Raw genomic sequence first — 121,896 nt, forward strand, 5'->3', positions numbered from 1 at the left:
AAAAAATATATGTATATATTAGAAAAAAAAGGAGGGGGGGGCGGAGAAGAGAAAAGCTGAGCCTTTGTTCCCCACAGCTGTTGTCATGCTGTAGCAAATCTCCACACAGGTATTAAATGCTTACCATTGATCAAACAGTCGGTGGTCCAGTGTTACTGGCATGGACCTGCTGAAGCCAGGTTATTTACACTAGCAATAATTTGGTTCCTGAGGTCTTGCTTGAGTTAAACAGAAAAAAAAATAAAAGCCCAGAGTGGCAGGGAGCAGAGGTGGCAGAGCTGCTGTCCCCCCAGTGCGGAGGGGCCGGGCGCTTTGGGGACGCCGGGGACACGCGGGCGGCAGCAGGCGGGAGCAGGGCTGCAGCACCGGGCGCTGCCACCACCTCGAGATGTGGCCCCGCTTCCTGCCACGGTGCCCCAGACACCGAGTGGCACCGGGCAGAGCCCCGCGTGCTGCTCCTGCCCCTGTGCCGGCGGGACCGTCCCTGTGGGACCGTCCCTGTGGGACTGTCCCTCGCCACGGGCACCGGCCAGGGCTGCCCCTCGCGGCGGCGGTGACACGGAGCACGGCGGGTACGGGAGCGAAACCGGGGGAGAGGCTGGGGCATCGTCTGGCTCCCACATGTGCCGAGGTAGTTAGGAAGATTTATAGGGGAGAATGTGAGGCTTTTTCTTTTTGGCTTTATAATAATACATTAGGCTTTTAACCTCTGACCGGGAGCTCTGGCAAGGGGATGATCCAGGCAGCATCGGGTGGCTCCCAGCCCTGCGGGGAAGGGGAGCGGGTGGGGAATGGTCCTCGGTTGGGACCCCGGCACAGGCGCCGCGGGGGCCGGGCCGTGGTGCCGGAGGGGTTAATGCGGCACGGAGGAATGTGAGAGTGCGGCGGCTGTCTTGAGGTCACCTGTGAGGGATTAGCCGGGCAGGCAGACAGTTGTTGTTTGAGGACTGTCTGAGGCCGGGGAAGGGGCTCGGTGGGCTGGGGATGAGGAGGGTGGCTGGAGGCTGCGGGTGGGATCTTCCTGTCCTACTGCGCCACTATCAGCTGCATTTGTGAAAGCCCAACTGTAAACTGGCTGTCTTTTTCGCTGAGGAAATAAATCCATCAGCAGTGGGAAGCGGCGGGACGGGAATGGGGAGATGAAGGGGATCCCGGCAGCCGAACCCTGCCAGCCCCGGGTGGGCAGCCGAGGTGCTGAGCAGGAGCTGAAATGTTGCAGGCATGGCCAAGACCATCAGTGCTGTCCACACATGAGCTCCTTCCACAACAGGGACTCCAGAGATCTCCCTCCAGTGAGGACTGTGAGATCAACTGGTCCTGGGTTCCCAAGTAGAGCCTGGACTGTGCGGAACTCCGGCCGGGCAGAGACGAGTGTGCGAGGGCAGCGTGGAGGAATCGCTGCATTGAGCTCTGAGCAGGGTCAGCCTGAGGTTTTATACACCTTCACATGGCCAAAACTGATCCACAGGCTCGGTCAGGACTGTGGTACCCGCCTCATTGCTGCCTTGATGCTGAGTCCCTTAAAATCTTCTCCCTCCACCGCTTTGCCCTCTGCGGCTCTGCCCACTGGAGCAGAACCAGGACATCCGACCTCCTTCCCGACGGCTTGGCATTCAGATCAGCACAGGAACTTTTCCTGTACCTATTGCCGTAATAGCTGGTGTGCCTCTGCACATGAAAGGCATTATATGAGGATAAATTCTTAATCATCACAATAATCAATCATTCTCTACCTATAATTTAGTTGAAATTAATCCAGCAGACGAGCAGAGGGCCAAATGGTAATCTGTGTCCTGAGTATCTTTATTAACTTGGAAGGAGAGCATCTTCCGTTCAAATAAAGAGGAAAGCTTGACAAAGTGCACCCAGAAGTTTTCCATTTTAAAAGGGAGAAAATAAAAAAAGAAAAGCCCCACCGAATAAACACTTCATACTTTAAAAAAACCTCATGATTTTTAAAGTCAGTCTCTGGGTTTGGGCTCGATCTGACTCACAGCTTTAAATGCTGAAGGGAGGGGACGGAGCTGTAATAAGCAAGGAACACCCAGTGCTTACCTGCAGGAGGTTTATCCTTGTGGTTTATTTAAATAAAGGAGCCCAAGTTGCATTTCAGGGCTTGTAGTTGCCTTTACGCATCGGGTTTACATCAAGGAGACCTCTCTTTTGTGGAGCATGAAGCAGGTTTGGTGATAAACCTGAGGCCACGTGGCCGTCCTGCCCAAACTCTGCCTGAGAAACCTTCTAATGCAGAGAGAGCTTCCCTGGGGCTAATGGATGCTTTTATTGCACCAGCACTGTAATAAAACACAAAATAAAACAACTTTATTGAAATTAAAATGTAAATGGAAGATTTGCCTCATGCCTCCATCCCCGCAGCAGGTAGAAACCCCAGTTCTGTCTGTGCTTCGATGGGCTCCAGACCTGGCTCTGGGAATCGCGCTGGATCTGCCTCGTCTTCCCCCGCCCGTCGCAGGACGTCCCAGCGCCCACCCCGCGGGTCCCAGCGCCCACCCCGCGGGTCCCAGCACAGAGGGACCGACCCCGAGAGCTGGTGACCTGGGGCAGGACAGGGTGCGGGGGGAAACGGCTCCTGCTGCCCCGGAGCTCAGCCAGACGGGAGGAGTAAACTGCTGGGGCTTTCCCACTGCAGGATGTTTGTATCACTCAACTTTAATCTGCTTATGCTCCTCGTGTAGTCAATGAATAGAGAGAGGTTTTTTTCAAAGGCGATGCAGAGCACCCAAGGGACCGGGAGAGGGGTGACATGGCGGGTCTGGGGATGGTGACATCCCGGACGTGCCAGCGGCTGGATGGAGGGACAACTCCTGACTCATCCTTCCCGGCTCTGCCCCGGGCAGCGCTCCTCTCCCAGCCTGGTGGGGCAGTGCAAAGCAGCTGACAGGATAAACAGCTGAGGGTGTGAGGGCCCTCTCGAGGTGGCACCGTCCTGCTTGTGGTTTGTGGCAGCCAGCACAGGTCCCAGGGCGGAGGGCGTCTCACCGGAGACGTTCTCATCCCAGGCAGATGCACAGGCTTCAAGGGAAGTCCCTGCTCACACTGGTGCTGTGAGGTCAGAGCCAACCCTGAGCGCCTCTGGGAAGGGATCTGCTTTGCCAGGTCTGTCCGAGGGCTGGTGGCAGCAGGAGCCGCCCGTCCCCGCACCCCAAAGAGCATCACCCCGGCAGCGGGGGCCGGGCTCTCCCTGGCCAAATGCATCCCAGCTGCTGAAGGAAACGTTCCCTGAGCTGGTGGAGGGTTTCTGGTAGCAGCTGAGGGACAGGATAATAAAACAGGAAAAAATTAACATGTAAGAAAACATAGCTGCACCTGAAGCAACAGAGGCAAAGGGAGTCAGTGCAATTCCCCTCAATGCCAGAAAGGAACCGTACGTCAGGGGAACGGGCCGCTGCCCCCTCCCTCCCCCCGCTCTTGCTCGCTCCTATTTCAAAGGCAGACAAACAACACACTGTACTGTGTGGCATCTCCACTCTTAAATCTTCCTGTCTTCAGGTTCGTGTAACGTGAGCTGGCAGGGCAGGATCTGACCCTCTCCCCAAGGCGTCCGGGGCACAGCCTCGGCCCTGCCGAGAAATCCCCCGTCGGAGCTCCCAAAGCCCCAGACAAGCCCAGACGTGTCCCCCCGGGAGAAGCAGCTGGTCCAAAGCGCCACTGCAGCCTCTGATCCCCGGGGTTTGGGTTCAAACCCATGGGCAGGTCCCGGCACCTCCGAGAGAAAGGGCGATGCTGCCGGAGCAGCGCCGCGTGCCGGCTGGGGCTCATGGACCAGCTCTCGGGAGTCACCTCCTGCCATGGGCCAAGTGCTGCACAAGCCTCTTTGTGCTGATTGCTTTGGTTTGCTTTTGTTTCCTTCTCTCTTGTTTTCTTCTGTCTTGCTTTCTCTCTCTCTTGCATTCGCGAAAAGACATCATCTCTGTCTCCCATTCTCGCTTGCTCTCGCTCTGTGAGAGCTGATGCAGTTAATTGGAGCTTCTTGTAAGTGAACATTAACACAGGCAGAGCCAAGAAGACGTCTTGGCAGCAAAATATCATTATCAGTTCTTGAGCTCCAGCCAAAATCCCCTTGCGGTCAAAACACAATTCTTTAAACTAAACAATTAAAGATTTGTGCAAGTGTTGCTGCCATGACTTATCAAGGCCGGGGAGGGGCTGCTGGGTGCCCGTGCCAGCAAAGTGAGCAGTGCTGTCCTGCGAGGAGCAGGTGACAGGGCCGGGGAGGGGGCCCTGGGACACCCCCACTGTGGGCACAGCGCCCGGGGACTCGTGGCCCCGCAGCAGCCACGGGGCTCATCCAACCTGTGCCACCGGCAGCAAACTCTCCTCCTCCCCATGGCGTGGGTTTGCTCTTCCTCTTCTCTCTTCCAGCCTCGCTGGAAAGTGACTTTTAGGTTTAGAGGGAGTTTCTGTCAGAACAAAAAGCGAATTCTCCAGGTTTTCAGCAGTTTGTCAAAAACTATAGATAAAGCCTGTCTCTTTTCCTGCGTGCCAAAATATCTTTTGCTGCAAGGACTGTTTCTCATGTTCGTGCACTCAAAACCACATAAAAATGAGAGGAAATTTTAAATTAATATTTATTTATTATTTAGGTTCTTCCACCATCCCTCTTTGCTGCTAACTTACTGAAACAAGGGTAGGGCTGGTGTTACAATGTCATTCCTATGTATAGTAGTTAATAGAGGAAATGATAGATAAAATATTGACTGGTTTAGAGCCAGAAGGCGTGGAAACCCAGCTCCCTGTATCTCTTATCACAAAAGCAATAATGACAGTACTTTTTTACACCAGTGCGTGCTCAGGAGTTTTTGAGGATGAATATTCAGTGAGACGGAAAAAGAAACTGAATGAACACATGGATACCCAAACCTGCCAGCCTCTGTAAATAACAGCAACGCCACCAGGCATCCTAAATCTCATTTGTCAGGGTTTAGGTACATCTGTAACTGTTGTAGATGAAGATGAGGCTTCTGTGATGAAAGATTAGCCAGCACGTTGCTGCTGAATGGTTTTTAGGTCTGGCTGGTGCTGAGCTGGGGACGGGGATCCAGGGAGGGAAGCAGCGATCTGCTGGGCTGGCAGCAGCGGGGCCGATTGGGCTGCAGAGCTGGATCTGCTCTCCCCAGGCTCTGCGCTGTCAGGGGTCCCGTGCCGGTACCTGCTGCTACCACCTGGGCCTGTGGTGGGTGCCCTGCCCAGGGCTTGGGGCGCGGAGGGTGGCAGAGGAAAGCGGTGGTGAGCGGCCCGGCCGGGTTCCCGGGGCCGTGGCTGGGGCAGAGCAAGAGCCGTCGCTGCCCCTGTGAGGAAACCAAAGCCCCGGCGGTAACCCCAGGACCACTCCATTCCTCTTCCTTCACCCTGAAGTAAATCTGAATTTGTGCTTGGGGACCGATCCCTGCACCCAGACGAAAGCGCCTTAGAAGGGAGCTCATGGCACTGGTGCGAGATGAGAGGGGAAAACGGCACAAAAGCGTTCTCCCTTTTGCATCCCTCTCGATGCGCGAGGCTGGATCTGAGCAGGGCTTCTCCTTTCTGGGCACAATTCCTCTGACCCTTCATTTGTCCCCAGCAACATTCAGCCCATGTACCTGAGTTGGCCGGACCCCCTGAGCTTTAACTCCGTGCCTGGCTGCCCCCAGAGCCTGTACAAAATGTATTTTCTCCTTTGCAGTAAGCAGCAAGCTGTGGCAGGCTGCGGAGGCCCCTCGCAGAGCTTCCTGGGGACAGTCCCGGTGCCACCTGTTCCTATGGAGAAGGCTTTTTATCGCAAACACTTGGTAAACAGCTGCCACCAGAGCCTCTTTCTGCCTGCCCCACGTTTATTCGGAGAAAGTCAATACGGAAAAACAAACATTCCTCGTCCTTGTGCACACACATCCCAGGGCTGCCGCAGTGCTGGCTGCAGAGCGGGGGCTCCCAGATGGTGCCCCAAGCCTGGCTGTGGGGCAGCTGGGGAGCCCAGGAGCGCACCCCGCCTTTGCAAAGGGATTCTCCCTTTTTCCCTTCCGCATCGCAGGGACACATCCCTGGTGTTGAGTCCAGCAAGGTCAGACATGAAACTCAAACCTCATGGGCTTCCCCCTCCCAAAGGGACTTATTTCCAGCAAGCTCTGGAGTTGCCAAGTTGAGCTTTGACTCCCCCGTCACCCTCGCTCCCTCCCCGTGTCCCCGGGCAGACAGGATCCCCCAGCGCGACAAGCGGAGCCGGAGCCGGGAATTAACATGCTCAGGCTGTAATTAGGGCTTCAGCACCGTGACACCTTTACAAGTGTCTTTATTTAAAGGCAGGTAAATTGGAGGCTTCCAGGTTAGGTATGTTAGCAGGGGGAGGTGGTGGTGATGATGGTGGGGAAGGGATGAGACAGGAGTGACTTTTCGTGGCATCCCCGTGCTGTGACAGGTTGACCGTGCCAGGGTGATGGGCGGGAGATGCAGAAACTCGAAGGAAACTGGCTGGACTCAATGGGCAGAGAGGATGTTTGTGTAGGTCCTACATCTATCGGTCTGTCAAAACGGCTGTGTGGGAGAGCAGGGGACGGGGGTGAAGCCGCGTGGGTCTGAACCCGTGTTGAGCACCAGGGCTGTGCTCATCCCATCATCCCGTCCCATCCCGTGGCTGCCTGTGGGCCGTGGCGTCCCTCGTGCCAGTCCTGCAGCCCTGCCCGCAGACACAGCTCTCGAGTTCGGATCCACATGATGACACTGGCAGCCTCAAAGTTCAGAGATATTCAGATCTAGACCAATCTCTAAGCTTTTTTTTTTTTTTGACAGCTGCTGCCTCTACTTTAGGCAAGGACATTAGCGCCGAGAGGAAAAAAAATTTGATTTTAATGCAAGCCCCAGTAATCAGCTATTTGTGATGGAATTTTATCTGTCCTGGTCTCTAAGGGATGAGAAGCAAGCAGAGAGGAAAGAAGGGTCAGAAATTAGTATGCAGAAATATCTGATCAGCCAAAGTAATTTTCTTTAATAATCGTATTCATACTGGCTGCTCTCCGCTCACTAGAAGAATTAAGTATTTAATAGTAATATATTTCATCTGGCAGCAGTTCCGTTTCGTTAGGAGCTGTGATGCCTGGCCGGGTGGGGGTGGGCAGGGAGGCAGCGCCAGGAGGGTCCCCGCGCTCCGACCTGCCTGAGGAACAAAGCTGCAAAGCTGCCGTGTTCACCGGCTGCGTGGGCTCTGCCAAAGCTGCCGTGTTCACCGGCTGCGTGGGCTCTGCCAAAGCTGCCGTGTTCACCGGCTCCGTGGGCTCTGCCAAAGCTGCCGTGTTCACCGGCTCCGTGGGCTCTGCCAAAGCTGCCGTGTTCACTGGCTGCGTGGGCTCTGCCAAAGCTGCCGTGTTCACCGGCTCCGTGGGCTCTGCCAAAGCTGCCGTGTTCACCGGCTGCGTGGGCTCTGCCAAAGCTGCCGTGTTCACCGGCTCCGTGGGCTCTGCCAAAGCTGCCGTGTTCACCGGCTCCGTGGGCTCTGCCAAAGCTGCCGTGTTCACTGGCTGCGTGGGCTCTGCCAAAGCTGCCGTGTTCACCGGCTCCGTGGGCTCTGCCAAAGCTGCCGTGTTCACTGGCTGCGTGGGCTCTGCCAAAGCTGCCGTGTTCACCGGCTCCGTGGGCTCTGCCAAAGCTGCCGTGTTCACCGGCTCCGTGGGCTCTGCCAAAGCTGCCGTGTTCACCGGCTCCGTGGGCTCTGCCAAAGCTGCCGTGTTCACCGGCTGCGTGGGCTCTGCCAAAGCTGCCGTGTTCACCGGCTCCGTGGGCTCTGCCAAAGCTGCCGTGTTCACCGGCTCTGTGGGCTCTGCCAGCGTCCCCTGCCCAGCCCACGCTGGGGACAGCCAGCCGGGCAGCGGGGACGGCGTGGGCTCGGCACGGAGCTGGAATTAAAGAGGAGAGGTGTCGGGACCCGCCGGCCGGGCGCGGGAGGAAGGACCCGCCGCCGCCCTGGGCCTGTCCACGTGTGTTTTGGGTGGGCCCCGTGTCGGAAATCCTGTGCTGTGTCCTCTGGGCCGGGCAGCACAGGAGGTCACGGCAGGGGACAGCAGGTTTGGCCTTTAAACCTGTGGTTCTGTAATTGCCAGTAGATACACTAATTATTAGTATTGGCATCCATTCAGGAAAGTGTTTAAATGCGTGCTTAACTTAAGCACGGCCATAAGTCCCATTGACTCTAATGGGACTTCACTACGTGCTTAAATGCTGCCCTGAATATCGATGTTTTCCCAAATCGGCGATTATTCACAACAATCCCCAGGAAAGGCAGAGCCTCCCGGAAGCCGTGCAGGTGGCTGCCCGGGCGCCCACCCGTCCCCACGGCCACCCAGCGGGACACGCGGCCACCTCTCGCTGCTCAAGGAGGGACGGAGAGACACAAATTGAGCGCGGAGTTCAAATCCTCTCTGTTCTTTTAAAAGCACATGACACAAACAGATGGGAAGTGATGCTGGCAGTTCAGATCACTCAATAGCCTGGACTGAAACACCCCAGTGTTGAAGGACAGTTCTGCAGGCCTGGGGAAGAGGCAGCCGGGGGTTTCAGGGTGTCCCGGCCCCTCCGCCAAAAAAATAAACCCGCACGGGCCAAACTCCTCCAGAAATAACACCAGCTAAATGTGTCACAGGCTCATGCGAAGGTCCCTCTCCGGAGCCGGTGACCCCGTCCATCCATCCGTCCCGTGTCCCTCCTGCCTCCCCTCCTTCCTCCTCCTCCCAGCCCGGCCGCAGAGCGTGTTTGTGAGCTCACAGGGAACGGCGGGACACGGGCCTTTCTCTCGGCTCTAATGAAACCCTTTAATCATATTCAAATAGGTTACTGTTCAGGGGGAAAATAGAAATATGGATTTGATAGCAATAAATTTCCCTGGCTGGCTAAGCCCAGTTCTTAATTGTCCTGTCCCAGGGCTCGCACATTTCATTGTTCGTTAGGTGCTTAAGTCCCTGCTCTCATTTTGTGGCGGTGACATTACCGCTGATGGCTCTAATACTCTCATAATTTGAAAGGGGATTTGCATGATAGAACGCAGAGTATTAAAAGAAAAAGAAAAAAGGAGAGTTAAAAAAAAAAGGAGGGAGGGGGCGAAGAAGGAGTGTGCGGGGGGGCAGGGGAGCGGATTCAGCTTTCACTTAAAAAAAAAAGTCACTTTCTTCAAAGTCAAATCATTGTTTTCATTAAAGTGAAAAAAAAAGTGTCTCTTCTGCACAGTCAGTCCGGCCTGGCGCTGGTATTATCCTTATTGTTGCTAATGGTTATTAATTATTATTATCCTGCTACACAGAGCACTGCGGACGTGATGTCCCCAATGTCCTTGGGACAAAGAGAAAAAAAAAAGCCGGGTGTCCAGAGCGGGGCAGCTCCCAGCAGCCGATGGGGTGAAGCCAGAGGGTTTTGCCGTCGCCCCATGTGCCGGTGCTTTGGCAGGACTGCGGCTGCTCCGCAGGGTCTGTCCCAGCAGGTTTCCCTCATGCCGTGTGTCCCGGTGTGCGCCGCAGCTCTGCCCACCCTTTGGGTCAGGGGCTTATTTGGGTAGAAAACACAAAATAGAACCTGGGTCGCCCTGCTGCTTGCCTTCATCCCCAAACTTTGATGATGTGTAGAGGTGAGCCCCAATGTATCATTGTTCCGCAGTGCGTGGGGACTCAGACCCGCACACGGGTCCCTCCGCTGCCGGCTGGGGGGGCCGGACCCGGCCCAGAGCTGCACCGGCCCACCAGCTGCCTCTTGGAGCTGGGAAGGACCATCACGATTGTCTGGGCTGCAAGTACCAGACCCCTCAGCACCAGGGCTGTCAGAAATCCTGATCTGGATTTTATAGTGGCAAATGTACCTCTGCAGAAAAAGAGGGACACGAGTCTCCAGGGCTTTGTTTTGCAACGTGAAGACGGGGGGAGCGGCCGTTTCTGCCTGTGTCACTGGCACAGAGAGCCCGGGCCAGGGCAGCACCTCTGCGTGGTTGGTGCTGCCGTTACTGAGGTGTGTGATACCCTGCTCTTCTTAGATCTTCCTTTGCTTCGGCTGCTAGTTTTGCCCAGCCATGGAGAAATTTCTCCCAACTCTTGACAGCGACTCAGTTGTTCATTTCCTGAAAAAAAAAAAGCAAAAACCAAACCCCAACAAAACGCAGTCTCAAATCTCTTTTGAGGGATTTTGCTTTTCCCCTTGCTGGCTGGTTAAGGGGGAAAAGAAACGCACTTACGTCAGAGACCAAAAAGACTTCCCTGAACAAGCCAGAAACCGCCCGGCCTTTCCCGAGCCCGGAGCTGCCTCCACCTGGGTTTAGGGAGCGGGCGCTCGCCAGGCTCAGGCGCAGCCACGTCACCCCGCCCGGGTCCAGCTTTGGACCAGCACCAGCCCACGGGCCACCACCCAACTGGCCGTGGCCGCGGCCGTGGCGTGTCTGGCTTGTGCTTGCTGACACATCTCCAGCTGCTCTTTCCCTTCCTGTCTCACTCTTGTCGGAAAAATGCATGGAGAGAATCTGCAACCCGGAATTAGCCTTGGGGTTAAAATATCTTTTTTCACATCTTTGTTTGAAGACCACAGTTGTATCCTGTAGTTGGTCTGAAATCGAAGGCCAGTGCATGGACACACACCACAATGTTCCCCTGCCCCGGTGCACTGGAATCTGCAAAAGGCTTTTATCCATTGACTGGTTATTTTCTGACAAGAAGGTGGAAGCTGGAAGGGTATTAATTATTTTTGTAGTGTCTGAGGCTTGCACAGAGATCATTTTTTGGCTGCTGTTCTTTTACCAGGCGATTTAGCATCATTCAAGGTGAGAAGGGCTCAGTGAGTGAAATCAGCCTGGGTCTGTTGATCTCAGCAGCACTGGGGTCATTTGCCTGGCTCAAGATGCTGCTCTGAACTCGCCGTCCCCTGTCCCTGTGGCTCTGTCGTCCGTCCCAGGCTGTGCAGGGACGTCAGCAAAGGCCCACCCGTCCATCTGCACGCCTTCCCCGTTTCTCCGTGGTTGCACATGGGCTCTTTCCAGGCGTGTTCCAGTGGAAAGGATCCTCTGGCAGGTCATGGAGCTGATTTTAGCCCCGGAGCCACACAATAAACCCCCTTCCACAACATCAGGTATTTACCAGCTGAATTCACCATGTGGGAGGCACCGAGGTCCCCTTGCTTGGTCACATTCCCAAATTCAGATGGATTTTGCCCTTGCTACCAGCAAATCCTGGCAAAAGCGCATCCAGGTTTTCTTGCCTTGCTCATCCTGGGCCTGAAGCGAGAGACAGGGATTAGCCGCAGGCAAAGCCAGAGTGCAGAAAGAGCTCAAAGCGCACAGGAGAGGTGCAGCCCAGTCCTTGGCAGGAGAGGGACTGGGATCCAGCACGTGTGCTGGTCGATGTCTGAATCCAGAGAGATTCAGGAGCCGGTTAGCAATGCGTTGAAGGAAGGATCCTGGTCAAAATAGGATCATCTCATCTCTCTTCTATTTTCATCACCGCAGTGTTGGACCACTTCCCACTAACATATTTACCCAGCGAGGTGACTACCATCTGTCTCCTCTTTATTAAAATACTCCAGGATTTTCCCCCATGAGTCTTTGTCCTTGGGAATAGGAAGAAAGGATGTCAGCAAGCTGGAGGAAGGGCTGGGAAGTGGGTCATGCCCTTCAGGAGAGCGCTCAGACCCTCCAAAGTGGGGCAGGCGGCGAGGCCGGGGACACGCTGCCGGTTGCGTTCGGCTGCACGACTGATCCCGGGGCGGTTTTTTGCCTGAAGCTGCCATTTCAAACGGTGCCGCGTGCGTTACCGGCCCCCACCGTGCAGCAACTTGTTCCCCGATTACGTCACCCTGCATAAAAGGGAATTATTCAGACCTTCGTTTCAGCTGAAACAATACTGCAAATTAGCTGAACGTGTGCTGCGCTCCCCAGCCAGCCCTCCTGCCCATCTCCGAGGAACAAGGCGCAGGTTGAAATCAGACCTGCTCCCAAGTTCGGGGATTAAGTCACTGAAGCCGATTTTGTGGAGTTTAGGAAAACGCCCATTTCCTTTGGAAAGAAAAGAAAAAGGGGCCTTGAAGCAGGCCGCAGCGATGGCTGCGGGGCGGCTCTGCTGGGCGCCGGGCGCTTCTCCCAGCGCTTTGCCCACCCCGGCGGGTTCTGCACCCGCTGCGCACCCCCCGCTGCCCGCGGCCCCCGGCGCCGCGCTGCCCAGAGCCCCCCCGGCAGCTGCCACCAGCAAACCTCAGCAGCCTGCGCCACCAAGGAGGTGGCCGTGCCCTCGCGTGCAGCTCTCCAGGGCGTCCCCGCCACCCCACGTTGTCCCCTGAGCAGCGGAGCAGCGTCCCCACCCTCAGCCCGCGCTCGGGTCGGTGCTGGGACGTGGGACGTGTCCCACGAGGACTCCACTGCCGCCGTCCTCAGCCCTGCTCAACTCGAGCAACACCAGAGCCAAAGGGGAGCTTAAATATTTTTGTTCTCTCGTTCACTTAGGGATGGGGGGAGGGACGAAGTGGGGAGAAGGGAGAAGAACGGGAGGGGGACAAAGGGGGTTTAATAGGCTCCAGTGACAGCACAATGTCCACATTGGGAAAAGATTAATGACGAAAATTAATCGCATGACCTTTCTTTCGAGGAGCTGGAGGTGAGGCGAGCCATTAAAGCCTCTTATGTTGTAATTAACGTTTGAGGGGAGAAAAGACTGGCTTTAGAATGGATGTGATCATTTAATTAGGGTTATGCGTCAGTGCCACAACAGGTTCAGAGAAGTCATAATTTAACTATAGCTTTAAATTACACAGTCAGAACGCGGATGGCAGGGTTTAATGGCAGGGAAGCACTGCCACCGAGGAGTAGGGAAAACAATTAAATAAACACCTCGAATGGGAGAAGGAGAGAGGAGACGGCTGCGGGCCGAGGGCGCCCGGGAGGGCAGGCACAGCCTGGGCTGGTCGGAAAGGGAACCCTGGAAAATCAGAGCAGGACGGACCTCGAGCCGCCTCCCGCCAGCTCTGCGGCATCAGCCTCGTGTCTCCTCCCCGAGCGGGGTTTCCAGGGCAGAGGGGTGTTAACCCGCCAGCCCTGATTTCCCCTTCTCTCACCCCAACGGACACGGCTCCTAATCGGATTCATGGCACTGTGGCCTAAGATGCTGCCCTGGCAGTACCTGGTACTTGATGCTCCTGTGCAAGGCATGAGGCACCTTGTGACCAACACCGATCAGCAAAAGCAGCGCATCTTTGCAAATATATGATTTTAGAAAAAAGGCCAGGGACACCGCGGCCACAGGTACCACACGAGGTAGCACACGGCTGGCGCACCGCGGCCGCTGGGCTTGGGGGAAGGTGGATTCGAAAGGGAGAAGTTGGATTGTATTTGACTTTGGCGCAGGGAAGAGGTTTAACAGCTACTCGGAGCAGCTCAGGCGGGTTTGTATGTTAGAGAAGAGGTGAAGGTGGATGTGTGGAGTCTTGGAAAATTATATGTGAGAAATGAGTGTCATGATCAAGTGCTGCATATTGGATGGATTATTAAGGTTCAAAATTAAAACATATACAATATTGCCGATGCCAAGAGCTCTCTAATCATAAATCAGTTCCCCTGACCCCTTCATAATCATGAGATTGCCCTAAAGAGCATGAGATTTTACATAATAATAAATGTGAAAGGGTTTTTTTTTTAATTGGCCTTCTGGTTTTTTGAGCCTGCGGTGGTCACGTTTTCAAACTCTTCTTGGCAATCAGGAAGATGTTTTATTTGTTTTTTAGTGAAGGCAGAGGTTTTTCTCTAACACCACATCTTTGTGAAATTGTGCTCCAGGAAAAAACTCACACGTTTCTCCTGAGCCCCGTGTTTGGCAGCCCGCAGGGAGCCGGAGCTGTGTGCCCGCGGTGCCGGCGCTGAGCTCCCTGCACGGCACGGGAACCGGCAGGTTCAACAACACAACTTCGGGAGAGATCACAACAACGAGGCAGAAATCCGGAGTGAATAGTTCTCTGCGGCCAACCAGCTGCTTAAAACCAGGATCACACTCAGGATAAAGGGAAGAAACTTTTACCTTCTCCTTTCCTTTCATCATTCGCTTTGGTTTCTCTCTTGCTTTCGCTCACTGAGAGACCGTTACTACTGATGTGCGCCTTTCACTTTGCTTTTGATCTGCTTTGCCTTTCAGTGAAGGTCCCTCTGTCTTCCCACCGCGCCGTCAGGTTTGGGCTGCAAACCTTTGCTTCTCTTTGGGGAGAAGCCCTCAGATTCTTACAGCACATAAAAATTGTGAAGGAAACCCTCAAACGCCAGCACTTTATTAACTGTAAGCTCTGCAAACCCCTTTCTGTCCTGGCACGCGTGGTCTGAGCGCCTCTCGCTGAACTGGTGCTGCCCCAGTTAACACGAGCCAGCTTTGTGTCACCACCGCTGTCACCAACAGCTTCTGCACTGCTCTGCACAAGAGCAGGACCAGATCTTTGCATTTCAATCCTGGTGATGTTTTACTCTGAGCAGAAATGAAAGGGGAAGGAGAGTGCGCAACCCGCCCCCCTGGATTTTGCCCACTTGCTCTCAGCAGAAGGGCCCCCGGGCTGTGCTGGGTGCACTCACTGCACCCCTTTCGATGCAAAATGCTGACTTTTCCACCCTTTCGTGGCTTTTTGCGAGGCCTGCCCCGGCGTGGAACGTTCCGTTCCAGCACACTGCAGAGCTGCATTTCGCTGCCCTCCGGCAGTGGCTCACCACAGCAACCCGGCCCCCCTGCTCCCCGGCGGGACCAGACACAGCTCCTGTCCCCGAGCCGGGGGACACAGCGGGGGCCATGGCTGCTCTGTGCCCACAGCCGTTCCTGTGCCTCCAATTCAGCAGAGTGCAGAAGCACCTGCTTAACTTGGAGAGTGGGGCGAAGTCCATCGCTGCTTAGCGAAGCACTTGAGACAAAGTGCTCTGCTAAATCGAAGCCAAATGCAATTCTGGGCTGCATAAACAGAGGTATCCACTTGTCAGCACGGCTGTGCACATGCCAAAGGACCTGCTCGCAAACAGCTCCGTGGAATGGGCCTCTGTCCTGCTTAGCGCTGCGCCTCGTTGCTGAGCACTAAGTGGCGGGAGCCAGAGCGCCCCAAATCGCGGCCAGCAGCAGTGACCGGAGCGTATCCAGAATCCTTAGAGCTTTGGATTTTGGGGAATGAGTGCTCAGATCACTTCTGGACTGAGTCTCACTCACTTCTGGACTGAGTTAGCGCTGCCTGTCTCGCAGTCTGTCTGTGTGCACAGGAGGCTCTCGAGCCTGTTTCATCCCACATCCTCACAGTCGCTCCAAGCCCACATTATTGAAGCCCCGTCCCTGGGGACGTGCCGGGGCCCTGTCACCCCTGCCCTGCCCTGCCCTGCCCTGCCCTGCCCGGGGAGCGCGGTGGCCCTGGTGCTGCTGAGCAGAAGCCTCGTCAGTCCCGATCACTGACTGCCCCATAAACCCCAGTGCCCTCGAAAGACAGAAAAAAATGGAAATGACTTCTCTCCTTCATGGAGGTCTCGTGGCCTTAAAACTTAATAGTCTCTCAAATGCCGTAATGCAAGAGGGGACTTTTATGGACTCGACAAGGCATAATATTATTAAGGTGTGTTATTATATTAATTCCAATATTTCATGAGATGGGGCGGGGGGAGAGGGTGAAGAATAAAACCTCTCCCTGGGGAGTTCTGGGTTGTCTTATCCCTCCCCAGGGACGCGCAGAAGGGTCAGTGATGGCTGCCAGGGCTCCTCGGGTGGCAATGCCACTGTCACCGAAAGCGCCTTCCCCTCCTCTTCTCCCGTCCCCTCGTCCCCAGGCAGACACCGAGGGTCCTGGCGGGAGGCTCAGCCCCAGGACACCTCTTGGATTGGAGGGGACAGCTGGGTGACACTGGGTGATGACCAGCAATTGGAAGCCTGTGGCAGCATCCATGGGGAGCAGGTGGCGAGGGCTGGGCAAGGAGCAGCTCGTGGTGTGGTCTGGGAGCAGATGTTGGCTCTGAATGACCGCGGCCATGCCCGCGGTGCCTCGGGACAGCCCATCTCTTTCTCCTTCTTTCTCTATTTCCCTTTTCTCTCTTTTTCCCTCTTTCTACTTCTCCTTACCTCCCCAAGCCAAAGTGCCTGCTGGGATTTTGGAGTCCAGCCACTGCCCAGTTTTCACCGTGTGTGGGCAACACCAAACAAACAGACTGTAAATAAAATACCCTCTCTCTCACACACACATATTTTCTCCATTACCTCCACTAATACTGTCTTTCTTCCATCTTGAGTTCAATGTTGTTTTTTGTCTCTCCCAAACCCCTCCTCCTCCTCCTCCCTGCAATTTATTCCAGCTGTGAAAACCTTTCTGCCATCTCCTCTGCCACACGGGCGGGTAGGTGAGTGGCAGCGAGAGAAGCCCCTCTAAGCCACCGTGCCTAATGTATCCCACATGTGCGGCTTGGCCAGCGGCCCACGGCGCAGCCCGGCCGGACCCTGCGCGGGCTCGGCAGAGATGGAACCAGGATGGAACCGGCCGTTCGAGGCTGTTTTCTTCTGCGTCTTCTGCTGCTCGGTTGGCTGGTGTGGTCTGAGGGGAGGTGGGAGCCCGTGGGGAGGAGGGGGCACCACGAGGAGGACAAGAGAGGACGAGCCATGAGCACATCTAAATAACTTCAGTCCCTGTGCTGAGCTGAATGATGCCATGAAACCGATCTTTGCTCATCTCAGTACCTTTAGGTAATGCTTTTCACTTTAACATCAGCCTGTTGGGAAACTGGCCCCATCGTCCCCATGGGCTGCTGGGGACACCGCCCTGCAGAGCTGGGGTGACTTGTCCCAGGTCCCGCCCTGAGCCCCACGAGGGGCTGAGGGGAGAGTTTGGCGTCCTCTGGAGCTGCATGTGAATTCCCTCCTGGGAAAAGGGCCCAGGAACCTTCGCATCCCAGCTGGATGCACTGAACTGTTCAGCTCTAACGTGGCCAGATCCCTCTGTGGCTGATGGAGACAAAACCAAAATAAACCCTGTGCATTATTCCAGTCCCACGGTGCTGTATTAGTCAATAACACATCCTCGATCGTAAGCACGAGCATGCATAAAAAGATCAGATCGTCAAATCCTTCCATCTCTCTGTTGTGTTCTTTTTTTTTAAAATAAATACATATTGAGGCTTTTGCAAAACAGAAATGAGAAGCATGTTTGGTGGTTGGCAGGACTTTGTGTGGGAGCCAAAGCACTGTCCTGCCTGCCAGGTCTATTTGTCACTGGGAGCTGCCAGTCGCGGCACCCAGGGGAGGCTGAGAGCAGAGCCCCGGGGACCTGGGGGGAAGAGCCGCCCTAAACCTTTAAAGACCACTTCATTTAACAAAGAGCTTTAGTTAAGCAGTGATTCCTGCTGGGCTATTTTCCTGGCTTCCCTGTGGTCTCAACACCAAGCAGATAGACAGGAATTTCCCGCTGCAGCCCGGGGTGCGGTGAGAGGAGCTGTAATCCGTGCTTTCCAGCAGGTTGGAGGCAGAAGCGGGACATGCCCCTTGTCCCGTGGTCCTGATTGCTGTGCTTGGCGTGGCCTCGAGCCTCTCTGCAAGTTGTGACTGTCTGACTGTGTGGCTTGGCCTGAGTTTAGGAGATCGATCAATCAATCAATCAATCAATCGACCCATCAATTACGCTTTTCTCCCCTGCTTCTCACCTCACTATCAGGGCTGCAAATGCCAACAGGAACCAGAGTCTGTTGGAGCACTGACGCGCAGGTGAGCTCCATCGCACCATGATGGGGTGGTTACCTGCAACGTGTTTGAAAATAAAGATTTTAGAAAGGCAGGAACTTGTTAAAAAAAAAAAAAATAAGAGCTCTTCTTAGCGAATCTGTGTCTGAGGCAGAGCAGAGGATTGCTGTGCTAAAAGAAAGGCGCGTTTCCTAAATGAACTGCGTACTCAGACACACCAGCGGGGTCCTGACTCCTCCAAAGTGAACATCTGCTCAATAAATGTTGTCTCCCACCTGATGGAAGCAGTTGAGCAAAGGTGTGGATTTGTTCCAGATGGGGAGCGTAGGTGCCATCGTTTGAATTCAAACCAAAACCCTACGTGTCGAGCCCTGCTGAAGGGATCACCATCCTCCCGCTCCGGCCGCCTCCGAGCAGGAGGCAATGCTGAAACCGAGGTGCAGGGGGAAGGTGTGAGGATGAGGGGCAGCCCCTGCTCTCCTCCCATCTTCTCTCCTTCTTCCCCGGGCCCCGTCACGGCAGCGGGTGCTGAGGTCCTTCCTCTGCGCTTGGCCCTTTGGGGGGATGTTTCAAAGAGCGAAAAAACGGACTGCAAGATGGAAATCCCACTGCCCAGAGGAGAACGGCTCGTGCGATGGGTAAAGCCCCTTTAGCACCCGTGCAGGTTCGGGTCTCAGGTGATGGGGCAGGGAAGGACCAGGGATGGAGGAGCTGACAGGGAGCAGAGCCGTCCTGCGAAACTCTGCGGATATTGACTGCTGGGACGTGAAGGTGGGAGAAGAGTGGAGAGGAATGGCCCTGGATTTCCCCCAGATGTGTGGCGGGCCCACGTGATTGATGGCATCTGTCTTTTGCTTTATTAAACTTGTGCAGCCATGTTCAGCCAGGGATTTGCAAGCGGCTTAATGAGTATTAGGGAGGAATCTCCTGGCAGGACGGGGAGATTTCAGGGGTTGGCGGAGCCACTGCCAGGAAATGTCCTGCACAAGGCAGCGTGTCCTGCAGGGCAGGGGCTGCGGCGCCGGGAGCAAAGGGAAGGGCGGAGGAGTGATGCTCAGAAAAACACCCCACGCTGATTCTCCATCCCTGTTACATGCAGCTCTGTGTGAGGTAGCGCCTGCCCAGGCGCTCATGCAAAAAGCCATGGAAGAAGCTGCGCTTCGCTGTGCCCGGCACGCTCGGGGTTGCAGCACCTTGGTCTTCTGCCAGCCCCGCCCCCTCCAAACCCTTCTTTCAGCTATGCTGAGCCTTTTCTGCATCACTTTAAAGCCATTTTCTGATGGAAGACACCTCAGGACTAGACACCGTAGTGAGAAGTGGTTTTCTTCTCCTCTGCCAGTCTCCTGGTTTTAATCGCTTCCCCACGTCACTGCGCTCCATCCACACCCTCCCCTGGGCACGTCGCGGTCACAACTCTGCACAAACTCAGGTCTCTGACACAAACAGCGTTTTGAAATGGAATCAGTTTGATTTCTCTCCATTCAAATCCTGATTTTCACTTTCTGGTTGGTTCTTTTTGTTTGTTTAAACTGTTTACCTTGGCCACAGCGGCTTGACGCTTCATTTTGTGTTTTAAAAGCAAGCTGCGAGTCTTGGGTACCACTCCATGGTGTTCATCTCAAAGGGTTTCCAGAGAACTTTACCAAATTATCAAGAAAGGGGATTTCAGGAGAAAGTGACCCCAAGCGGCGGTTCCTATGGTGGCCGTGGGCACCGGGCCGTGGTGGCTGTTGGCACCGGCTGTGGCTCCAAGGGCAGAGCCAGGGTGCAAACCCCGGAGCTCCAGCCCAGCCCTGCTGGGGAACGTGCCCTCTGGCCTCCCATCCCTCCAGCCTCCCCCTCCTGACTCTCCAGTCCTGGTGTTTTTCTTATTTTAATTTTTTCTTTTTTTTTTTTTTCTTTTTTTTTCTTTTTTTTTTGGCAGGGATTTTTTTTTTTTTGGTGCCTCTCTTTGTCAGAATTAGTCAGGGCTGAACTGCCTCTACTCCCCAAGGAGACCCTATTTCACCCTGCCTAAAGTTCACCGCCTTGTCAAACCGAGCTAATCTCCTGCCGGGGAAGGAAAAAGGCTCATTTCAAAGTGCTGCCCATTCGGGAGGCCGGGGAGGAGGAGGTGTTCCTGGCTCCAGCCTGAAAAGACCCCGGACAATAATACCCCTTTTGTTCTAGGACAGTGGGAGGGGGCTCGGCGGTAGGAATGAAAGATGGGGGATATTAAAGGAGCAGGTGAAAGACATGCGTCTTCAGTAGTCACAGATAAGAGCCGACCCCCTTCTAATCTGACTGAAGCTTATTATCTTACTGCCACAGTCATTACTATTAATATTAAATAAAAAAAAAAAACCAACTCTGCATGAGACAACAACCTTAAAGAGGCTGCTGTAAAGCGTCAGCAGACGCGGAGCTAGCGCTGGTGGCTCGGGCCAGGTCTGCAGCAGCACGTCAGCGGGGCTGCGCCGGGGACTCCTCCGGCTGCGAGTTCTCCCTTCGGGCCAGAGCCCTTGATGCAACAGAACAATCCGGGCCAGACATTGACTTTTCTGAGCAGAAAGCAGCCAGACCGGGGTTTCTGGGCATGTGTGAGGGTGTGTGGGGTCGCAGAGGAGCAGGAGCCGGGGTTTGCTCGGGCGCTGGGGGGTTTGCCGGCCGAGGCTGCGGGGCTGGTGCTGCGCTCAGCAGCGTCTCCCCCAGCTGAGATGTTCTGTCGGGCAGGATGGGGAGCGTGCGTCTGCCCAGCACGGCACAGGGAAGGGGCAGCCGGAAGAAAAACAGGCACAGGGAGAAACTCGCTCCCCACTTTTCCCCCAGACGTGCCCTCTCTGCTCACCCGGTGTCTCGCCAGCCCTCGCTCAGCCCGGGGCTGCCCATCGCTGCTGTATCGTCCGGCCGCCTCCGAGCCCACCGTGACCAGGGCTCAGTGTCCCCCCAGCTCCACCCCTGCCACAGGTGGCCTTGGGAGAAGCGCTCGGTGGCTCTTTGTCCCCTTTCCCCCTCGGTGAGGTTTCCTTTGTTCCAGTTGGGCGGGGGATCCTCCCGGAGCCTGTTTGCACAGCGTTCGCCCAGCAGCCCCGCGCTGCCTCCGCAAACACCAGCCGTGCAGCACAGACGGCAGCTCTGAGTCCCTCTCCCACCAGCGTCTTGGCTGAGCAGCAGGGGAAGCGATTCCCCTCCAGCACAGAGATGGGCTCCCCATCTGAGCACAGCACTCATTGTGTGCGCATTTGACAGAACGTCTTTCTGGGGCACTGGTGCTTTTTAAAAGTGCATGGAGGGAAACGGGTGCATTTAGGAGCAGGGCTATTTATTCTCTGTGTCAGGGGGTTACCAAATGTCAACTGACATCCCTTTTGCACCAGCCTGAGGAGCAACGCTCCGTGCTGGAGGACTGAGACCCGCTCCGGGGCAGGGCAGCGGTGCCCGGCGTGCTGGGAGAGGCACCGTGAGGAATGTTTGCAGCCTCCTTCTCCTACAGTAAACATGAACGGGTGACCCTGCAGCGACATGCGAGGGTTGAAATAGTCTGTGCCCTGCAGAGCCGTGGGAATGCAGCGGCGGGTCCGTTCTGCGGGGACATGGTGCAGCCTGGGGACAGCGGGTGCAGCCTTGGGGACACGGGCACAGCCAGGGCTGGGGGTCTCTGCTCTGGCCATGCCCTGGGCAGTGAACGCGTGCGAGGCACCAGCCCTTGTCTTTGCGAGGAGGAACAGATAATGTGATTATTTATTATCAGCAGCTGGCTAGGATGTGTTGAACTGACAATCACTGTGCTTGCGGCAGGATGCAAAGATGCGTCAGTTGAGTTACATCAAAATGTAACTCATCCCTCAACGTCTGCAGCTGGCAGAACTAGGTAGGACGTGTAAGGGAACAACTTTTGCACGGCAGTGTTTCCATCTAAGATAAGCTTCTGGAAAGAAATGGGAAAAATCCCTGCAGGGCAATAGCTCAAAGCCTTGCAAAAGTTTGCTGGGATGGAGCAAAATGGGAAACGTCTGTTCTTCCAGCTAATGAGCGGGTCCAGAAGCAACAAATAGGGCTCATTCTGTTACTCACTGATCTGGTGTGGTTTCTAAGCGGACGGTTCCAGGAGCCTGCAGGCCCTGAGCGGTGTTTTTACCCTTCACACCCAGAGCAGGCGGGTGTAGCGGGCTCGGGGGCAGCACGCAGGGTGACACGGTGGTGGCAGCGCCGCTCGGGCACCGAGGGGAGCCAGGACACACCGACCGGCACAGCCTCGTTCACCTCCCGTTTAAACCAGAGCGAGAACTGAGGAACAAGCTCCACATTTTCCACTCCTGTTTTTCAAAACTAGGTGCACTTTTTTTTTTTTTTCTCTAGCCAGCCTGAGTGTGCTGTTCCTTATCTAATCTCGTCCCGATGTGTCTGTTAGACAAGGTATGCAGCCTGTGTCACTTCTGAATACCGGCATTCAGGACCAGCAAGCTGCTCTGGATAAGCTATTAATATTTTTGTGTTTTGCACCGCACAAGGCTTTTTATTTGCAGATCTTAAAGCACTCAGTTAGTTAGTTCATTATTCTTCCACTTTATAAACCAGCAATAAGTCGTGTCTACAGAGACAAGCCAGCCTTTGACACACACATGAAACCACATCAAGTCAAGAGAAACGATGGCAATACCATGCGATAACAATAGCAGAGAACCAGACAGCCCCAAAAATAAACCTAATTCCCCACGCTGCATTAAGCGTTGCCTGCTAATGTTCAGCTCGGAGCAGGCAGGACACCCTGCCGCTCTGAGATGGAGCCTGCTTTGGTCTTTACAAATATTAATTAAGCCTCTGAGGATGGGTATTTGTTGTGTCTTTTGCTCTTGACACAACAAAAATAATCTGAAGAAACTACAAGAGCAAACCAATAACTGTGTTTACTAAATCTGTGCGAAATCCCTGCCCAGCTGGACCCCCGGGGTGCGGGACCCCGGCCCGCGCTGCTCCCGCCGCTCCGTCCGGGCCCGAACGGCCCGCGTGCCACAGAACGGGGCTCTGATCCTCAGCTTCTGTTAAACCTTGGCATGAGACCAACCTCCTCTCTGCCCTTTGGGCAATACAGCTTGAGCCGCCAACATTTTTCCAACTCAAAAGCTTAAATTTGGGCTCAAAACCCGCATTCAAGCAGCTGAACAAGATTCCTCGGGAGTGCGTAAGCCCCGGGGGGTGGAGATGTGCTGCGGTTGATGCTGCGGTTGTTGTTATCACCACCAAGCCCAAACAGGGGGTTCGTACTTTCTGGCTGGTGGGAAGGCAGAGTCTGTTGTGCGAGGACAGTGGGATCCGCCGCGGTGATGGGTGGTGGAGCCGCGGGTGAGCGGGGAGCAGCAGACACATGTACCAACTCCGATCTGCACCGCAGTGGGTCAGGAAACGGAACTTTTCTCTACTGAAAACCTGAGCTTTCTTCAGGGGAGAAGACAAATCAGGTCAGAGCCACCGCGGAACAGGAGGCGGGATGGCGGGGATGCGCCCAGACCCGGCTGCTCAATCTCCCCGGGCCGCCACTGACTTTTTGGAAGGGAAGGGAGGGCCCTGGTCCCGGTGTGGTTCAGTTTTCAATGAAAAGTTGAAAGATTCGTGGGGAGAAAGGCACGTTTCACACACAGGAGCCCTCACCACCCATACTGGCATGGGAAAAAGCCAATTTTCCGTTGAAACCCCTCGGAGGCGGTTTCCAGCCCCGAGCGGTTCATACACACACACTTTGGGCCGTACAAGCTGCCGGGCTCGGATTTGTCCAACTCTGGGCACCCTCGGGCGGGTTTGGCAGCTCAGCCCGTCGCGGCGACGCCGACCGCGGGGGCAACGGGGGCAGGATTCGGGGGGTTCTGCCCCCCGGGCTGCGCCACCAGATCTTCCAGCTGATCCCAGCCACAAAAAGAGCAGGAGGGGGCAGGGAAGGTGGAACGAATAAAAGAACAGGATTAAAAAAGGAAGGGAGAAGAAAATTTTATGAAAAAAAAAAAAAGAAGAGAAAAAGAAGAAGTAGTTTCATAAAGTGACGCTTAATTCAAAGCTTTTACTTTGGCTTTTCCACCTCGGAAGCATGAAAGCAGCTAAATTAGCAAAACAGAAGTAAACTGTTGACTGCTTCATTGCAGGATTAAGTGTGATAAATGGGGGTTTTGTTCAGCCTCTGTCCAGATGTTGTGTCTACACTGGGTGGGTTTTTTTCTTTTTTTCCTCCTTCTTCTTCTCTTTTTTTTTTTTTTTACATTCTTGGCCTAAGGCCCATATATATTTTGGATACTGCAGGGAGTATATAATATCATTGGAAAATGATGTGGTCTGGTAACCTTTTAAATAACATTTCCTCCCTCCTCTCTTTTCTAATAGTTTGTTTTTCTTTCCATGTTTTCCTTTTATTGGGGGGAAATTTTTTTTGGAAATTAATGAGGCCAAAGTTTTAAAACAAACAAAACAAACAACCCCCTCAAACAAACCAAGGCAAAAAAAATTCTATTTCCCTCCCCATTTAGGGGGGAAAAAGAGTTGAGGGACTTGTAAGGGCACAGGCTAAGGATGTGTTTGGGACTTTTTTTTTTCCTGTCTAGAAAACCTTCCTGATTATTTAACATTCCCAGCGCAGTTGGCCCAGAAGCCAGGCTGGGCTTGGGACAGCGACTGCAGTTCCTCGCTCTGTTTTCATTGTCAGAGCCCCCCGACCCCACAAGCTTTTTTGTGCCTTGTATTTCATGAATGGGAAGTACCTGTCGCTCCGCGAAGCACTGGCTGGAGGAGCCGATGAGGCTTTTCCTCAATCCCGTCCCTGTCCTGCAGGAGCTCAGCCCAGTTAGAGGCAGAAAAGCCGGGGAGGGTGTTGAGGACCGAGCCGCACGGCCGTCCCGCTGGCACCGCCGGCGGGCACGAGGCTGCCAGCCCTTCCCCATGGCCGGGCAGCCTTCCCTGGGACTTTAGCTTCCCCCCGCAAAACAGCAGAGCCATATTTTTGCATCTCCGCCGGCAGCCGCGTTATCCCACCGCCGCTGGGGATGCTGCTCCAGGCCCGCGCTCCCGCTCTCCTCCCAGGAGACCCATGGGGCTCCTGATATTTTTTTTCCAGAGTCCACCTTAAAATCCCACCTCAGCAGCAGCTGTGCCTCCCTTGGCCCAGCCTGGCTTGGGAGAGGAGCCCGGCCAGGCTCAGATAGCGGCACAACCGCTGCACAGCGCCCGGGCAGCCCACCGAGCGTTTGGGTGTCACCACCCTGGGGAAGGAGCGCGCGGTTGAACCCCGTGCTGCGGGAGAAGGGGGGTAGGTGGGCAGCAGCACGGGTGGTAAGGAGGGCTACCAAAACGGGTTAGTTTAACCCGTTTCTACCAGCCAGCGTGGGTTTACTGGTGGGGGAGTTTGGGCAGGACAAAACGAGGGGGTTCATCACCCAAACACGGGTTTTCCCCCTTGGAGCAGGATCTGATGTCAGCACCTACATGGCTTAGGAGTAGATTTGCAGTGACTTTAGCAGCCCTTATCGCATCCCGCTCAGTGCACGGTGCTGGGCAGATCCGTGCAGGGCAGACCCATGCAGGACAGACCCGTGCAGGACAGACCCGTGCCGGGCAGACCCGTGCAGGACAGACCCGTGCAGGACAGACCCGTGCCGGGCAGACCCGTGCAGGGCAGACCCGTGCAGGACAGACCCGTGCAGGACAGACCCGTGCCGGGCAGACCCGTGCAGGGCAGACCCGTGCAGGACAGACCCGTGCAGGACAGACCCGTGCCGGGCAGACCCGTGCAGGACAGACCCGTGCCGGGCAGACCCGTGCAGGGCAGACCCGTGCAGGGCAGACCCGTGCAGGACAGACCCGTGCCGGGCAGACCCGTGCAGGACAGACCCGTGCCGGGCAGACCCGTGCAGGGCAGACCCGTGCAGGGCAGACCCGTGCAGGACAGACCCGTGCCGGGCAGACCCGTGCAGGGCAGACCCGTGCAGGACAGACCCGTGCCGGGCAGACCCGTGCAGGGCAGACCCGTGCAGGACAGACCCGCTGGCTCCGTGCAGCTCCGTGCGGGGCTGTTGTGGCTGCAGACACCTGGGGGGCCGGGGCAGCGTCCCCGGGCAGCACTGAGGGTGGCAGCACCGAAAAGTTGGGACACCCCAGGCTGCAAGGGACGAGTCCCCATTTCCCAGCACGGCCCCAGGTCCTGTGTGTTTTGTTTTTTCCAGAGTGACGTTAAACAAACCGAACCCAAAAAAAAAAAAAAAGGTGAGAATTTCAGCAGATAAAAATGCAAAGCGGCAGCCGTTCGCAGCAGTAAACACCTTGGAAAGTCGCTCTCAATTTTTCTCCCCACCACCACCTCCCCTCCTCTCCCTCTCCTCCCTCTCTCTCTTAAGGTAGCAGTGTGGGAGCTTTGCCAAAACATCGCGGTCCCGTGGGGAAGCTTTCCTCTCACTGAAAGAGCCCTTGCGCCTGCCAGCCCAATTAAAACAACGTGAAAGGAAAGCAGCATCTGGAATTGCGCTGCCTCTCACAGCCAAGTCACAATTGTTTAGTCTGAAAGTCGTTTCAGGGAGAGCAGGGCTGGCTGGCTGCAGTGGCCCTACATCTGGATTTGCGGCTAGACAGCCTCTTTGGCTGCAGTCCTGTGTGCATGTGCATTTTTAACTTTAGGATATGCTGACAAGTTAAGAAGTCAGAAAGTCAGTCACAGTAACAGCCTCCGCGGCCCCTTCCTCCCTCCGCCCCTTTCCAACACACACACGCAGTTGACTAAATACAATTTTCTGACATCCTTTCATCTGGAGAGAGTTTCTTCCCTTTCCAGCCTGCAGCTCGCGTCCCCGATGAGTTATTTGAGCTGAGCCAACACATGTGAACAAAAAGTCTTCTCTTCGGTCCATGCTCAAGGGCCCGTCTGTGCTCCCCACGTTTTGCCGTGGCCGCCGGTGCGGGGACCATCACCAGCACCTGGCGCTGCTGCGGGGACGGGCTGCCCGGGGGGTTCGCTCGTCACCCGCCGTGAGCCCCTGACGAGGTGACAGGGCTGGGATGCGTTCGGGTTGAGCTGCCCATCGGGGTGTGCACAGAAAACGAGCTACCGATCCCCAGAGGCTCCGCGGGACGGCCGCCAGCTCAGCCTCGCCATGCTTTGGCCAAAGCTCTTGCCTGCGTTTATTCTTTTCCTCCGAAGCTGTGGCTGTGGCTGAGATGTCAGGGGATTGGTCATTCACTCAGCAGGCAGGACCCCCAAAAAATGGTATGTGGAGGGCAAATCTGACCCGTTACAGACATAGCTCAGAAAAGGCCACTGACCACACTGCCATTACCAACTTGCATTTGGCCACAGGGTGCCCAGACCCCCCCGAGCTCCCACCAGCGGGGTTTTGCCATCACCAGAGCCAGGGCCAGCAGCAAAGAGCAGGGCTGGCCCCACGGGGAACCCAAAACGCTGACGGTGAACCCACCGGATGGGTGCACGTCCCATCTTCCTGCAGGACCAATACGGCACTGAGAGGCTTCAGAGAAAGCCCTTTTTATAATGAACGATTTCCCTCCGAGCTGCCAGGAACGCAACCGAGCCAGCAGCATCTTGCCCGGGTCCCGTGTACATCCCTGCCTGTGCCCAGCTGCACTTTGCCGTGTTCATCTGTGCCTGTCAGAGCCATAAAACGGCGATAAAATCAGGGAAAGTCCATGCGAAGGGAGGTGGTTGTTCCGGGCTGGCCCCGCTGCCCCCGGGCTCTGCTCCCAGCCCCGCGCCGGCTGCACAAACACTGCTCCACGGGATGGCCGGGAGTTCTCAGAAGTGGCTACTGATTTGGGGGCTGAGGATGGTCGGGGTTTGGTGCAGAGATCCCGAGCACCCCAGGATTCCCATGCAATGGGAACACCTACTACCCAAGTGCCGTAAATCCAGGCGCTGAAAAGCCCAGAGGTTTTCCTCCAAAGGTTTTCCCAAGCACAGGAAAGGTCAGGACAGGGCAGCTCTTTGCTTTTTTCCCTTGGTTTCCATCCAGAGCTGGGCTCATCCTGCCCCTCACCCCAGATATGGGGCCACCCCTGCGCTACAGGGGAGATGGGGTCCCAGGGAACAACGGGCTGCCCTGAGCCCCCGGATTTGGGGTGAGTTCTTGTATTCCGGCTGTTTCCCAGCTGCCCGTGGGCAGCTCTGCCGGTGCTGCCCGTGTCTGTGCACGAGTCGCTACCAAACTGGTTTAGCAGCTCTGGAGGGCGAGTTATGTTGTTTCGAAATGCTCCCAAATACATGTTGTTCACAAAGCTCTCCTGTATAAATAAACACCAGCATTTCTCTCCTGACCTTTGCTTTTTTGCCGGGTTTCTCCTAAACGCAGAGCATACGAAACTGCCTTTTATCCCCAGAGAAGCCCGAATCGGCCTGTCTCTGTGTCTGTGATTCTGTGTGCGTGGTGGTGCACAGAGACATCGGGAGCTCTCGTCTTCATCCCCCTCCCTCCTGGCAGCCTCGGGCCTTGTGCTCATGGGGGACCCAGAAGCATCTGAGTCTCTTTTGCCCGGAGCTGAGGGGCCGGAGGACGGATGGAAAGGCCGTGCCCTCAGTGCCAGCATTCGCAAATCCCCTGGGAGGCCTCCAGCGTATTCTGAGAGGGACTGAAAACTAATGGCACAGGCCTGTAATGGCCATCCCTGAGAAATTCGTTGGGGTTTTCTTTATTCGCCTTCTGCTTTCCAGGCCTGTCAGGGCTTTGAGGTCATATCTCCAAGTGTGGCTGGGCAGCCAGAGCTTTTGCAGTTTTATCAGGAGTCTCATGGTGGCCGATGTTTACTCTGAAACCTGCCGTGTGGCTTTGTTCGCTCCAGCTTGTAAAACACCGGGAGATCTGGGGAGCTAGAGAGCCAAAGGGGAGAAAACATATTCATATAGCAAGAAAACGAAAAGACCCTTTAGAAGCCCAGAGCTGATGGCAACCTGCGGGAGCAGCAGCTCGTCCTCTGGACCCCGGGATACGGGATGAGAGGACACGGTCCGAGCTCACGCCCGCCCAGCGCCTGCCATCGACAGCTCCCTGATTGATGCCTGGGTAAACTCACCCTGTTTACCAGCGTGGGTGTCGCACTGACAACAAACAGGTCTCTACCTGAGTGTGCCATACGCGAGGGAGGATGGTAAATAAGAAATGACACGTAAGGCTGCAAAGCCCTGGGCTGCTGGAAGCAGGGGAACAGATTCTCCTCTGTGTGGCACGTTGCAGCAGAAGCAAATCGAACACTCAGTCATTGCTTTCAATCTGTCTTCTCCCATTTCTTTGTCATATGTTGGAGTCAGAAGTAGCAGATCAGCCTTACTCGAAGCAGGACCATCTAGTATTTAAACTCAGGTCCAGTTCCTCCCATTTACTTCCCAAGTGTCCTTGAGCACATCATTTCCCTCTGCCTTAGGTTCCCCACCTGTGAAATGGGGCTGAAAATGCACCAAGACAATATAAAGTGCTTCGGGCTGTCCAGACGTCCTCGCTACTCTGGCAGTAACTCTGATTCTCATTTTTTGCCAGTGGTTTGATGAAACCTGCTCTGCAAACCGCCCCGCGTGTCGGCAGCGTGCCCTGCGGAGGTGCTGAGCTGCCTGTTGCAGGTGCTGCTGAGAGCTGCTAGAAATAGATCGTCTCAGGGAGCCCCGCACCGATTGCTGGGGTGGAAAATTTCCTGGGAATCATGTACACTGAGGCACGGCGACCTGGGACACCGGAGCCACAGAGCTGCTGAGTGTGGCACTAACGGGGACGGAACTTCTCACTCCTCCTGCCCGGTCCCCTCTGCTGTGCCACACACACGCACACGCACACACAGGCTTTCTGGGTTTATTTTATATTTTCCCTCATAAAGATTTGTGTCCGTGCTGCCCTCGTATCAAAGCCAGCAGTGGCCCCTAGGATAAACATGCGGTCAGAAGACAGAAAACTCCAGGCTAAAACACTATTCGTTTCACCCATAGCAGCATAAACTGAGAGGCTTTTAAGAAGGGCGAATGGTTTTCAGTAAATCTCTCATATCAGCAGAAACCTTTGAAAGAGTTTGTTTAAAGGCTGTGGAGATAAACAGCCCAGCCAAGTGTTTGTTTAAGATGTATGTACTCTGTGTCGACTGGTAGGCTGGTATTTATATCTGGGGGGGGAAGGAGGGCTCGGATCTCTTTGACCCTTTCCCAGCTCTGGCTCTGTGGACTGGGCCGTTTTCAGAGCTGGGTCAGGGCTGTGGTCACACAGAGCCCTGGGCTGCGGCTGGGGACAGAGCAGCGGGTGCGCGAGGGTGCGCGAGGGTGCGCGAGGGTGCGCGAGGGCTCTGGGCCAGCGCCAGCATTTCTGTGCCGCGCGGAGGCCCTGGCCGAGCCCGCCGTGCCAGGCACCGCCTGGATCAATGTCTGGTGAGGGATTCCCCGCCTTGGACAGCCTGCGAGCTCCATAAACCTCAGGAGGGAAGGGGAGAAAGGAGGGATGCACGGCCCCGGGAGGCAGACGGGCAAAGCTCAGCCCAGACTGACCTTGGCTTTGTGGCAGCCTGGGACTGACGTGAGAGCTCAAAGCCACCGCCGGAGCCCCACTGCACAGCTGGAAACGGCCTTTCGGTACTTTAGCAGACAGCGAGTCAAATAAAGGTGTATTCCAAGTGACATTGGTGGCAGGCAATAGAGCTAGAGGTGGTTCACAGCTGGCACGTCCCCAGCACGGTGGTCCCGGGGCACCTGGAGAAAAGGGGCTCAGCCCAGTGCTGTGTCTCCCCAAAAGACAGGGTTTCTCTCCCTGCACTGGCATTTCCACCCTCCAGGGCCGTGTGTTGGCACTGTGGTTCAGAACTTGTGTGATGGACCAGGTTCATGTGCGTATCACAAAGTGATCCCAGGAGCATCCAGTCTGAAAGATGAGTCTTGACTTTGGTAGCAAGTCCCTGAAGCTGTAGGTAGGGCTGAAAATGGGTGTGATAACTCTATGTGATGTTCTACAGCCAGAAAATTCTACAGACTCTTCTCCTAACCTGCTGTGTTCTGAGTATTCAAGCTGCTGGGGCCCCCAGCTCTTGCAGCCATCATATAGATTCATAATCAGTGCAAATCCTACAGTTTAAAAAGAAAATTTTATCCACAAATAGAATAGAAGCTTTTTTTCAATTAGCATGAACTGGAGTTGGGAAGAAAAACTAAAAACCAAAGCTTCAGCTGACTGAGGGTTTTGTTTACAGAAAATCAGATGATCCTGCTTTGAGCCTTTAAAACTGTTGTCATATTTTTCAGTGTTAGAGGCACTAAATGTTCTCCAAACAAATCTGTTCAAACTGCCTCCCATTGCTGAACTGCACTCTCAGCCTGCTCCTGTTTCCTTATTTCTACCCTGAGAAGATTGCTAAAGCTGACCTGCTTTTGAAAGGTTTCCATTTGGCCAAAACTAGCCAGTTTTGTTGTATTTAGCCTCATTATTCACTGAGTAGCTGGTTCAGATCACCTGGCTATTGAAGTACCTCAGCGTTTCTTATGGAAATCTTCATTTTAGTCCTCCTGCAGCCACTGAGATCCAAGACGAGTTTGGGGTGAGCACCCAAGGCTGCTCTAGATCCTGAGCTTCCCCTGGGGTCAGGGGTGCTCCGAGGGTCCGGTCTCCCATGGGTGGCATCCACACCTCCCTCTGATCTCTTCTTGAAGTCTTTTTATGAAAAACATTGTGGCCTCCACTGCAGAACGTTTGTACAATGTTTTCCGTATTCTAAAACTGTAAGTGAAGCCTCTTTCTGCTCCTCCTGTGCTGGGAAGAGCAGTTGGTCCCCAGAGTCTTTGCAGCAACCTTTTATACGGTGAGGCTGTTATCATCCGCCCTCCTCAGCCTTCTCCAGGCCAGACTAAACAGACACAGCTCTTCCAGTCTCTCCTCATGGGTCATGTTTTCCAAACCTCTTATCGTTGCTTCTCTGCTGACTCTGAACTCCCTCCAGTTCCCAATCTCCCTCCTGACGGGCACAGGCACCCGCTCCGGCCCGCCGTGGAGCGTCTCGCTGCGGCATCTCCTGCAGCATCCCCAGCATCTCCTGCAGCATCCCCGGCATCTCCCACAACATCCCCACATCTCCTACAACATCCCTGCATCTCCCACAACATCCCCGCGTCTCCCGCCGCATCCCTGGCATCTCCCACAGCATCCCCAGCATCTCCCGCAGCATCCCCAGCACCTCCCGCAGCATCCCCGGCATCTCCTGCAGCATCCCCGGCATCTCCTGCAGCTCTTCTCGCCCCCGCTGCACTAGGTAATCTGTCGGTTCACACCAAGCTTGCCATCAAGTATAAATCTCACTCCTCGCTGCAACACTAGCTCACCAGCCTTTTGCAAAAAAGTTATAGTTCAGCTTTTTGCTTCTCATTCCCCATCCCTTTAACCTGACTGCAGCTCATTATGTCATTCATCCTTTTTATTGGCTTTGAATGCCTGTCCTGTCCCCCCACGTGGCAGCCCCTCTCCAGGGTGCTCCCGCAGACATTGCATATGTTTTCTGCTTGCAGCCTAACTTACCGCTAAAAATATTAGCCAGCCCCTCCTGCCCCAGCCCTGAGAAAGTCCTTCAGTTCGATAGCAAGCTGCTGATAACTCCTGGTGTGGTCCCCACCCAGCTGTGCCTCTGCTGGCTGGTGATTTCACCTCCAGAACACGGCACCTTGATTGGAGGATGTTGGGGAGGCTGCACCGAAGCCTTCCTGGACTCAGCCTGTGTGGCGTCTGCTGCTGCCCCCGATTCAGCCGGGCCAGCTGCCTTGGCGCAATATTCTAGACAAACCCATCTCCTCGCCGTTATCTTTTAGCTCCTTACAAATTGATTGCTTAATAATCTATTTGTGTATTTTTCTGAGTATCAATTTATTCTGACTAGTCCTCCCCCCTTTAATCATAGATGTTATGATTGTCTTCTCCGGTCCCCTGGGAATTCACCCTCCGAGTTCCTGTAGATGCAAAGCAATGGATCAGAGAGGGCTTTAGTCCCTCCTGAGGTACGAGGGGGAACCACAGAGGTTTCTCCAAGCCTGACCCCGCTTGGACGTGCCCCGCCTGGCGTGGTGCCGGCGTCTGAGGGGGACTCTGACCCCCAGTTGGATCCTGGGCAGGGGGCGCGGGGGCGCGGGGGCGCGGGGCTGGTCGTGGCTTGGTGCAGATGGCGAGGGGCCGGCCCCGCTCCCGGCAGCGCTCCGAGCAGGGCCGGCCCACGCTGCTCTCCGCCGTGCCCGTCGCCTCGCTGCCTGTCACGAAAGCAGGTCCTGAGAAACCACTTTCCTCGCTCGGTGGGAATTTGGAGATTCTTGGTTCTTTTTCCAGCCCACAGAACACCCATTTCCCTCCCTGGCCTGGTCCTCCTCTAATCCCTGTGCAAAGGAAAGCTCTGTGTGAGATACTGATTTAAAACCCACAAGCCAACACTTTTCGTTTCAAACCTTGGCATTTCATCTTTCTTCTAAGAAGGAAGGAAGCCCCTTTTGTTGAGCACACAGCCTGTAATTTCCCTGTCAGATCCTAGCAGCAGGTCAGTGTTGTGACTGACTGAGTGAGGATCGCTCCCTTAAGGGTAATTACACTAAATTTTCTTTTGAAGGACAGCTTTCTCTGGATATGATACAAGGAAGCCGCTTTTTTCCATTCACTTAAATTCATGAATTCAGCGGCTGTCACCGCGCGCGGCAGCCGGGGCCTCGCGGCCCTTCCAGCTCCGAGGAGGCGGCGACGGGGACGGCGGCAGAGCCCCCGGCGCGTCCCGCGGCCGAGCGGGACCGGCCGCGCTGGGCAGGGCTCCCGTGGGCCCGGGGGTGGCAGAGGGCTCAGACCCGGCCGGCGGCTCCGCACGGCGGCGCCTCCCTCCCTTCCGCCTGGGTGGCACCGCGAGGCTTCATCCGTTACTTTCTGGCATCTCGGTCGCTCCTGTGCGCTCACCCACCATGTGTCCAGGAGCGGCTCATCAACAACAAACAGTTAAAAGGAAGAAAATAGGCTGGAAATATCAATGCACTTTGGTAACAATAAACCCTGCTTTTAATTTATGCTAATATGTAGGGTTGTGGTGACAGTAAGAACAAAATTACAGAGTGGCTTTCTAGCTGGTAATTATCCCTCCATTTTCGTTGCTCGGGAAGATGGACACACAATTATGCTCTCTTGCTGTATATTAATACGGATTCTTGACATCTTCAGCAGACCTGGAGCTGTCATCGGGCTTTTTGTCTACTTTAATTGAAAATTAATGGTTACTGTGTTACCACGGAAACCGTGGCAATGGACGCCAATAGCGCTCACATATCAAACAGGCACTGGTGGCATTGTCTGTCCGTGTTGACCTTGAAAGTTAAAAGAAAAACTTAAAAAAAAAAAGGAAGAGAGGGGTAGGAAAGAAGGGGGGAAAAAGGTTGGAAACGGAGGGTTGGATACTGCGAATCAAGGGGAGGGGAAAACGGGAAAGAGGGATGTGAAGGGAAACTTGGTGCCTTTTGTATCTCGATGGGGGACAAGAGGGAGCTTCGAAATGAGAGAGTCGGCGTGGCGAAGCGGAGAAGGATGCTGGAGCAAATAAACCATCGGGCGTCTCGTGAGCTGCTCCAGGGCCGCATGTGAAGGAGTGAAGGAGCCCCACGGAGAGCGGGCAGCACTGGGGAGAAAGTTAATGGTCTATGTGGAGACAAGGAGGGGAAGGAAAGGCAAGAAAGAGGGAGAGAAAAAGGCTGAAGGGAAGAGAGTCCAGATTTGCTTTAACCGAAATATGGCCTGGCCAGTGGACGGTTGCAGAGCCCGTGGGTCGAAGCGGCCCCGCTGTGCTCCGGGAGGTGTGCGGGGCGGGGATGCTCAATGCATCTTGTGCCGGGACAGCGTTCGGTCCTCCAGCCTCTCCGTGCTGCCACGGTCCAGCTGCGCCAGGGCCGGCACAACGTGCCCAGCGCATCCTCGCTGCCCTCCAAACGTCTCGGGATGCAGGACTGAGGGGAACCCCGGCCTCGGGAGAAGGGCAATCCAGGGCCTTTTAAAGCCGGGAGCCCGTCCTCCTCCCGAGCAAACGAGACGAACGCAGCGGAGGTGTGCCTGAAAGCCAGAGTCTTTTTTTCATTTTCCCCGCATCCCTGATCCCAACCTTAATCCCCACTCTGAATCCTGTCAGCCCGGCTGTTCTAGCACTGACATTGCTGCAGGCGTCTTCTCCGCTGCCTTCCCTCAGATCTGCCTCCTCCTGGGACGGCTAAAGAGGACTCGGAGATTTCTGCGTTGCTGGATGATTCGCTCCGTGCCCTCCAGCAAAGCGCCGGAGCTCCCGGGGGGTGCAGGCGGGGGGGCCGGGGTGCGACGCCGGCGGATGCTCCAGGACGGGGGCTCTGGCCAAAAGCAGGAGCGAGGGGTGCGCAGGGAAAGCTGCTGCTGCCTCTTGTTAGGCTGCCACCAGCGCCCGGTGCGGGAGGTGGAACCGTCGCCCCAGGACAGCACATCCCAGGTTGGCTGTGAGGTCGTTACAATAATGATGCGCTGGAGTACTTTTGCCCGACCTGCCATCGATCGGAGGCTGGAATTGGCACCGAATCCCGGATCCAAACACCTCTGCCTCCAGGCGGGTGGAAAACCAAGATTGTTCCGTGACTGCGAGTCCCAGGCCCCTGTTCGGGCAGGTTTCCTCACTAAACGCGGCCCAGCCGAGCCGTGAGCTCCCCAGCAGCCGTTCCCCTCGCCTGGGGAGCAACGACGGATTCTCACACCCACCCCGGGCTCTGCGGCCCCTTCCCCGCTCCCCATGTTTTGCGTGGGCACTTGCAATATGGGCAGTGGGGGTTGGTTTTGGTTTTTTGTTCTGTGTGTGGGGACTTTACTAGTACTTTTGGATTGTATTAGCCTGCGTACATGGGGTTTGTGATGGGAAGGGTGGGCACTTTAATGAACTGCTCAAGACACAGGAACAAGAAGGAAAAGATTTTCGGTGGGTCTTTAATAAATAATGAAGAACCCATCCATTTAAGTGTCGTAAGCAATAAAAAACATGTATGTATTGTTGAATGTACGTAGTTCCTGTGAAGTTAAAATCCATCATTACCCTAAAAAGCTAACCATGGCCACTACCCAGACGGTATTTGTGCTTGCAGGGCTGCTGCGCGGTGCGGGAGGCTCTGAGGTCTCTGCACACCTGGGCAGGAGGGACCGGGGCGGCCGCATCGCTGAGCGAGCCCCGTGCCGGACCCCAGCGATGCCTTTTGGTGTAAGTTCTCCTGCGTTTGGAACACCCACAGATGAATGTAAAAAGTGGGCTACAAACCCGGCCGAGTCCTGCAGTAACCCGACGCGGGGCAGGGGGAGGGCTGGATTCCTGCAAGAGCCTGAAAATATCTTTCTTTTTTGAAATGTTTGTATAGCATGACTTGGCCGATTTACCTCATAATATCTCACGTTGGCCTAAAGCCGAGGGCATTAGCAAAACTGTGAGCCAGATAAATGATTCTAGCGCGTTTTCTTCTCCGTATCTGCTGTTACAATTTTAAAAAAGGGGCCTTTTCCATCCAGCGGCCTCCCGTTAACCCAGGCGGTGCCGGGCGGCAGGAGCGCGGGCAGAGGGGCGTGTGGGGACATGAGGGCTGTGCGGGGACACGGCGGGGGCTCCCTCCAGGTGCCATCGAGGTGTCTCCAGGGTGGCATCCGCACCCATGCCCAATGCAGGGCAAGAGGACTCGGGCTTTGTCACCTCCTGGCTGCTGTGCTCCTCAGCAGGCGACACAGGTAAAAGGTGTCATGTCCCACATTTGCCAGGAGCATCACCCGGGGCCACAGGAGCTGATGGGAAAATGTCCACGTCCTTTGCAGGGCACAAACCCCTCTGTGCTGCGCCCGGAGGTGCGATAAGGCACGTCGGACCCACCCCTGCTGCGCAGCAAAGGTTCGGTTTGCAGAGGCAGAGGGGCTTTAATATGAAATAACCCCAATTAACCTGCCACAAATTCCCAGCCCTTATTTTTTGATGCTGGCGGGGAGAGGAGCAGGACCGGGGGCTGCAGGAGCGGGCTCGGGCTGCTTGGGGAAGGCTGCAAAAGCTGTTGGGGCGGGAGAGGGTCGGGGAAGCCGTGGGGTCCATCGTCCCCCCAGCTTGAGCTCTGCAACCAGAGTTCGCCATGACCTGCAGCAAGCAGATACTGATTTTGTTCTGGTAAATTGCTTTGAAAAAAGGACAACTCCATTGACGCTAAAAGCGTTCAGACACTCAGCGTATGGTTCAAAGTCGAGCCTGGGTGTTTTTGCTGGGACGCGGTGGCTCCGGTCTGGGTAACAGCTGAGTTTTCACCATCTGGGTGAATTTGAGCACATTTTTGACAATGATCTTGGTGGTGGAACCTCAGCTCTGAGGACTGGAGGGTGCTGTTGCAGCTGATGAAATGCCAGTCTTGCCCAAACCACTAAGCAGACGTAGGAACCAGCAAAGCAAAGTGCTGTGCAAATGCCCGTGTAACGCGTGTGCACACGTGTGTGCGTGTGCAAGGCTGGGGAGCAGAGGACGATCTTCTCCCTGTCAGGCAGGCTGGGATTATTACACACAAAACCTCCAGAGAAATGGTTTTCATACTTTTTAAAAAGTGATCAGCCACATGAGGAGATGTGTTTGCTACATTTAATTGAGGTAATCCAAAGGCAGCAAAGGTCCTGGTTGTGGGGATCAGGTATCGCAGTGACGTCGTGTACACACCGTGATCACGCCCTGGGTGACGGGACCCGGACCCCGGCGGAGCGATGGGTCAGCGGGTCCTGTTTCGGGAGGTCTGTGCCAGGGAGACGTGATTCTCGGAGCTATTGCAGGACGAAGGGGCCCACGCAGCCCTGCCGCAGCTCTCCCGAAGCCCGTGACCATGGGTCGGGCAGGGATGTTGGTGCCGCTCGGTCTCTTACACCCCCCAACCCTGCTGCGTCTACACCCGGGTGCCTGATTTGGCCTCTGGGAATTATGCCACAATTAATTGCGAACTTCCTTGGTGATGGGATGGGGCTCTGGAGCGAGCCCAATGCCGGATCGCGCTGAGCCGAGCTCCCGGCACACCCGTTTGGAGCGGGGCGGGTGCGCGCCTCCCCGAACGTTGGTGACCTCATGCCGCAGACATGGATGAGGTCACTCGGATAATTGCTCTCCCAAAACGATGTATCTTGCGGGAAGAGGATGTTACGGAGCCGGAGAACTTGCTAGGGCAAAAAAAGACATTGCATGCCCCTGGCCAAGAGCGCTCGGAGGGGAAACTCATCATGGGAGCGAGCCAAGACCTCCGAAGGATCGCCCGCGGGCTCGGGCATGGCAGCAGAGGAGACGCGGGCAGCGGGATGCGGCGCTGGGGGCCGGGGATGATTGCAGCAGGAAGATGTGCCGGACCCGACGGGCAGGGAGAGGGGCCGTGCAGGGACCTGCCTTCCCCCAGGGACACGCCGAGCTGCCCCACGCCGATCCGGGCAACGCAAGCGCCTTTGCCAGCCACGCTGCGCTGGGACCTGCTCCTTCCCCAGCAGCCCCTTCTCGCCTGGATAAACCTCCGGGACGGATCAGTGCAGATGCCTGGGGGTGCACGGGGTGCTGGGCTCCACCGCTGCAGCTCCTCTGCCTTGGTGAAGCCTCTGCAGTGCCGTGCCTCAGTTTCCCTACCTGCAAAACGGCAGAAGCAATGCTCAGGTACCCTGGGAAAGCACTCGGGGAACCTCACTTGCAAAAATATCCCAGTTATTGCTCATCTAACCCTCCCTTCCCTTGCCGTGCAAAACTCCTATATGTTTTATTCTCTGGTATTAAATTGTTGCAGGCTGAGGGAGATGCGGGTTCCACTGCTCTCACAGAGCCTGCTCGGCGCGTTGTTCCTTCACCAGGGTGATTGCAGCTGCTGTTCCCCCCACAGCCCCGTGATGGGTACTTGAAAAGAAGCCGAGAACAGTCCTATCAAACCTTTGCGGTTATTGGGGCAAGCCAGACTTTAAGGAGATTGAATATTAGTTTTACAGGAAAACAAACTGAAATACTTTTGTCACTGCACTGAAAAAAAAAAAAAGTGGGGAAAAAAATAGCCGCTCTATGGAAAAAATCAACTCTTTCCTGAATAAAGCAGAAAAAAATGCTGCCATATTGAGCTGTGACATATGGTTACACAAATAGAAACCACAGAGGGGAAAATCATGTTTTCTCTTTCATTATTTATCACTCTCTAACTGTCTCCAGCTGGGTGAGTAAACAGCCTCATTGGGCTGTAATGAGAACAGCCTGCTGCCACCGTGCTGGGGCTGCCGCGCGCTCGGGCTGCCGCGGCCCGGCCGGGCGAGCGTGTGAGCGGGCGAGCGTGCGACACGCCAGCGCCGGCATCGCCGTGGGGCCAGCAACGGCATCGCCGTGGGGCCAGCACCCGCCTCGCCATGGTGCCAACGCCGGCATTGCCATGGGGCCAGCACCCGCCTCGCTGTGGGGCCAGCACCGGCATTGCCATGGGACCAGCACCCACCTCGCCGTGGGGCCAGCACCGGCATTGCCATGGGGCCAGCACCCACCTCGCCGTGGGGCCAGCACCGGCATTGCTGTGGGGCCAGCACCGGCATTGCCATGGGGCCAGCACCCACCTCGCCGTGGGGCCAGCACCGGCATTGCCATGGGGCCAGCACCCGCCTCGCTGTGGGGCCGGCACCGGCTCGTCCCGCTGCCCGTGCTCTCCCGGCCTCGCCACCGGCACCGGCGCGGTCGGGATGGGCCGCGTGGCCCCGGCACCCGCAGCGTCCTCCCCTCGGCCGGCGCTAACCAGGCGCGGGCTGGGAGTTAAATCAAGCGGGCAGCTCCCGGTTATTGTTCAGGGGAATTATGTGCCCAATTTCCCCCCTGAGCCGCGTTGCAAATTGACTCCTAAGTGTCCCGTGAAATGGCTGCATAATTTGCACATTTGAGAAGCGGTGGCAGGAACACGTCTGAGAGCCGGGTGCTTTGCTTTGCTTCCTTCTCCACCTCGCTCGGTTTTCAGCTGGTTTTATTGCCAGCTTTCACCAGCCCCACGGCTCTCGCAGGGTTTAATTGCAGGGTCCGCGGGCTCTGCCGCTCTCTGAATGCATCTTCCCTCCCGTCCCGTCTTGAACGGCTCCAAAAAGTGAAGTTTTGCAGCTCTCAGCTCTGCAGGGGCCAGAGCCGAGGCCACGGCCCCTTCGGGCAGCCCGAGCCCCGGCCGTTCCCAGTGGCCGTGCTGAGGAGCTCCGCGGGGGCTCGGCAGCTGCTCCCCAAATCCCGCTGCGTTTTCCCAGTTGCTTTACTGGATGGGGGGATCAGACTGAAAGATTCCGATCCCCTTGATTAGGGCAGGCTTTGGATTAGGTTCTGAATTAGGTCAGGGTGTGGGATGTTTCGTCCTCCCGCTTTCCTGCATCTTTCCTGGGGCTCGGCTGAACTCGAGCCTCCCCGGGGGGCACGGGAACTGAAAGGGAGTGACACAGGTGACACAGGGACAGACACCACGGCCCAGCTCGGAGCAGCCCTGTCCCTCCCCAGCCCTCACCCCAGCGCCCCGTCCAGCTGAGCCTTTGGGGGAAAAAGGTCTTTGCTAGGAGGCAGAAAGTCCTTGAGCATCGGCAGCGGTGACGAGTGATTTCCCATGAAGATTAACCCATTTCTCAAGTCAAGAACAGCAGCCGTCCCCTCTGCGCTGAGGGGCGTTTGAGCGGCTCCGAGTCCTTCCAACAAATGAAAAACTATTAGTAAACGGAAACATTTTTAATGAAAACTGACCCAATTTTGAATGCCACTTCTCCTCCCACCTCAGGAATAGCGTGTGCCAGAGTTTGAGTGAAATTAGGTCATTGTTGAACAAAGGTCATGAAAGAACATGGAAAGTTTTTCAATGGGAAACCTCAGCTTTTAGGGCTTTTAGTGGAAATCCCCTCCCAAATAAAGTTATAAATAGAGTGACAAAACAGTGCCCAGAGCAAATCATCCCTGTGTTAACCCAGTATGCCCAGCTGGGTACTGCTGAAAAATCCAGCTTGAACCAACTGCAGATTTCTTCCCTTCTGACCTTCCAGAGAGGTTGGGGAAGAGACAGAAAATACCCTGGGGAGAACCCGACTTTTTTTCCTTGCTAAATCTTGGCATCGCTCACACGCGGCCGTGGCCGCCCCCCGCAGGGTGGGCTCCGGGGCTGTCCCTGCGCCTCTGCCCCGGCCCGTGCCCCCGGCCCATCGCGAGCGCTGGGACACCCGCCCTGCTGAACCAGAGCGCTCTTACGGTAAATACTGATCTTTCACAATCCCTGCTGGTGGGCCGATCCCGTTTCTCTGGAAGGGATTGCAGAGGCAGCTCCTTTCTGCAGAAAACCCGTGCGGATGAGGGCCAGATTTGGAATCCTTGGAAAACATTTACAAATAAGTAAATAAAAGTGAGAGCTTGGGGTTAAGCTTGCTCAGGAAAGTTTCCCAAAGTGCAGAGGGTAGTTGAGGGGGGCTCAAGCATCAGATCAGATTGTATCTGGTTTGGACAGCTGCTCAAGGCGCTGGTGGCAACTTCCCCGTCTGGTCTTGCAGGACCAGCTCCCTCCTGCCGCTGCCCATCCTGCTGCCACATGTGCCGAATTCAGAGCCCTGCTGCCACCCCATCCCATCCCATCCCACCCTATCCCATCCACCCCATCCCATCCCATCCCACCCCACCCCATCCCATCCATCCCATTCCACCCCATCCCATCCCATCCCACCCCATCCCATCCCATCCCACCCTATCCCATCCATCCCATCCCATCCCACCCCACCCCATCCCATCCATCCCATCCCACCCCATCCCATCCCATCCCACCCCATCCCATCCATGCCATCCCATCCCACCCCACCCCATCCCATCCGTCCCATCCATCCCATCCCACCCCATCCCACCCCATCCCACCCCATCCCATCCCATCCCATCCCACTCCATCCCAGTGGGACGGGTTCCTGCTGCCCCGCGTTTGGGGGTGGCTGCCCTCTTCTTCCATGTCCCGTCCTGCTGCTGGAGCATTGGACAGGCCAGATCCCAACCTCCAGAGCTTCCTCCAAACCCACATTTCCATCCAAGTGCATCTCAACCGCAGCGCTGGCAGTTTCACCACCATTCCCTCTCCTCCTCCTCCTCCCGGCCACGCCATTAGCATCCTCCCCGTGTAAATTTTAATGAATTGTCATCAGACCAATCACCAGTCAGCAAAACTTAATTTTACAAAAAGACAAAAAGAGGCTTTGCTCTAATTGATGGAAAATTGGTCGTTTCTTGTCAGGTTATTGTTCATTTCCCACCCGCTAATGACTCTGCTCCCGCCAGCCGTGCCCACCCGGCAGCCCCGGAGCATCGCGGCCCCGGCAGCTCTTGTCCTAAGCGGAGCCATTATGAAACCTGAGATGAAGAGGGATATTTTCATTAACAAACTTTCAAAAGGCGAACTAAAAAGGAGTGAGAAGAGAGATGATGTCCTGCCTGGCAGCCCCGAGGGGAGTGGCAGGAGCGATGGGAAGCGCTCGGCTGTTTTCATCACAGCACACGAGCAAACAGCATCAATAGCAGAGCCGATTACTATTTTGGATGCCTTTCTGTTTTAATTGCCCAAGATGAGAGACAGGTAAACGAGGCTGGAGCCCTGGTGCAAATCCAGCAGAGCTTTGCTGAATTTGTGGCCTTAGACACCAGAACTGGCTTTTAACAGGGCTTGAACCAGATAGTGTCCCTTTATTGCAATGTTCTCAGAATGGGGAACAAAAAGCATGTCTAATTTTCTTTCCCTTCAAATATTGGCAGCCCAAAGGAAAACAGACCTGCCTCACGCCATTCCAACCGTGGTTATTTACGGGTCAAACTGCAGTAGTGCCAGGGACCCTGCTCTGCTCCCATCGTGTTCGCTGTGGTCTGAACACACCGTGTCGTACGTGGAGCCGTGGCCCTGGCGCAAGGCAGCCCGGCTGGGTCTACACAGGCTATTACGGTAATTTGATAAGCCGGTTCTTCGTGATATGAATCTTTGCCTTCGTTAAAGGGAGAAAAAAAAAACCAACATTGCGTTTTGATGGCTCACAGGGACAGTTCATTAAGCAATCAACTCTTTTAATGAAATATTTCTTTGTTAAAATATTCATTGATCTGCCACGGTTTTGCATGGAGAAAGGGAAGGTCCATGTCCCAAATGCTTTTCTGTTGAGTCTTCCCAAGCACACACTGAAACCAGCGGGTTGTGCCCCGGCCCTGCAAACACGGAAATTCAGGAATTCACCATCAGCCCTTGGCCGGCGCCTTTCGGGGAGCCCGGCCGAGACCTGGGCTGGAACAAGGACCTGGGGCGTTCTGGGTGCTGCTTCTTCCCCCCTTTATCACATTTTTGTGCCTAATGATCGCTGACGTTTTACATGTTGGGTTTGGGTCGTGTTTGGAGGAAGCTGGGTGCCACGCGGGGACGTCGTGGCAAAGACAGGGAAAGTTGGGCCAAGAGTGAGCAGAGATGGGTAACTGGGGCAGAGCCAGCGGTGTGGGGGCAGAGGGGTCCCCAGGGAGGGGCTGGTTCTCCCTGCGAGGGGACAGGGCACAGCGCAGCAAAGGTTGTTTTACATCCCACCAGGATCCGGCCAGATGCTGTGGCCCTGGTGGAAGAGCAGGGAAGAGGGAGCTCAGAGAGCCGGGATGGAAAGCACTGGCAGAAGAAGAAAGAGAGGAGGGGAAAAAGAATATATCAAAGAGTGAGAAATGAACAACTGCAGACAAAGCGCCGAATCTGGCCTCCCTCCTCCCTTCTCCAACCTTACACCATGAGTAATCCCCGCTGCTCAGCACCGTGACGACTCAGACAAGTAGTCACTGTGTGCGGGTAAGCATCTCCCGAAGGAAACAATGCAGACGTCCTGCTCTGGATGAGTAACATTATTTGAAAAGCAGATAAATGGAAAGAAAAAAAAAAAAAGAGGAGAAAGGAAAAAAAAGCCCAACGGCACATGCCGATGGGGAGAGAGAAGCCAGGCGCCCTGTGTCTCCGTGTGCCGGTGGCACGGCACGGCACGGTACACGGGCTTCCGAGTGGGGTCCGGCTCCGCGGCCCCTCAGCTCTCAGGCTCCTTCCCCTTCCCGCTGAGGCTTTGCAGGCGCGAAGGAAAATTGGTCACTGTCGGGGCCCCCCACGGCTCATCCTTTTCTCCGTGGGTGGGAGCAGCACACCCAGGCGCCGGGGTTTTTGCCTCTCTGCTGTTTCTCCTTTAACTGCAGCCTCAGCTCACTAAAGCCCAGCTGAGCCGGTCTGTCTGACCCTTCTCTGGCTGTGCAACGAGGGGAAACTGAGGCACGGTACAGCTGCAAGCCAGAGGGGCTGCAGAGCCCCCCCCGGGCTCTGAGGCTCTGCCTGGGATGCTGCACCCCCGGAACATTTCCCCCCACGTCTCCCCTCTGTGTGCAGCTCCAGGGGTGTCGGGATCCCCCTCCCCAGGGGGCTGTTCGCCTGCGCGGGTGCCGCTGTCGGGTGGAGGGTGACGGGGACATGCTGGCCAGGGCGGGGGATGCCAGACCCCGGGCAGACGGCAGCCTGTCGCTTTAACATGCAGCCGGGAGCCTCTCATCACTTACAGTAACTCGGTGCATCATTTCTGTGCCTTACGCAAGAGGCGAGCGGGGTCCAAGATCCCGGCGTCACGTCCGGGCAGAGCCCGGTCCTGAGCATGGGCCGAGCGGCCGCGCCAGCATCTCCGCGGGGTTCCAGGGATCCGGGGACCCCCCTTGGCAGCCCTGTGCCGGCGGGGGGTGCACTGGGGGATCCCACACCCTTTGTGCTGCGGCCGTGCCCGGGGCTGCTGGGGGCAAACGCTGCCGAGATGAACCCCGGGGGAGGCGAGGGAGGGGGCGCAGGGCTGGGATCGGGGTGCTCCACCAACTGCGTGAAAACAGCTGGTGTATTTTGGGTGGAAAAAACAGCTTTTCTGCTCATCTGTTGAAATTTCCACCTTGGGAGGGACGGGAATTTGGGGCTCAGCTGTGTCAACACACAGGTCCCGCCCCAAAACACTGCTCTGGAAGGGAAAAAGTAACTTTCTTCCCTTGTTCTCCCTATTTTGCCATTCCCTGTTTTCTTCTTTCTCTTCTTTCCATGTGGTTTTTCCTTCATTTTGCCTTGAAAAGAGGGAGAAAAATCTGAGACAAAGCAGGCAGCAGAGGAGTTCAGGGAACCTGTTCACATCATCAAACACAGATTTTTCAATTGAGCATCTTTAAAAAAGTCAGGTTTTCTTTTTGAAGCTACTCTTCACCTAGAAGAAAAAACAGGAAACAAAATGAGATGTTCTCCACTCCCGTTTGCCAGAAATGGCCAATCCATAACCTGTGGCGAAGCGGCTTTGGATCTGGCTCGGAAGGGACTTTCCCGGACGGATGAGGATGCTGCAGGTTCAGAGCTGCTTTGCCTTGAGTGGGATTTAGGACAAACCCGAACTGGCCTTTTCCGTGGCAGATTTCAACTGTCAGCCTCACGGCAAACTGAGAATGAGCCTTTCCAGGCAAACATGGCATTGAAAGCCTTTGGTTGAAAAGTTTCGCTTTTTAAAGATTTTCAATATTCTGGTTAGAAAAGCAGATACTTTTTGGAGGAGAGAAAAATCTTTGCCAGGAAAAGCCATTTCCCACAGGCAAGAGTTTGGGGATGGATCGCAGAGGCGTGAGAGCGAAGATGGGCAGGGAGGAGCTGGGGTGTCATTGTCCCAGAGACGACAGTCACCGCGGTGCTGCCCATCAATCACCCCAGCAGCTCCTGTCTCAGTGCTTGAGAACCAAATGATTGATCCCAGAGCTGGAAATCCTGCTGCCTCTGCTGCACCCTTTTGGAGGGGACGCATGCCCCGAGCTTTGCCTGTTGCAGAATAAAGGAAGATTTTCCCTTCCTTTTTTCCCTCTCTCTCTTTTGGGAGTTTAGCGCTGTAGCACAAGCATCCATGGTCTCCCTTGTTGTTGCCCTCCTGGGAATCTGCTGACCGTCCCTCCGCATCCCTAATGTCCCCAGAATCTCCTGGCTGTCTCGCCACATCCCTGATGTCCCCAGAATCTCCTGGCTGTCTCGCCACATCCCTGATGTCCCCAGAATCTCCTGGCCATCCCTCCGCACCCCTGATGTCCCCAGCCATGGGCTTTCCAGCTGTTGCAGGTCCCTTGGAGACCAAACCCCACCAAGCGAGTTGCTGTATGAAGCCGCGACCCAAGCCCGGTCAAGCCATGTCTCCTCACCCCAATTCCTGCTCGCTCCTGTTTTTCTGGCGGCTGACACAGATGGACAAAGGGGGATCTTCGGGCCACGCTCAGTGCACAAACTCCCCTTGGTGGAACGCTGCCCGTGTCTTTTTGTGCAAATCCTTCCCACTCGAATGCCATTTGATGTCTTCAAAGGGGCTATTCTTATATCGAGAAAAGAGGGCAAGCGCAGGTTTGACAAGGCTCGTCCCTCAGAGCTATTTTTCGCTCAGAAAAGTGCCACTTTGGGATTAAAAAATGTACGTTCTGTTTTTCATAGGCTGATATTTGGGAATAACTCATAAAGTCAGAATAGTCGGTATTAGGGTATAAATTTGGGGAGGCGAATGGGAAACCAGCAAAGCCGTCCCTGCCCGAAGGAAGCGGAGCCCTCCCCGCCCGCAGCCCCGGCCGGTGCCCCCGCGCCCCAGAACCCCCAACCGGCGCCTCTGCCCCCCCGGGCCTGGTTCTGCAGGAGCCCCAGCACTGCCTGGAACAGGACGAACCCTCCGGAAAACCCCGGGCCTCCCGAAGGGCTGGGCTTACACCCGGGTTCAAGGCCAGGCGTAGCCTAGGAGCCAGTCCGGCGCTCATGGTGCTCCCAGCCGGCCCTGCCCTCGCCCCCGTTGTGTTTGTCCCCTCGAGGGAAGATCTTTTGGGGAACAAAACGGATGGGTTTCCTGGGATCTTTGCTGGAGCCACCAGAGCTTGTGGCTGGCGGGGATCCGGCTTTTCCATCACACAGAAATTCCCAGATACAGACCCTTCATTCAAGAATAGATTATTTAAAAGAAACCCACAAGTTTTTTTAAATACTTTTCATTCCACTTTCACATTTTAAAACTAGTTTATTGTCCATAAAATGGAAATTTCAAAAAAGCTGCTTTTGAAGTAAAAGAAAAAGACGTCGAGCGGTCACACTTTGGTGCTGCTGAAGCATGCTGGCTGCGACACTGCGCAGAACACTTTATTTCACTCCCGCGTGAGATTTGGACCATCCGTCCCCAGCCCACGCAGGTCCCTGCGGCAGGTGGGACCGTCGCCTCGCGAGGTGCCGCTCTGAGCTCAGAGCCAGGCTTAGGGCAAGGCCGGGGCGCCGAGCCCGCTCCACGGCCCCCCCCGCGCCTGCGCGATGCTTCGGGTCCAGCATCCTCACGGAGGTTTAGAGCCCCCATCCAGATGTTTGGGTCCATAATCCGGGTGCTGGTTTGGGTCCAGCACCCTGACATGAGTTCTCCTCCCCAAAGGGCTCTGGGGACCCTCTCTCGGGGCCAGGACGGGATGTTGGGGTGTCACGGAGCCAGGCCGGGGGCTGTGGGGGTCACCAGCTCAGCACCTCGCTGTTCCCATCTGTAAAATGGGGTCAGCAGCTCTGTCCTGGGTCTGTCCCGTGCACATTGCGGGTGGGGGTGTGTGTCCCCCCAACACCCACGGCCATCCGCGCCCCAGTGCCTCAGTTTCCCTCCCGTGAACCCCCACCCAGCCCCAGGGCATCATTTTACCCCGGGGACCAAACGCAGCAGAAACCAATTAGCACAGGCTTTTAATGAGCAAAACGCGGAGGGGAAGAGACTGGGGCGGAGAGAGTGTGCAGGGAGTTGGGGCGGCCCCCCCCCCCAAAAAAAAAAAAAAAAAAAAAAAGGGCGGGCAGGGGATGTGCGCCCCCCGCCCGCCGGGAGAGGAGGAGAAGGAAGGGGGGGCGGGCGGGGAAAGCGGCTGCACCTGCTTTAGAGGAACTATGGTAGGGCGGCCGGCGCCCGCCCCGCGCCGCCGCGCCCGCGCCGCCGCCGCGCCGAGCCGGACCTGAGCGGCAGCACGGCCCGGCCGGCCCGGGCTCACTCGGCCCGGCGCCGCCCAGCAGCCGCCGCAGGGCGCCAGGGCCGGCGGCGCCGCTGCCCGGGAGCCCCCGCCATGCCGCGCCGCTCCTGAGCTCGCAGCCCCGCCGCGGCCGCCCCGTCGGAAGTTTGGGGAAGGCGGGGGGGCGGGTGAGAGGCGGCGCGGCCGCATGCCCGCCGCGGACCCCGGCGCTCGGCGCGACCAGGTGGGTGAGAGCGGAGCGGGAGCGGGCGGGAGGGTCCGGCGTGTCCCCGCTCCCCTCGGCTGGAGTGCGCGCTGCCCCCGCCGCAGCGGCTGCCGGCGGAGGGGTTCGGGACGCCCCCCCGGCGCCGTCGCCACCGGCAGGTGTGGGGCGGGCGGGGGGGCCGGCCGCGTGTCCCTGTCCCCCCCGGGAGCGCGGCGGCTCCGTTCCCCGCGCTCGGCCGCGGCGCGCTCGGAAGTTTGTTGCGGCGCCCGGACAAAGGGAGCGGGGCCGGGGCTCGGGGCGGCGGGCGGTCCCGGGGGGGCCGGAGCTCGGTGCGCACCGGGGAGCGGGGGGGGGTCCCGGTGCGTGCGGCGTCCTGCCCGCCCCGGCTCCGTAACGCCCGGGGCAGCCCCGGCGGCGGGCGGGCGCGGGGGTCTCCGCCGCCCCCCGGGGCGTTTCATCGGCCGGCGGAGGGGGGGGGGGGGGGGCAGCCCCCTCGGGGAGAGGGGGGGTCGGACACCGGGAAACTTGCGCCGCCGCCGGGAGCGCCGCGCTGCCGGGGCCGGGGCCGCGCTGGGGTCCCGCACCCGGGAGAGGGGCTTCGCGCCGGGGGGAGCACGGCTGCCCCCGCCAGCCGCCCCTGCGCTCCCTTTGTTGATCCTTCCCATTTTTTCCCCGATATTTCTTTACTCCCCAACAGCGTTGTTTTAATGCTGGCTGCTTGGGGAGTTGGGGTGGTTGTTTTGTTGGGTTTTTTTCTCTTCCCCCCCCGCCATTGCTTTCAACTCGGCCCCAGCCCCTCCGCTCCACGCCGAGGAGCGGCCCAGCGGGCAGGATTGCCTCCTTTGAGATAAATCAGTAAGTCAGGCCCAAGTTTTGAAATTGCTGGGAGAAGCAGCAGCCGCCGTTCCCGTCAACCTGCAGCCAGACCGGCCGTCGCTCCGGCAGCGTCCTGGGAAATCCTCCGCGTGTCTAAAATAATAACCCAGACTGCGAGGTGAGGGGAGAGCAGGACAAACGCGGCTTCGGGTGCAGCTGGAGGATATTCGCGAGCGATTCCGGCAGGTTTGGTGCTGGAGGGGGGTTACGGCTGCGGTGAAGCCCCGTCCCGCGTCTCGCCCGTGCCCGCGGTTCACCTGGCTGCAAAGTTTGAGAGGCTTCGGCGTGTCTTTGTTTGAAAGGGGAGCGAGGTTGGGGATGTTTTTCCCGAGAGTTTGGGGGGATCTTTATATCCGCGACACGACACCCGCTGCCTGCGGGGGGTCTCCGCGGGCTGGCTCGGACGCTGCCAGCAGCGGCTACTAATAATATCGGCAATAATAATGTGTTTGGAAAGAGTTTTTATTATGGAGCTGTCGTCTTCTGGGAGCTGAGAAATTCCTGGGTAAAAATGGTTTAGCGAGGCTGGCGGCGGGTGGCTGGGAGCTCCGCTCAGCCGCTCCCATCGCGTTCCCAGCCCCGTGTCCGCCCTCGCTGTGAGATGCTCTCCCAGCCCCGGCAAAGTTCAGATATTTCTCAGATATTTCTTTTCTTCCCTGATCCGTCTCCCTTGTCTGGGTGATAAACAAACGCGCCTCTGTCTCTTCTCCCCTCTCCCCCTCTCTCCCGCTAAAAGAGAAAAGGCACTTCAGAAAGTGCTGCGTTAGCAGCAGATTGCTCTGAATATTTCTTTTGGTGGTCGGAAATCTGGTTTGAGTTGGCAGGCGCGTTTCGAAGGTGTGTATAGGAGAGAACAAGTGGAGTGTAATTGGTTTTTCTTTTTCCATTTGGGAGTGATTTTTTTTTTTTTTTCCCCCCTTCAAAAAAAAATAAGCGAAGGGCCGTCTGCCTCTCTCCCCTCCTGTGTACTTTTAAATACAAATAAAAATGTGCGTAGGGGAAAGCAGGAATAATTCACAGGCATCTGCAAACTCCACTTTGCTCCGCGTAGTGGTTGGGAAGTGCCTGCTTTGAAAACTTGCACTGGGATTTTTTTTTTTTTTTTTGCTATTCTTAATATAGTCCTAGAGGAATTTGTGTCCGAATTCCTCCCCAGGATCACTCGTCGGGTTCAGGCGGCTCTTCCATCCCCACCGGTCTTGCTGGGGGATCATGATACCCAGAGATTTGCCTTGTGCCACACTCAGAACCAACTCAGCATCGCGTTCAGACCTCACTTTTCCGCGAGCATTGTAAAGCTGTGGGGCATACAATAAAAATGTTATTAGTTTCTGTATTAAAAGGCTGGGTTGTTTTTAACCCAAACCAGAAGTAGGATTTACTTTTACAAATTTCTTCTTGTGTGTTAAAAATTTACGCGAGAAATGTGTTATGCTAGAGAACAGGCATTTGATGTTAAATCAACCCAACATGTGTCTGGCGCAGTCGGTGTGACCAGGTCCTGGGTGTTTGCGTGGACGTGTTCCCTCCGTGCCTCCCCGTATTCCCAATTAAATATAGCGAAGTCTCAGGCTCTTCTGAAATGTAACTCTTAATTTATTTTGTTTTATTTATTTTTTTTTTAATTCCCACCCCACCTTAAAGTCCATCAAAAAATGCAACGAGCCCCCAGGGATGGGTGGATGGTGAAAATAATCAGATTTGGAGAATGTGTCCCATTCCCCCCTTTTTATTTATTTTTGTCCCCGCTCTGCGTTGCCGAGCTCGCACTGGGAAGGGAGACGCGTGGGGGAGAAGGGACGAATTTCTGGTGCGGAGCCGGGCAGCTCTGCCAGGGCTGCGGAGCCCTTTGTGGTGCCGGGGCAGGCGGGGAAGAGCCTCCCCAGCCCTCCCGCTCCGCAGATAACGCTCCGAGCTCCCTTTTCAGATGCTGCCTCGGTTTTTTTTTAGTTTTAATTTACTAGGTGTTGCCTGTTTTTTGTTGTGGGTTCCCCCACATGCCCAGCTGCTTTCGGTGGGCGTTTGGGACAGGGACGATCCGGGTCGATCCCTCACCAAAGCCCAAACCGCTCGGAGGAACCGGCCCCGTCGGCAGCGCCAAGTTGGACCTGGTGGAGGAGAGAGAAGTGCGGGAGGACGGGACCGGCCGGAGAAATCCCCCCGAACCTCTGCCCCCCGGGGATGCGGCACCCAATGGGGTCCCAGAGCCCGGGGGGGGCGGTGGGTGCCCCCGCTCGCCGGTTGGGGTGAGGGAAGGGGGATGCGGTGGATGGAGAGCGGTGAGGGGAGGGCTGGGACTCGGCGTGCAAACATAGCGAAATGAAATAAAACGGATTAGAGTTGCTGCTGGGGGGAGGAGGGAGGTGGGGAAGGGGCTGATACTGAAAAAAAAAATTTAAAAAATTAAAAATATCTGTAAACGCCATGTCCAGCCCCAGTCACCTCCCTGCCCTGCGGGAAAGACGGCGGCTGTGGGTTTTACATCCTCGTTGGGAAGGGAAGAGCAGGACGTGTTTAAAAAAAATCTGTGCAATGTATAAAATCAAGTGACACTAAAATATCTACTGCGGGCCCTCGCCCTTTCTCTCCTAATAACCCGGCAGGAATGCGAGTGCACTCAGTTGTGAAGTTGCTGCCCGGAGACCTGGGAGCTTTTCTTTGCTGCCGCTGGGGAGGGGGATGCTTTGAGCTGCTGCTGTTTGTGTCTCGCTGTGGGGCTGGGGAGGGGGGCGACGCTCAGGCTTTCAGGTTTTTCTCTCCTTTTATTTTTTTTTTTCTTTTCCCCTTTTCCTCTTTTCCTCGTTGGTCCTGCGGGGGGGCGGCCGGGGGAGCAGAGGTGCGGTGCTGGGTTTGCTTTGTGGCAGCAAGGTGGGGGGCAAGCGGAGCCCCCCCCGCACGGGCTCTTTCTTCCCACCGGAGAAAGGCGGGAGAGCACAGAGCTCCCGGCTTTTCTTTCGCTTCTTTAGAAGAAATACACGTTTATGGCTCTTTGCGTCGCTTTTCCCACCGCAAAGTGGGGTTTGGGAGGCTGAAATACTTAGGGAAATTCTCTTGTTTACGGAAGGGAGAGCTGGGGTGGGTTTTCCTCTTCATCCCCATTCCCCACTGGCGGTTTGGAAGCACGGGAGAGCCCCGGGTCCTGGCTGGCAGGGGGTTTGTGGGGTTTGGGGACGCTCCTGCTGCTCACACCCCAACATCTCCCCAGGTGTGGGGGGTCCCACCTCCTCGGGGGCCACCCCGGGTTTATCCCGTCTCTGCACCGGAGCTCCCGACGTGACCCCGCTGCCACCTCGGCGTCACCTGCCGCTTCTGGAACTGGAAACTTGAAATTTCCTGTCCCGTCTCCTTGGATTTCCAGCTGCTCTGGCGCGGCCGCGGGGGTCACACGGGGCAGGGGGCACCTCGCAGACCCTCTGCGCGGCTGGTCCTGTCCTGGGGGGGAAGGGGAGAAATAAAACTGCAAATGCACTTGGAAACCCATCGTTCTCCTCAGAAGATGTAAAAATCCTCTGTGCGCTGGTTCTGGGGACCCAGATGCACCTGAGAGGAACGCTGGTGTAGCTGCTCGCTTGAACATAAACCCCGGGGCTGTGGCCCCGGGTTTGCAGCGAGTCGCCGGCTGGCGCGACCCTGCGAGCAGCCGCGCTGGGAGAGCCGGACCCCGCGGGCGACGGCCAGCGCTCGCGCCTTTTATCGTGCAGCAAAACCTGCCCCCTCCCCTCGCTCCCTGTGCTGCACCTTTCGAAGCCAAATACAACTTGCAGATCAGAATGGGGCTGGGCACAGCTTGAAAAGCTTCCTATTTTTTTTTTCCCCCCCTGCTGCAAGTGTTCATTCTGTAAAATACAGCAAAGAGGGTTGTTTTTTTTTTAAGCTTTTCCTAATTTAACCCCCTTTTGGCAATCACATAGGCAAGTCTCTGTGATAAAACGTGTTGCTGGTAACCAGACTGCCTGTGACAGAAGGGTGTTTGCAAGTGGAACAGGACCGGGGAAAGGGGAGAACTGAGAGGCAGAAGCAGCGGAGGAGGAGGAGGAGAGCTGCTCCTTCGGAGGTCGGCGTCACGTAACCCGTCTGTCCGCCGCCTTTTATTTTATAAAGATCCTGCTGGAGGAGAGATTAGATCAGGGGACGGAGCTGGAGGGAAGTCGTGAAGGGATTGCGATGTTGCGTGCGGCAGTGGGCACGGCCGTGACGGTACATGGTACCCGGACAAATGAGCCCCTTGTGTGCAAAGCACTTGGCGCGGGGAGTTGGGATCCTGTCTTTATTATTTTAAGGGAAAAAAGAAAAAAAACCCAACAACTATGTTTGCGATCAGCTCCGCCAAGCAGCGAGCTCAGGTGAAGCGAGCCGGTGTCAGCGTTCACCGGCCCCAGGCGACACTTGCCGCCCGGCTCTCGTGTCCCGGCGAGTTGGCAAAAAGTCCTTGCTGTGTGTTCCAGCGGAAACCATCCCCTTGTGCCGCCGGGTCCAGATCAGCAGCAAAAACATGATTATTTTTTAGCAAAATAAGGGAGTGGCTGCAAAGTGGGAGGAAATTTCTTCTGGTCCCAACGGCTCGGCTCTGTCAGGGGCTCCTGGGTGTGTTTATCAGAAGCGACAAGTGCGATTATAAAACTTTTTTTTTTTTTTGGAAGATTAATTTCAAAACCATGGAAAGATGCAAAAAAAAAAAAAAAAAAAGATACTAGAGGATGAAAAAATTCCCATGGGGGGCCCCAGTTTGGCGGTGATTGGGAAGCTGTTAATTCTGCCTCACTGGTAAAACCTCCTCCCCGTGAGCGGCTCTGGCGGGAGGGGGCACCGGGAAACCGGCCGGGCTGGGGAGGAGGAGGAGAGGGAGGAAGGCCCCGCGCGATGGGTGCGTGCTCTGTGCTGTGTGGGCTGTTTGGCAGCTCCACGGCTCGGGGAGGTGCCGTCCCGGGGGATGTTTTTGTTCGGGCACAGATGCTCCCGTTTAACCAAACCCGGGGCTGTGGGGGGGCCGTGGCCGGGATGAGCCGCTCGCCTGGAGCGGGCGGTGTTGAAACACCGTATTTCAACACACCTTTGCCAGGTTGCTGGCAGAGCTGGGTTTATGTAGTGGGATTTAACTGCACCGAGGCCAATAAAAGCATAAAATACCAACGGTGCCGTGCGGGGAGCGAGCGCGTCCAGGGCAGGGCAGCCGAGCATCGCGCTGCGGAGCCGCCTCGGGGGCCGGGAGCTGTCGGAGCCCTGACCCAAACCCTCCGGCCCTTCCCTTGCGTCCTCCGAGTCTTGGATTATTCTGCAAACCGTAGATTTTAGGTGAGTGACTTTCTTTTTGCCTGCTTATTGTGAATCTGTGAGCCGGGGACTGTCCTTTATTTGTTTGCCCCAGTGAGTTCTGGCTGGGGACCACCTTGGAGGAGCTGCCGTGGGCTTGGGAAAGCCGTCTTCAGCCTTAGGAAAGAGGGACAGTGGAGGAAGGCTCTAGGTAGGTTGCTTTATGCAAAATATGACTTATGAGCAAAGGATGCGCTGGGATCCCGTCTGCCCAGGATGTCCCTTCCTCCTGGTGGCCCCTCGCCTTTGGTTTTGTGCCCGCGGATTGTGCGCAGCTGCCGGTCAGCGGGGATGTGTGCGCAGTGACTTTGCGGGTGTGTTTGCACAGTGACTTTGTGCCGGTGCTCCTTGCTGCGGGGTTGCTGGCTCGTCTGGAGCTTGCGCTGGGCTGCTGGCGTGTTGGGTACCATGTGTCGTGATGGATCACGGTGCGGCGGCGGCGACAGCCACCACGGGATGGGGTTTCTGGCACAGCCCACCCTACTCGGGCCACAGCGTGCTGGCTGCTTTTGGGGGATGTTCCTGGCTGCAGGACTGTCCCCAAATGCCTTTGGGACATGAGGCTTCAGGGGCACGTTGGCGATCCCATGGCCCCGCATCCCTGTCCCGCTCCCGGCTGGGAGGGGTGGGGGGGACGGCGAGATGCTCCGGGCCACCCCGGGGGTCACCCAGCGGGCTGGTCCTTCCTGCGGGGTCTCCCGGCCGATCCCTCCTGATGCAGCCAGACCTGATGCTGGGGGAGAAAGGCCCTGGAGCGCGGGGTAACTCGGATCTCAAATACAAATACAGCATCACTGGACCTGTTAAGAAACAGGAGGAGAGAAAATAAAGAGAGGAGAGTGTCCCATAACTTCTGTGGCACGAAGTGTGGATTTTGCAAATGTGCTGTGCCAGGCATAGCTGCAGAACCCCTTCCTTTGCCCAGAGGGACTTGGGTGGGGGCGAAGCTGTGCTTTTATCTGCTGCTGTCCCCAACTTCGTCCTTAGCCGAGGTTGTTTCCAAAGTATTTAGGTTTTCTGCTTTTATCCCCCAACTGCTTTCCCCACAGTGAAGTCGCTTCCTGACCAGAGCGATGCTGGTTTTATTTGGCATTTCTGCAGCGGGGTTCTGGAAGGCTGTGGTTTGGTTTACGGGCAGGGAGGGTCTCCCCTCCCCATCCCGTGCTGCTGTGCCCTGCGCTCGGCTCCGGCTCTGCTGGGAGCGTGGTTTGGTGCACCGGGCTGCGCCTGCTCCGCCTGGCACAGATGTTCGCCATTAATAAATTAAAACCTCAAAATCGACATGATTTCTCATTTGGAAAACAAAAGAGGCGTTTGTCCCCTGCTGTGCGGGTAAATGTGGGGCTGGGGGAGGAGGAGGGTGCTGCTGTGCGTCCCATCGCTCCCAATTTGTCTCAGCCTCTCAGCGCCCCAGTGCGGGGTCCTCCTGCCCCCCAGTGGGTCCCATCCCTCTGAAGGATGCTCGGGGCTCTCTGGATGCAGCGGGCAGGTCGGGGTCGTTCTCTACTCGGCATGGTTCTATTCAGGTTATTCACACTTTTCCTTTTAAACCAGGTTTTTATTTATACCTAGCGAGGCAGAGTCTGCTTTTAGGGCCTGTTTCAAAATCCCTTGAAGCCTTTCCCTTGATGCTGATGGGCTTGAGCCCTGAACAAATGTCCTTTTCCCTGGGAAGTGGAACCACAGCTCCAAATCTGGGTCAAACTTCAGGGCTGTTGAGCAGCTGTGTCCATGGATCAAACGCCGCCTTGTTCCCGCACCACGCAGGTACGGCACCGGTGCGGACACCGGCATCACCGGCCGTGTGGCTTGGCAAAAACAGCGCTGGAGCGATTTCCTCCTGGGTCACTGGGTTATAGAGCCGGTGGTTTTAAAATACTCCCTGATGAAAAGGCTGGTCCGTTTAGAAATGCAATGAGATGGAGTGTGACAGGCGAGGGGACTCGTTTGGGGATTGATGCTGGCTTTGGGGAAGGTCGATGCCATCTGGTCACTTGTGTCGGCCGTGCCAGAGCGCTGGATGCTGCAGTGGGGAGTGTTGGCGCTGCTCAATTTCCAGCTGTAGATTTAGGCTATTGGGAGAGGGACAGAGAGCCCTGTCCTCTGCCCCCAGAGAGGACGTGATGTGATGATTTTGGTCTGGGGAGGAAGGGGGATGTCCCCTGGGTTGATGCGTGGGGCGGCCGGTGACAGACCCCATGTCACTGCTTCCTACAGCCAGTGATGATGGAGCGTTCACTCCCCGCCCGGGGGACGCGCTTTGGGGACAGCGGGACAGGGTTGTGTGTGACCCTGTCTCAGCAGGAGATGCAGGAAAATGATGTGACCTGATTGCGGAGGAGCGGCGCCGGCGGGGGCCCAGCCGCGGTGCAGCTGCCGCGTGTGCGGCGGCCGGGGGCACCGTCCCTGCCACCCCAAGAGCCCGCGGCCACACGGGGCCTGCGCTGGGGCTTTCGGGGATCCCCACTACAGAAAGCAGCTGCTGAGGTGTCTTGCTGGGGTTCCCATCAGCCGGCGGTGGGTTCTCCCCGGGCAGAGGGACACGTCAGAGCCAGCTGGGTACCAGGTACCTCGAGCCCCTTTCTGCCCCAGCACCCATGTGTGGGCTCCTGGGGCTGCACAGCTGGGACCTGCGGGCCTGGGTGAGGTGCGGGGTGTTACAGCTTGCAATGGGGAGTCATAAACTAGGATTTTAAAGAATGAAGATTATTTTTAAGAGGGGTGGAGGAAGAAAAAACCCACAATTTTTCCAAGCGTGCTTTGCAACGAGGATGTATTGTAACACCGCGTTAGCGGCAGTTATCCCCTGGGTTTGCACGGACCCGTCTGTCCCGCGCCAGCGGGAAGGTGCCGGTGGCTTCTGGGCTGGAGCATCAGCAGCCGCCCGTGTGCTGCTCTGGGTGTCCGCGCACCCCGACGCTGAGCGCATTCTGGATCTCGCCGTCCTCGGGAGGAGGCATCGCCCGCTGCCTGGCACGGGCAGGGATTGGGGGTGCAATTCGCCTCTGCCACAGGTTTACTGCACAACCTCCGTCGATTCACTTTAACCTTCCGTAGCTCTGTCCCGGTCCAGAAAGCAGGGATGCGCTGCCTGTATTTGGGAAGGTGCTGCGTCCCGATGTGCGTTCTGGGGATGTGCAGGGCTCAGGAGCCTGGATGGATCAGAGTGACCTGGGAATGCTGTGGTGACACCAAAATGCTGCTGTGGGACCGGATCATCCTCCTGTGCTGCCAAAACCATGAAGGTGCTGCCGTCCCGCGGGGAGCAGAGAAGCTCTGGCAGCTCTGGGTGCGCTGGGCAAAGTGCCACCCTCCCGGACTCCCCGGCGAAGGGTGCTGGAGGGGACACTGGACAGTGACGAGGACGTGGCAGATGAACGCGGCTCATCCCGAGCACCCGGGGAAGGAGCACAGGGGACTCTGCCATTCTCTTGGTTTTGGCAGAGGGTCTGCATGGGGAAAAATGCTTCCCTGGCCAGAGGAATGCTCCATCCTTCTCCTCTGAGCCTTGGCCCCTTCCTAATGCCCAAAATGTTTAATGCACCTTCCTGATCCCGCGTGGACAATGTGGCCCTGTAGCCATCGCCATTCCCAGTGCAGGCCCCGGGTCAGCCTTCTCTTTGCTAAGACCTGCTTCCCAGCGTTTAAGAAAGTGCTGAAGGAGTTGCTGGTGTTGCCCCAGTCGCTGCTCCAGGCAGAGATGTCGGGGCTGTCGGTTTGTCGTCGGGGCTGTCGGTTTGTCGTCGGGGCTGTCGGTTTGCTCCCCGGGGGTGCTGGGGCTGCCGGGCGCTCGGGCAGAGCGGGAGGCATTGAGTCCGTGTGAGATGGAGCCGAGCTGTGCAGAAATAAAACCAGGAAGGTTATTTGAAAGCGCTGAGCCGGCTCCAGCGGTGGCTGCGAGATGGAGCCACCCTCGGGTCATGCTTGCTTCTGATTTGGATGCAAAAGAATGGACTTTAGACCTGGAGTTTGCAAGTGCCCAAGGATAGTTCTCCCCCCTACCGCCTTTTTTCTTCTCCCTCCTTGTGAGCAGCATAATTTCTGGATGGAAACCAAGCCCTTTCCTGCATAGAAATGGGATTTGCAGTGGAAAGCATCAATGTGCGGCAGGGAGCATGTTAACTAGAGCATTTTCTGGATGAATTTTTGTACAAACATGATGGAGTCTGGGAAAACTTGTGGCATCCGAGTTCCTCCCTCCTGTTCGATAGGCACCGTGGCTTTTTTTTCCTTCTCTCCAGATTATTTAAAGGCCAGAAGAGACTTTGAGCAATGTCCAGCTTGGCTTCACACAAACTCAGCTGGAAAATTTCGCTCGGGGTTTGACCTGGGGGCTGTGTCCCAGCGCCGGGTTGCTCACACCGATGGCTCCGCCATCGCTCCTGGTCCTGGTCCGTCTGTCCCGCACCTGCCCCCGGTCATTTCCTTCCGTCCGGCTCTGCCCGAAGGGACCGGGCAGGGGGAGCTCCTGGCATGTTCAGGGCATGTTGCGTGTGCAAGGCACGTGCTGGGGGAGCTTTTGCAAAATGCTGGAGTGATGTTGTGGGGATGGCCCCAGGTGCTGGCGCTGGGCTCTGGAGTGATGTCCAGGAGCGTGTGTGTGCACAAGTGTGTATGTGTACAAACATGCACTATGTGTAGAAGCGTGTGTGCAAACGTGCATGATGTGTGTGTGCGCGAGCATGCAGTGTGCATGCACACGTGTGTGCACACGTGCACCTGCGTGCACATGCACACAGCATGTGTGCGCGCAAACATGCAGTGTGTGTACAAGAGTGTGTGCAAACGTGCACAGTGTGTCTGTGCAAGCACGCACAGTTCGTGTGTCTGCACGTGTGTGTGTGCGCACAAGCGTGTACCGCCGTGCCCACTCTCTTTGCACTGAAGATCCCTCGGATCTCAAGCCCCTGGTCCCGTGTGGCAGCTCTTGGCAGCTCTTGAGTTGTGCGTGTCAGGAAATCACACGTTCTTCCTCCTGTTTGGGTTTTTTGCTGGGAGTTTGGAGTATCTTTTTGTTCCCTATGAATTTTTTCCCCACCCTATTCATTAGCATTTTTGTTAATTAGATTGTGATGGGGAATGGTCTCTATTCAAAAGAAAAACCTCAGAGATACATTTTTACAAGTGCGTGTGCGTTTCGGGGTGGGGGGCGAAGAGCACAGATGCTTGAAAGAAATAATTTTTAAAATAATTTCTTCATAAAGCTCTTTAAAAAGAAAAGCCCAGGTCCCCTTCCCCCACCACGGCCACCTCCCCTCGGCCCCCCCAAATTAAACGATTTGAATTTTCACGTTAACCGCTTGGTGCTTCCTCGGCGCCTCAGATGATTAGAAAGGGATATTCATTTATGCCTTTTAAACGCCGCCCCGATTAAAATCAGAGAGATTTTTTCCTTCATCAAAATCTAACATCCTTGAAAAATTAATTTGATGCCTCTTGTTATCAATTAATTGAATCTCGTTGGGAGAGAGGCCTGTGCGGCGGGAGGCTGGAGCCGGCCCTTCTGTTCTGAGTTGCTTCCCCCCGCTCTTCTCCCTTCTGCTGCTGCTTCCAAACACAGGGACATTATAAAACTGCCTTTTTCTTATATATTATTTTTACTCATCTCATAAAATAAATGAATTAAACTTGGTCTTTCTCCCTACCCTCCTCCCCCATTCCCTTGAGTTCCTCTGTATGAAAGACCTTTTTTCCTTCCTTTCTCTCATCCCTCTTTCCTATAACTTCTGAGACGGGGAGAGACAGAAAGTTGGGGCTTGAGCAATTTCTCGGTGCAGCAGAGCGGCCAGGGCCGTCCTTCTTCCTTTCTTTAACGGGGATATTGGATGTTTCATTTGAATCTCCCTCTTTTCAATTAGAAGTGCACGGCTCCTTCTCTTACAGCGCCTCTGTTCTCCTCCTCTGTCTCGGCAGCCGGAGAAGCGATTTTCCTTTCTTTAATATTTCAACTCTTCCCCCGAGACGGGCTGCCTGCTTTTTTTTCTAATAGACTTTTTCTCCCTCTATTAAACTTTTCCAATCTCCATCCCTTTATTTTTTTTCCTTTCCAACTCTTTAAACAAAAAAAAAGAGAGAGAGGAAAAGTTATAAAATTTAAAGAACTGGGTCATTCATGAAGTTATTGAAATAACTTAAAAAATAGGCATTTGCTTAGTTCTTACTCTCCTTGGCGTGACTCTACCTGGTTGCTTTTAGGTCCAGACTCTTCCCTGGCGCCCCCGTTATTTCTGTCCCGTTGTGGATTTGGGGCAGTTTGGTGGTAACTCGGGTGCTGGGGGGTCCCTGCTCGGGGCCGGGAGGTGGGTTTGTTTGCTCCAAAGCTCAGACCTGTGCCGGACGCTGCTCGATGCCCGCGGGGTGTTGGGACAGGGGGAGTCAGTGGGGGCATTTTCTGGGGGTGATTTGATGCCCCCCGTGCCATGTGCTGTCCTGTCCAACCCATCGCGGCGAGGGGTTCAGTGCCGAGCTGGATTTGGGGTCCTACACGTGAGAGATGCCGTTGCCCGTTCCCAGCCCTGCCCGTCCTCCCTTGGGTGCCTCTTCTGCTCCCGCCTGCGGTACCCAGGATTTTGGGGGTGCTCCGCAGGGGCTGGCGAGAGGGGATGACCCTGTTCCCATGGGCTGCAGGGCTGTGCCCGCACTTCAGGGTGTTTTCCCTTTGAGTTCCCATTTGGAACGCATTGGGCAGAAGGAAAGCAAGTTTTTGGGGATGAGAAATTGGGATGGGCTTTGACCCCCGTCCCCACTGCCAGGGCCTGATCCTGGCACCGTGGGGGCTGGTGTAGCTCCATGGGGGTTCCTGGGGTTCGGGCTTTGACCCCAGCCTTGCTCGCTCCACCTGCCGGGGTGCAGACGCTCCCCCTGCACCCCGACCCACCGGGATGCTCCCCCTGCACCCTGACCCATTGGGATGCTCCCCCTGCACCCCGACCTGCCGGGATGCTCCCCCTGCACCCCGACCTGCCGGGATGCTCCCCCTGCACCCTGACCCATTGGGATGCTCCCCCTGCACCCCGACCCGCCGGGATGCTCCGGCACGGCCGCGGCGCCCTGGCCAGGTGCAGCACCGGCACCCGCCGGGGGTCCCCCCGGGCCCACACATGCGGCTCCCGAGCAGCGAGGCGGGAGCCCCCGTGCACCACGTCACTATTTAATTAGACGTCCCTGATTAACAAAACTTGGCGTTCGGCTTACTCCTGCCCTCATCTTTCCTGGCTCCGAATCAATGGCTTTGATATGCTAATTAGGGAGTAATTTAATTTCAAAAGGCCGCAATTAACAAGGGTGTTGTGGACATGCTGTAGTTAAGCGGCGTAATCTAATTTGCATTAGTAACAAGCAGGGACTAATTAGAAGCTTAATTAGACACTTAGACGGCTCTTGTGTTTACTTTCTTAATGAGATGGAGTGGGGCTCTTTTTTTTTTAATCTTTTCGAGAGCTCAGCAAGGGAAGTGCGGGATGGAGCAGCGGCCCCAGCGCCCGGCACGTGGCCGGCACCGGCCAGCGGCGTGACTGTCCGTGGAGCTTGGCGTGGACCGGGACGGGTGCCGGCCGCTGGCAGCGCCGGGGGTGCCCGTGTCCCCACGCGGGACGCCGCGCTGGGGCGGGCACTGGGCAGAGATCTCCTGTGGAGTTGGATGCGGTCGGGATGTCCTCGCTGCTGCGAGGGTGTGAGCTCCGGAGAGCCAAGGATGCTCCGAGGGAGACGCGTCGGCGAGGCGGGTGTTCTCGGCAGGACCCGGGCAGGAGCAGGGCCGTGTCCCCACGTCCTGCTGACCAGCACCGCGCGGTCCCCGAGACTTCCCTCGCTGATCTCCAGGCTCTTCGAATGGAGTGACCCACCTTTTGGGGAGGAAAAAAACCTCACTGCGGTGTTTCTTGCTTCACTTCTGTGTAGCGGCAGGTGCTCTCCGCTGCCTGATGGTCGCTGTGCCCGTGAGCGTGGCCGGGGCGGTGCCGGCACCGCGGTGCGCGGGGGAGCAGAGCGGAGGGTACAGGTCTGCCCGCCGGCGAGGGCGAGCGCCCGGAGGTTGGTTCTTCCTAAAGAAGTTGCTGAGAGCGAGATGAAAGTGGGAGATGAAAGTGCCCAGAGGTGAGATCCCATTAAAGCGGTGCCTGGGCTTAGCCAGTCCTTGGTTCCTTAAATCTCTTCTTAATTTACAGTAATGCTCTAGATTCGTTTCGGCTCCCCCGGACTTTTATTTTAATCCCCTTTCCACATTTCCATGTGTTTATGTGTTAATTAAAGGGTAAAAAGCCACTCTCTGAGCAATCCTGGCTGCTGCTTCTCTTCAAGCCAAAGCCTTTTAAGATTAGCGAGCCGCTTCCTAAAGCCTCGGCGGTGCCGGATCCGGACGAACAGGTTGCTCAACTTTCCATAGCTGGGAGCAGATCCGGTGCCTGGGATCAAGTCCTCATCTCCTCCCAGCCGTGCAGAGGAGCATCCGCGGCACTTCCAACGCCCTTGGATGGATTTGCTCGCTCTGTGCTCCTGCATCCTCCGCCGGTATCCGCGGCAGAGGCTGCCGGCACGTCTGGCTCCTGCACCGGAGCGAGAGCCCTCGCTGTGCCGTGGGAAAACCCCGTTCCTCTGCGGGTCTTGGCGAGGCTGGAACTGGGAGGAAGGGTCTGGAAAACCGCTTTGTGGCTGGAATGTGGTGGGAAGGGTGGAAAAAGCCTCCGGAGCATTGCGGTAGCAGGGTGCTCGCAAACGTGTGGTGTTACCTGCGTCTTCTGTGCTGTCCCTTGCAAATCGCGGTTCAGCGCTGGGGACTCGCTCGGCTCGTGGGGACGTGGAGGGAGCGTTTTCCCACCTGTGGTCCCCACTGCTCATCCTCCTCCCTCCCAGGTGGTGGTTTCGAGATGGGGCTGCTCTCAGTTTTGCATCTGGGGAAACCAAAGGCCAAGGGGCACCCGTTGCTGTCAACTGGGGATGGGGCCGGGGGCTTGGGGACAGGGACGCGCTGGCAGCGGGGAGGGGGCACCTGTGACACTGTCCATGCACAGCCCCGGTCCTGCTGGCAGCCCAGGAAGGGCAGCCCAAACTTACGGAGCCCCTGAGGACCACGGTATTGAGGGTATTTAAAAATAGGAGAAGCGGCTAAAATAGGTGTTCAGGCAGTTGCTTCGTGGGAGCTCGTGGTCTTGGCTGTACCTGGTTTTGCGTGTCCCGGGCGCTGAGGAGTGCTGTTTTCTTTTAACGTCTGTGGAGCTGAACGAGTGGGGAAGCGGCATCGCTTCGGGGGGGTGTGGATGCCCCAAAATTCATCGGAAGTTCTGAGGGAGAAATCACTCCGTAAATGCTTAATCTCCTAAAGACTCCACATCCTTCGGTGCAAATTTTTGCTTCAAGCCCCCAGGCTCCCTCACCTCTGCGTTCGTCCTGCCCTTTTCTGCCCAGGCTGGCAAGGGCTCCGGGCCGTGGCGTGGCACACACGTGTTGCTCCCGTGGGACCTTGTGGCACACGCGTGTCGGGCACACGCGTGTCGGGCACACGCGTGTCGGGCTGAGCCGCACCCTCCCTCCCAGGGAAGCTCTGGGCATCCATCAGTCTGTTAATTGCGTTAATTAGAGAGTGTGGAGGTGTTAATTGGAAACCCCTGGTATCGTGGCTGTTTGGGGGGGTGGTGTCAATAAAAATGAATTGATGACTTGGCATGGCGTGTGCACTTTACAGGTTAGCGGTGAGTCGGGATGTCAAGGAAATGTTACTGCTCAGATGAAGCAATTGTTAATTAGAAAGCAACGGTAATTAATACACTCTCATTGCCATATGGTACTGCTAAAGGCAGGGGGATTCTTTACGGCATTGGTAATTCTCTGTTTCCTTTTCTTTGTCCTGCCAAAGGTGTGCGTTTAAGTAATGGTGGAAAAAAAAAGGCAGAGTGCTTATTCAGTGAAGTGATTTTAAGTCTGAAATGGCAATTAGCAATCCATTTGTGCAGCTTCTGTTGCTCGTTGCCATTAGAGGGGTCTCCTCCCCTCCCCTTATAAGTAAAACCATCCTTTTGTACTTTATCTGGTGTATCTTCTGCTGATGACTGTCTGGACAGGGTCCCTGCGTTTGTGCCTGGGGGAAGGTCTGATCCTGGTTAAACCCTCTGGGTACCGGGGTATGGAGAGTCCCTAAACTACTGGATGCGTTTGAACTGAACCAGATGAAAAGCCGGAGCTGGGATGCTGCAGGGATCACACGTGTGCTGCGGCGCTCGGCAGCCGCCTCTTGCTCTTCCCAGCGCGGCTTCAGCCGTCCCGGATCAGCCCTGGCTGCAAAAGTGCTCATTCCTAATTTAAATTGACTTTAGAATATTGCAGACACTGGCTTCATTTTTTTTTCTTTAAGGTTTTGTAAAACTTTTATATGAATGGAAATATTTTTATTATTATTATTACTTTCTTTTATGACTTCCTTTGCCGCGTTGGGAACCCAGACGCACCAGCATCCCATTGGGTTTGTGAACGGGAAGTGGAGTTTTACTGGACTTGGAGCGGGAGCCCAACTGGCCGGGTGTCCCGGTGCGGAATCCCCGGCTGGACCCCGCGCCGGCCCCGGCGTCGCCCCGGCAGGGCCGGCACAGCCCAGCGAGCCCGCGGTCACGGCTCCTCCGCAGCAGAGATTTCCTCCCAATTCCCAATAGTTAAGCTTCAATTTATGCCCTGAAGCCAGGAAAGTTTTATATCCTTTCCAGAAACTTTTTTTTTTTCCTTTTTTTAATACTTCCTGTTGTAACTCTGGATATTCTTGTTCTCCGTATAAAAGTCAGATCCCTTTTTGAGCGCTGCCGAGTTTCTGGCCGTGGCGATGCCTTGTGACTGTTGGACACGGCAGAGCCCGGCGTTCCCCGCGGGGCCGCTCGCCTGCTCAAACACGGAGCAGGCGGCGGAGTTTTGGAAGGAAAACGAGAAAAGCAACAGCAATAATTTAATATTTCTACAGGCTCTTGTTTGACATCTGCGGGGGGAAGGAGAAAATGTAGTTTTTGAGGCTGAAAGGTGTTTTATTTCTTCCAGCTTTTTTGCTCCTAACGCAGCATCCGTAGGCGACATCCCGTCCTGTCCCGATCGCTCCTCGGGAAGCTGCTCCGGCTGCCGTGCGCCCGTCCCGGCTCCTGCGCTTCCAACAGCCCCACGCCAGTAAACCCGCTAACCTTGAGCCGTCCCGCAGCCACCGCTGTGTCACCCTCGTGTCACCCTCGTGTCACCTTGCGCGGGTGCGGTGGCGCCAGGACCGCGGGAGGGAGCCGGCAGCTCCGCATGGGAATTAATGTCAGTCATATACCCTGCGGAAATGATTTTTGAAATGCATATAATCTCAAACATGCAAATGAGAAGCTTGCTTCACCCTGTTTAATATGAATGATCAGCTTCTGAATAGCTATTATTACACGCCACATTTCAGCAATTATGTTGTTCGCGGTTTGTCTTTCTGTCTTTTGGGGCTGGGGGGGAAGATGGAGGAAAAAAAAGAGAAGAAAAAGGGAGAAACAGTATTTCTTCTTCCTGTCCCTCTTTCTTTATTCCCTTCTGTTTCAAACTCTGCGGGCGCAGCGGGGAGCACCGAGCCCGCTCCGGTACCTGCTGATGGGGAAGGAGCCGGCATGGATGGGATAAAAACCCGTGTCCTGCTTTTCCGCAGAGCAAAGTGTGTTTTGGGGAGGAGGGAGAGGCCCCAGGTTCCGGGGGGGCTCCCCGTGCCCCCACCGCCCGGCGCGTGTGTCGGATGCGGCCCCGGCAGTTTCGGGTGCTGGATGTGGTGGGTGTTTCTTCTGGTGTCATCCCGAAATCTGGGAGTTTCTCCTGGAAAGGAGACCCTTGGATTTACAGCTGACAAATCAAACCCAGCTGAGCAAAGACTCTTCGTCTTATCGGTTTAAACCTGAGCCCTGTAGCTGCTGGGGAGTCCGTCCCCTAGCCCGGCTGCCTTAATTTAAACAGCGTTTAGGAGCGGGGTGAGGGATGCTCGTAGCCCCCAGCTGGGCTGGGTGTGCACAGCTCGTCCAGCCTGCGGCTCTTCCCAGCTCAGCACGGGGTCGGGAGCTGGTGTTGGCCACACGGAGCTCGGCCGCTGTGCCGGGGGCTGGTGGGGGCTCAAAACACGGTGGGTGTTGTAGCCCCTGCACCGCGGATCAAAGGGCGAAGGACCCGGCTCGGTCCCCGCAGGGCATCGAGGGGTCTGCGGGAGCAGGGGGTGCCCGGGGTGTCTGGGAGAAAGGGGGAATTTCCCGACTGGTGTTTGCTGAAGCGCTGCCCTGTTCTCGTTCTGCTCTGTCCCAGCTCCGCGGTGCCTTTGGTTTTCCTCAACCAGGCAGCAAACTTTCTGCCAGCTGATTTTTTTTCCTGCTGGGCAGTGCTGGTTTGCTGGGAGCTGAAGCGCTTTGTGGAAGCGTGTCAACTTTGTTGAGATTTTCATGGTGAAATATGTGGCGCAGGCTCCATGTGTTTGGTGTGCAGCCTCGCTGGAGCTTCAACTTTGCCATCCCCAGCTTCTCAAAGTGAAATATTTTGGAATTCTGTGAAAAATGCTTGAATTCCTGGGGTTTTATGTCTTGCGTCAGGCTGGGAGAAAGCTGAAAACGTGGTGTTTTCCTAAGGGACGGGTTGCACTTGCCTTGCCCCGTCGCTACGCAGGGTTGGCAGCGTGTCCATGGCGGCTCACACCGCTGCACGTTTATTTTTTGGAGCAAATTGAACGCAGCTAAAACTGGCCAGGGTTTGACATCCCATCCCTGCATCTACCTGCCAGAGCTCACGGGGCCGGGGCAGCGGAGGTGAGGACGCCAACCAGGGATTTCCAGCTCTGCTCTCTCCTCCTCAGGTCCTGCTAGCAAGTCATGATGGTTGAATCTGCCTCGGAGACGATACGCTCCACTCCTTCCAGCCAGAACGGGGTCAGCAGCCTCAGCAACCAGCCCGATGGCGGTGGGGGCGGCGGAGGGGCCGGGGGGCGCGAAGGAGCCGCCGGCGGGGAGACCAACGGCGAGATGAGCCCCGTGGAGCTCCTGCACTTCCAGCAGCAGCAGGTAGGAGGGACGTCCCGCGTCCTGCTCTCACCCGCCTCACGCAAGGCAATGTGGGAGTGGGTCCTTTGAGGGTTTGGGTTTGGGGGCAGACACCTGATTTTAGGCTCCCCTCGTCCCCAGGGCTGCCCCAGGAGATGGGTTGCACCAGCTCATCCCCGTTGAAGCTGGGGTGCAAGTGCTGCCCCAAAGAGCCGGTGCCCGTCCTTCGGGGTGTGTGTCCCTCGGGAGGTGGAGCCCGTCCCCCCGTGCGGCTTGTGGGCTGGTACCTGCTGCATTTTGGGGGCAGGTCCTGCCTGCGCTGGTGGGTCTGCCTGCTCGGTCCCCCATCGGTAGGGAAAACGGTGCAGGAAAAGCACCAAAGACCTGTTGGCTGTAAAACAAGGAGCAGGTTTTCTCTGAGCCTGTATTTGGTTAGCCAGGTGGGTGACCAGAGCTGGTCCCTCATTCTCTGGGGCTCCTGGTGCCTTCAGCTGAAGAATTGAGCTGACACGCGTGGCATAAAACACGTGTGACATGTGCATGTGACAGCTCTGTCCTGGAGCACACGTGTGTGCACCGCGGGGAGCACACGTCACCCCCTGCGCCGTGCACGCCGGGGGCCGTGGGGGGGCCCTGCAAGCGCGCCTGCAGGTTACCTTTCAAAACAAACTTTGGCAAAAACATAAATTTTCCTCCTCAGATACTAAATAAGGCAATGATCCCTGCTTCGTATGGAGATCGCCTCCCTAAGCCATAAATTCCAGCGTGAAAGCTGTAAAAAATTGCTGTGTCTGATACTTTAGTAGTGAGTGCTGTAAATCCATTACCTGAATAACAGCCGTTTCTCACGCAGTTAAGCCCCTGTTCCCCTGATCTGAAGGGTAATCATGCGTGTAATGCTGCTGCGAGTCACCCCTGCCGAAGCAGCCGCCGCGCCGGGGACGGCCCCGAACTTCCCTGAGCAGCAGCCGGAGATGGGGGCAAATAGAAAACGCTTGTTCCTGCACGGCCAAAACGGTGCAGATGGGAGGGTGGGCAGTGTGGTTGTGAAATGGGGATATCTCCTCTGGAAAATAAGGAAAAAAGGGGCTTTTGCAACGCAGAGCGTTGCTGCTATTGGCTCATCCCTGCGGATGCTGCTCCCTGAGCTCACCCAGTAAATCCTGCCCAAGGCACGGCCAGTGTTTAATGTCACCCTTTTGCATTTCTTTTGGAATCCTGGTGTAATTAACCTGGGAAGCTCACTGGCATGTGGAACTATTAAGGTGGAGGGTTTGGTAAACTTCCAAAAAACAAATGACATCTGCAATGACAGCACCTTGGGGGCGAAAAAAGAAACATCCTGAAGACTATTAATCTTCATGCTTCAGGGAACAGGCTGAGCACCAGCTGGGGTCAGGAATAAATGTCCCCATATAGAGAGTTTTGCACAATTAGGTGCTTTATGAAGGCTTTGCACCATCCTCGGGAGCATCCAGCGTTCGCGCCTCATCGCAGGCTCCCGGACCACTGACTGTTCCCGTCTGACAGTTTCTCCACCCCAGCTCCACCGCAGCTCCTGAAATGTTGGTGCTCAATCCTTATTTAACCATATGAAAACCCCAAGAAACATGAGGGAGCCTGGAGGGGTGGGGACCCACCACTTGACCACCCCGCCAGCGGCATAACACTCCATGTCCGTAGGGGTTTGCTGGGGTGATGCCGCTCCCCGGGGCACGTGCTCTGCCCTCGCTTTCGGCTGGTTTTGCACCTTTTGCCGAAATGAGCTGGTTTGGACCTTCTCGGGTGCCTGCAGCCTCTCTGCCTTCACCTTTTTGAAAGGGTGAACCCAGGCAGCCCTGGGGCTCGTTTGCAGGGAGGGGTAGGTATTGTAGGGTGCTCAGGGACCCCCCCAGGCTGTTTTTTGGCCCCCTGAGAAGTCCCCAGAGCAGGACACAGGTGTCGGGCTGCACCAGCCTGGGACAGGGGTTTCCAGCTGTGGCACCGACCCTGCTCCCCCGCAGACCGCAGCTTTCTGTCGCCGTCCTCGGCCGTGCCCGGTCACTCTGTCCGTCCTGATCCGAGCGAGTTCAGAGCATCCCGTGGTCCGGAGAGGCTGGAGGGAGAGCGGGAGCCGGGTGGGATTGGTGGGGAAAGGACATCCCCCTCTCTGGCTCTCCCCCAGCCCAAGGGATGGCGTTTGGGTTAAATCCCTGGATTTCAATGGGGGGATCGGGTTGAAAAGCCTGAATAGCGCGCGCCCGCATTGTGGCGGGGTTGGCGGAGGGGAGAGGTCGGCCGGGGGCATGGGAGGGCTGCCCGCGTTGCTGTGGGAACGCGGTGAGACCTCCGGCGTGCCGACATCCTGCGCCCGCGCTCCAAAGGCCCCAGCGCATTCAGGAGTTTCTAAGGCGGGGGCCGGCCCCTCGCCCCCCGGGAATCCTCGACTGGGCAGGAAACGGGGCGGCGGGTGACGGGGGCGTCACGTCCCTGCGCTGGGAGGACGGGGGGCGCTCCGGTTTGGGGAGCAGGGCGGCCCCGGGGGTTCCCGCGCTGGGCGTCGCGCGGGGCTGCCCTGCCGAACCGGGGCTGCCCTCCCGAGGTTCGGGTCTCTCTAACGTTTCCCTCAATTCCTGCAAAAATCCCTGAGCTGGAGTTGGAACCGAGGGGCAGGGGATGCCGTGGCTCCGGGCCGCTCGGAGCAGGGCTGTCCTGGGGAAAGCCCCCGAGAGCGGCTCCTCCCAACTTGCAATCCCGAGGAAAATCCAGCTGCTCTAGCCTGGTTCTGCATTGGTTTTTACTATGAAAAAAAGGTATTGCAGTTTATTGCAGATACATGTCGAAGAAATGTTAAGTTATCAAGCAAAACCAAGATTTTGGTTCTTTTTTGAAAAAAGCAGCAAGTTGGACTTTTTTGGTAGTTAAAGGAGGGTGTGGAAGAGGGGAGGAGAGACACTTCTCTGCCATAGGAAAGATACCGTTCCATAAAACATGTGATCACATCTCAAGTATATTGTGTAATCTGCTATTATTAGGGTATTTAAGATAAAAATGAGACTGGAGCACTTAAGTGAAACTCATCTCTCTATTAGGTTCCTTGATTTATATTTCATATTTTACTGAGGACAAATGCAGGAGAGTTTTTTTCCTTTTTTTTCCCAGTTTTTTTTCATGGGGTGGGATTGTCAGGAGCTTGTTCCTTGTGTTCTTCATTAGTGGAAATGGGTTTAACCCCTCGCCTGCGAGGACTGAAGAGTAGGAGAGGAGGAATAAAGTCCAGGAGCGTGAGCGAGTGCAGCGAAAGGGAGAACAGCTGGGACTGCCTGTAAAAAGGACTTGTTTTTTCTTCCCCTCCTGTGAGGAATTGTGTCATTTTTGTTAATTTTGATCTCTTTGCCCATTTGGTTCTGGTTAAGCAGGACCAGGGCTGGGCTGGGTGGAAGTGCTTCTCAATATGGCATCATTTACCGCTAATATCCATCTAAAAATATCCCGTGTGTGTGTTGTTTTAATAGCTCTAATTCTGGAATGTGACGATGTCATTTTTATGAGGTTAGTGTAAAAAATCTCTTTTTTTAACATTTTTTCATCCCTTCTCAACCTCTCTCTACCCTCCCAAAGTCACGGAGGGAAAAGGGAAGATACAGACTCTCTTCATAGATCTTTCTGGCCACTTCCTTGCAAAATTCTTGGTTTAATATAATTTTTAGGGTGGCTTTTCTCTCATTGGAGGTTAAAACCCCATGCAAAGCTTTGATCCCATCCAGGTGGAAAATCCCTGGGCTGTTTTTGGGCCGCGGTTCCGTCGCGGGCCGGGCGCAGCATCCGGGCGTAATTAAAAACTACACCCTCATCAAATGAAATAGCTGCTCAAACGAGGTCGTTTAAAAATACCCCAGGCAAGGTTTCCCGTTGCACTGTTTGGTTTTGGGGAGGCCGGGGCTCGCGGTGCTTCCAGACAGCGCCGCGGTGTCCCCGGGGCCGCCCCGGCACCGTCGGGGTCACCGTCCTCGTCCCCAGCCCCGAACGAGCCGCTGCTCGGGGAGGGCAGAGCCCAGCAGCACCAGCTCTTGCTCGAAGTGTCTGAGACATCACGAACTTTTTTATGGGATAATTTGCTGATCAAAGGGGGCCATCCAGGAGCATGATGAATTTGACACAACCCATTCGTTCCTAATTACGGGTAACATGCTAATGACTCTTGAATAACACCATGCAGCAGGATACAATTTTTTTTTTTTTTTTTTTTAAATCGTTTTTTCTCCGGTTTGCAGAGCCAGGAGGTGAAAGCCCATCCGCTCCTACGGGGGAAACTTTCTTCCTTCTGCTCTCACGTCTGCTGAGCCCTGAGCAGGGGTTGTGCCGACCACCCCTGCGGAGGCTGCGCCCCCACCCCGGCTGGTCCTGTCCCTTGGGCCGAGGGTGACAAATGCAGATAGCGGGGGGCTCTGCATCCCCAAACCAGTTCTCGGGGATCCTCCTGCTTTGCGCAGCTCTGCAACAGGTTTGGAGGCCTGGGCGCTGCCAGGCAGAGCGCCCCTGGTGCGCAGGCCGAGGTGGGAATGGCTGCGGGGAGGGAGGGGGCAGCTCTGGGGCACTGCCGGAGAGGCCCCCGTGTGCAATTGTAAGGCCATGTCATTTTTTTTCCTGTAAATCTTGTAATTTCGTGCTTCAGAGCACAACAAAGTGAGAGAGCCAGCGGGGAGTGAATTAAATTCCCCCCTGAGAGGCGGCGCGGGGTGGGCGGTGGGGCCGGGCCGGGCACGGGGGACTTGGTGGCACCCACCGGCCAGGCAGCGTTTGGGTTCAGAAAGAGCGATTCTGGGAGAAGTCCTGCCTGGCACTTTGCCTGGCTGCTGCCATCGTGTCTCTCCTGGTTTTCCCCTTTGCTGTATTTTCCGTACCTGCCGCACGGGTTTTTGCTGGGCGGGGGCAGTGCCCTGCCTCACCGGATCACCGCTGCGAGTTGGTCCGTACAAACACCGGAGGAATTTCACGTGTTGCGCATGCAGAAACCAAATCCACACAAACCTCTGTCAGACACGTGGAAAAATAGCTAAAGCTCAGGCAGCCGAGTGCGCGCGCGGGACGCGGCCGTGGCCCAGCACCCATCCAGGCACCGGCCGGCTCTGCCGCACGCAGCCGCCGGTTGCATTCCTCCACCCTTGGCTTTTAACTGCAATTACTGTTTTCATTTCAAAAAGTAATTAAAATATCAGACCTTGAGCTGTCATAACTGTCACATGGTTTTTGTGTTCGCATTACCCATGCACATCTATTACTGTTAATAACAGGGAAATAACATGCCGGTGGAGGAGCGTGCCGTGCGCTGGGGCTGCGTCGGCTCCGCAACTCGCTCTGCGGGTTCACACCAGCAGCAAATCGCCACGTTTGTCCTCAAGGGTTTTGTTTTTTAATCATTTGGATGAAGTGAGTTTGTTGCAAGTCAGCGGTCGAGCAGTTTTGAGCATCCGCAGCAGCTGGGCGGGGATGCTCTGCAAAAGGCAATGGGCCCTGGGCGCACCCTTGGGTGCAGCCCCGGCGATTCGTCGTAGGAGACTAACGTTAGGATCCTGTCTGCTTTTGAAACTTCTGGGCTGCAGCTGTTGGGTTTGGGTCACTAGCTATGAAATTATGAGGTTGTTTTAATGAAACAAGTAAGGCTGCGTCTGCTCAGCCCTCAGCTCATAGCCCACAGATTCAGCAGCAACGTTAAAATTACCTCTCATTTTGCAAGAGCACTTCTAGTGCCTGTTCATGTGCAAGGAGCAGGTTGGGTGGATTTTTCTACAAAAAAACCTATGTGAAACATCTGGGGTGTCCTTTGCTTTCGATCTGTTGCATGCACTTCCCTAGCAGCTCCGGGCAGAGAGGGGCACAAAATGGGACCTTTTGGTTAAATCACAGGTAATGAGCCTTCGCGGATGCTCCGTTTGAGGGGGTGCTCTTTGCTTTGCAGGAATTAAATAAACAGGCGAGCGGAGCGGAGCTGTGTGCTGAGGTGCATCCACACCGTGGGTAACGCCGCTCCGGGTAACGCTGCTCCGGTTCGTGAGCGGATTTGGCAGGGAGAGACGGAGAAGGCGGCACACGGGCCGGGGGCTTTCTTCTTTACAGCTGGAAACACAGAGAATTAACGAGTTGGCCCTTTCTCCGGGCGAACGGCCGCTCCTGGAAGGCGGGACGGTGATTTACGGCCGAGGTGATGACAGCCGGGGAACCGTGTGCCGCTGGCAGCACCGCCGAGCCGGGCGCTGACCCCGCGCCGGGTCTAACGCGGACCTGGCTACGATGGTGTGGTTGTTAGAAATGCACCCAAAAAAAAAAAAATCCCTTAAAAGTGAAACGAAGGAGCACTTGAGGAAGTGGGTCTGGGAGCAGCAGCCAGGGCTGGGGACGACCCGCGTGAAAACCAAAACCTGCCAGAGGCACCGAGATGCTGGACCTGGTGACTTGCTGAAGACGGGGTGGGGGTTTTTGGAAGAGGACAGGGTTGTCCCCACATCCCCATGGCCCTGTGCGCTGGCCTGTAGTGGGCTGTACTGGTCACACTGGTGTGGCAGGAGGGTGCGCACGGGGAGCATCGGGGAGCGCTGCCCTGCTCGTGCATCACTCGCGCCCGGGGAGCTGGAGGGGAGCGTGCCCGGGGGAGGAGGAGGGGGCAGCCTTCCTCCCGCCCACCCGCTGTGTCTCTTTTGCAGGCTCTGCAGGTGGCTCGGCAGTTCCTGCTGCAGCAGGCCACGGGGCTCAGCTCCCCCAGCAGCAACGAGGGCAAGCAGCCGGCCGTGCAGGTGAGCCCCCGGTCCCCCCGTCCCCTCCTGCTCGGGAAGGGCTCGGCTGCAAACCGGTGCCGTGGGAAAGTGCCCGTGCAGACACGCATCACCTCCATCTTCAGGATGGCTAAAGCCCCCCAGGAGCCCACAAAAGCTTAAACTTCCCATCAACCTCCAGAAATTTGATGTATTTTATTTTGGTGGGGGGGTTGTGGTCCCTATTGCGTGCTGATGTGGTGGGAAAGGGTGATGCGAGGGAAGGGCTGGCTCACAATGGGGTGGGGACCCCGGGGAGGAGGTCACCGTGTGCCATCACACCTTGGGACAGCATTTGGGATTGGGAGGCACAGAGTTCGCCAGGGCCGAGCACCCCAGGGTTGGTGCTGGGTGCTGTGAGCGGGGCTGGATAAGGGACAGGCCCTCAGGGCTGGAGCGGGTCCCCCAGCATGGGGACAGCCGCTGGGACGGGACGAAGGCCCATCTGGGCTGGAAAATGGGGCTTTGGGTGGGTGCAGCACCCTTGGGTGGCATCCTGGTGCCTTAGGGGCGGGGGAGCCTCCCCTTTGCTTCCCCGCTGCCCTTGGCCAAAAGAAAGGGCAGAAAGTGGGCAGAAAAGAGGCAAACAGGGGTTTGAACCTGGAGAGAGGGGGAGGCAGAAAGAAGCAAAGCCCACGCGATGGGAAGTGACAATTTAAATAGCTGTGCAGAGGGGCTCTCCCTTCAGGCTAATTAAATTTATCGGAGAACAGCAGGTTACCTTATTAGAGCCACGTGGGTTTAATTAACAAAGGAAAGTAATTAGCACAAGCGCTCTCAGAGCTGGAGGTCCTGCCTGTGCCAGGCTAGGACGGGCAGTCGCCGGGGCTGGGATGGGCAATCGCCAGGGTACAGCTGAACCTCCGCCGGCAGCAAGTGCCGTCCCGGTGCTGCTGGTGCCGGGGGCTCACGGGTTGGGGAGCAGCAGCTCGGTCCGAGCAGTGGGAACTGGCCAGGGCTCCTGCGGCACGGACAGGCGGCTTTTTCCAGCGGTGCTGGCAGGAAGGAAACGCAGTCGCTGCATGGAAAATGTCTGCAAAGGACAAAGGCAGCGAGGGTGAAGTCAGATTCCGGTAACCGGCGCCTCACTCCCTTCGTGGGTGCGTGTCCCTGCCTGCGCTTCTCCCCCTGCCTGCGCTTCTCCCCCTGCCTGCGCTTCTCCCCCTGCCTGCGCGTCTGCCCATCCCGTGCTGCTCCCCGGCTGTGCTGCACACACGCTTTGCTCGCTCACCGACCATCCCCTTCTGCCTTTGCTGCTGTTTTCTTTCGCCTCCCGTCCCTGCCCATCTGGCCAGCGGCTTTGCTGGAGTGAACTGGATCTGCCTTCCTCCCCCCTCCTCCCTTTTTGTGTTGCAAAAGGACTTGTGAAAGTTGTAGACGTGAGTCAGAAATAGCTCATAACTCACAGCGACCGGCCTCTTCCTCCCCCCGGCCCAGCGGCCCGGCCGGCAGCTGGAGCGGGATCTGACCGCGGGGAGATAGAGGATTAAGCAGACTCCTTTGAAAGGAAGTTTATCTAACAGCAGAGGGGTGTGGGTGAGACTGGCCAGGACGGCGGGAGGAGGAGGAGGAGGAGAAAGGCCGTGTCCTGGCGCAGCAGCCCCGGGCTGGGGGGAGCAGAGCAGGACCAGGGTCTCCGTCGCAGCCCCCAACACCTGGAGTGCCGCGAATCGCCTGCGCTTGCCGACACCATGTGTTTGCAGCTCCCTGCCACCTTGCTGATGGGGACGGGACGTTTATGGGGCACCGAGCCAGCAGGAATATTAACGACAGTTGGTAACGGCGTGCTCCTAAAAACAAACAAGGAGCTGCTGGGCTCGGGGGGGATCTCGGGGTTTTTTTGAGTCCGAACTCTCTCTGCCCCCAGATGCCTGGAGGTGTGTGTGGAGAGCCTCACAGCTGACACTCGAATTGCAGCTGCGCCTAAAAAACTGCTGAAAAAACCCACCCCGAAACATCTTTAAGCAGTTTTATTTCTTTGCAACTTTAAAACTATTAGAAACTTGGCAGATGCCAGCAAAGTTTTGCATTTGAGGACTTCTGCTGCAGCGGATCCCGCTGGCACGGGGAGATGCTGCCAGTGTCCGGGAGAGCCCGTGGCGCGAGGTGCTGGACCATGTTTGCAAAGGCAGCAAGGACTCTGCGCCCCGTGTTTTCGGCGCTGGGCCATTTCTGGCTCGGAGGCACCGCTGAATCACAGGTGCCCTTTTGGGCTCCTTCCCCAGCCCAGCCCCCGGAGCCGGGGCTCTCCCAGCCTCTGGCAAGAGCCACTTGCTGAGGTTAAAAAGCCTCAGAACTGGGAGAGGAGTTTGGAGCAAACTGCGGGAAATTGCTTTTCTTTTGTCTGCTGCGCTGGGGAGGGCAGCAGAGCGGAAAAGTGTATTTTGTTGATTTGAAACTTGAGTGAAATGGGTAATGAAGACAGATCAATACCAGCCCTTCTGCGTTCCCTCTCCAGGAAAAAATCCAGCAGCCCGTCCGTCTCGGCTCGCGCGGCGCTAGATTTTTCCATTTGAACTCTCGGCACCGCCATGCGTCCCCGCTCCCCCTCCTCCTTCCCGAGCCCCAGCCCAGCCGGCCCGTAGCCCCGTCGCTGCTGCCATCCTGCTCCACCGTCCCTGCAACGCTGTTTGGGGCTAACGGCGGAGCAGAAGAGCCACTTCAATCCCCGCAGGTTTCATGGGGGGCAGCGAGTGCTCCAGCCCCCTCCCGCTGCCCAAGCATCCCCCGCCAGCCCTGTTCAGCTTCCAGCGACTCACAGCCCAATTATGCACGATTAGCGCTTCCCCAGCGGGGCACGCTGTGCTAACGAGGATGCACGTTGGGCTGAACGTCCAGGGATTGATTCTTCCTTTGCTTTGCATGCGGCTGAACATCAGAGGCTGGTTGTCCTCCATGCAGCTACACTGGCACCTGCTCGCCTCAGCAATTACTCCTTTGGTGGTAAAGCTGTTCAAAGGTTTCATAAAATAACCCCCCAGCCTCAGAGCCCGACCTGGCACGTGGAGCTGGAGCTCCTTTCCAGGTCTGGGCTTGGTGTCTCCTCTGACCCTGGGCAGGTTTTGGCCCGTGGTCCCTGTCCCACCTCGGTATGGTCCAGGTGTGCTGTGGAGTTGGAGGCCGGGCAGCGTTTGGGTGCCCTGTGCCACCCAGCAAGGTGAGCGTCCCTGGCGGGGGTGACACGGGTGTGCGTGGGCTCCTTGCCCGGCCCTGGCGTTTCAAGGTCTTGCAGATGTTCTGAGCCGGCTGAATCTCGGGGATCGCCCGGGGATGCTGAGCGCAGGACAGGACACGTGGATGTACCCGCGAGCTCTGCTTGGACTCGCCGGGAAAGGTTTGCTCTGCTCCGGCTACTGTGGGTGCTCAGGGAGGGGTTTGCTCATCCCCTGCCCCTGGAAACAGCAGAACCAAAGCTGCTCTTGGTGGTGGTTGTTTCTCCTCTTCTGTTCCTGGTTCCCGGCCTCCCTCGGCAAGTGCCTCGGTTTGTTTCTGTTGGTTTTGGATTTGAAAAGGGTGTTTTAAAAAAAAAAAAAAAAGAAAACCAGCACAAACATGTTTGCTGTTGTTTCTCATCGGGAGTTAAAACCCAAGATTAGATCGGAGACAAGAATGTGCAGCACCTTGGGCGCTGTGAGACACATCGAACACCCCAGGAGCTGCTGTGTACCTGCCTGGGGGGAGTTTGCTCATCCCTGAGCCCCCGGTCAGTGGGGACGGGGAAGGACGAGGGCTGGGCCGGCTGGACGTGCGGTTTTAGGTGTGGAGCTGGAGATGCTCCATCCCGTAGCAGCGGCAGCACGCTGGCCCGGGGACACAGCGGCTCTCGCGGCCTGGGTGTCGGCTCGGCTGCGTGGTGCAGGTCGGCGCGGGGATGCTTGAGGCTGAGCAAACCGCGGGCTCGCCGCCCGCCCCGGGCTGACGGGGACGTCCCGGCCCCCGCGCTGTGCCAAGGCAGCTGTCCTGGGGTCAGCAGGGCGGCCGTCCCTCCAGTGACAGCCCCGCGGCACCCAGAGCCAAGGCCGGCGTCGGGCCGTGGTTTTCCCCGCTCTGCCTCGTGCCTGGGAGTTGCAATCCGCTTCCCGTAAAAAAAAAAACAAAACTAAGAAAAATTCAAATAAAAGCATCGCTCCCCCGTCCTGCTGCGTTACACCCGGCCAAATCCTGTTTCGCTCAGCCGGCTTTGGCAGGGTTGCTCTGCGCTTACGCCGAGCGCAAAGTTTCCCCTGTAATACCCATCTGGTTTTCCACCCGCTGCCTGATGATCTGTGTCCGCCCCAGCCTCTGGCACGGGGGGATTACAGCCGGGGCCGCCCGGAAAATCACCCCCTGGAGATGCCGCGCGGAGCTGCAGCGCCGGGGCTCTCTGCGCGGCAGCCGGAGCTGTTAGTAAGCTGTTAGTAAGCAGTTTTGCGGAGTGGCAGCCGGCCAGGGAGTGAGTCAAACCCTTCCTGACTCGGTGTCTGGCAGATGCCAGCTCGTGACGTGCCGGCTGGGGACCGGCCGCCCCGGGACCCGCGTCCCCAGGGATGCGCTGGGTGCGAGGAGCGTCCCCGGGGCCTGGGGAGGGACTTTGCTGCGGAGCAGCGGGGGTGCAGAGGCTGAGCCCCCCGTGCCGCGCTGCTCCCTGCCCTGGCTCTCGCGTTGGTGTTGGACTCCATGCCCGCCTGGATCGAACTTTGGGGGTGGCCGTTGCCCAAAGCCCCCCTGTTATCTGGGCATGAATGGCTGCAGCAGGCGCAAAACTTGCCATAAACGGAAATTTCCCCTTTTACTAAAGAAAGTTCCTGCCCTCCCTGGAAACCTTAGCCGGGAGGGAGATGTTTTCCACACCGGAGGGAAATTCTTTGTGTGGTTTCGGCATCCATTGGAGCTCAGGGAGGTGATCACCCCTTGCAAGAGCCGGCACCGGTTCGCCCCGTTCACACCTCACCCCCTCGCGAAGCCGCCGCCATTTCCCCACGTCAGCTCCGCATCCAAGCGCGGAAGAAAAAGCCATTTAATGCAGACAAAGGTTGTATGAAAATATAATTCTGCTTTTGTTAGCAGCCATCAAACTCTAAAAAGCGTCGCTTTTGTTTTCTTGTAACATTGTGAAAACCTCGTGTCGGATCGAGAGCTGGGGCCCTCTCGACTGATCGCCTCTCCTTTGTGTTTTTAGATTATAGGGGCAATTAGTGTTGTCAAAACCTCTGGCAATTCTCTTTGCTCTTGACAGGGTGTCAGTCCGCTGGGCGAGAAATGGAAGGTGTTATAACTCTCCGGTAATTAGGATGCCTCCGATTTGAAAATGCCAGCAAACGTGTACGAGAGGCCGCACGGCGGCGGTGGGGGCGGGGAGGCCGCCCGGATGGGGGATGCGGATGAGCAATTAATTAGAGGCTCTCATTCCGAGCATGTTGCCAGCTGATGAATTGGCAAAGGGAAATTAGCAAGATGCTTAGCTCCCAGCGAGCGGGCACGCACCCGCTCGCTCTCATCTTGCCATCCTCGCCAGCTCCCTCCTTCCCAGATGTTCGCCCAGGGCTTTGCACAGCTGGCTGCGAGCACCTGCGCGCCCAAACAGCAGTTCTGTGTGGGGCCGGGGGTGCGGGGGTTCTCCGGGCAGCGCCGCAGCCCTGGCAGGGATGCGCCTCTTTGCCAGGGATGCTCCTGCAGCCCCTGAGCCCCCCGCGCCAGCCCAGCCGGGACAGCCAAAGTGCCCAGCACAGCCCTTGGGTGTGAACATGCAGCAATTAATCAATAACTCTGACACAGAGGCGGCTTGGGGGGGATCACCAGTGACAAATGAAACTGAGCCCTCCAGCAAAATGCCTGAGCAAACAGATAAGCATTTGCAATCTCCCTTGAAGGTCAGCGCGCTCCAGCCCGGCCAGACGCCTGGCACAGGCTGCATGGGGCCACCACGGGTCCTGTCCCCGCTCCGTGTCCCACCGGGGTGGCTGGAGGGGGGACGCAGGTCCAGGCTGGGGAGTCCGGGCATTGCTGAGGGTCCTGGACAGGAGGGGCTGGCAGGTCCTGGGCTCTCAGATGGACTTTGCCGGGTGCTCGGAAGCCGGTTTCCTTGTTTCTCTGTCCCTTGGTCTCTGAGGTCTGAGACCCATGAGTGAGGGGATGAGAAGTCATCCACTTCAGATCAAAACTGGGTCCTTGGCTTGCACCAGGAGCCTGGCCCGGGCTCTGCCGTGTCCCCCACACCGAGGAGTTGCCGTCTCCTGGGGTCCCCTGGAGGAGCCCGAGGCTGCTGGTGGCCGGTGGCTCACCGGCTCCCCTGCTCCGACCAGCTGCCGTCATCTCTGTCCTCGGAAAAGGGAGCACCCAGCAAGGGTTCTTAAATCACAGCAGGGCCATAACGCTGCCCAGAGCCTCGGGAAGGGCTCTGGGTGGTGGGATGGACGGAGGGCTGGGCCGGGGCAGCTCTGGGTGGCCGTGGTTGGGAAGGCAGTGTCGCTCTGGTGGGGCTGGGATCCATCACCGACACCTTCCCTGGCGCTTTCCCGCAGGGTGTGGACCCGCGTTGTGATAACCAAAGGCAGGGCTTGGGGTTGGCAGGTTTTCTTTGCCCTCCCTGCACTTGGCACAGTAATTACGAGTTACCAGTGTCAACCGGAGGTAAAGCTTTGATGGAAAACCTGGTAACCTCTTCCTCCATGCTCTGCTTTGCAAAGTTATTTGGATGATCAGTATCTGCCCTGCTTCCCCTGACGTTTTTCTCCTCCCTGCATCCCCTGGGACCCCGAGGGAAGGAGTGGTGCCCGACACCTTTCCTGTGCTTGCAGGAGGGGAGGGAGCTGTGGTTTGGAGCTGCCCGGCTCCTCTTGATTCATAATTCCTCCAGCTAAATTGCGTTTAAAGAAGAGCCTGCAGGCAGAGAGCGTCCTGCCCTCAGGGTAGAGGGGAGCTCATGGTTTAGGAAGCTTGTCCCGGTGCCAGCTGTACCACAGGGATTTCTGTGCCATCACCGCGTCCCCAGTGATGGCCTCAGCATGCCAGGACAGGCTGATTGCCATGGGCTGGCCCAAAGGTGACGAGGGGACGGGGGCGCAGGGGAGGCCCCGGGAGAACCTGCGGGCTGGGAGGCATTTGGGGAGGGTGTTCCAGGGTTGGGATTGGGAGCGGTGACGTGTCCTTCCCCTCCGCAGGTCCCCGTGTCCGTGGCCATGATGTCTCCGCAGATGATCACGCCGCAGCAGATGCAGCAGATCCTCTCGCCGCCCCAGCTCCAGGCGCTCCTGCAGCAGCAGCAGGCGATAATGCTGCAACAGGTACCGCTGTGCCTCGGCCCGGCCACGCGGCTTCTCCCCGGTGCCTGTGGCCGCTGCAGGTCCCTGGGGACAGGCAGATGGGTCCTTTCCTCTCGGGCTCCTGTGTTCTCCCCACGTGTCCTTGGGGATCCCCAGCACGTCCAGCACCAAGGGGTGAGAAGAGCTGCCCGGTGCCCGGGGTGGGCTGGGGCAGGTGGGCGCTCTCGGCTGCGCTCTGGGGCAGGTGCCTGGCGTAGGGGTAGGTCCAGACCTGAGCGCCTGGCTTTGTTTCTCACAGCCCCGCTTGGCTTTTCCAGAGTGCTCCATCAAACATAAAATGAATGAGGATGGAAGAAAGATGAGGAGAATTAAAAAAAACAAAGCTCAGCTCCGAAACAAAACGGGTCTATTTGGGTAAACACCTCCGGCCGGCGGGAGGGAGAGCAGGAGAAATCCCACAAGCATCCTCCACACCCTTCCTCCTGCCTCCAGTACCTGTTTACTCCAAACAGGCTGATAAGGATTCAAGGTTGGCCCCAGGGAAAGAACAAAGGGTAAACACTACCCTGGGTGGGTCCTTCTCCGAGCCTCTTTGGAGCCGGATAAAGAAACACGTTTGACTGCAAATTAAACAACCCAGGCCGGAATAGCTCACATTCTCCACCAGAAGAAAACCAAACATCACACCTCTCACCCCTGACCCAATGTTCCCACAGCCGTGCTCGACCATGTTGCAGAGACCCGGCTGTGATTGGCTTTCGGGTAAACACCCAGGCTCTCCAAACCTGTTCGCCGACAGAAAAAGCAAAGTTGCTGCTGTCAGCGCTGTCAGCCCCGAGCTGATAAAGGCTTCCCGGCATCCCCAGGGGCATTCCTGAGCCCGCGGGTGCGGGTGGGTGGGAGGGGGCAGCCGGGTCTCGCTGACCTCCCGGTGCCTCTGCCCCCCTGCGCGCAGCAAATCCATCACCAACAGTTTATTTAGGGGCTGGGGTGAGAGCTGGCGTCAATGCTGGCAGGTCCCGGCACTGCTCCTGCAGACTGGAACCCTCTTCGGCACCTCGTTGCGGGGCTAGGGTGTTTTTCTCTGTTTTACCAGCCCAGCAAAACCCCCTGTTCTGAGCGGGGAGCTGCGAGGATCCAATTGCCCGCGCTTTCCCGTGGTGCCCGTGAAGAGGGACGGGGGTCTGAGCCCCCAACACTTGCGGGCTTGCACTGAACTGACCAGGGACCGTGGCTGCTCCCAGCGCCTTCCCAGCCAGGAGCCCTCCAGCTCTTGCAGCCTTTGCCAGGGGTCCCACCATGCTGAAAATGGGGTTTCTCCACTGCTGAAACACTGCATTATGTGCCAGAGCACCTGGGCCCCCTCCTCTCAAGGGGTCACTCACCTCCTGGTGTTTCACATCCCCCCTTTGAACAAACCCCCCAGGACGGCTGCAGGATCCCCAGCATGCACAGGAGTTCCTGAGCTGGGGGCCATGACCCTTCTCCCTGGCGCCGGCAGCAGAAAGCCAGGGCAACCGGTCGGCATTAAAACCCAGCAGGTTTGGTACTGGTGGTGTTGGGACTTTCACTTGCTTTGGGTTCCAGAGCCCGTAGGAGTGTGTTTCCAAGGGTTTTTCTACAGCCCTGGCTCTTTGGGCAGGTGCTTTTCATCCAGCCGTGCAGCCCAGAGCCTGCCCTGACGGCTCGGTGCCAGGAGCTGTGGCAAAGCCTGGTGCCGGGTGCGGGGCAGTGCCAGGCAGGGAGACATGAGCGGGGTGTTTCTGCTGCTAATCCGAGTTTCTCTGTCCCCTCCCGTCCCTGCCTCCTGCCCTCCCAGCTGCAGGAATACTACAAGAAGCAACAGGAGCAGCTTCACCTGCAGCTGTTGACACAGCAGCAAGCCGGAAAGCAGCAACCCAAAGAGGTGAGCTCACGTCGACGGGTTCTGGGCCATCAGATCTGGCTCCGAATCAAAGGGGACCAGCACAAAACAAGGGGTGTGTGAATCAGCACCCAGGGCAGCTGGCTGGGAGCCAGCAGGGACGGAACATGGGGACATCGTGTTCCCGGGGGTGCCAGGGCGGCCGGTCCAGGCGCTGGGGGTTCTCCTCTACCTCCACCTCCTCCTCCTCCTCCTCCTCCTCCCTATCTGTGGTCTGGCACGTGCACCGAGCTGTGCTGTTCTCAGTGTGGCATCCTTGTTGGCACATCTAGAAACGGTGGGCAGCAGCGAAGTCTGTGTGGGCTGGCAGAGCCACCGGACCCTCCCCGGCAGGAGGGGCAGGTCGCTGCCCCCGGGACAGAGCGAGGGCTCCCCAAATGCTCCTCGCAGTGGGGGCAGAGGAGGCTGGCTCAGGTCAGGCAGGAGCCCAAACCAGGGCTTTTCCTGCCAGGAAGGGCGGTTCTGCAAAACCCCAGTGCTGCGTGAAATGGCAGTGATGCCGGCAAAGGGCTTTTCCGACGGGAGTCGCTCGGACAGGGGATGCTGCCGGCTCCCCGAGACCCAGGGGGCAGCGGTGGGCCCTTTGCCGGGGAGGTGGTTGCATGGTGAAGTGTTTATCCCGGTGTGATTGCATCAGTCTTGTGTAACGCCCTTTACACAATGGGATTTGCTCTCCTTTTCCACAGCAATGCCCTGCGAGGTGTTGCGTCTCAGCAGTGCTCAGTTTTGGGGATGTCGCACGGGCAGACAGCAGCGCTCCCGTCCTTTTCTTGGTATATTTTTGCCCCTCTCTCTTCCCAGATGGGTGCAGGTGGTACCACCTGGGCATTATTTTCATTGCACGTGCTGCTGTCTGTCTGGTGTCACTGTCCTCTCTACCGGGCATCCTTCCCTGGGACGTGTCCCCGGCCGAGCATCAGCACAAGCAGGGGAGTGGGGTGCTGGGGCTGCTCGTTGCAATCACCCCTCCTGAAATCCTGAAATCCAACCGACACTCATTGATTCTCAGCACTTAAAAATTCAGCTTTCTTTTGAGAAAGAAACCATTTAAGCCCAGACTGCGCATTGGGGTGGCTGCAGTGGGGGCTCGACAGCAAAACGCGCACCGGCGCTGGCGGAACAGGGCAGCGCAGGCGGCTCGGGGTCGGGCCGGCACCCACTCGATCTTTGAGAGACTTTGACCCGGGCTTTCATTGCGGGATGTTGGCGTATTTACGTAGCGTGTGCGGGGTCAGGCTTATCAGAGCCATCTCCAGGAGCTGGAGTAGCTGCTCGTGCTCCAGGAACGGGGGAGGCATAAATCTGAGCTTCCTCAAGGACTTTCCTCTTGGCCGTGGCGATGTTATATTGCAGCAACGTACAGGGATATAATTAAACTCTAACAAAGGGCTTGCTTAACGGGCTCCTGGTTTAAAAAGCTCATGTTAACTTTTAATTAAATGGTACAGAGGAGATGAGAAATTTATCCGCTAAGGAAGTCTGAGTGGCCGGTGATGGGAAAAGGCGCGTTAGATGGTGCTAAAGGGGTGCATGTCCAGCTCCTGGCAGCATCACCACCCCATAGCCCCAAAAAACAGTGAGAGGGTCCCCACAAGTGGCTGCCACAGAGTTTCTCCTCCCCAAAACCCCCGGCCAGGCTTTGTGGGGTCAGCTTCACCCTGCGAATTCAGGCAGCTGCTGCCGACAAAGCGTGTGTCAGGCAGCAGCGCGTCTGCTGGGAGCAGAGATGCCGGCACCGGGAATCGCTGGCATGTCGGGGTTGCCACCGCGGAGCCTCGCTTGGCCTGAGTTGGCTCCTTCATGGAAACCCAGGGCAGTATTTAATTACGGCCCCACTGCAAGGTTTGTAAACCGAGCACCTTCTGCTCTCTCTGCTTGATTTCAAGGACTCAGCTCGGTGTAATTGTAAGTCAGCAGCTTGTCTGGGAGTGCAGAGGAGGATCAGCAGGTGGGATCGGTGTTGTGCCACCACCGTGCCGGGGAAGGTGCTGGAGCAGCAGCTCATGGAGCAGCAGCCCTGATCTCGGCAGGAGCGGCGCGGCTGGAGGTCCCTGGCGGGCGCAGAGAAGGGGAGAGCAGGAAAAGAGAGAGCGCGGAGGATGGAAACGTGTCGGAAGCGTCTGTCGGCAGCATCCTGTCCCAGAGGATGCGGGGGGGCTGCGAGGAGCTGCGCCGCAGCGGGGGTGCAAGGAAGGGGCTGAGCTGCAGCACGTCCCAGCCTGTCCCAGAACATTTTCCTGCATTAGGGGGTAAGGGCCAACCCCCAGCAGCGTCCTCGGCTTGGGGAGAGCGGGGAGCTGCAGCTCAGGCTGGGACGGCTCCAGGCAGCCCCTCGCCCTCCCAAAGCCGTCCTGCTCCTTCCCAGCTCTTTGCCTCTCCAAGCCCAGCGTCCGGGTGCAGAGACCCCAACATCCCCTGGGGGTGAGGCCGGTGGGTCTCCACGTGCCCCCGAAGTCGATGGTGGGCGCCGTCCCCGTCCTGAGCGGGGTGGCGTGGGGGGGCTGCCTGCTGCCTAACCTCCATGTCAGCTTAATGAACTGCTCCTGTCAGTCCCGCGTGTCACGCCAAAACTCCTCCTGATGTGCTCATAAATCAAAGTGACGGCGGCTCTTACCCCGGTAGCTGCACCCAGTCATCTGCGTCTAATGTACGGCGAGCGCAGGCGACGCTCCGGACCCCGAGCCCCCGTGTGGGGACGGGAGGTGGGACTGGGCTGGGGGTGGGGGCCAAACGCAGGATCTGGCCCTAACACAGAGGGGCTGGGGGTCCCCTCTGGGAAGGACTCAGCTGGTATTTGCCAGGCTGGGTCTTTCTGAGGGGAGAGGAGCCGAGCAAAGCTTGTGGGGCAATGGCTGAGGAGAGAGGTTGGTGCTAAGGCTGAAATTCAGGGATCATGGAGAGCACGAGCCGGGGCTGCGCCAGGTCCCGGGGATCCCTGCTGCACCGGGGGCCTGAATGCCCACAATGCTCAGACCCAGCCAGAAGATTTAAAAAGAAAGGACATTTCCTATCACAAAGCTCTTGCGCTCATCAGTAAGAACATGGACATGAAAATACTTCTTTTTGGGCCAAGCAGTGGGGCTGCCAAGTGCCCCCAGTGGGGAGCACAGCGAGATCAGGGGGAAGCGCCTTGGCACGGGCTCGGCTGATGTGTTTTACCGAGGGGGGCTCGCTCTGCCCGGGGGGCCCTGGCACCTCTCACTGCCGCAGGGGGGCCGGCGGCTGCCAGCCCGGTTCCTCGCCCTGCACACACCGTCTGCGCACAGAGGAGTTCACAGGGTTACGGAGACGCCGGCCCCGCTAATGAGGCTGGGGGCAGCTCCCCTCTCCTGCCCGGCTCGCATTAGCAGCTGCCTGTCCCCAGCCCTAATTGAATTCTCTCCCCTTCAGTTAATTCTCATGGATTTCTTGGTGCCTCCCCGGGGACCTGTCCTGCCTAACTAGTTTAGGGCTGGTCGGAGCGCAGGCGGCTCCTGGGGACGGGTGGGGGAGTCGCCCACTGGCGAGGGTTGCTTGTGGCTGGGCTGGGGGCACCGGCCCTGCTGCCCGGGGCCGGGAGTGCTGGCTGTCTGCCCCCCTGCAGATCGTTGTTTTCTGTCCCCCACCAAGAAGGGGCTCGTAATGGCTATTTTTTGGCAAACAGGAACCGTTTCCCAGCTCCCATCTCGCAGGCAGAGCTGGATCTCCGCTCTGAGCAAGCCCACAGCTCTGCTCACTCCCTCTCGTTTCAGTGCTTTATTTTTCCCTTCCCCTTTCCTTCTCTTCCCCTCCTCTTCCGACAGATCAAAGCCTCCGTCCGGCTCCGCCGCGAGCTGCGCGGGCACAGGCCTTGGCAGCAGCACAGAGGCACACACGGCCGCAGTGCCACCGCCACGGGCGTCCCCGGCCGCCGCCGCCGGGCCCTGCCTCCCTGCGCCGTTTCTGCTGCAAGGCTGGAAATAACACGCTTTGATTTCTCCCTTTTGTCTCCCGGCAGCCGTTAGGGAACAAGCAGCTGGCCTTCCAGCAGCAGCTCCTGCAGATGCAGCAGCTCCAGCAGCAGCACCTGTTAAACCTGCAGCGCCAGGGGCTGGTGAGCCTCCCCCCGGGCCAGGGCACCGTGCCCCTGCAGACCCTGCCCCAAGGTAAGGACCCTGCGGGGGGGATGCGCCGGGGAGGCCTGCGGCTGCAGCTCCTGCGGGCGAGGGAGGGGGCTGGGCCGATGCTTTTCCGATTGTGCCTGTTTAAAGTTTGGGGCCTGATGGCGTTAATGGCTGGAGCGGCCTGGGCGAGTTTGAGCTGGGGTGGGTGCAGGGTTGGGCCCTGGCTGCCCCTGCAGGGCGTGCAGGGGGCTGGGGTCCCCTCCCCGCTGGGACAGCTCTGCGGGGCTCCCTGGATGCTGTGGGTGGCTTGTTTTGGGGTTCCCGCTGGGGCTGTGCAGCCTTCCCCCCCTAGGTGCCAGCACAAAGGGCTGTGCCCAGCTTCGGGGGGTGATTTCCCAGTGCGCAGTCTGAGCTTTGGGGGCTGAGCTGTGCCGGCCAGGCAGGGAGGGGCCCGTGGGGTCCCGCGCCAGCCCAGTGCGTGGGTGCCAGCGGGTGCTGCCCCTTCTCCCGCTCACGGCCGGTGCTTTCTCCCCGTGTGTAGCTGTGTGCCCCTCGGACCTCCAGCAGCTCTGGAAGGAGGTCACGGCCGCCCAGCCCGTCGAGGACAGCATCAAGCAAGAAGGTCTCGACCTCACCACCAACACCTCCAACTCTACCTCGTTTTCGGCCGCCAAGGTCTCGCCTCCCATTTCCCATCACCCTCTGCCCAATGGACAGAGCACCATGCACACGCCGAGAAGGGACAGGTAGAGCCGGGCTGGGCTCTGGCACTTTGTGTTTTTACCCCGGAGAGGTGGAAGGGGCCAGGATCTGCCACCTGTGGGGCTGGCAACAGGTTTGGGAGGGCTGGGAGGTTTCTGTCCACCCCATAAACAAGTCCTGTTGCTGTTTTGCTGCACCCATGTGTCCAAGGAGGACATGGAGCCATCGCCGTGGGGTCTCCCATGGGTCCCCAAGGGCTGGCCCTGTGCATGGGAATGCTGAAGCATCACAGCTGCCCCTCTGATGGTCCCTTTCCCTCTTCTGCAGCTCTTCCCACGAAGAGACCCCCAGCTCCCACCCGCTCTACGGCCACGGAGAGTGCAAGTGGCCTGGCTGCGAAACCCTCTGTGAGGACTTGGGACAGTTTGTCAAGTAAGTTTTGCCCTTTTGGGGGAGGTTTTTCTGGACTCAGGGAGAGCCCACGCTCTCAGACCAGGACAGCGTGGGGCTGGCAGGGGGGAGACCTTGAAATAGGTCCAGACACCCCAAAGTCTGTCCGCCTAGAGCTGGGGGGCCCTGTGCAAAAGGAGGAAACACCAGGGATTGCTGCTGGAGGAGAAGAGACCCAGCGGAGCGGGCAGGAGCAGGCAGCAGGCAGGGGGGGTTTGCAGCTCCCTCCTGGGGGGCAAGGCAGGGGGAAGCAGATGGCAGCGCGGCCGCCCGCTGATGCTGCTTGTGGGCTCCGGCACTGACTGATTAACTCCGCTGTCGAAGAGCCCTCTGCTAGCGTCAGGGTCAAACAAATTGTTTTCACGCTTCGTCAGAGGTTTACTTAATTAGTTCATTTGCAATTAGATCTCTTTGTAGCCAGGATTTTTAGCAAAGACATCAGAAGGAACTGACGGGCTTGCTTGCTGCTTCCCCCCCGCCTGACTGTCTGCTTGGCGCCACAGCTGAGATGCTCCGGCGTGCGCTTCGCTCTTATTCGGCGAGATTTTGGTTTTTTACAAACGATCCCATCTGCTGCCACGCGCTTGGGGTGGCTTCAGCAGGAGCATCCTTCAGACCACGCCAGCCTCCCGTTCCAGGGAAGGAGCTGGGCAGAGGCCTTGCTGGGAGGAGGAGGAGGAGGAGGAGGTGCGAAGGCAGCCTGGGGAGGCCGGAGGAGCGTTGCCTGGTGGTGACTGAGCGAGGGAATGAGTCAGGCTCCTGCGTCCGCCTTCTCTGACTCACATGGTGAACCCAGATAAGGCATCTCCTCTCCGGGCATGTTTACATGGCAGGGCAGATCAGCAAGTTTGGCTTTGGGAGCTGGATCTGGGGACGGCCAGGGCTGGAGGGTCCCTGTGTCCCACCCCCAGGCACCCCGAGTGCTTGCAGGAACAAGGGGCAGCCTCTCCAGCGGCACTAGTGAAGTGTCCTGTCCCCTCTCTGCCAACGTGAGCAGGTCTTGGGGTGTAGGACAGACAGGCAGAAAACTTCCAGCTCCCCAAGGCTGAGCCTAGCTGCAGCCTGGGCCTTGCTTTGAGTCTGAGCCTTGAGCCTCAGCTCAGGAGGCCTCGGCGCCGGGGTGCAAAGGGGCAGCACGTCCTCTGAGCAGCGGTTTCCTCTGAGCACCTGCGAGGACTGGTGGGAGCCGTCTCTGGTCCTGCTTAGCGCAGCCTGGGCTCTCGATGGCCTTTCCCGGTAGAAACGGCCGTGCCTGGGTCTGCCGTGCGGGGAGGGGAGCGGCGGTCGGCCCGGCCGCAGCCCTGCGGGGTTTGCTCGCACACGGGCTTGGCAGCTGGTCCATGTACCAAACTTGTTTGTGCAAGTTGGGGCTGGGAGCCTCTCACAAACAGCCGGGCGAGACTCTCGCTGTCTTCCACATCCAGACCAAGGGCAGATACTCCTGGGGAACCTTCTTCTGGGACATCTCAGCAAAAATATCTCAGTCTTGGTCCTGGAGAGCATTGGCCCGTGACCCTGGGATGTCTGCATGTTTCCCCATGTAGGTGCCATCTTTTGGGCTGTCCTTGGGGTGGCCCTGCTGCTGTTTGCACCCCAACTCTGAGCTGTCCCCCTCCGGTGAGGACCCCCTTGTTTGCACCCACCCCAGCGAGGACGCGGCCCGGCCACGCGACACGGTCAGGGCTGAGTGCGTCTCCAGGCTGCTGCTTTGCTGGGTCTGGGGGCGAGGACCCCGCAAGGCGATGTGGGGTGTCCCTGCAGCCAGCAGTGTCCCCGTCACCGGCTGATGGCCTCTGCCTGTCCCCTCCCCGAGGGGGAGAGAGGGCTGCGAGGACCAAAGGTCCTGGTGCTTTTTAAACATAAAATGCCTTGTAAACATGGGACACGCAAGCAGTAGGATGAGGAGTGTTCTGGAAATGTCCCCCTCTGCCTTCAGGAGTTTCCGCGGGAGGGTGTAAGTAAATCTCCATAAAGCCGCCTTTGTCCTGGAAACCTGCTCCTCAGGTCGGGCAGCTCCTGCCCTTCTCAAGGACTTTCCATCAACCAGCGGCTCCTCCTGAACACCCCGGTGCTGCTGGGGGTTGTACGGCCGCCCTCCAGCCCAGGTGTGGGGAGGAGGCGCAGCCCAGTTTGCTTGGCTGCCTTTGTGCCTCAGTTTCCCTTCTGCTCATCGTACTTTGGGCATCCCTGGCATGGGCAGCATTTTGGGCATGTCCAGGCGTAACACCCCGTGTTCTTCTCCCCAGACACCTCAATACAGAACATGCACTTGACGACCGCAGCACAGCCCAGTGTCGAGTCCAGATGCAAGTGGTACAGCAGCTGGAAATACAGGTGGGTACAGCCCCAGCCCCAAAGGACACACGTTTAAAAAGCTTCCTTCTTTCCAACTGCACGTGTTGTGTCTCGGCTGCTTTCTGCAGGAGGGGGATAGTGATCAGGGACCCCCAGAGAGATCCTCGGCTGCCCGGTGCTGTGGAGGCTCATTTTAACCCTCCTTCCCAAACAGGGGATCAAGACCTGGAGGAACCTCAAACTATTTCCCCCTTTGATACCAGCATCCCTGCACGATTGTCACGGGGCTGAAGGGAGGGACAAGCCACCCCTCCTGCCCAAAGCGTCCCTGTGGGTACCGGGAGGTGGCACAGACCTGGAAGCCACATCACCTTAGGGTTTGCCCACAGGCGAGACATGAGTTCCTGTGCCCCAACCCTCCTGCCCGGCTGTGCCACCGTAGCGGGAGCCACAGGGCTGCTGGGCTTTGTGGAAATCAGGCCACTTATTTCAGTGTCTTTGGAGCCCAACCTCAGGGTGCTATTTTTGGAAAACCAGTTCTTTAAATAGTGCTTTTCCCAGCATCTTGGCCTCCCCAGCGTGCCATGTGTAATTCGGTTAATAGAGAAGGGAGGGGGGAAAATGGGAGGAAACGGAGGGTTTTCATCTTGGGAATTAAAAGCCATGGAGGGGGAAGGTGGGACGGGGCAGGGGTCCCTGTCAGAGTGTCACACACCGAGACCCCCATGGCGTGAGGGTTCCCCGGGGGGTGGGCCAGGGCTGGCAGGAGCTGGGAGCGGTTTGTGCCCATCACTGTGCGTGGTGGTGGTGTCATCACGGGGGATGCCAGCCCTGGGGAACAGCGGGACGTGGCGTGGGGCAGCCTTGGCAGCCTCCCCGCAGTGACAATAACAGGGCTGTGGAGTCGGGGAGACACAGCAAAACCTTCCCGGGTGGGAAGCATCCTGCTCCCCAGCCCTCGCTAAAGCGAGAGGTTGAAACTAATTACTGGGGCTTAAAGAGAGGAGGGGAAGAAGGAAAAAAAAAAAAAAAGAGGGAGAGGAAAAAAAGAAAGCTGAAGGGCGAGCAGAAAGCTGTGTGTGCAGAGGAGAACCTGCCACCAGAGCTACCAATTATAAAGTTTTCAGCGCAGAGCTCCCGCTGTGCCGGTGGAGAGCGTCTGCATCACGAGGGGAGACCTGTCAGCTCTAATGAGCACCACGACAGCACGAAAGCATCCGAGCTGCTCCAAACTTGCAGCAAACTCTGCTCCGGCTCCTGCCTTTAACTCCTTCCTTGCCCGGCTCCAGCGCATGCCCGGGGAGGGGGCTTGGCTGGGGGGAAGCTGGGGACATGGCCAAGCCCCGAGCTTGAGGGGTCCTGGTGGAAAGGGAAGGTGACGGGAAGAGAGCGGGTGTCACATCCCATCGCCTCCGCCGGGCTCAAAATCTCTCCTGGTGCCACAGTGAATATTTCACCCTTCTCCGCACTCCGGGGAGTAAACAGGCGGGAGCGTGCAATTAAAGCGATGTTGCATGTCCAGGTGGATGGATGGACGGATGGGTGGATGGACAGGGAGCCGCTGGTGAGCAGGAGGTGGCACAGGCTGGGGGAGGGTGAAGGGGACGGGGATGGCTGGCACAGGGCGTGGGGACCAGAGCTCCCGGGAAGGAGAGCGAGGGCTGCGGTGGGTGGCTGGGACATGTGAGGTGGCCCCATTTCATCACAGATTTTTCATCCGGCTGCGCACGCGGAGCTGGAGCAGGAGCAGCACCTGTGTCCCCCGTGATGCGTGCCAAGCCCCTGCGGAGCCGCGGTCCCGCTGGGGTGGCAGGAGGTGGCTCCTGGGGACACGGGAGATGCTGCCTGCCCGCAGGCAGGGCGGGGTTCTCGGCGGGCAGCTCCCCCGGGCCCTGGGCACCTCCATGGCCATCTGACCTCCTGGCCACCTCTCTTCTGCCTCTTACCTCCCACAGCTGGCGAAGGAGAGCGAGCGTCTCCAAGCAATGATGGCCCATCTTCACATGAGACCTTCAGAGCCAAAGCCTTTCAGCCAGCCTGTAAGCGTGCGTACCCCTCCTGCCCTCCTACACCCCCACAGCCGCCCCCTTTTCCCCCCTCGCCCTCGTCACTGGCTGCCGTCCCCTCCCTGCCCTGTGCATGGTCACTACAGCCCTGCATGGCCCAACTGGACGGGCTCCCAAAGGTGAGCGTGCCCTGAGCATGCTCTGGCGCATGTAGCCTGGTCCCTTGTGCTGGGGCAAGGCATCAGGAGTGAAAGGCAGCCTGTGTTGGCATGTTGTGCTGCTCCACCAGCTCAGACTGCAGTAGATGCATCCCCTCCTGCAGTTGCATCGCATCCCTGCTGAGCCCAGCAAGTCCCTCACTCCGGCCCTTCTCTCCTGCTTTGTGGCACGAGCTGGCTCAGCCCCATGGAGCTGCAAGGGCTCTGCCAGCCCCTGCCATCCCCGTGCCGGTGCCCACACCCGCCCTCCGTCCCTCCCGTCCCTGCAGCTGAACCTGGTCTCCAGTGCCACCCTCTCCAAGAGCACTTCCGACACGTTCCCCGACGGTTTACCTCATCCCCCCACCTCCGCCACGGCACCTATCACCCCCCTGCGGCAGGGCCCCTCTGTCATCAGCTCTTCCACTCTACACAACGTGGGACCCATCCGCAGGAGAAACTCGGAGAAGTTCTGCACCCCAATATCTTCAGGTGAGCTCCGGGATGGGGCTCCACACCCTCCATCACGCAGCTGCCAGCTCCCAAAGTGGGTCACTTCACCGCCTGCCTGCCCATTTCTTGTCCCCCTCTCCAGAGCTTGCACAGAATCACGAGTTTTACAAAAACGCGGACGTCCGGCCGCCCTTCACGTACGCCTCGCTCATCCGGCAGGTGAGTGGCTCCGCAGGGTTCAGCTCTGCACCCCGAGACCTGCCCGCAGGGCACAGCGGGCAAAGCCGTGCTGTTCCCTGCTTTCTGAGTCCTGGGGGAGCCCCCACACCCACTATACCCCCATTTCTGCCCCTCGTGCCTCACCGCGGGACGGGTGTCAGACCCCACAGGACATCGCGAGTGATGCTTTTGTCCCCTCTCTGGTTTCCCAGGCCATCCTGGAGACCCCCGACAGGCAGCTAACGTTGAATGAAATCTATAACTGGTTCACGCGGATGTTCGCCTACTTCCGGAGGAACACGGCCACCTGGAAGGTGAGAGCAGCCCCGCTCGGCGCTGCAGGAGATGCTTCAGCTTATGTGGGCACCTGTGGTAAAAGACCAGTTCATTGCACAGCTCTGAGATGGCACGGAAAATGATTTTGTGGATAAATCCCAAATTTTCCCCCCAAAATGCATCCCTGGTCTCTGGGGACACATCGTGCGCACAGTAGGATGTGGCAAAGGGCTGCGCTGTAGAAATCCGGGGCTTTCTGCGGAGCTGGGGCTGGAGCGGAGTGGCGAGAAGGGCAGAGAAAAGAGTGAGAGGCTGGAAACGGTAAATAAGGTTAATGCTGACCCGGGGGCAGGGGACGCTGCACGCAGGAGATGCTGCAGCCCGGCTGCAACGCGCGGCAGATGCGGGTGCTGGTCCGCGGGGACGGGTGGTGGCTGGGGGACCATGGGTGAGCGGCAGCACCCACGGCTCCGCTGCGAGACCCACACGGCGCCTGTGCCCGTCTGCTCCCCTGGCACACGGGGCTGCACGGGCAGGTGTTGAGGGGTTTGGCACCGAGGGGAGGTTTGGCACTGGCCTGGGCTGACAGGTGTGGATTTTGGGGCAGCACCCGGGTGCTGGGGCTGCTCCCCCCTTGGTTGTGTAGAAATCACAAAATCTGAGAGAAATGAGAAAACCCATCGCGGAGGGGAGGGGCGGTTGTGAGAAGGAGCGGTTGTTGCCCCAGCCCGGAAGGATTTATTGAATGTTTCCTACTGCATGTGTTTACTGAGACAGCTTCACCCTGTGCAGGGAAATAAGCAGCAACGTGGCTGAGGGAGACAAACACTTAAAAAGCAGAATGAGAATAAGCGAGATGCATTTTGAAAGGGTTAAGGAGGAATTGGTTATTGTGGAGCCCGGGGCCCCCGTGTGTTGCTGCCGCAGATCGGAGCTGCCTGCAGCGGGGGCTCGGTTCACCGCAACGAACTTTGGGTGAACAAACGGGTGTTTTGGCACCCGAGTGCTGGCAGCGGTGCTGGCTCGGGCAGGCGCATCCCGAGCATCCCCGAGGAGGCGGGTGTGGGACGGGCAGGGGTGTCTGGGCTATTTTTGGTCCTGGCCGTGTCCCTGCGTGGGTCTGGAGTCCCCCTCACGGCACGGGAGCGGCACTGCAGGCACCGCACCGGAGCAGCGCCGGCCACCGCGTCCCCAGCCAGCACCGGGGACAGCCGGCTCTGGGGACCCCCCAGCCTCGGGGACCCGCTGGAAGGGACGGGCACCGTGGGCAGAGCCCGCTGTGGCCAGCAATGCTCCCAGGACGGTGTCTGGCCGTGGGCAGAGCAGGGGCCGTCTGGGACAGCATTTTTCCCACTCTGTGCCTCCATTTCCCCATCTGTGGAAGGAAATAGTGGTGGGTGAAAATGCCTTTTTCCTCCCCTTCTACTAGCTGAAAGGAATACATGTTCTGGGGGTTTTTTCTTTGCGATCCGCCCACACCCTGTGTCACTGAAGGGCAGAGTTGATGGCTCAGAGGGGCATCCCCAGCCTCCTGGTTCCCTTTTTGCTGCTCTTTATTTTCTCCTGTTCCACCACCAAAAGGGATGTCAGGGGATTAAAAAAAGCTGGGGGGCGATGATTCACTTCACAACTTTCAGTGTCCAAGGCCAGACTTCTTTTCAAGGAGGGAGATACGCAGGAAAAAATAAGGTATTTCCGCTCTTCAGAAAACCACCATTTCTGTGGCAACTTCTCCCTCGTCTCCTGCCTGTGCCGCCCCTGGGCTGGGGCAGGGGCGCGGGGGCCGAGCTGGGTGCCTGTCCCCACGGCGGGACAGAGCTGCGGGGGGGCCCACGGGGAGACCCCCGGCACGGCACCAGGAGCGGGGCTGGGGGCATAAAGCAAACATCGTTAGAAAAGACAAAGATGAGAAGCAAACAGAGCAGCCAAGTCTGGCACTGAACAAACACTCTGAAATACAAAAGCCACGTTAGGATGAGGCAGGGACCCCCCCAGCACCGGGGGGTGGGGAGATTCCCATGTTCAGGGGGGTCTCGCCTGGTACCTCTGTGTCCTGGGACCAGCACCCAGTGCCAGGGACAGGACATCCCAGCTCCAGTGATGCTGAATCGCATCCTGCCTGGTGTCAGGATGTATCTCCACTTTTGGCTTTGCAAATTCACGTTCCCTGGAAGCAGGGGGTGTCAGGGGACAGGGACAGGGCTGCATTGCCACGTGCAGGAAGGTTTCGGCTTTGCCACGCTTCGTGCCATCAGTCAGGGCTTTGTTTGGAGGAGGAGGAAGGAGCGAGGGGCAGGATCCGGCACCGGCGCGGGAGGAGTTCCTGTGTTTGGCTGCCAGGGGACAGGGGTTCAAGGGCAGCGGCTGCCCCGGCCCCCCAGGCACAGGCGAGGAGCGGGGGGCTCACAGAGGCGTGCAAGGGCAGAGCAGGGACTGGGGACTCGTCCTGCTCCGCCGCTGCCCGGGGAGCGCAGCAGGGTCTGGGGTCCCCTTTGGATTTCCAGCTCCCGGGGATGTCTGTGCGCGGTGTCCTCCTCTCCGGGTGGTGCCAGGACGGGGTTTGAGGACAAGGGACACTGCCTGTCACCGCGGGACCCGGCTCTCAGCACGGCCACCGCGGCAGTGCCGGGCACGGTGGCACGGCCAGGGACACTGGGGTGGCCAGCGGGCAGCGGCTGGAGGATGGATGGATGGGAAGGAGCCCAGCTTTGTTTGGTTTTGTCCTTAAATTAAAAAGAAAAAGGGGCGATAGTGCAATTTGATGAGTTTCCGGGAACTCTAACACTTTCCAGTGCGGGGGGGTTCGGTCCTTGTGTCTCCTTTTGCCTTGTTGTGTTGGCCGGCTCCTTTGTTTATACAGCCCCCGTTCGACCTTTTAAATTGCTGTTAATGTTTTAGCGTAACGAATTAGTCTCTCATCACGAATCAGGACTCGAAATAAAAAAAAAAAAATTAAAAAAAAACCCTCCGAGGCCAACTTCCTGAAATTGGGGTCATTCTCATTTGCAAGGCAGAGAATCTGAGAACCTTAATGCAAGGAAATTTATTCAAAGGCAGAGCCCCGGCGTGATTAGGCCCTTTGTAATTATAGCTCGGAGAGATTCCACTCCAGCCTCCTGCCTCCCTCATGGATTAGCAAGTGAGTCGGAAAAATACACAGGATTTAATTAGAGGCAAATTAAAATTGGTAATGAAATAGGGGCAGTAGCAAATGGCAGGGAGTTGGAAGGGGAAAAGGGAGCTGGTATCTCTCGGGGCTGCACTGTCTGCCTACGTGTGCGTCTCTTTATTTTACATTTAGAAATGTAAAGATGGTCAATGTAAAGAAGAAAGGGAAAGAAAGGACCAAAAAGGGAGGGCGGAGGGAAAGAAAAAGAAAGAAAAAGGCATGCTGGCTTTGCTGAGCGAGCTGCAGCTCCCGGGTCCTCGCTGGTGTGGCTCGTCCCTTGTCCCGCTCTGTCCCCATCTCCCTCTGTCTGGCCAGGGCCCGCGGGACGGGGTCGTGTCCCTGGTGCGTCTCGAGGGCTCAGCTCCTGAACCCGCTCGGTGCTGCTGGGATGCGCGAGCGTTTGCAGCATCGCGGGCATTGGGCTGTGGACAAGCTGAGCTGGGCCGGAGCCGTGGGGACCCGTGGGGTGTGAGGAGGAGGATGGGGAGGAGGGTGCAGGCGAGGGCCGTGCCGCTGAGCTCTCCTGCTGCTCTGCCCGCAGAATGCCGTCCGCCACAACCTCAGCCTGCACAAGTGCTTCGTGCGCGTGGAGAATGTCAAGGGAGCCGTCTGGACCGTTGACGAGCACGAGTACCAAAAGCGAAGGCCACCAAAGATGACAGGGTGGGTCCGACTGCCCCGCGGGACACGGCCCAGCAGCCGCTGCCGTGCCCAGCGCTGCTCCAGCCCCCGTCCCTGGGCCGGGAGTGCTCAGCCATGCATCGTTCCGCTTCCTCTCTTTCTGCAGGAGTCCGACTTTAGTCAAAAACATGATTTCAGGACTCGGTTACGGAGCACTTAATGCAAGTTACCAGGTAAGGACCCAGACCCATCCCTGGCAGGGGGCACTAAACCTTCACCGCTCCCCTGTCCCGTTTTCCATTGTGGTCTCGCGTCCTCCGTGCCTTGAGCTGCTGCTGTTCTGTGTCGCAGGCGGCGCTGGCAGAGAGCAGCTTCCCGCTGCTCAACAGCCCCACCATGATCAACACCAGCTCCGCCAGCGCCATGCTGCACGTGGGCCACGACGACGTGAGCAGCACCGTGGAGCAGGTCAACAGCAACGGCAGCAACAGCCCGCGCCTGTCCCCGCAGCAGTACAGGTCAGCCTGGCCGGGGACGGGGTGTTACTGGGCTGCAGGGTGTTTGGAGATAAGGGACAGTGGCACTACAGGCACCAGGAGCTGCTCGTTGCCTCCTGTGGCTCCTGTCCCCCGGGTGAGGGGCAGCGAGGGGATGGGAGGGTTTGGAGTGAGAACTCTGGGGGGTTGCGGCTGGTGGGACCGGCTCCCCGAGGCTGAAGGCTTCCCCCCCACAGCCACCCAGTGCATGTGAAGGAGGAACCAGCCGAGGCCGAGGACGATAGCAGACCTGTCTCGCTGATGGCCACCACCAACCAGAATGTGACGATTCCTGACGACAGGGACCTGGAGGAGGAGCTGCCAGTGGAAGACTTGTCCTAAGGACCCCTTCCTCCTCCCCACCGCGGGGAAACCCTTCCCACCCTACCAGCCGGAGACCAAGCAACGGCTCCCACCTCCCCAAGGTGACCTTCGGCGTTAACCTGTTTTCTAAAGGCACTTCACAAAGCAAAAGGGTTTCCTTGGTGCAACAACCTGTTGCTGTCGGCGCATCCCTTCCACCTCCCACTGCCCCATGCCACAGCTCCGGTGACTGACCGACTTGCCGCAGGGGACATCCTGCGACACGAGAAGCAAAAACCCAAGAGCTGGACTTTTTCCTCCCCTTCTCCCTTGGTTAGTGACTGGTGAACGAGGATGGTAGGTTGTTTCTGTCCGAAATGGTCCCTCCTTCCTCCCCTGTGCGCGGTGGGCACAGGAGAGGCAGCTCCAACCCCTCTTCCCGGCGATGCTCCAGCCTCCGCCAGCGACCGCCCGGGAGGGAAGGCGATGGCAGGAAACCGCTGTCACCTCTCTGTGCCCCGGTGGGTTTTGCACTAGGAGGGACTGTGGACCCTGCCCACATGCTGCCTCCACCCAGCTTTGGGGGAAGAAACAGCAGAAATGGGGGCAAGTCCTCTGCCATGGCCTGGATGTCGGTTTCGCACCGTTCTCACGGCCGGGGAAGGACGAGGACTGACGCGTCGGTGGGCACGTGTCCCCTTGGCTGTGTCACCTCCGGCAGGTTGTTAAACTCCCCTGCAAGCAGAGCTGCCCACACCGGGTTGGCTGCTCTCCCCAAGCCCCCTGGTCCCCAATGGTGGGGCAGCTGGTGACACACAGCAGTGATGACCGTCCCCAGCTGGCCACCAGCACCAGGCAGCGAGGACACGTCCCTGCGTCCTTCTCGATGTCAGCTGCAGCGGGTGACACCTCTCCCAGTCCACGGGGGGTGGCCAGTGGCTCCTGGTTCCTCTGCCGAAGCCGGGCATGGGCTCCAAGGATGGGCACCGGTGAGCTGCTGCTCGGTGTCCTGCGGGTGACAAAGCCGACTCTGGTGAAACCTCGTGGCAGCTGAATGTGGCCGTGGCTGGTGAGCTGAGCCTGCTGCCGCGAGGGCTCCCACTTTCGTCTTTTCATTATCCTTTTGTGTGTGTGTGCATCCAGATGGGAAGATACCAAAAGATTTCTAGAGACAGAAGGTCCGTAGTTCAGGAGAACAGATGGTATTAATGCCAAAAAAAAAAAAAAATAATGAGAAGATCACAACCAAACAGCCCTCTTCTCCCTGCTCTTTCTTTCCGTGGTGGTGATGTGGGTACCCAGCACTGGGCTCCTCCCGGCCGCAGCCGTAGCCTCCCCAGTGTCCTGTGCTGGCCCTGGGGACCAGCAGCATCCCTGGCACGGCCGGGTGTCCTGGCACGCACCGGGGTCTCGGGGGACTTGCTGTGATGGACATGGAGCTGCTCTCGTCATTGAGCGCAGCTCGGGGCTCCCCAGGAGCGCTGCTCCATCCCTGCCTGTTCCTGTCCCCAGGTTGGGATGGTGGCAGTGGGGGCTGCATCACTGTCCCCTGCCCCGGGTCCTGGTGCCGGCACCCCTGGAGCTGCGCTTTGGGTTGAAAATGCAACACGCAGCTGTGAGCCGGGGGCTGCGTGCTTGTTTGTCCACATGCGTCCCCTGTGTGACGTCCCTGAGGGGCTCTTGGCCCTGTGGCCCGTGTCCCTGGGGACGCCTGCACCTCAGCTCGTCCCAGCGCATCCTTCTCACTGCCCGTTGCATCTTCAGTGCCTGCAGAAACAGAGGGTCCCTGGCTCCCCACTGCAGCCACCAGTGAGGCTGAGCAAAGCCCCCCCGCCCTGTGCCCTCTGCCACCCTGGCACCATCTGGGGGGTGCCGAGACCCTCGGGGAGCAGCACTGGGGCCATTAATGGGGTTCACCAGCACCCCCGGCCGGTGCTGCAAAGGGGCCCTCTTATCTCCCTAAAAACCCAGAAAATCCTGCAAAACCTGGTGCCCCCAGCCCACACGCGGGCAGCCGTGGGTGCTCTGTGCCACGGGCGCTCGGTGCCGTGCCGATCCGTGCTGGCCTTCGCTAGGTGTCTCCACTCGCCCCGTCTGTCCCCGCAGCCTCGCTCGCTCCATCGCTGCTGCAGTGTCAGGGTGAGGAGGTTTTTCCAGCCGCCGCATCCCCGCCGGCTCCCACTGGGCTCTGCCGGACACCGAAGACCCTGCCCGGGCTGGGGGTGCGAACCGAACCCCGTCTCTTGCAGCCTGGGTGCGGCCCCGTCCCCTTGTACCTCCAAAGCACCAGCGAGGCCGCAGGCGTCGCGTATTTTCCCACTTGCTTTCTTTTTCCCTTTTTTTGTTTTTTTTGGTTTTTTTTCTTTTTCAGTCTTTTGATGTTAAGTTATTGTTTCAAACAAGTTTACAGCTGTGGCGGTGGGTGTTGCTGGCGTCGCACGTTGCTGCTTTACCCGTGCGAAGGAGCGGGAGCTGCTCGGGGGCGTGGGGGTGCAGCCCCTCGGCGGGGGTCGCCTGCCCCCCCAGGCTTTCGGGTTTTCGCTTTGCGTGTCCCCAATGGGGGACTATTGTGCCTCTTAGGGCAGCGCCAGCACCCGGTGTCACCCACCGTGCTGCTCCAGCGTGTCTGGGGTGTCCCTGTGGAGGGAGCGACCCGGTTTGTACTGGCGTCATCGTCCTTTCCGCACAGGGGGAGGTTTTGCAGCCCAGTGCTGGTGCTGTGGGCGCTCGGGAGCTCGCTGGGCTGCGGGGACCCCCCCGCTGTTTCGGGGGGTGTTTCAGTAGCTGCTCCTCTTGGTTTGCTCCTCCTGGGTCCTTTCCCCTCCTCTTCCTCCTGCTCTTCGAATTTAATTTTTTAGCAGCTCGCAGCCCCCTGTTATTTTGCATACGGTTCAGCAAAACCCCCGGCGTGCCCGGCGTTGGTGGCCCCTCCAGCGCCCGCCACAGGTCCTGCTTGCAATGTGATTTTTTTTTTTTTAAGCTTTTCCAGAGGTACTGACATCCCCGAGATGCCTCCCGGGGCCGGGACGAGCCGCGTGGCCCCACATCCCCACGGCTCCAGCCAGAATCCCCCACCACCGGCAGCCCAGGCCCCGCGGGGACAGCCTGGCGCCTTCCCCTCCGCGCTGGATATTCCTGTAGGTCCTTAGCTGCCATCCTGGCTCCCAAGAGCACTATATATATATATATTATATATATAAAAATAAATATATAAATATAAAGGAGGGTTTGTTTTTTAAACACGTGCACAGGTTTGGAAAGTCCTGTGGCTCCAGGTGATGCCTCTTCGGTTGCTGAAACGGGAATCGCGATGGGTGATTTTGTGGGAAACGTGCCCGGTTTGATACTCAGGGGTAAATTTAATTCATTCTCTTACCCCCATGCGGCCCGGCCGCTCGGCAGGTCCCCTCCGAACCCAGGTACCGTGTCCCCCCAGCCTCGCCTGCGCCCGATCCCCTCACCCTCTGCTTTAGTTTTTGCTGGTTTGAATTTTATAAAATTCTGCATGTGTTACCTCGAACACGCGCTGGGGGTGGGGAGGGAGAAGGATAAAGGACCAAATGCAACGTGTGGCGGAATTGTATGTCTGTATATACTGAGATATATATATACTGGGTTTAAACCTACCAACACAAATTGTTCTTTTTGGTTTTTTTCTGGATTTTTTTTGTTCTATTGCCTGTTTCTTTCCCCCCGGGACAGTTCTGTGAGGGGAAGGTATGAGCACCTCTCTCTGAGTAAAGGCATTTTTCTGGTGTCTCCCACTGAAGGAATTACTCAGTTTTCCGTGTTTTTCTTTTTTTTCCAATGATTTTTTCCCTGAGTAGCGAACATGGGTCGAGCCAGAGGGTGGTCAGAAACCAGTGCTGGAAGGGATGGGGTGCTGGGAGCACTGGGGGCTGCTGGGGGGGCAGCGGAGGCGAAGGGAAAGCAGCAGCCGAACGTGCGATAAACCAAAGGGGTTTTGCTTTGTTTACACGCCTGCCCAGCCTCGCGCTCCGATGGAGGTTTGTCCTGGGAGCGCTGGGGACAGGAGGGACAGGCCGGAGCCGGGGGCTTGGGGACCCTCCCGCTGCGGCCCCGGTGGGTGCCAGGGCTGGGACATCCCGGTCCCCGGGCTGCTCCGGGGACGCTCCAGCCCGGCCACAACCTTCTCCTTTTCTTTTTTCTTTCCCCCTTTTTTCCATCCTCTCCGGCGCCGGGTGGGAAGGTGACGCTGGGAGGTGGGCCGAGGGCCGGAGGGCGGCGGGCGGGAGGACGTGGATGAACTGACCCTTCCTCCCGCCGCCTCCCTCGCGCTGTGTAAAGGAAATAGCGTCGCTGTGTATTTGTACTCTGAACTTCCGTGTGTCTGCTTTGGCAGACGGTAAACCCTTGTACAGTAGATCTAGCTGCATGTAATCTGTATGGACAATGGCATTATAAAATGCAATAAAATAAGTTACCTATCATGCTGCTGTGCTGCTGCTCTGTTATGATTATTGATAAGAGAAAAAAGCGTGCTGGTAACCTCGCTGGGCACTGGCACTTTGCTCCCTGCATCCCCGGAACCGAGGAGAGGCCTGGATTTCCCTGGATGTGCTGATGGAAGGACAGAGCACCCGGCTGCGCGGGGGATTCCCGCAGCTGGGATGGGATGGGAATGGTGGGTGGGGTGGGGTGGGATAGCAGCGGCTCCTGGAAAAGCGCACGAGCAGCTCAGCCAGGAGGGTCCCTCCTCTTCCTCACAAACAGCCCCTGCCGAGGTGGGAAGGGGTTTCCTGGACGCTGGGGCCAAGGTGAGTTGCTGGATGTTCACTGCGGTTAAGATCGGCCCGTTCAAATGAAAAATAACCACTATTAAGAAGTTAATAATTAGGAGGCAAGAGAGTTTTTGCCACTGATCTTAGGGAATTTTTCTCCTCTTTCTTTTTTTAATTTATTTTTTAAGACCCGCTCTGCAGCGAGGCCCCTCTGCTGCCTGCGCAGCCCCGCGGCCCCGGCCGTGGCCGTGGCTGGCTCCCAACCGCGGCTCCCCCTGCCAATATTAATAGACTGTTAGATCCCCTTTCCCTCCACTGCTCCCTCTCAGCCAAACTTGCTTAATCTTTTTTCCAGTGGCCCTTTTCCAGGGCTCGTTGAGCTCTGGCCAGCTCGCCAGTGGCTTCCTGGGGCGCTGAACGTGCCCCCGCCACCCCCGGGGCTGAGCCAGCACCCATGGGTGCTCGAGCCGTGCAGAGGGGACGGTCCCCAACCTGCTGCGGGGAGGGCGCGGGGGCTCGCAGAGGGGCACGGGCTGTCACTCGCTTGGGGGAGCATGCGGCTTTGATTGATTTAACACTTGGAGAAAGAGCTTTTAACTTTTAAACTAGAAACATTTTTTTTCTTTTTTCTTTTTTTTTTTCCTTTTGTTTTGCAATGGACATGAAAGCTTTCTTGGCCTGATTGCTAAACCAGTCTGTGGATGGGGGAAGAGGCTGGGACCAGCTGCCCCCTTCCCTCTGCTCCTGGGTGCAGAGCAACCCCGTGCACCCAGAAGCGGGTGGCAGCGGCGCCCAGCGCTCTGCTCCCCCCTCAGGAGCCACATCCCCGAGCTGCTGGGTGTCCCCAGCCCCAGGGCACCCGTATCCTCCTCGGCGATGCTCTTCTTCGTGCCTCGGTTCCCTTCCCTGCCAAAGGCCCCGGTGATGCCCCCAAAGGTCCCGCACCCCCAGCACTGTTGGGGGGGCCGAGCCCCTCAAGCCGAGGTCCCCCCGCTGCCCCCCAGGCGCAGCCGTGGCAGGTGGCAGTGGGGGGGCTGCCCCAACGAGCACAGCACGATGCTCCCCCCAACACTCACGTGCTGCTGCCCCCCCAAAACAGCACTTGCACACAGCCCCCCAGGGACGGAGCGTGGTGCACAGGGGAGGGGGAAGTCTTTAATTTTTCCATCTTCGAAAGATGAATGTTCATGGGGCCCCTCTTTTTTTTTTTCTTTTAAATGTCCGTTTCCTTTTTTATTATTATTATTTACAGAAATAGCTCGTGACTCATCAAAATCTTTTAGCAGAAAATGTAAAACAGTGGGGTCATTCACTACGACCCAGCACCTCACCTCCCTCCCAGCCCGCTCCGCACAGAAGGGTTTGAGAAGGTTATTTTGTTTGGAGATTTTGTGTGCGCCCAGTGACTGGTAATTATGCTCAACAGATGAGGGGGTGATGGCTGGAACCCTGAAAAAACATGGCTCTGTCTGCACAGCCGGGCTCTGTGCTGAGACACGGCCGGAATCTACAGCCCCATTCATGGCAGGTCAACCGCACGCTGCGGCTTGGGGCTGCTGGGGTTTTTTTTGTTTTCAGATTGCACGCATTTTCTCTTATTTATTTATTTTTCTTTCGAAACTGCAAAGGGTTTGCCGAGGGATAAATGCCGGGAATGTTGCAAAACCCCCTTTGAACTGCAAAGTTGAGGCTTAGTGCTAAATCCTCACCGGAGCCGGGAAGGTCAGGGAGGTTTTTCAGCCGGTTTAAGCTCCAGGGCGCGGGGGGAACTGTGGCCCCAGGGGCGATGGGGACCAGACCCACTCCTGCCAAGGAGCCCGAGCCGCAGCCGGGAGCTGGGAGCACTGGGAGCACCGGGAGCACCGGGAGCACTGGGGTGGGTTTACTTTGGCTGCGGAAGAGCTCTGCGCGGCGGCTGGTGCCAGGCATTGGGAATGCGGGTCAGGGCAGTCCCACACCTACAGACATGGCCTTGTTTTCCAAAATACAGCCGGCTCCCACAGCTCCCGGGCGAGCAGCGGTGCCGGGTCTAGCGCAGGATTAACCCAGGTGTAATCACTGCGGGATTAATTCGTCCACTGCAGGGTGTCCCCAGCCCTGCTCCTGCCCACCCAGCGCCCTGCTAAAACTGCTCTGGGGAACTTTCTTTAGAGGGGACAATGCTGTGGGGAAAAATAATACTTGTTTTTGTGGAAAATGCTCTCGTCAGTGTGCTGGGTACTCGGCATCACTGAGCAACTTGTAACCCCCGTGACAGACCTCACCAGACTCATTCGCACCCTCCTGCTCCCCTCATCCCTGGGGTGTTCCAGTCCAGGGACGGATGGAGCCCCCGTGGGGCCACTGTGCCCAGGGCCCAGCAGAGAGGGAGGGAGCTGGGGGCTGGTTCATCACCGCTGGGCAGCAGCGATGTGAACCCGCAGCACATTTTGTTTTCCAGGGCCCTTCATGGGAGAGTGGCAGCGGGGACAGCTGAGCCACTCGTCCCACGGATGCTGCCCGTGACGGGTGCTGCAGGTGACATGCTGAACCATCCCCATGACACAGCGCACTGAGGAGAGGTCAGGGAAGGCTGGGCCTTGCCAAATTTTGCCTCCTGCTTCTGAATGAACATGGGGTGAGACAGGAGAGAGATCCCGATGGGAGGAGGCAGCGAGGAGGTGGCAGAGGAGGGCTGAGCTGGGGCTAAGGCAACTGGGTGATGGGGACAAGCTGTCAGCACAAAGCGCTGCTGATCCCCGCACGGCCGTGCAGCCGCGTGGCCAGAGCCGAGCACGTGGCACCCGGGTTCCTGCTCCGTCCCCCCCAGGCAGAGCATCACCCACCTAGACAGCCGCCCCCTCCTTCCCCGGGTTCCAGGCAATCCGGGGCCGCTGGGACCTTCTTGCATCGAGCACCTTTGTCCGGGGGGGCCCCGGGAGGAGCAAAGGTGTGTCTGCCCCAGCTCACGGGTGTTTTAACAGGTAAACAGGGAGGAATGTGTGGTGGCAGCGTGTGGGGCTGGTGTGTTCGTGCTGTGACTCACAGACACGGGCACACCCCGCGGCCCCGCTCGCCGTCACCAGCATGGCCAGTCAGTCCCACGCCTGGACGCTGCTTTAATGGACCCTTGTGAAAGCTGGCGGGGTCCTCCCAGGGCTGCGGCCAGCGGAGCCGCGTCAGGTGAAGGAAATGGTCCAGCTGCTGGCTCCTGGTGGGCTGACCTGCACCAGGGTGGCCCCCCAGGGATGGGATGTCACCGTGTCAAGGGATGCTTCATCCTTGGTGACAACGATGCACAGAGAAAGGCTCTCTGTGGCCAGGAAAGGGGGTGCACGGCTTGCATGGTGCTGCACCCCGTGCTGCACCCTGCGCTGCTCCCAGCGCACCCACTGTGCCTGGGCAGGGAGCACTCGGGCTCTGTCCATGTCAGGTCCCTGTTCTCCTGAGCCGCCGAGCAGAGGCTGTGCCGTGCAGCGCCAGCAGAGCGGGGTGGGCAGGATGCGCCTGGCAGCTCTCAGGAGGACGCGGCTCCAGCAGGAGGATTTTATGGCCATTGAAGGGTGTGGACAGGAATGCTCTCCCTGGAAGGATTATTTAAAAGGCACAAACCATAGTGACGAGCTGGCTTTAAAAGAGATCAATTCTTGAAGTCTTGCACGACCCTCTCTGGCTGTCTGGCCTCTCATTGGCTTCAGGCTGGAGCTTCCAAAGGATCCCAAGCACACTGGGCTCCCACCAGTCCCGTGGGTTCAGCCCTGTTCTGGGAACCCGGAGCCATAGCTCTGGATTGCAAAACCGAGCCGTTGCCCAGACCCCCGGCGTGTCTGGGGAGCGATAACCAAGGGAAGCGGCAGCTCGCGGTGACCCCGGCCCCGTGCAGCCCCCGCGCTGCCCCCCGGTTCAGCTCCAGCCTCACGCTGGCGGCAGCCGAGCTCCAGCTGAGCTCCGGAGCAATCGCAGCCTCTTTTTGCACGCTTTGCAATGCTGGGTTTTTTACATGCAGGAAAACACGGTGGTGTTATAAAAAAACAGCTTTGAAAATGTCCCACAGGGCCCAACATGAATTCTCGTGGGGACCCTGCAGAGACACAGCGCTGGAGCAAATGCGTGAACACCAGTTTGGGAAGTGCTGATACTGCTTGAAACCTCGATTTCACACCATCACTTTGGGGCTGATGACAGCAACGACGCTGCCACCTCCTATCCCAGCACCCCCAGGCATCGCCCTGAGGAGCCAAACCTCATTTACCAGTTGGGGAAACTGAGGCAGGGAGGGGCGGGTGAGACAGAGGCTTTCCCGAGGACACACCAGCAAAGTCAGGAATAAAAACACCCTCTTTGCTTCCTCGCCCGGGTGCAGAGTGGACGGGCTGGAGCCCCCAACCGAGGGTCCCAAGCAGGGCGGTGGGTGTTTCCCAGACTCACTAATCCTCATTACTCCCCCCCGAATTTTCGGGGGGAAAACCCACCACTGAGCCGAAAGCGCAGCAAAGCTGAGAAACCCCGATTTCGAGGCTAGCCCTGCGAGCCAAACAACCTCTGCCTGTCCTGCGCCTCTCCCCTCCCCGGCTCTGCTCCATCCCCCAAAAAGAAACTTTTCCTGCTCCGCGGAGCGCGGCGGACGCGGGTGGTTGTTTGTTTGTTCTCGCAGCCTTTTTTTTTTTAAGGAATTGGGAAGGAAAAAAAAAAAAAGACCCAATCCCAAGCCCGCGCCCCCGACCGACTCATTAAAGGTCGCCGGAGCGGCGGGGCCGCGAGCGGCGGGGCCGCGGGATGCGCGGCGGGGGCGGGCGCGGGGCTGAGCGCGGCCCCCGGGGCCCCAGGTGAGCCCGTCCCCGGGGCGGGGGGCGGCCCGGCCGCACTCAGCCCTCTCTCCCCGCCGCAGCCGCCGTGCCCCTCTCCGATGTCCCAGGCCAGCAGCCACCGGCAGAGCCGCCCGGAGCCCCGCCGAGCCGAGCCGGCCCCGCCGCCAGGTACGCGGGGCTCCTGCCCGGGGGAACGGCCGGGGGACGCGGGGGTGTGTGTGCACGGCCGGGGGTGCATGGCTGGGGACGTATATACGTGTTTGTGTGTGTACGGTTGGGGGGGCGGGGGGCTGTGTGTACACCGTTCTGCGGGCGCTGCCCCGCTGGGCCGGGGGGTGCAGGGCTGGGGGTGCACGGCCGCGGGGTGCAGGGCTGGGGGGGTGCCCCGAGGGGGGTGCATTGCTGGAGACGGTGCCTGTGCATGGGGGGGGTTGGAGTGTGTGTGCGTGGCTGGGGTCTGTGGGTGGGGGCATGTGTGGTGGAATGTGTGCGGGGGCGGGGGGCGGATGGCCGGGGGTGCTGTGTGCGTGGCTCTGCGTGCTCGGCTGGGGGGGTGTGCCTGAGTGTGTGTCCAGGAAGGCGCGACTGTGTCCGTGTGTCCGCGCTTGTGCGTGGCTGAGCGTGTGTTTGCACCCCGGGCCGAGCGTGTCCGTGTGCGTGTCCGTGTGCGTGTCCGTGCGCCTGGCGGGGGGAGCGCAGCTGGTGCCGGCGGCCCCGGGGGGAGTTCGCAGCACAAACTTTGCAGCAGTTTCTGACACTCGGCCAAGTGCACGGGGCAGCCGGGGCGCGGGGCCAGCGCAAGCTGGAGGGTTAAAAACCCCCCGAGGGACGGGAGTGAGGGGCTGGGGGCTGTTCTGCAGCCCGGGGCTGGCGGTGGTGGGGCCTCCTCCCCACCCCACAGCGACTCCCTGGGGGGCAGGATCAGGCTGTGGAGAAGTGGATGGAAAAGTTTTGGGGATCCTCTCTTTTTCCAAGGGGCAGATCTGAGCCCCTCGCTTGTCCAGATGTGCAGTGGCTCAGCCTGGGACACGAGGACCTGTGCCGGTGTCCGGTGCTGGTCAGTCGCTGCCAAGGTTCACGTGCAGAAACTGCGTTAAAAGTCCAGATGTGAGAGAAAACAATGCCAGAGCAGGAAGCTGATGGCGAGAGGTGAAACATCCCGCTGGTGGTGTGCTGTCAGACCAGACACAAAAGGGGCCAAATCTACCCCGGGAGCAGCTCCCAGAGTGGCTGCCGGGCAGCGGGCTGAGCAGGCAGAGCTGCCGCGGGAACGGCGATGCGCAGAAACCCAGCTGAGCGCAGCTGCATCGCTCCCCTTGTTGGCTTTGGCCCGGAGCGCGGCTGGGCCCAAGTTTTGGAGAATACATCCTCTTGTTCTCTTCCCCCTGCTTTTCCAGCTGGATGCCGCCGGCTCTACTTCCCGGCTGGACTCTTACGCTGCTTCGTGCTGCAGCCGTGTCCCGGCGCAGGGGCTGTGCAGAGCTTATTTCTCTGAATTTCCTTCCATTCGCTTTCCTTTCCAGGTGGGAAACAGTGAACTGTTAATGGAGGAACCTAGTGCAAAAAAGCTTTTGCATGGGAGCTTGCCACCAGGCCAGGTTAGGAGGAGCACTGTGCACTATCTGCTGTAAGGGCAGGTGTGGGTTATTTTAAAAAGTAGTTTAGAGATCTGTTAAATGTGTCAGGAAAAAAAAAATGCTGTGCATCTTTTCCCACCGTCCTCTTCCCAAGGAGAGCATGGACCTGTGATGGGTGAACCCGAGCAGAGCTGGACCCAATTCACCTCCTTTCGACCCCCCTTTCACAGTGTGCAAAGCCGGGGGGTTCCAGGACACCCTCCAGTTCTTCCTGCCTGAGCTCCAGGGGCTGAATTTCGTGACAAGAGAATATCCCTGGCCTGTCTCAGAGACCAGCTTTTTGGTTCCATGTCTTGAGCTTTGAATTCTTGCTCACACCACTTCTTTCTTTCCTTGTTTTTTTTCTTTTTTGGTGAGCAATGAATGGATAGGGTCCGGTTTGTCTCTTGTGCTTGTTTGGCCTCGTGACGTCTCGGTGCAGAGCCATTATCGCTTGGGCAGCATCCAGTGGCTCTGTCACGCACCACGGAGCCTGGGAATTTTTACTCTACTCCCTTTCCGATGCTTTGCATATTAGACCAGATAATTCCGTAATGCCGAGGCCGTGAAATAAATGGGGAAACTGAAGTGTCGGAGTGGTTTGGCCCAAGTTAATGTGTCATGGGCAGGGTCAGGTTGGCATTGCCCCACTTGGTGTGATTTCCCAGCCCCAGACAAAGCCTGTTGCCCGGAGTTTGTTTCTTGACATCTCTGGAGATGCGCCCGGTGCCATCGCAGCCTCCTGCCCAGCGGGGACAGACGGTGTCCAACCAAACCCTTGAAATAGCCCCAGGTGGTCTGCAGAGGAGCCTCAGAGAGAAGAGGCAGTTGTCTGCCTGTGTGGAGTATGTGGGGTATAATTATTTTTTGGTGGAATTAACAGAAAACAGGAGAAAACAGAAAACCGTTTGGCTGGTGACATTATTTTTGTCCTTCCTTCCCTTCAGGGGAGCAAGATGAGGGGGAACAGGGTCAGCGGGAGAGGAACTTTCCTTATGGGAAGGAAACTGATGTGAAGATGCTGAAGGCAAATCCACCTCCAGAATAAAACCCTTTCCCTCAGGTTTGACTCCGCTCTCTCCCACCTCCCGTCTTCCCCTTCCCAGCAGGACCCACATCTGCTGCGTGGGGCCCCCTCCGTGTCCCCTGCCACGTCCCCTGTCCATGTGCGTGTCTCGGCTTGGCCGCGGGCGCCGGCAGCTCCGCGGCTCTTTGCTTGGAGCCGGGCAGGGACAGGACACTCACAGGCTATTTTTTTTTTTTTGCTTTAATTATTTCTGCCTGTTTCCAAAGAGTTTGCCCCGAGGTGTAACAGGAGGAGGAAAGCTGTTGTGTGCTGCAGCCCTGAGCTGCGAGCAGCTCTGCCCCGCTCACCCGAAATACCGGGGTCCAGCTGCCTGCACCAGGGTGCTGCCCCCCCTTGGAGTCCGGAGCACCCATGGGTGCCCTGAGCAGGGGAGGCTGGGCAGGAGCCAGTGCCACCATCACTCGGGTACCCATTTCTGGGACAGTCCTGCCCTGCGAGGGGGGCAGAAACAAAGACACCCCCCTGCAAGGTCGAAACAAAAGGATCTTTGCTTGTCTTAGCGCTGATTTTAATGAAGCTACTTGCAGATTTGCACACAAACATCCTGTAAGTGCAAAGGGGCCAAAAAAACCCAAACCTAAAATAAACTTTTTTTTTTTTAATGCCAGATAAAGACTTTTTGTACCAAAAGATTCATTTCTGTTTTTCTTTCAAGATTTCTTGTCTGCTTATGAAAATACTTTCTTTGAACATCAACGACAAAACTCAAAAAAAGCAGTTTTCTGGCTTTTTTCAGATGGTTCTGGTTTTGAGCAAAACAAAGCAGGCCCTTTGGGGCTGTGCCGCTCACCACCCCGGTGTCCCGGTCCCGTGCCAGCTCCTTATTGAATTTCCTTGGAAAGCGCCTGCTTGAGTCTCTGAGCTGCAGAAACCCAAGCTGTGTTCTGGGCATTTTCTGTCCTTTTTCTGGTTTTCCCAGAGCCCGGGCCGTGCCCTGCGCAGTCTCCTGCGGGATGGGCACCGGCAGCTCCCGGGCTGTGGGTTTTGGTGCGAGATGGAGCCGCATCTGTCCTTCCCGGTGGCCCCTTCCCACGTCCCCCCGTGTGCTGCACTGGGGTCGTACTGGTGGAAATGAGCTCGTGCCTAGCAGCAGGGATGGGATAACTGGGATTTCTTTTCCCCGGATCCCAATCTTCAGGCTTTGCCCACTGCAACCACGTGCATGCACGTTTTCACCCGCCTCCGCTTGATCTTCAGGCAGGCTTTGGCAGCCCTGGTGAACCTGATATTTGACTTGGGGGGAGATCCCCCCTTTATCCAGTGCCGTCCCGCTGTCTTTCCACGGCTGCACCCCCAGCTCTGCAACGGGGCGGATCGGGGAACGGGCAGGAGCTTTGGGAAGCGCTTTCCCCCCAGTCCCATCCTCTTTTGGGTGCTCCCCATGGGTGCGCAGGCTGCTCCCGGCGCCGGCTCCTTGGGCCGTGCCCAGGGCAGGACGATGCTCGCCCGGTTTGGCTGCTTTGGGTGCCAGGGCCGCCGGCGCGGCGTGTTCCCCGCAGCGGCTCTGCCTTCATCACGAGGAAACGGGTCGGCTCGCTGACTCCACGAGCAATTACTCGCTCCACCCGATGCCTCATCGTTGGCCTCCTCGCCGCCGTCCCGCCGCTCACGGGCGCGCTGCTGCCGTGCACGCCATGCCCGGCCTTGGCACAGGAGCTGCTTCCCACCTCGCCCCGTTCAGCTGCAGCTCCTCCCGAGCTGCTTTGGGGTCTGCGCTTAGGAGAGACCCCGGCCCTGCCAGCGGGAGCTTGAGCCCCAGCACTGCAAAGCTATGGGCTCCATCACCATGGGATGTTGCTTTGGGTAAATGCCTTTTACGTGCCTCAGTTTCCCCAGTGGGCTGAGCCGTGATAAGGTTCTGCTTCACAGCATCTTAAGGCTGCAGCTGTGCTGATGTAAAATACATGGAGATTGGGTGATGTGTGCTGGGCACTGGCTTAGAGCCGTGCGCTGGGTAGATCTCAGGATGAAAGGTGCTGCATAAGTGCAAATTATTATTCTCGTTAATAATGATGTCCACCAGCTCACATTTATCTGCTCTTCAATTAACTTTTTTTAAGGACTCTTAGCAGGTTAGAAAGACACAAATTTTCCCTGGCAGAGCCTGTGCTGGTTTGACCCCGTAAGGTTACACAATTACTGTACTGGCATGGTCCTTAATTAGACTCTCCATAATTTTCCCTAGCACGGCGGTGTGGCTCCTTGCTCTGTAATTCCCAGAATCTCCTTGGATCTGATAGGCATCACGTTAGCCGCTTTCCAGGCTTCAGGGATAATTGCTTGTCCTTGAGGACACCTGGGATGTCGCAGCATCTCCTGCATCCTTCCTCCGTGCCAGGCTCCATGGTGCTGGGATTTGATGTCCTTGTGGCCAGCATGGGGGGCTCATCCTGCACCAGTTCTTGCTGTGATTTTATTTCTTACTTTCCCTGAAATCCGTTCCTGAGGGTTGTCCCCACCATCCCGGTGTCCTCGCTCTCGGGTAGGAGCAATTCTTCCCTGAGGGTTGGTCTGTGCATCCTGTGCAGGGGCTGGTTGGGTCAGCGAGGACCTTCGGGTGGTGAGGTTTGTAGGGACACCTTGGCACAGGGTCTGCGCCCCAAACCTGGAGTCCAGGCTTTTATCACTGGGTGAACTTTCAGCTGAGGTCAAACACCGAATGTGGACAGGCTGGATAGATGCTGGTCCTGGCCTGTCTGGCCAGCTCAAAATTCTTCTCTTCCTACCCACCCAACGGCTATAAATAACAAATAATAACAACTCCCAGGCTGGCAAGCTATTTGGGGTTTTGTGGGTTTTTTTGCTTTGTTTTGCCTTTTTGCGTTTAGGAAGTAACTTTTCATAGAAACCAATATTTTTATTTTTGACCGGATTCCGCATTGTCCCAGAACTGAACTGTTTATCCAGAGCATCGCCCAGGTGAGCAGAGAGACACCGGAGCACACGCTTTCCGGGAGGGAAGCAAAGCCGCGCTGGGTCTGTCCCGGGCCCTTCTCCTTCCTCTCCCACCCTCCTTTTCCTTTCCCTGAACATCATAGAATCTGAAAACACTTTAGTGCATTAATTTCAGACTGAATGTAAATAAGCCATTTGGATTTTTCCCAGTTGAGCAAACTTTCAAACCAGAATTTTGCTTTCCTTCCCTCCAGCCTGGCTCATGGGATTGGAAGGATTTGCCTCAGTGCCATCTCTTCTGCACTTGAAACCACTTAATCAAGCTCTAAAATATCCCTTGAATAGGTCAGACAGGCACCTGATTGGGCCGAGCAGCACGTACGGGGAAAACCGAGAGATTACACGCTCATTTTATCTGCATAAAACAGATTAGAAAACTCCCGAACTAAATATTGCTGCGGGGTAGCGTGTTGTTAATGGCAGACGCCTCGCTAGACTGTCTGTGTTTGTGTCCCCATCCGACGTTATCTCCTCCCTGACCGGCCGTTCCTGGGGGATCAAACGGAGAGAGATGGGGGGACGGGAGACCCTCCTGAGCATCCCACCCCGGCAGGAGCTGCGACCCACAGCGTTGGATCTGGCTGCTCATCAGGTGCAGAAGAGCTCAGATCCAGACCCTTCTCCCTCCCTTTTGCAACGGGTTGACACCACCTAATCCTGACATGCTGCTTGCTAAAGAGCTGGGATTTGCTTCTGAGCTCATCAGCCCAAGCCTGACTTTACCTGCTGGGTGTCAGAGGTGTTTTTCTCTCCCGTGGCACACGGCCACGCGTGGGGCAGCGGTGATGGGCACGTGCCAAGCTGGCGAGGTGTCCGGCCATCTCCTGCCACCAGATTTCTCCCTCTTTAGCCAGTGGCACTTGGCTATAAGAGAGACAGATCCATCAGAGATCCCAGGCAGATCTTCTGCTGCATTAAGCTGCAGCTCAGGACAGCTTGGTGGACTCTGGAGCTCACCGATTTCTTGGGGCTTTTACGACGGGTGGATTTGGACTTTGTAAATAGGCAGGACAGTCAGAAAACCTGACCTGTGTGCATCTCCTGGGCTTGGCAACCAGGAGGCAGAGAAAGTAGCTCCATGTATATCGGCTTTCCTAATCTCTCGTACCTTACGGCAGCGCTGTGATTTATTGAAGCCCGTCTTATTATTTTTAAATGCCTTATTATCTCTGTTCTCATAAAGAAAACACGAGTCGCTCTCCCTGTGCTACATTTCCTTCATTTCTCCCGCGTATTTTACAAAAGGTGGATCTGCGCCTCCCTTCACTCTGTCCTCTCTGCTCAGCTTCATGTGGTTTGGGGAGCAGGAAGCCCTCCCAGGGGCTTTGTACCCCCAAGCGAGGGTTTGGAGGAGCGGTGAGGGCATGCAGGGCTGCACAAGGCACGGAAGGAACCAGCTTACCCACATTTCTCTCCTGTGTATTTTTGTGTCTCTTCTGGCCAGCTTGTTCCAGTGGGAGTTAATTTAATTGCCATCTTCCTCCCCGCATCGCTGTGGTTATGTGTGAGACCTCTTGTTGTGCAGGGTAATTATATGTGTGAAGTGGACACGGCCAAAACGAGCCGTGTCTCAGTAGCCAGTGGACCAGCACGTTCACCATCCATGCGGCTCCCGCACGCTCCGTGCTGCGCACCGGAGTCTCTGCCGCAGGGCTCGGTCCAGAGCTCTCAGCCATCGGGGTTCGCACGTCTGGCTTTAACAGGCTTTGGATCAGGTGCTGACTAAACGCCGCAGGTCTGACTCAGGGCAGTCCAGGTTGGGACATGACAGAGGCCGTGGCTGCAGCGATGTGGTTATTATTCACCGATACACCACACCTATGTGCAAACACCTCTGGGGAGATGACAACCTGCTCTCTTCTCCTCTGTTTTGCCCTGGGCTTTCCAGGGCCATGGGAATGAGTTTTCTCCTTTCTGGGGCTCATGTGCTCCCACCCTGCTTGGGATTTGGAGCCAATGTTGCTGTGCAAAATTCAGCTGGAGCTGCTGAATTTCCCTTGGTTGGGCCCTAAAATTGCCTCCCCTGCAAAAGCGCACTGCGTCAGGGCGAGGTTTCCTCCCCAGCAAAGCCCCTGTCACAGGAGCTCCGGCACCCCGGGCTGGCTCAGCATCCTGGGGAGAGCCAAGAGGATGGTCCTGTTGGGAAACTGAGGCAGAAGGACGAGCATCTGGGGTGTAGCGGAGCTGGGAGCTGCGTGAGCATCGCTCCACACTGGCTGCAGCCCCTCGGCAGCTTGTCCCGGCTCCTGCCGACCCCGGGGTGCGGATGAGGCCCCCCACGTTCCTTGTAGGGCCTCTTGTTATGGTCCCTATAATTACACATGTGAGGGCCACCTGCCTTCCTCCTGGCTCCTGCTTGTAGGACTCGTGTTATATTGAACATAATGAAGTATCTGAGGGCTCTCTTCCCCCTGCCCGCCCTTGCCCGCCTGTGTGTAGGACCTCTTGTTATAGCCAGGGTAATTACGGGGCCTTGGGCTCCCTCCCTTCGCCCAGGCTATAATTTAGTTTTATATAAAGTGCGGTCCAGCCCCTGTTGTGCAAGTGGTTGCTATTCCGGGTTCTGGGGAGAGGGATGGAGCGGTGAGGAGGGGGCTGGCGGTGGGTGGGGGAGCACAGCATCGCACTGAGCACCCCGCAGCCCCCCGGCCACCCCACAGCCCCCAGACACCCTGCCATGGGGTCAGCCGGCCCCAGCGCTGGCTCTGCGGGAGGGGGTTGTGCTTTCTCCTCGCTGGGTGTCTGCAAGGGTGTGTGGTATTGGGGTTGATCCCCATGAGGAAGAACACGGCTCTTGTCTGGGGTTTTGCTTGCCCCATTGAGGGGGTCCCGTGGGGGCTGCTCCTGCCCCAGAGCGAGCGGGAACACGAGGGGAGGTGGCACCGGCTCCTGCAGGGAGGACAGTGGCCCTTTCATGGGAAGGGGGGGATGAAAAACCCAGCCTGAGCTGCTGCGTGTAACCAGATCCTCTGGCTTTTAAGAGAAGGAATGTGGGACCTCGGGAAGGTTTCTGGGAGGGTGCTGCTGAGCTGCTGGCGTCGCAGCGGGGTGAGCGGCTGCAGAGTGACGCAGCCCCCATGCCTGTCCCCAGCCACCCAGGACCCCTCGCAGGGCTCCAGCTCTTCCCCCCACTGTGAACTCTGGGCTGCAAAAGCAGTGGGGTTGCCTGGATTTGGATTATGCCCAAAATCAGAGTCCCAAAGCACCAACCAGCGCCGTTTGCAGCAGCTGGGGCTGTGCTGTGGGTTTGGGGAGCTGGGGGGCTCTACCCGCAGCTCAGTGCACCCCAGGTCACTCAGCTCCAGCCCTGTTTCTCTTGCAGAGGCGGGTGAGCCCTCGCACCCTTCGCCGAGGCCGACACCATCGGCAGAGCCCCGGCCGTCCGCCCGTCCTGCGGCGCCGAAGAAGGAGAAACCCCAGGAAGATGATGAGTCCCAAAAAATCCTGACGAAGGGCCCCTGTCCCGAGCTCGCCGGTGCTCCCCAAGCTGTGACATGTGAGTGTCTCTGCCTGCCATGGCACGTGTGGCTCCAGACTCCGATGGGTGCCCGTGCTTTGGGCTGCTGCCACCTAATCAGTAACAGGGCTCATTAAAAAGGCGGGCAGCCATGGTGGGAAGCCGTCTCCTCCTTGCTCTGCTCTTCCCCACATCAAAGCAAAAGGCTTTAGCTGAGCGTGAGTCACCGGGAGCCCGGGAAAGCGAAGGGCGGCATCCAGCAGCGCCGCGATGCCTCTCGCTTCCCTCGTCCTTGGGACGGGCTGGAGGAGGAGGAGGGTGGCTGCAGGAGCTCTTGGTTGTGTTGGGGTCCTGCTGGGACCCCCTGGGGGAAGGAGCTGGCTGCTGGGGTGGAGCATCCCCCAAAGCTGCAGCGGGAGAGAGGAGCCCCCCCCGGCAGAATGGGCTCTGTGGTCCCAGTCGTTGGCTGGAGCAAAGGCAGGAGATGCCTCCCACTGGGACAGCGCTTGCCTTGGTGGATCCAGGACAAGGGTGAGGCTGGTGCAAAGGCTGAGTGAGCAGGGGATGGGACGGGCTGTGCTGAGGCTCTGGTTTTGCTGGAGGCAGCGGTGAAGCCAGGCAGCACCTCCCTGCTTCTGCTGCTGCAAACCTGCCGGTGCCCCCGCTGGGAGAAACCTCGGGGTGGGCTGGGAGCAGAGCTGGGGCTCAGGGCGCTCTTGCTCCGTTTCCCGTTGCAAGGGTGGGAGAGTAGAGCTGGCAGATGTGGCAGACGGGAGGGCAGGCTCTCCGGGAGTCGTACTGTCCGTCCTTTCCCTGGCCCCCAGCCTGGATCTGAGGGGTTTGCTCCCAGGCTGCCCCTTAATGCACGCAGCCATTCCCCTTTTGTTGGAGGCGAGCGTGCAGCTTTCCCTTCCAAGGGGCGTAAAGTGGATGGATGCTTCCCAGCAGGGAGAGGGAGGGTGGGAACGAGGCTGCAAACTCCGCAGAGCGGGCAGGCAGGGTGGGAAGAGGTTGGGACGGCAAAATCCGTGCGCTCCTGGCAGCCTACGTGGAGCCAGGAGAGCGCACGTTTCCTCAAGCAGAGCTCGAGCCCTTGCAGAGCATCTGGGAGCTGGGCCGGCTGCCCACAGACATTCTGCAGGTCTGAGTCACGCTGCAGCCTGCTGCACCCCGCGTGGGGCGGCCCCGCGGCCCCCTCCCCAGCACACCCCATGGCAGCCGAGGCCGGGGGGAGCGCAGACACCCCCACTGGGCTTGCCTGGGTGCAGGGAACCCCCTCCTTCCCCTCTCCTGCCTGGGAAATGGGGTGCAGATCCCTGCAGAGCATCACCTCTGGCATCCCTGCTCCACCTAAGCCTCAGGTTGAAGACATCTCTTTTAGAAAAGCTTTGGGCTCCTGAGAGTTGAAGGCTCTCCTGAAAAATGGAAGCTATTTTTCCTGTCTTGGAGGGGGGATTGCTGGCTGCCTCTCCCTGCCACTCGCTGGAGCTGGAGCGTGATCTTGATTTACAAACAGTTTAATCTGAGGAATGCAGCGAAATGGAGAACGCTAAAGTGAGTGCGTGGCTTGCTGCTGCAAACCCCCGGAGAAGCCCAGTGCTCGATGCTGCAGAGTATTTGCTGCCATCGGACCCTGCTGGGCTGGCTGCTGCGAGGGTCCCGCAGGCTCGTCCCCCGCCCAGGGACACCGCGGTCACCTTGGTGCCACTCCGTGCTGCTTGGTGCCGGCTCGGTGCATGCACTCAGGTACTGGCGGTCAAGGGCACTGGAGAAGGGTGCATGGGAATCCAGCTCCCTCCAGGACTTCTTTTTTTGGGGAGGACACATACCATTTTATCCAAGTCCTGTTTTCCATGTCTCCTTTCTGCCCTTCTCCCACCTCTCTGGCTTCCAGCCTGTTCTTCCTGCTCAGCTCCAGTTGCTTTGAGTTCCCAGCACACGTCAAAGATGCAGCATTTCACCCAAGCACCCAGTTAAGCCTTATGCCCCGCTCTGAGCCCAGCTCAGTCAGGCAGAGCTGGGTGCTGGGTCCATGGACTTGCATTTTTTTAACCTCCATCTTTTTTATTTTTGCCAGCAAAGGAGGGTGCAGAACAGGGACCGTCTGTGCCCCCTCCACCCCATGGGTCCCCCCTTGTGCCCCGTGCCTGCCCTGCACAGAAAGCAGCTCCTGTTCCCAGCAACCGGAGGTGCCTTTGCCCTCGAGCCTCTTGCCTGAATCATCCCTTGTTTACTGCTCCCGGAGAAGAAAATCAAAATTTGGCCAAAAGACCATCAGGCAGGATTTTATTTGTGGCCTTGGTCGGTGTTGCTGTGGCAGGAGGGTGGATGCTCGAACTCCCCTCTCCCTTGTGCTGGTTCCCAGTCCTCTCATCCAGTGCAGGGACATGGGGAGAAGGAAGAACGGCAGTGTGGGGAGAGGGACGGTAGTGTGGGGACGTCTCTCTTCCTCTCTCTGAAGCCTCCTTCCCTCCAGCCATCTCTTCTGCATCTTCTTTTCCATCTCCATCCTCTTGGGCCATGCATCTGTCAGCACCACTTCTCCCCGGCCATGCAGCCACCCCGTGTCCAGCTGGGACCAGGTTCCCGTCCGGTGACAGGGTCCAGGCACGTGTTTCCCCCCCAGTCTGCAGGGAGGGTTTGGGGGGTTAACGTGCTGTTCTTCCCCCAGGCCAGCCCCAGGTGCAAGCAGCCCTGCAGCCCCCCAGCCCCTGCACCCACCTGCTGCAGAACGGCGCCGGGCGGGGGCCCGATCCGGGCAGTGCCAGCGGGGGGGCAGGGAATGGGGTCTGCCGCCCCCTCCCCAGCGCCCAGAAGCCCCACCGCAAGCTGCAGTCGCATCACTCCATCAACAGCCAGAGCAGCAAGAAGAGCAAGGGCAGCTCCAAGTCGGCCTCGTCCCACATCCCTATTGAGGCGCAGGAAGGTACCGGCTTTCCCTGGGTGGGGGGGACACACCTTTCCCAGCCATTCTCCAGCTCAGCATCCCTTGGGGTGTCTCATGTAGCACCCTGCCCCCCAGCACCCCCGGATCCGGGCACCGGCCGAGCTCCCCTCAGGAGCCTTCTGCAGAGCAGGTGCTGACTGGGGCATCTCATGTCCTCCAAAATTGGGCTCTCTTGGGGTCAGGGCATGTCCCAGGCAGCTGGGCACGTCTCTGGGTGTTGAAGGAGCCCCCTGGAGCAATGCCTGGCTCCCAGCCCCTCTTTCCATCCCTTCTGCTAGTTCCTGAGGGAGGCTTTCCACCTGTATGGGGGGCTGAGCATCCATCCACTGGGCACCGCATCACTCAGCCTGCCTGTGGGTGCCAGCGTCCCCCCCAGCCCACTCTCTGGCTGTTCCTCCACAGACTGCTGCGTCCACTGCGTCCTCTCCTGCCTCTTCTGCGAGTTCCTGACCCTCTGCAACATCGTGCTGGACTGTGCCACCTGCGGCTCCTGCACCTCCGAGGACTCCTGCATCTGCTGCTGCTGCTGCAACTCGGGCGAGTGCGCGGACTGCGACCTGCCCTGCGACATGGACTGCGGCATCATTGACGCCTGCTGCGAGTCGGCTGACTGCCTGGAGATCTGCATGGAGTGCTGCGGGCTCTGCTTCTCCTCCTGAGGGGCTGCACTTGGCGGGGGGCCCGCCAGTGGGTCCCCCGCAGTCCAGCTGGTCCCAGAGCCAGTGGTGGGGACACCCAGGTGTGAAATGCCAAAAGACTGAGCCCGGTGGAGGAGGAGAGCGACATCCCCCCGTGCAAACCTCATCCTGGGAGCTGGTGAGCTGGGCTGGGGTCCTGCCTGGGGAGGGGTGGATCCGCGGGGGCTCGGGGTCGGCTGGCACCCCGTCAATGCTCTACCTCCTCCCCACACCCGGCTGTTCCACTGGGGATCGCGGGAGCCTCCTGCCACCTGAGCCGAGCGCAGGAGCACCCCCCGCGCCCCGCAGAGCCCGCAGGTGCCACCCCAGGGTCCCAGCGCTGGGGACAGCCTGTCCTGCCGCTGCCCCAGGACAGTGCTCTGCTTTACATGGGGGTGGCCCAGAGCATCCTCCCCACCCCAGGACAGCTCCAAGCCATCCTTCTCGCCGGGAGCCCCCCAGGTACGCAGAGATGCCAAAGCCTTCAGCCAGGCTGTGGGCTCCATGCTGTGGGACGCATCCTGCCAGCCCCCCCTCCTCGGTGCTGAGGTCGGCAGCCATGTGCAATACTCCCAGCTGGGCCCAGCCCCATTTCACCAGCCAGAAAGCTTTTTCTTCACCGGTCTCTGTGGTGGGGCTGCAGCCGGGGCTGGGGGGAGCCGTGCCGAGCTGTCACCGACCCTGCATGTGTTCCGGGGGGTTGGTTGGCACCGAATGACCCTCAGCAGTTGTTGGCCCCTGTCCCATCACCCTGGGCAGGGGGCTCGTGGCTAGGTGGGGGTGGGAAGTGCCCCCGTTGAAGGGCTGGGGAGATGGGGAGGGAAGTGTCGTGGTATTTTATTTTTTTTTGTCCCTTTTGTTTGTTACTGTAAATAAAGGTCTCTCTTCATTTCTGACCGATGGCTTCTGCACCGCGTGCTCCACAGGGCACTCCCAGGGGAGAGCTGCTCGCAGCCGCGCCATGACCCCGTCCCTGCGCCGGCACCCCCGTCCCTGCGCCGGCACCCCCTGTCTGCAGGCACGGGGAGCAGGGGCTGTCACAGAGGCTGCAGGGCTCCTTGGGGACATGGGACAGCTCAGTGACAGCCCCAGGGTGTTCCTGCTTTGGTTCTTGTCCCCGGAGAGGAAATGCGTGAGGACTCCCTGTCCTTCAGTCCCGGGACAGGTCGAGGTTCTGGTCCCATTGCAGCACCGTCCCCTGCTCCTCCCAGGGCTCTGTCCTGCAGCAGGACCTATGAGCTGCTGCTTCTGCCCCAGGGACATGACTTTGCTAAAGGAGAAAATAAATGACGCCAATTCCCGGCTGTGGCGCTG

General features: G+C 57.6%; 2 protein-coding genes across 5 annotated transcripts; both read left to right on the forward strand.

Moving 5' to 3' along the window:
• Positions 1-47,780: 47,780 nt before the first annotated feature.
• On the forward strand, positions 47,781-102,722 carry FOXP4 (forkhead box P4). 4 transcript variants are annotated; one of them, XM_065649285.1, is made up of 17 exons: positions 47,781-47,883; positions 66,869-67,073; positions 73,733-73,822; positions 80,980-81,102; positions 82,901-82,987; positions 86,982-87,129; positions 87,629-87,833; positions 88,117-88,221; positions 90,486-90,573; positions 92,490-92,579; positions 93,028-93,229; positions 93,333-93,409; positions 93,622-93,723; positions 97,396-97,517; positions 97,642-97,708; positions 97,827-97,993; positions 98,209-102,722. In XM_065649285.1, the coding sequence occupies exons 2-17, from the start codon at positions 66,885-66,887 to the stop codon at positions 98,351-98,353; spliced, it is 2,007 nt and encodes a 668-aa protein (XP_065505357.1). In that variant the 5' UTR covers positions 47,781-47,883; positions 66,869-66,884; the 3' UTR covers positions 98,354-102,722. The 4 variants fall into 4 exon arrangements, with proteins under 4 accessions (XP_065505357.1, XP_065505358.1, XP_065505359.1 ...); XM_065649286.1 differs by having other exon boundaries at positions 92,490-92,573; XM_065649287.1 differs by lacking the exon at positions 73,733-73,822.
• Positions 102,723-107,905: 5,183 nt separating this feature from the next.
• MDFI (MyoD family inhibitor) lies at positions 107,906-120,766 on the forward strand. The gene is made up of 4 exons (XM_065649651.1): positions 107,906-108,011; positions 116,824-116,997; positions 119,630-119,884; positions 120,308-120,766. The coding sequence occupies exons 1-4, from the start codon at positions 107,942-107,944 to the stop codon at positions 120,562-120,564; spliced, it is 756 nt and encodes a 251-aa protein (XP_065505723.1). The 5' UTR covers positions 107,906-107,941; the 3' UTR covers positions 120,565-120,766.
• Positions 120,767-121,896: the final 1,130 nt, after the last annotated feature.

The sequence above is a fragment of the Caloenas nicobarica genome, chromosome 21, assembly GCF_036013445.1.
Source record: "Caloenas nicobarica isolate bCalNic1 chromosome 21, bCalNic1.hap1, whole genome shotgun sequence".
In the NCBI taxonomy this organism is placed as follows: domain Eukaryota; kingdom Metazoa; phylum Chordata; class Aves; order Columbiformes; family Columbidae; genus Caloenas; species Caloenas nicobarica.

Coding starts and splice junctions, on each gene's coding strand:
- MDFI (XM_065649651.1), top strand. CDS start 107,942: ATGTCCCAGGCCAGCAGCCACCGGCAGAGCCGCCCGGAGCCCCGCCGA. Junction 108,012..116,823: donor CGAGCCGGCCCCGCCGCCAG/GTACGCGGGGCT, acceptor TTTCTCTTGCAG/AGGCGGGTGAGCCCTCGCAC. Junction 116,998..119,629: donor TGCTCCCCAAGCTGTGACAT/GTGAGTGTCTCT, acceptor TTCTTCCCCCAG/GCCAGCCCCAGGTGCAAGCA.
- FOXP4 (XM_065649285.1), top strand. CDS start 66,885: ATGATGGTTGAATCTGCCTCGGAGACGATACGCTCCACTCCTTCCAGC. Junction 81,103..82,900: donor AGGCGATAATGCTGCAACAG/GTACCGCTGTGC, acceptor CTGCCCTCCCAG/CTGCAGGAATACTACAAGAA. Junction 93,724..97,395: donor GGAACACGGCCACCTGGAAG/GTGAGAGCAGCC, acceptor CTCTGCCCGCAG/AATGCCGTCCGCCACAACCT.